Here is a 139744-nt window from a genome sequence, read left to right on the forward strand (position 1 = left end):
GAACCCAGGTGACCGCCCCCCAGTCAGTATCAGGCTGGGTGGATTCAGGAAGGCTGGCCGTTCAGGATCGTCCCTGCTGCCAGCACCTCTCTAGTTCCTGACTCCGAAGACCAGGTTCACTAGCTGAATCTCCAGGGTTCCTCCGTTTTCACAAATGGAGAGGGAAATGTTTAGATAAGCATATGGTTTATCAGAAACTGCATCTGAATTATTCTGTTGCTGAAATCAAACATTTTAGTTAGGGATCTATACGAACTGAGTGTGATATGACCAGACATTACCCACAAGTGACTCAGAGAAGGGGGCGCGGTGTCTCTTCCATTTGAACGTGGGATGGGCGTGCACGGGGGCTCGCCTGCTCTGTTGCCATGTGGCAGTTATTTTCCCTGGCAGCTCCACAGTAAAGAGTCCACCTGCCCGTGCAGGAGACGCAGGTTCCATCTCTGCCTCAGGAAGATTCTCTGGAGAAGAAAATGGCAACCCACTCCAGTATTCTTGCCTGGAGAATCCCATGGACAGAGGAGCCTGGCGGGGCTACAGTCCACAGGGTCGCAAAAGAGTCGGACATGACTTAGCAATTAGGCAAGTAGTTTTATATACAGAGTAGATTCCTTCCTGGAGGATACAGAGAACAGGTGGCCGAGCTCCCTCGGGCCTTTTGAAACCTTTTCCAAATGAGATGGGAGTTGTAGGCTGCACTGGTGTTGGTCCAAGTCTGCGGGAGCTGCTTCCCCGAGTCCCAGATCTGCAGCAGTTCTGTGGGACCCACGTGCTGCAGATGATAGCAGCTTTGCCTGTTGCTGTTGAGTCGCTCAGTCGTTTCCAACTCTTTGGGACCCCGTGGACTACAGCACACCAGGCTTCCCTGTCCTTCACTGTCTCTCTAAGTTTGCTCAAACTCATGTCCATGGAGTCACTGATGCCATCCAACTATCTCATCCTCTGTCGCCCCCTTCTCCTCCTGCCCTCTATCTTTCCCAGCATCAGCGTCTTGCAATGAGTCAGCTTTTTGCATCAGGTGGCCAAAGGATTAGAGCCTAGCCAGGGCATTTTCCAGACAAAGCCCACACACTTCATAAATCGCCAGCCCACCAGGTCTTGGGTAGCATATGGGTGGTAGAAGGCCTGTAATTGAACTCGAAGGCAATACATCTTTGGAGACATCTCAAGAAATTGAAACTTTCCCTACTTGCTGATTAGCTAGAGGGAAAGCAGGAAGAGCTGAGAGGCAATGAGGCCCCACGTTGCTGTTAAATAAGAATACCTTTGGCTGTGAGTAGCACAAAGTGGATCCATGACTTAAATGAAGATAGTTCTATCCCACTTGAGAAGGGGATCCATAGGCAGCTGGTGACCTTGGCTTTAGTGCTCAGTGATGCTCTCAGGGACTCAGCTCTGTTTTCCCACACCATCCTCCTTTGCATCTGGACTTTTGTTCCCCCGGTCACAGGACGTTCCAGCATCATATCTACACTGAAGCAAGAAGATGAAGGCAAGACTTCCCTGGTGGTCCAGTGGTGAAGAATCCTCTTGCCAATGCAGGGAACACAGGTTGGATCCCTGGTCCAGGAAGATTGCATGTGCCGCGGGGCAACAAAGCCCATGCTCCACAGCAGGAGAAACCACCACAAGGAAAGCCCTGAGCTCCACAGCAAAGAGTAGCCCCCACTCACCGCCACTAGAGAGAGCCTACTCGAAGCAGCGAAGACCCAGCGCAGCCAAAAATAAAATTTGAAAAGACGAAGAGGGTAAAGGCAACCCTATCATGATGGGGAACCAGTAGGAACAGTTTCCCTAGAAACCCTTAGCACACCTCAGCCTCCATCTCCTCTGTAGTTCAAATCATGTATCCATCCTTAGCTGCAGGCGCTGGTCCAACCCTGCACATCTTATGAGAAGGCTGGTGAAGGGTTTTCCCAGCTGGAGCACTCTAGATCTGATTCACTATTGTCAAATTCTGGCCCCCAGCAGTCCAGCTCTCTCCTCCACAGCCACTTTCAGCAGTTCTGGGTGCAGTAAAGGTAGGCTCTTCACCTCTGTGACTTGTCTTTCTGAGTCCATCAGCCAGGAAGGCTTCTCCCACTCCTTTTTTCCACCACAGTCTGTGAACCACCATCTCTGCTAACGGAGGGGCTTCCCTGGTAGCTCAGCTGGTAAAGAATCTGCCCGCAGAAAACAACAAGATTCTGTAAAGCAATTATACTTCAATGAAAAAAGAAAAGAATCCTCCCGCAATGCAGGAGACCCCAGTTCGATTCCTGGGTCGGGAAGATCCCCTGGAGAAGGGATAGGCTATCTGCTCCAGTATTCTTGGGCTTCCCTGGTGGCTCAGCTGGTAAAGAAGCTGCATATTCTGGCCAGGAGAATTCCATGTAGTCCATGGGGTCGCAAAGAGACATGACTGAGCAACTTTCACTTAATGCTAATGGAGGTGATCCTAACTGTGCTGAGAGGTTTTAGATGCCATGCCCTGGAAGTTTTCCCCTTTATGTCTTGATCATACCTTTCTACTATGGTATAGGATGTTCTGCAGTTTAACAGGTGTGGGGGCTCTTAAAGGGTGGTATCAGAGCTGATGGGGTTGTAAATTCTGAGACAGGCCACCTCAGCTTTTGTTCAAGCCCCGCCACCCATTCAGCAGCATGGGTCCCTTCACAGAGTGCGCAGGGCGGCCCCCAGCAGATCCAGTGCCTTCAAGGGTCTCTCCTGCCCCACTCGTACCCTTACCCCCTTCTCAGAACAGCACTCGTGGTGTTCCCACCATGCAGAACCCCTTATGGGCCAGTCTGCTGGGAGTTCTGCCCCTTACTCAACCCAAGTGCCTTGATCTCTGTTGAGGTTTTTGACCCTCTGCACAATGAGGCTAACTTTCCTCAGGGCCTCCTGTGAAAATTAAAATGAGATGCCTGAATGCAAAGACGTTCACTACAGGTGAGTTCATTTACCTTCCTGTTGCCCAAAGGACCTGCTCAGGCCAGTCATCCTCGATGCTGTCTTCATCTCAGCCTCACCTCTCAGGTGCCCATCCAGCCCCGCTCTTGGAAACCACGTGGAGAAAGGTGAGCAGTGTCATTGTGAACCTGGAGCCAGACTGCTGGCCTGGCTTCAAATCTCAGCTCTCTCACCGGGACGGACTTGATCTGCAACACAGTATTTTGCCTCTTTGGGCCTCAGTTGTTGTTGTTTTTCATCTGTGAAGTGAGGACAATAACAGTACCCCTCTCACAGATTCGGAATGAGGTTTAAAGCCCTGGACATTGTTGTTGCTGGATATGAGCTCCCGATGTTCAAAAGGAAATTCTTCATTTTTTTTTTTACTGTGTAAGATGAAGGAAAATCAAAGCAGAGACTGCTGAGCCCCTGGAACTGGGGAGCTGGGTGGTAGAGAGCAAGGGGACCCTTCCGGGTAAATGACCACCTCCTGCGCTCCGGCTGTGTCGTGTCTGGGCCACGAGGGGTGTTCAGTACATACTGGCATCATCCTGTGTTATCCTGTTCTTCACCTGCCTCACCCAGGCCTCCTCCTTTGACAGGAGGTCCCTTCCCCACCCTTTCCTCCTCACCTCACCTGCAGCACAGCTCCGACTCCCCCCAGAGAGGTCTCTGCATGCCAACCACCCCACCCCCCCCAATGAACTTCTCTTGCAACCAGTGTGTTACATCCAGACTGGAATCTGCTGTCCCCCAGAGTGGTCACCATTTCCCATCCCTAGGACTTGGTTCTGACCCTTTCACATGGCCCCTTGGCCCCTAACTCTCAGGGAGATACCTGCTCTGTCCCAAGCCTTCATTCATTCCACACATGCTGCCCAGAGGTACTTCTGGGATGGTAAGCTTTTCAGGGGAGGCCCATGGTAACCTGGCAGATTTTCAGTTCTTCATCTTTCCTTCCCCTTCCTGGATCCTGAATACTTTGAAAACAGGGCTGTGCCTTATACAGTGTGTGGACTGTTCTAGAGAATAACGTCTGCAGGACAGATTCCGGGGTGCCTTCCATTCTAGGTCGGGCAGTGTCACAGGAACTGCTCTCAAGGTGGGGATGGCTTATTAACATAATCCCAGGGTTTGCGGGGGGCCTCAGCATCCTTGACCCGCTGAGCCTCATCAAGCCAGTTAAATAGTGACCCAGCATGGGTGGGTTACTGGTCAAACTCAGCCGGCCCAGCCTCAAGGAACCAAACCTATACCTTCACAGAGCAGTTTGCACACTAGGCTTGGCTTCCTCCCTGGGAAGAACCGGGCCGACGTGCCGGCTCCTGGGTGGGAGTGGGAGTGGGAGGGCCCCGGGAGGAGGCAGCGCAGTTCATTAGCCCCCTCATTTGGGGCAAAGGGGATCCGTGTGGTGACAAACAATTGTCCAGGAGGATTTAGGCGGATTTGGCCAAGTGTCCCTGTGGGCCCCAAGCCTCCTCCTAATCCAGTCCACATTTCTGGCTACTTAGGATCACATTAAATGTCAAAGCCGGCGTTTAGGGAAATATCTACATTTCGGATGCATCGCCCTAGTCAAAAGAAAAGCTGGAGCGAACCTTCGAGCATTTGGCGCGAGAGGCGCTCTGTGTGGTCCGGAGTGTGAATGGGGAGAGGGGGGCGGCGCCCTCGCGGCCTCCCCGCCCAGGAATGCGGGCTTTTCACATGTAGAAAATGCTAATGCTTTGTCCCTGCCTCGGCCTCCCGGAGGCGCGGAGGCGCCCGGCCGGATTGTCCCGGCTGCATTTGCATGTGAGCGGCCCCTGGCCCCCGCGTCCCCACCCCCAGCGCTCCCCTGCCTCCCTCTGCACGGCTTGCCTGGGGCTGGTGGGACCGCGCGCGGGCAGCCTGCAAGCGCCCTCTGCATCACTGAGTCCCTGCTAACTCCACAGGTAGCTAGCTACTCTGGACGAATAGCCTTTCCCCGGAGGCAGCAGGCAGGTGAATTTTTTTTTTTTTTACTCCAGTTTCAAAATTTTATTTCACACTTTCAGTTATTTTTTAATCTGCCACCGAGGCAGATCAAGAGTTTGCATGAAGCATCCTTCTGTCCAGTCTCCCACTGATGGTCTTGTGGCAAGAACCCTGCGTTTGATGTGACATTCCCCCCCTCCCAGGGGCTCCAAAGTCACCATTACGCGCGCGGCTCATCCTCAGAAGGAGCAGCCGAGGTCCCGCAGGTGGCCGGGGCAGGGGAGACGCCAAAGGATTAAGCGGGGGCCGCGGCGAAGGCGCGCGCGGTCTGGGAGGAACCTGCTCGGCCCGCGCGGTGCGCGGGCCTCGGGGCTCAGAGCGCCCCCTGCCGGCGGCTGGGTCGACGCGGTGAACCGGCCCAGAGGAGCCGAGGGGGTGCCGACCCGGGGAGCCCCTCTTTCCCGGCCAAGCTCCACGTTTACCGGCTCGGAAAGCCATGCCGCCCGAGGGCGCCGCGCATTAGCGACCCAGCATTTCCCAGCGCCGAGCTTTCGTTCCGGCCGACACCCGGGGGCCCAAATGCAGGCGGAAAACATAAAAAGATCCTGCCCAACAAACTTAACTCCGTTCCCTCCAATCCTTACAGTGTTTCTTCGATTAATTACATTCCTTTTCATTTTACTAATTTTCTTATATTTATTGTGTTGGCTTTATTTTTAGTTGTTATAGTAATTCTCTTTTATTTCATTTTTGTTTCGTTATTCCACTTAATTATTTTTCTTGGCTTACTATTTCATTTTATATTCATTTTGTTTTTACTAACTTTATTTCATTACTTAATTTCATTTGTTCTGCTTTTATTTTTATTTTCTCTTTATTCTATTTTTTATTTTATCTCATTAATTCATTCATTTTTATTGTCTCTTATTTTACTTTATTTGTGGTTGAAGGGAAAAGATGGATATCTTTTTCATCCTATCCTGAGGTGTATGTATTTTCGTGCCTCTGAGTTTTAAGAAATAGTGAAAATGAATACTCTTCAGCTAATTACTTGCAGTGTTTGTCTCATCTCCACAACTAAATTGGGAGCACCTTGAAAGTCGAGAACAACGTTTGATATCATCATTGGGCCAGGGACATGTGTTGACCAAAAGCCTTTAATAAATATTTCTCCAGTTGACACGATGTGAAACCCACACGACATGTTTGATCAATCAGATATTTAAACTCCATCAAGGTACCTGCTCTGGGCACAGATTCTCAGCCTTTAGAGCTCCAAGCCCAAATTAAGATGGGAGACAAGGACCCAGCCGTTGGAACACAGCATCATGGAGGAAGTTTCACTGCAGATGGTCAGATAGAGGGGGCAGGAGACAGCTGCAGGTGACTGGACCACAGGCGGTACGTTCCAGATTAAACTAAGAAAGAAGTTCTAAGGTGTGGTTTTGGTTTTTTTTCTTGTCACACCGCGGTGGGTGTGACAAGCTTAGCTGCTGGAGAGAGAGTAGTCTGTAATTTGAGGTAGATAAGGGTTCATTTGTCAGAGAAGTCTCAGCTCTGAGACCCTATGGTTCTTTGAGTTCCATAGTGTTCCCCACTTCCCCGAAGACCTTGTGCAACATGGTTTATGTCTTTCGTTATTTGGGAGGAAGAGAAGAATGAGTCACTATTTGCTATCAGTTCTCTGGAAAGCACTGTGAATTGCACTTAGGAATTTTCAACTTATCTTTCCTCAATTTATTATTCTGAAAAAGATTAAATTTATGGAAAAGATGAAAAAGAGGTTTAGTGAACAGGTTTATACCCTAGATAACACCAGTTAACACTTTGCTAATACTTGCTTTGGGCTTTCCAGGGGGCGCAATGATGAAGAATCCCCCTGAGAATGCAGGAGACTTGGGTTCAGGTTGGATCCCTGGGTCAGGAAGATCTCCTGGAGGAGGGGCATGGCAACCCACTCCAGTATTCTTGCCTGGAGAATCTCATGGACAAAGAAGCCTGGCGGGGTATAGTCCGTGGGGCCACAAACAGTCAGACACGACTTAGTGACTAAACAAAACTCACATAGGGTGTCTACCGCCTGGTGTGGGTTGGGAAGGGTAGAAAGAAAGAAGCTTCCCTCCAGTCCTGGACCCCGTGGCTCCTGTAGCCACAGTAGGGCCAAGGGTCCTTCTTGAACATGATTTCTGCTGTTCCCACAGGAAAGGGATCCATGGGAATGGTGGGGCTGACAAGAAGCCCGGTGAAGACACCGCCCAGATATGGCTTTCAGTGAGGCTCTTGTCACTCAAACTGGGCAAAAGATGGGTTTCTAATCCATGAATTTGGGGAGGTGTCCCATTCTGCTTTTTCATTTGTTGGTATAACATCTCTTTGCCCACCCTGTCCTCCTGGATCTGGCTTCAGGGAATGTAGGGAACATTCACTCTGAAACCCAGCAGCCTGGGTCCAGATCCCAATCCCACTCACTACTTCCTATGTGACTTTGGGGTGCAGTTTCCTCATTTGTAAAATGGCATCAGAATAATATGAACCCCATAGGCCTGTTATGAAGCTTAAGTGAGTTGCTATTTGTGAGGCTCTAGGAAAAGAGCCTGGCACCTAGTAAGTACCGGTTCAGTGAAGGTTAAACAAATTAATGCAGGGGCTACTATCAGATGTCTTGTGGAGATCCCAAGTCGGGCTCTCTGCTACAGTTTGGGAAAGAAAGAAGGATGGGTTCATGGGAAAGTCCTGGGCATTGCTCTGCTACTTCCTGGTTGTGTGACTATGTGCAAATTGCTTGCTCTCTCTGGACCTCAGCTTCCACCTCTATAAAATGAGAGTAACGCTCACTTCAGAAGGCAGAGTCAAGGAGACGTGCTTCCTTAGCAAAGTGAGTGAAGTGAGTGAAGTTGCTCAGTCGTGTCCGACTCTTTGCGACCCCGTGGACTGTAGCCTACCAGGCTCCTCCATCCATGGGATTCTCCAGGCAAGAGTACTGGAGTGGGTTGCCATTTCCTTCTCCAGGGGATCGTCCTGACCCAGGGATCAAACCTAGGTCTCCCGCATTGGAGGCAGACGCTTTAACCTCTGAGCCACCAGGGAAAGCCCAAAGGTTTCCTTAGCAAAGCTGCTCAGCAAATGGTCTCTAGCTGTTTCAAGAGGGGTGTCCTGAGTTTTTGATTTCTGCTTGTTAAAAGCCAAAGTGCGCTGCTGTCATGAATTAGGGGGAAAAGAGCCTCCCTTGGCTGCCCCTTGCCTGGAGTTGTTACTAAAACTTTTTCCACAACAAAAGGCAGGCTGAGGTTATGGGGGGGAGTCAGGGGTCCCCAACCTCTGGGGGTCTAAGGCCTGATCAAATGAGGTGGAGCTGATGTAATAATAATAGAAATAAAGGACGCAATAAATGTAATGTACTTGAAGCATCCCAAAACCATCCCCTCTACTCCTGGTCCTTAGAAAAACTGCTTTCTATGAAACCTGTCCCTGGTGCCAAAATGCTTGGGGACTGCTGGGACCAGGACAGTCGAGTAGGGTCCTCCTCTGTTTCAATCCCCCCCCCCCCTTTTTTTATTGTGATATTCCTCAATCTTGAGGAGGAATGGGTACAGAACAAGAAAGTGAATAAAGTTTTGAACAGAGAGGTTAATCATAAACTCAGCAGAGGAATTTGATTTTGGTTCCATTTCCATTCCAATTCTCTCCAACTCTTCAATGGAATGGGGCAACCACCACTTACTACTTCCAGCTGAAATGGGGTGGTGTTCTTGTTATTTGCTTTCTAACTCCTTCTCTTTTGTGACCCTGTGAATTATAGCCTACCAGCCTCCTCTATGCATGGCATTTCCCCAACAAGAATACTGGAGTGGGTTGCTTTTTCCTTCTCCAGGGGATCTTCCTGACCCAGGGATTGAACCTGTGTCTCCTGCATTAGCAAGTGGATTCTTTACCTTTGAGCGACCAGGGAAGCCCAGCCTAACTTGGGGAATGGACACAGAGTGGGAAATAATCTCAATTTCCAAGCTTAGCATCAGTATTTTATATTATGAAAACATTCCTCTCTCTGATTATTTTGTCGTAGCACCTGGACAAAATTTTGAAAGTTAGTAGACATTACAATGAGGATAACAAAATGCATCTTTGTATTATTTTCTGAATGTGTCTTTTCCATCCTGGACATTGGGGTCAAAAATATGATTTGGGGGCTTCCCTGGGGGGCTCAGTGGTAAAGAATCCACCTGTCTATTCAGGAGACATGGGTTCGATCCCTGGTCTGGGAAGATCCCACATGCCGCGGAGCAACTAAGCCCATGCACAACTATTAAGCTTGTGCTCTAAAGCCTGGGAGCTGCAAATACTGAGCCCCCATGTCCTAGAGCCTGTGCTCCGATACAAGAGAAGCCCGTGCACTGCAACTAGAGAAAAGCCCACACAGCAAAGAAGACCCAGCACAGTCAAAAATAAGTAAATAAAATTATTATTTTTTTTAAATAATATATGGTTTGAAGGAATGCCCCTTGTGGTGCAGCAATTAAGACTTGCACTGCAGAGGGCTTGGGTTCTATCCCTGGGTGGGGAACTAAGATCCCACACGCCGAGTGGTTCAGCCAAAAGGTTTTTTTAAAATACCAAAAGTAAAAAATAATAATAATAATAATAAAATATGGTTTGCAACAAAACAATAGCTTTCCATAATATTATTTAAATTTCTTACCCAGTTCAGCAGTATGATCTGAAAGTTATCAAGTGTTTCTAATATAATTTAATATACCAAATAATCCAATTTACTTTACTATTTTTTCTGAGATGCCTCGGGGCCCTTGGGAATACTCAAACTTAGCTAGAGAAAGAAACATACAACCTGTTATCAAAAAAGCCCAATATTCCAGGAAAATTTTGTTCTACTAACAGGGAGAAAGAAAACCAAATTCCAGGGAATTTCCTGGCTGGCCAGTGGTTAGGACTCAGAGCTCTCACTGCTGAGGGTGCAGGTTCAATCCCTGATCCCGAAACTAAGATCCCACAAGCTGCATGGCAGGGCAGGAAGAAAAAAAAAAATTCCCATCTTCTACCAGTTTACTATTAGTAACAAAGTTTATTTACCTAATTGAGTGATAGTTGCTCAGTCATGCCTGACTCTTTGCAACCCCATGGACTGTAGCCTGCCAGGCTCCTCTGTTCATGGAATTCTCCAGGCAAGATTACTGGAGTGGTTGCCATTTCCTTCTCCAGGGGATCCTCCTGACCCAGGTATCCTGCATTGCAGGAGAGTCTTTACCATCTGAGCCACCACAGAAGCCTACTATTAAGAGACATTTCTAAGTATAAAGACAGGTCAACTTAAAAAGTATCAGCAGATACATGCTTGACTTTATGTTATAATCTATTAATACATCAGAATATGTAATGAATCCATACACCTAATTAATTAAATCCATTCTAATTTTAATCACTCCTGACAACATATAAAAGTCTTCTCTTAAAGTTCCCTTTTCTGACAAACCTTTTACCACTTTTTGTATTCATATGATCTCTTATTTTTCCCCATCCAGAAACAGCTCTTGAACAAAATTTTCACCATTTTTCCTCAACAAAAACATCTCCCTTCTTTATACCTTTTCTCATCTACAATGCATATAGTTGCTTTACACTTTGAAATGCTTTCCTCCTCATGCTAGTAGCTTTCATTACATATTTGCAATTTTAACCCTTAAAAGCCTTAACAAAACCAAGAAACAAGTAATTGAACTGTTACACCAGCATTTTCTGATTGAAAACCTTAACATATTCCATAATCTCCAAAAACTTAAATTTTCTCATAGCACCATTTCCCTTTAACGTAGATAGAACAAGATACTGTGTTTAATAAGCCCCAAACATCTTTTGAAGTTCTACCGATTAACCCAAGATTGAAGTCTCAGGCAAAGTGGGCTTTGTTTGTATTTTAAGGACGTGATAAGAGTTCACGTCAAGCTTTCGCCTAGGCACATTTTTGTTCTCTGAGGATTAGAATTCTGAAAACAGTATTTTATCAGCCCAGCTTTGTCTGCTACAAAAACTGTCCTCCACATCAGACACACATCAGAACCAATCTACAAAATGCCCAAATAGCACACTTCATACTCAAAAGAGAAGCTATCCGGGTGCACACTGGGGGACTTAGAGATGTCTTGGAACTTGTCAGCTCTCGTCAGAGGTGTCTTTTCATTCCACCAAGGAAAACCATAGTGTGGCCATCAGCGCTGAGCAGGGAAGAAACAGAAAGGATCCCCAAAACAAATGGTTTCCACTGGGAACGTCCTCTCAAACCAGCGCATCATGAAGGTGGTGCCTTGGCTCGGGAACGACTCCCTCCCTACGAGAACACAGCATCACATTGGGCGCCAACATCTGTTAGCGGGACTTCACCACTGGTTTAGTGCTTAAGACTGCATTCCCAATCCAGGGGCCCCATGTTTGTTCCCTGGTCAGGTAACTAGATCTCACATGCTACAACTGTAAAGATCCCTCATGTGGTAGCAAAGATCCTGAGTGCTGCAACAAAGACTCAGTGAAGCCAAAAAAAGTGAGCAGGCACCTCAAGATAGGGCAAGATCTCCAAAATACAATACTCTTTGGAATACAGATAGATAGACATGGGTTCAATACCTTTCAAAAGTACAAACGTTGAAATCCAATAAAATAAGACTCAAGAAAGAAAAAAAAATCTGTTCGTAGGTCCAGGTGCTCGCAGCTTAAAAACCAGTAAGCAAGCAAGAAACACCTGGAGTAACAGACAAGTTTGGCCTTGGAGTGCAGAATGAAGCAGGTCAAAGAAAAATAGAGTTTTGCCAAGAGAACACACTGGTCATAGCAAACACCCTCCTCCAACAACACAAGAGAAGACTCTACACATGGACATCACCAGATGGTCAATACCGAAATCAGACTGATTATATTCTTTGCAGTCAAAGGTGGAGAAACTCTATACAGTCAGCAAAAACAAGACCAGGAGCTGACTGTGGCTCAGATCATCAACTCCTTAATACCAAATTCAGACTTAAATTGAAGAAAGTAGGGAAAACCACTAGATCATTCAGGTATGACCTAAATCAAATCCCTTATGATTATACAGTGGAAATGAAAAATAGATTTAAGGGACTAGATCTGATAGACAGAATGCCTGATGAACTAGGGATAGAGGTTCATGACATTGTAAAGGAGACAGGGATCAAGACCATCCTCAAGAAAAAGAAATGCCAAGAAGCAAAATGGCTGTTTGAGGAGGCCTTACAAATAGCTGTGAAAAGAAGAGAAGCAAAAAGCAAAGGAGAAAAGGAATTTCCATTTGAATGTGGAGTTCCAAAGGATAGCAAGGAGAGATAAGAAAGCCTTCTTCAGTGATCAGTGCGAAGAAATAGGGGAAAACAATAGAATGGGAAAGACTAGAGATCTCTTCAAGAAAATTAGAGATACCAAGGGAACATTTCATGCAAAGATGGGCTTAATTAAGGACAGAAATGGTATGGACCTGACAGAAGCAGAAGATACTAAGAAGAGATGGCAAGAATACACAAAAGAACTGTACAAAAAAGATCTTCACGACCCAGATAATCATGATGGTGTGATCACTCACCTAGAGCCAGACATCCTGCAAGGTGAAGTCAAGTGGGCCTTAGGAAGCATCACTAGGAACAAAGCTAGTGGAGGTGATGGAATTCCAGTTGAGCTATTTCAAATCCTAAAAAATGCTGTGAAAGTGCTGCACTCAATATGTCAGCAAATTTGGAAAACTCAGCAGTGGCCACAGGACTGGAAAAGGTCAGTTTTCATTCCAATCCCAAAAAAGGCAATGCCAAAGAATGCTCAAACTACCGCACAATTGCACTCATCTCACACGCTAGCAAAGTAATGCTCAAAATTCTCCAAGCCAGTCTTCAATAGTGTGTGACCCATGAACTTCCAGATCTTCAAGCTGGTTTTAGAAAAGGCAGAGGAACCAGAGACCAAATTGCCAACATCTCCTGGATCATCGACAAAGCAAGAGAGTTCAGAAAAACATCTATTTCTTCTTTATTAACTATCCAAAGCCTTTGACTGTGTGATCACAATAAACTGGAAAATTCTGAAAGAGATGGGAATACCAGACCACCTGACCTGCCTCTTGAGAAATCTGTATGCAGGTCAGGAAGCAACATTTAGAACTGGACATGGAACAACAGACTGGTTCCAAATAGGAAAAGGAGTACGTCAAGGCTGTACATTGTCACCCTGCTTATTTAACTTATATACAGAGTACATCATGAGAAACACTGGGCTGGATGAAGCACAAGCTGGAATCAAGATTGCCGAGAGAAATATCAGTAACCTCAGATATGCAGATGACACCACCCTTAAGGCAGAAAGTGAAGCAGAACTAAAGAGCCTCTTGATGAAAGTGAAAGAGGAGAGTGAAAAAGTTGGCTTACAGCTCAACATTCAGGTTGAGTTCTGTCCGCACCATGTCTTCTCATAAGACTTTCAGGATCAAGCAATTCCTGGCCAAGAAGCAAAAGCAGAATCGTCCCATTCCTCAATGGATTCGAATGAAAACTGGCAATAAAATTAGGTACAACTCCAAGAGAAGACATTGGAGAAGAACCAAGCTGGGTCTATAAGAAGCCTCACATAAAAAGTGGCACACATGTTAAGATCACTTATTTAAGCAGCCGTATCACAGTGAGAACATCACTACTGTAATGCTTGGCTCCTGATGTTTCTTATTTCCTCACTATCAGTCTGAGACCAGTAATAAATATGATATGTTACGTTGGAAAAAAAAAAAAAGCTCAACATTCAGAAAACTAAGATCATGGTATCCAGTCCCATCACTTCATGGCAAATAGATGGGAAAACAGTGGAAACAGTGGCTGACTTTATTTTGGGGGGCTCCAAAATCACTGTAAATGGTGACCGCAGTCATGAAATTTAAAGACGCTTACTCCTTGGAAGGAAAGTTATGACCAACCTAGGCAGAATATTAAAAAGCAGAGACATTACTTTGCCAACAAAGGTCTGTCTAGTCAAGGCTGTGGTTTTTCCAGTAGTCATGTATGGATGTGAGAGTTGGACTATAAAGAAACCTGAGCACCAAAGAATTGATGCTTTTGAACTGTGGTGTTGGAGAAGACTCTTGAGAGTCCCTTGGACTGCAAGGAGATCCAACCAGTCCATCCTAAAGGAGATCAGTCCTGGGTGTTCACTGGAAGGACTGATGTTGAGGTTGAAACTCCAATACTTTGGCCACCTGATGCAACGAGCTGATTCATTTGAAAAGACCCTGATGCTGGGAAAGATTGAGGGCAGGAGGAGAAGGGGACGACAGAGGATGAGATGGTTGGATGGCATCACCGACTCAATGGACATGAGTTTGGGTGGACTCCGGGAGTTGATGATGGACAGGGAAGCCTGGCATGCTGAAGTTCATGGGGTTGCAAAGAGTCAGACACGACTGAGCGACTGAACTGAACTGAACTGAACTGAAACAAGCAAGGCTGGTGGAAAGGAAAATTAGCTTTATTCTGAATGCAGGTAACCTGGAGAGGAGGGCAGACTTCTGTCTGAAAACCAACTCCCCACCAACCCCACACAATCCTCGGACAAAAGCTTTCCTAGGCTCCTTGCAGAAACAAAAGGGTCAGGTTTGACAGTCATCTTGAAATTGGTCACAGGTAGTCTGACCGGCATCATCTTGATTGTCATAAGCACATTCAGTCTTCAATTGCAGGGTTGGTTTGTCCCCATTTCTTTGATGCCAGTTCTCAGAACTGCGGCAGCTTATGTCATGGCTATGGTCTGGTTCTCATGTAGTTAACTTCTTCCACCTGGTGGGGGCTTCAGCCTCTAACATGCAGCTCACAGGGTATGGTTCAGAGTATTATCTATCGCCCTTGAGGAGAAACTGAAGGTCCTTGACTTTGCTTAATGACTAATCTACTATTAGCCATTAAGTTAAAGTTCAACACCATTCAGAAAATAAGATCATGGCATCCGGTCCCATCACTTCATGGCAAATTATTTAGTCTTGTCGGACTGTTTTCCTTTATTTCTGCATTCTCTCACTTGTCTGATTAAACTTATTCTTTGGCTAAAGTTTTTCCACAGACAAAAGGCAGGAGGAGGAAGCACAGTTCTGCTCCACTTCAAAAGCTTCCTTTTGGGGAAAAGGCCTCCCCTGGCTGCCCCTTGTCTGGAGTCTGAGTTTTCCAGGCCTCCTCTCTTGGAGAAGGAAATAGGTGTTTTCTTCCTTTCTGCCCTTCACTAAGAACAGTGTGAAAATCCCTGAAACCCAACAGTGGCTGGGAATTCCCTGGCGGTCCAATGGTTAAGACTTGTTGCTTTCACTGCTGTGGCCTGAGTTGGATCCCTGTTCGGAAGACTAAGATCCTGCAAGCTGTGTGGCATGACACAGAAAGAAAGAAAAAGGAACAGTGGCTTTGTGGTTCAGGAATCCAAGGTCACCAGCAGCCCCTCATTTGGCCTCTATGAGTCCCTCAGACACCACCGAAGTGGAGTGGCTGTTGGCTAGCTTGATATTTCTTGTATGATAACTGTTCTGTCCACTTGAAGTCAGAAAGTCTTCTAGAACTCTGAGTATGGGTTGTCTTTATCTATCATCTATCTACCTATCTATCTATAACTCCAGGCCAGGCTGATCAGGAAAATAGTGGGCAGGATTCTAGGAGGAAATAACAAGCTTTGGTTCATGGATTCATAGAGTTAAATTCAAGTCCTTCTGGACCAGAAACAGCTACGAACAGTGGACCTGAGGCCAGAACGGTGAGATTGAGGCCAGAATTTGGGAGAGAAAGTCTACTTTCCTTGGTATAGTCTTTTGTATTTGGGGGAATTTCAACTATGTTTCAGTTCAGTTTAGTTGCTCAGTCGTGTCCGGCTCTTTGTGACCCCATAGACCGCAGCACGCCAGGCCTCCCCATCCATCGCCAACTCCCGGAGCTTACTCAAACTCATGTCCATTGACTCGGTGATGCCATCCAACCATCTCATCCTCTGTCGTCCCCTTTTCCTCCTGCCTTCAATCTTTCCCAGCATCAGGGTCTTTTCCAGTGAGGTCTTTTCCTTTTCGCATCAGGTAGTCAAAGTATTGGAGTTTCAGCTTCAGCATCAGTCCTTCCAATGAATATTCAGGACTGACCTCCTTTAGGATGAACTGGTTGGATCTCCTTGCAGTCCAAGGGACTCTCAAGAGTCTGCTCCAACACCACAGTTCAAAAGTCAACTATGTTTAGCTGTTCAGAAAAAAAATTTGTAAAGGAAGAACAGGGAGGCTAATATGAGGAGCCACCGGGAGAATGGTCTCAGGACCCCCACCCATCAAAGGCAGGGGCCTTAAATACGACAGGTGAGTATTTGGAGCCCAGAAAGCCCTGGTGGCTGGCTTTCCTTCATAGGCCATCCAGAATTCCCTTTGCTGGAAAGGGAAAGGACATTTTGGGACTTCCCTGCTGGTCCAGTAGCTAAGACTCCACGATCCTAATGCAGGAGCCTGGGTTCCATCCCTGGTCAGGGAACTAGATCCCCCATGCTGCAACTAATCAGCCAAATACATAAATTATTAAATATTTTTTAAAAAGAAAGAAAAGGGGGATTTTTTTTTTCTTTTCCTTTCTTTTTTTTGCCACGGCATGTAGTATGCAAGATCTTAGTTCCCCAACCAGGGACTGAACCCATGGCCCCTGTAAGAGAAGATCAGAGTTCTAATCACTGGACAACCAGGGAATTCTTAAGGGATTTCTTCATTATGATCCAAAATAGCCATGAATTTAGGGTGCTGCTTGGCTGGACTTTCAGAATCAGATTCAGAATCACTTTCAGAATCCCACTCTGTTGGAGAAAGCCCCTAATTAGATGGAGCGGCCCTGACCCGACCTGCAGAGCTAGTGTCTCTCTTTTTAGAGAGTGATCCCACTGAATTAAAATTCAATTAATCAGATTTTAAGGGCAAGAAAGACTATTTGTGAAAAATCATTAAACAGCACATAAAATCCTTTGAGGAAGGGGGACTACTAGAAGGACAGCCTGGCTTTTGTTAAGATACTTTGGGCCCAATGAGTTAACTTTTTTGAGGAATTTTAACAAGATAGTGGTCAAAGTGGAATTTGTCCATGTCGTTTATTTAAGGTTTTACAAGGCCCTGCAAAGCGTCCTCCCCTGAGTCTGGACAAGAAGAGAGTTTAGTAACAACGTGGTGAGACCTACGAGGAAACCAAGCAATTGGCCTCGATGTCACAAAAATGTCAGGTCTTGGGAATTCCCTGGCAGGCCAGTGGTTTGGACTCTGGGCTTCCACAGCAGGGGGCATGGGTTCCATCCCTGGTCAGGGAACTATGATTCCCCCATGCCTCGTGGGGCAGTAAAAAAAAAAAAAAAAGTCAGGTCCTAAAAGACACAGGAGGGCTGAGGGTCTGCCCTGATTAAAGAGGATTGTATAGCATGGGAAACTCTACTCAATGTTATGTGCCAGCCTGGATGGGAGGAGGGTTTGGAAGAGAAAGGATTCATGTATGTGTATGACTGAGTCTTTTGCTGTCCACGTGTAACTATCACAACACTGTTAATCAGCCATTTTCCAATATAAAATAAAAAGTTTAAAAAAATATAGATAAATAAAATTTTAAAAAATGTTTAAAGTGTGTATTTTACTGCTGAAAGAAATAGAGACACATATAAAAAAAAATAAAATAAAAGAGGACTGGAGAGACAGGACCTCGGACTGTGGCCTGTGGTCCTGGACTGGATCCTAGGAAGGGAAAAACAAACTCGCCCGGAAAGGAGCTGATTAAGACAACTGGTGAAATGTGAATACAGTCTGTGGATGAGATAGTAGTCTTGTAGCAATGCTAAATTTCCTGATTCAGACACTGTACTTTGGTTACATAAGATAATGTTTGTATGCTTAGGAAAGGCACAGGAAGTGATTAAGAACAGAGAAGGGCATCGTACTCCCTCCCAAATGGTTCACAAAGACAATTTTTAACCTATAACTATAGGTATTTTATTTTACATCTATCTATATTTTATACATAGCTACACATTTAACATATATACATGCACAATACATATATATTATGTACTATATACATGTTATATGTATATAATAATACACACGTATGGGACTTCTCTAGTGATCCAGTGGTTAGGACTCTATGCTTCCAATGCAGGGGCCCCGGGTTTGATCCCTGGTTAGGGAACTTGGATCCCTAGCCAAAAATGAATTAATTAACTAAAATAATTATAATACACATGTATATATGGAGAGGGAGAGAGGGTGTGACCATGAATATGGGGAAAAGGTTCATCTTTAGGGATCCTGGGTGAAGGATAGATGGGAATTCTTTGAATGTCATTGTAATTTTTCTCTACATTTAAAGTCATTTTGAAATACGAAGTTATAAAAAATAAAAATCAGTAAAACTAATAAATTACGAAGAGAGAAAACCTAGGAAAGGGGACTTCCCTGGTGGTCCGGTGGCTAAGACTCTGTGCTCCCAATGCAGGGGGCCCAGGTTCCATCCCTGGTCAGGGAACTAGACCTCATACGCCTCAACTAAGAGTTTGCATGGCCCTACTAAAAGATCCCACATGCTGCAATGAAGATCGAGGATCCTAAGTGTGACAATTAAGACTGGGCACAGGCAAAAAAAAAAAAAGAATTGCTAAGAGAGAAGGTAAGAGGTAGGAAGGAACGAAGGAACAAAGAAGGAAGAAAAGTTTATGGTACTAAAGGAAACAGACAAAGTGTTCATGTCTGATGACACATTTATTGGTTTCCTCCTGCCCGAAAATAGGTACCAACAAACTGCACAGGAATTAGGAAGCCCGCTAAGAGAGATCTGTAAGCAGAGTGGGAAGACCAAAGTCACCTGCCAGCAACCACTGAAAATGCATGGTCATCCATGAGTCTAGAGTTCAACCAAGACTTCCTGAAGGCCACTGGAGCCCAGACCCCAACTGATGACTTAGCTCCCCCTCCAAGGAGGGACGGATGTGTAAAGTGACTGCAGTGTGATCTGCAGGAAACAGGACAGAAGCAGGAATGTGGAAGGAAGGCTGCCAGAAATGTCTCCCTCCTCAGGACGAACACTTGAAGTAGGTTTTGGAGGCTGAGTAGGAGTTTTCCAGTAAGGGGACGTTGTGAGCAATAGTAAAGGAGACAGCCTGCCAAGCACAGAGGTGGAAGATAGGATGCAACACTGAGCCATTTGTCAGCAAGTGGTTTTTCACTGAGCCATGGCCACAGGCTGGGGGCTGGACAGGTGAGTCATTGGTGACAGGCTTACAGGAGGTCATGGGTTCTGAGCCGGGGTTGAAAGCAGGGGAGTGGGGGGTTGCCTTGGATGCACAGAAGTCACATTTTGCACACAGACGGAGGAAAGGTCAGGTACAAAAGTGCAGAGGTCGGGAGTGAGCAAATCCCAAGGTGAAGGTCTGGTAAATACCTTGGAGCCTGGAAGTCTGCCCCAGGTGGGGCTGGGCTGGTTTGCTGCTCCCCTGAGCCTGGACATGGCCACTTGAATCTTCAGCCTAGATTGCTATGGTCAGGGGCAAGGCGGCAAAACAAAGGGCTTTACATATTTATAACAGAGAGAACTGAATGGAGAGGTTCGATTGGACAGCTGATAGAACCCAGAGGTCAGGCAGAGCCATGGCCTCCAACCTTTTTGGTACCAAGTACTGGTTCTGTGGAAGATGTTTGTTCCACACACCCGGAATCAGCGGGCCGGTTTGAGGCTGATTCAAGAGCACTACATTCACTGTGCACTTAATTTCTAATCTAATGTCCCAACTAGTAGGACAGGAGGTACCGGTCTGCCGCCCTGAGCTCCAGCCGGAAGCCACTGCCACTTCAGCTGGCTGGAAGGCCAAAGGAGGGGATGGACTTACTGAACCCAGGGGTCCCCTGCTGGAAGGCGGAATCACAGCAGGCCTGGAGATGGAACCAGGAAGAGATGCAACTATGGCTGGAGACTAGAGCTGCTACCCAAGGCAGAGAGAGGAGGGGAGAAAGCCCTGGACTTTCTCTTCTTTTCGTTCTCTACTCAACTGTATGTGTGTGTATACGGTGCCCAGCTATGTTCAACTCTTTGCAACTCCATAGACTATTACCTGCCAGACTCCTCTGTCCATGGCATTTTCCAGTAAAGAATACTAGAGTGAAAAAAAAAATTTGAAAAAAAAAAGAATACTAGAGTGGGTTGCCATGCCCTTCTCCAGGGGGTCTTCCTGACCCAGGGATCGAACCTGCATTTCTTTTTTTTTTTTTGAACCTGCGTTTCTTGTGTTTCCTGCATTGGCAGGCGAATTCTTCACCTCTAGAGCCACCTGGGAAGTGTGTGTTAGTGGCTCAGAGTGTCAGACTCTGCGACCCCATGGACTGAAGCCCGCCGGGTTCCTCTATTCATGGGATTTCTCAGGCAAGTATACTGGAGTGGGTTGCCATTGCCTTCTCCATGGGATCCTCCCAACCCAGGTACTGAACCCCGGTCCCCTGTATTGCAGGCAGATTCTTTACCAACTAAGTCACCAGGGAAGCCCCCTCTAATCAACTACTGGTCTCCTATTAGCCAAACCCAGCCAGAATCTGACTCAGGAACCTGGGAGCAGGACCCAAAGTTATCAGCCCTCTGAGACTCAGAACAGAGCTGGGCAGAGAACAGACCTGAGGGCATACAGGACCAGAAGCAGCCTAGCCAGGACGTCTCTGGGGGTTGCTTTCTGTCCTACACATAGGTGGCACAGTCCTTTTAGTACCATGATCAAGCCAAATTCACTCAATTCCCCAACAGTCTGTAACCAGGGAAATGTATCCAGGTATCCAACTACTCAGGCAAAAAACTTTGGAGTCATCCCCTTTCCCACCTCTTGACTGCTATCTTTTTTTCATCCAAGCCATCAGCACGTCTTACTAACTCTACTTTCAAACTGTAGTGTATTTAATTACCTTGAGTAGGCACATTTTTCCATGTGGTAATCATGGTATATGCATGTTATCGATTGCCTGCCGCCTTCTAAACCATTCCAAAACGTAGTTGCATAAACGATCACCATTTTACTATGCTCACAGGCTGTGTGGGTCTGGGATTGAGACAAGCCACAGCAGTGGTGCTGGCTGGTGTCAGCTCCACAATGCCTACAATTTCAACTGGGGAGATTTGAACAGCTGCAGGGACTCCAAGGGTTTGAGGCTAGAGCCATCTAGAGATGACTTCACACACATATCTAACTTCATAGCTGGGAAGCCATGAAGAGTTGGGGCTCCCTGGAAATCTATCTATCTATTCATCCATCATAATCTATCTATTAATCTATCATCTCTCTACCTGTCTATCTCTCCATCCATCATTATAAATGTTCAGAACCTCTCCACATGCCCCCTTTATTATGGTAGCTCAGGGTTTTCAAGATGAGTGTCCCATTGAGCAAAGTCTCGTTACCATGTTGCATCCTAACACAACCTGAAACTCTCAGATGTACAGCAAAGTGATTCATATATATATATTCTTTTTCAGACTCTTCCATTATAGGTTATATTACAGGATATTGAGGGGGGGCTTCCCTTGTAGCTCAGTCGGTAAAGAATCTGCCTGCAGTGCAGGAGACCCAGGTTCAACCCCTGTGATGGAAAGATCCTCTGGAGAAGGAAATGGCAACTCACTCCAGTATCCTTGCCTGGATAATCTCATGGACAGAGGAGCCTGGTGGTCTGTAGTCCATGGGGTCGCAAAGAGTTGGGCATGACTGAGTGACTAACACTCACTCACTTATAAGACATTGAATATAATTCTCTGTACTATACAGTAGGACCTTGCTGTTTATCTGTTTTGTTATTTATTTATTTATTTATTTTGTTTGGCAATGGGATCAGAAAAATCTGGATTCTGGTTTAATCCACACAGCCATTTCTTCTCTTTCTCTTTCTTCCCTTGTTTGCCTTTCCTTTCCCTCTCCATCAGTGGCTTCCTTCGCCTGCCCTCTTTCCCAGACACACGGACATGGGTTCCCCCCCAGAGCTGAGCCAGTGAGAAAGCAGGTGTTTCCAGGTCCCCCAGGGAAGCTACTCCATGCATCCCGACCCTGAGACCTTCCAGCAAGGTGGTTTTGTCACTAAGCCGTGTTCGACTCTTGTGACCCCATGGAATGTAGCCTGCCAGGCTTCTCTGTCCATGGGATTCTCCAGGCAAGAATACTGGAGTGGGTTGCCATTTCCTTCTCCATGTTTTATTTTTTAAATTATTTTTATTTTTGGCCACGAGGCATGTGGGATCTTAGTTCCCTGACCAGGGACCGAACTCACACTTTTTGCATTGGCAGCAGGGAGTCTTAACCACTGGACTGCCAGGGAATTCTCCTTGTTTATTTATTTTATATCAGGTTGTACATATCTGTTAATACCAATTCCCAATTTACTAGCATGTATTTTATCCCAATTTTATAGAAAAGGGAAACAAGATGTAGAGAAAGATTTTTACATACAGTAAGAAATTCACAATCCTTAAAAGAATAAATTGACATGGTCCTAGATTCTTCACCTTTTACTACTAAATTCAAGCACTGGTCTTTGGGTGTCTGACCTTGACGTTCTAGTTTATGCAATGTCTTCAGAGAATTCTATGCACCAGCCACTGTGATGGAACCATTGGGCCAGAAGTGCTCTAGGTTTAGTAGTAGTGATTCTGCCAAAGTTGATGTTGTAACATGAATATGGAAATGTCAAAAATTAGCAGAGGTCTTGGTCTATATATCAGCAGACAATTTTGTCAGTTTTGTCAGTATATTTTGCAGCCTTAAAGTCCTCAGTGACAAGTTTCTTCTGATGTGTTCTAATTCTAGGGTTTTAACTCTTTGTATCTTCAATGTTAAGACTTGTCTGCTAGAGGTCTTTATTCTTTAAAACTCCTTTTGAGGAACTTCTCTGTGGTCCAGTGGCTAAGACTCCATGCTCCCAAGGCAGGGGGCCTGGGTTCCCTCGCTGGTCAGAGAGCTAGATTCTACAAGCTGCAACTAAGATCTGGCACAGTCAAATAAAATACATATATATTTTTAAAGTGATTAAAATAGTAAATTAGGAAAAAAAAAAAAAACAACTCCTTTTGTTTTCTGCAATACTATCTGTGGTCAACAAAAAAGATTCTTCCTCTGCTTCAATATTTGATAGTTGACATCTAAAGGGAATTCTCCGTATATAAAACCCATACTCTGTGAAGATTATGGAAAATGGCATCTTTCAGATTTCTAGAAGTTTAAGTGTCATGCAACAAAGCAGGAACCCCTGTTTCTCTTATGGACCTCATTTCAGTATACCATTTACAGTGTGACAGAATGTATAATGTAAGATTTCTCTTGTTCTGTAGTTTATATTTATTTACACATTCTTTTTGAATTGCGTGATTTAGAAATTTTCTTCCTTGCTATGATTCACACTTATGTAGGAGAGCACTTATGATTGAATTAAACTTTTGGTTTGATTGCATTTGCACTATATTAAATTTTTTAATGCAGTTCTGATTTTTAAAAAATATTTATTTATTTATTTATTTGGCCTCATTGGGTCTTACTCACTGCACTTGAGATCTTTGATCTTCACTGCAGCATGTGGGATCTTTAGTTGTGGCATGTGAACTATTGGTTAAAGCATGTGGGATGTAGTTCCTGACCAGGGATTGAACCTGAGCCCCCTGCATTGAGAGTACAGACTGTTGGCCATTGGACCACCAGGGAAGTCCTCATTTTGGACTGGACTGAAATAAGCCATGTCTTAATGTATGTGATAAACATTTAAAACTTTAATCCATGAGGTTCTCTTTTTTGGCTCTGTACATCAAATGCGTTAGTTCTTTGGTGAGTGTGTAAGATTTAATAGTTCCATTGTGTGACTTGACAATGACATTTTGGGAAACATTTCCAGCTGTAATGTTGTCTATAGTAGTTCTCATCGGATACTAGACTTTTTAAAACCACTTTTCTAATAAATTTTGTTGTGAAAACTTAAAAAAAGCTGACAAACTGAGCTTCATTAAAATGTAAAATTCATTCAAAAGAGAATGAAAACACAGACTGGGAGAAAAATCTTAGCAAAGCATATATCTGATAAAGGATTCACAGCCAAAATGCATAAAGAACTCTCAATTAATAAGGAAGCAAAAAACCCAATTTTTAAAAAGCAAAAGCTATAAACAGACACTGCACCAAAGAAGATCTATGATTTTTAAATAAAACACATGAAAAGAGCTCAATATCATTAGCCATCAGGGAAATGCAAATTAAAGCCACAGTGAGCTACCACCATTCACCTATAAGAATGGCTAAAATGAAATAAAACACGTAACGGACTGTACAAAGTTTGGTGAGGATGTGGACAAGACTGAACTCATGTTCTGTGGGTAGAAATGTCAAACGGTGCAAGCACTATTTAAAACTACTTTGTGGTTCCTTGAAAAATTAATATACACCTGCCATGTGATGCAGCCATTCCACACACATGTATTTTTCCAAGAGAAAATACGTACTAGTCCAAAGAAAGATTTGTGTATGAATATTTACAGCAATCGTATTTGTAATAGCCAAAGCTTGAAAACAAACCCAAATGGCCCATAAACCAAAATGATCAAGCAAACTGGTAAATCCGCAAATTGCAGAGCATTCATATCATGGAATACTACTCGGCAATAGTATTACTGAGCAGAAAGAGAGTACTTATCCGCACATCATTAGGAATTAATCACAAAGAAATTATGCTGACAAATCGGAAGATTGGAAGTGACACATACACAGTGCTATATATATATAATAGATAACTGATAAGGACCTACTGTATAGCACAGGGAACGCTACTCAGTACTCTGCAATGACCTATATGGGAAAAGAATCTTAAAAAGAGTGGATATATGTACATGTATAATGAAATCACTTTTCTGTACACCCAAAACTAACACAATATTGTAAATCAACTATACTTCAATAAAAAGTAAAAACAAATAGCAAAGTAATTATGCTGAGTTAAAGAAGCCAGAGCTCCACACCCCCACGAAAAGTACAAATTGTACAAAAGAATATGTATTGTAGGGTTCCATGTACATTAAACTCTAGAAAATGCAAACTGATCTACAGCTATGGAATGCAATGGGTGGTAGCCTGGGGAAAGGTTACATGGAGGGTTTATCAAGGGGTCCAAGAAAACTTCGGGGGAGTGAGATATGTTTGTTCTCTTGGTGTGGTGATACCCATATATCCAAACTTACCAACCTGTGTACTTTTAAAAGTGTGTAGTTAATTTATTGTATGTCAATTATACCTCAATTAAACTGTTTTATTTATTTATTTATTTATTTTGTCATGCAGCTTGTGGGATCTTAGTTCCCTGACTAGGGAGAGAGGCTGGGCCCTCAGCAGTGGAAGGGTTGGAACCACTGGAGTTTCAGGGAATTCCCTAAAGCTGTTTGAATAAAAGCTGTTTAAGTTGTTTTGAAAGAAAGAGAGAGATGAAGGAAAGGAGGAAGAAAGAAAGGAGGGAAGGGAAGGAAGGAGGGCGAGAGGAAGGAAGGAAGAAGAAATTTAGGGATGTTAATCTGGCAGAAAATGTGGGGCAGGAGGGGATGGCAGTGTCCATTTATTTCCTGCTGTGTAACAAATGACCCCCAAATTTAGTGGCTTACAACATCCACTGTGTTATTGTATTTCACAATTTTGTGAATCTGGAATTCAGATTGGCTCAGTGGAGTGAAGCTCAGTGATACCAACTGGGTGATATTCAGATTAGGATGGTCTAGGCGATCCAGGGTGGCTTCTGCCATATGCCTGGCACCTCGGAGGGGGACGGCAGGGAGGCTGGGCTCCAGTGGTCCCCTCTCTCTGTCCACGGTGATTCAGGGACCCTCCATGTGGTCTCTTCCCCCTTGGCTTCCTCTTCCTTGAGCCACTATGGAGACCAAGGTGGAAGCTGTCAGTTCTTCTGGAGACTGGGCCAGGAATAGGCATAACATCCCTTCTGCCATACTCTGGATTGGCTGAAACAGCCAGGTGCCAGCCCAGATTCTAGGGGAGGGGCAACAGACCCCACCTCTCAGGGAAAGCCATGAGTTGGAACAGTCAGGCCAGGCTGAAGACTTCCTGGGTCCTAAGCAGTTGAGTCGGGTATCTATGGGTGGTGCGAGGCCCTTGTGTGGAAGACTTACAGAAAGGGAGATTTGAGATAGGGCAGAGAGGTCCTTAGGCTTCCTGGTGGCTCAGTGGTAAAGAATGTGCCTGCCAACACAGGAGACTCAGATTGGATTCCTGGGTCGGGAAGATTCCCTGGAGAAGGAAATGGCAACCCACTACAGTATCCTTGCCTGGGAAATCCCATGGACAGAGGAACCTGGCCGGCTTACAGTCCATGGCGTTGGAAAAGAGTGGGATGTGACTCAGTGACTAAACAACAACAGAGAGGTCCTTGGCCATCAGGTTGAGCAGTCTGACTTCTTTAGGTAAAAGGGAGCCCTTTCAGCTACAAAATTGGAGACTCTGGAATAAGAGGCTGGTCAGGCTTAACAGTATGTATTGATCTATGAATCTTTTGATTTTCTGCTATATTTATTTAAAAGACAACTTTTATAGTTTTTGCCCCCCCCCACTATGAAAGACACACATTTCATTTCATGAAACAGGATGAGAGCTTAGCTTAAACCTGGTGGGCCACACGCAGCCACTGCGGGGTCTTGAGCTGTGAGTGACAGGAGGCAAGACCACATCTCTCCATCATGGAGGGGAAGAAGGACACGATTGGTGATCTGAAATGCTGAGATCCAGGGGAGGGGAGTGATTAGGCAAAGACAAATTTAAGGGGTAGGCAGGCAGTTTGTAAACCCCTCTACTGAATAAACATATTGAAAACAAAAAGGTAATATTTAACTGTGTGCTTGAGCACTTACATGTATTTCGTATTATACTAAGCACTGTATATTTAGCAGCTCATTTAACCCTGATGGGCTAAGTCCTTGGCCCAGTCCTGCTATAAGCATGAGTAATCAGAGGCACAGAGAGGTTAAGTAACTTGCCCAAGATCACACAGTGTTGAGCTGGGAGATAAGCCTGATTGGGCTCTGGAGTACCTTTAACCATTCAAGCTGGATACTGACTTTTCTTTTTTTTTTTTGGATACTGACTTTTCAAGCTTCTTTACTGTAGTCTATAAAGGTCTAGGTTACTAGAGCTTATATATTCTCTGACTTGTTGCTATTCTGGACTCTGGGCTGTTAGAAGCAGCTGATGGAAAAAAAAAAAAAAACAACAAATAAATAAAATAAAACTAAAAAAAAAGCAGCTGATGCATGCTAAGTCACTTCAGTCATGTCCGACTCTTTGCGACCCTATGGACTCATAGCCCACCAGGCTCCTCAGTCCGTGGGGATTCTCCAGGTAAGAATACTGGAGTGGGTTGCCATGCCCTCCTCATTATAATGACTCCAAGGCCAGAGTCAGGGCAGAGTTAAGAGTTGGCCAGGTGTGTTGAACTCCATTCCCCTTCAACTGGCAGGATGCAGACAAGGATTCAAGGGTAGTCTCTTTGGCTGGTAACACTTCCCCTTGCCCCCAGTGGTCCCTCCCCCCCAGTGGTTTAAAAGAGTTATTATGATATAAAGGATTTTTTTTTAATATTCAAAAAGAATATTCTAGTGATTCATGTATTTTAAAATTATGTGAATGTACCCTGAGGATGATGGTGAAAGATGCAATTTTACATCAAAACAAGCTGGTACATCAAATATTTAATGAAAGGATCAGATGCAAAAAACAGATGCAGTCGCTCTGATGGATGGAAATGTGGTGGAACCCCAACCCCAGGGCTGAGAGAGCAGCAGGGGCCACTGTCCTCTTTGAAAAGAAAATATGGTTACAGATGAATTCAAGAAAGAATGCAAATTTACTGCTTACATAATTTTAGGGCTTTTTTTTTTTTTTTTAAAGAAGTAGTTCCTTATTAAAATACAAATGATTTTCAGGTTTCAGAAAGATGTTTAATATTCCCTTTCTAATTTAGGCAAAACTGGACAACTGCTTGTTCCTCTCTTGCTAAGAAAGGGTGTTTATTAGCTAGGATGGCAATGAAAAATTTAATACTAGTTTATAGCAGGGGACTGTCTTTGACCTTTCATCTGGATATACACCTCCCGTTCCTCTCATGGATAAGCTACAGCCTTATTAAAATCTCTTCCTAATTTGGTCTTCATCACTACACCATATTGAAAAAAATCATAACTGTATTTCTCTACAATTGGGATTGAATCAGTTGCTTTAAAAATTTCCCTCTTTCCCAAGGTATGGTGAATTAAGTCTTAATGGAAATTAGAAAAGTGCTAACAATTTACACTGCAGCCCTGCTTCCTGGCAATGTCCTGTCAATTCACCAAAGGAAAGAAAGGGAAGCTACTTCCAGAGGAGAAATCAACCTCTTTTTCCTCCTTCTCTTTTTGCCTTATTCTGAGCAATTGTCCCCAGGAAACTAACCCACTCCCTGCTGTGGAGTTTGATTCCTCTTTCTGGAGTTACAGTCTTCCTGCTCCTTGGAGATGTCTCAGCTGACTTTCCATCTCTGCCATCCACTTGCAAGATATTTAGAGTCATAGGACCAGAAGAGCTGCTAATTCTCCCCTCCCCCTCTCTGGTCATCTTTTTTTTTTTTTTTTTTTAAACCTTTTTAGATGCTGGTGGGTGGGGCCAATCAAGAGGGAGACAGCAGGTCTGGCCCATCCCTTTTCTGACCCTCTGGGGCCATCTTCCTTCTGGCAATTCTCTTCCCCCATCTGTTTTCCTCTTGTTTTTGTTTAAAAAAAAAAAAAAAAGAAATTAAAAACAATCAAAGAAAGGAAAAGAAACAAAAACCACAGAATACATCCACACCTCTGTTGAAGCAAGGCCAGTGTGGTACAAAATTCTGTAGGAAAATTCATGTGCCAGCATGTACGTGTTTATTCTCAGGTCTCAAACTGGAAGAAACTTGTGTTGGCATGAAAAACCCCTAATATTTATTACATTTTTATACTGGAGTGTAGCTGATGCACAATGTTATTTCTAATATTCAAAGCATAAAATGTTTACTTCTCTTTCATTGGTCAAAGAAGGAAATCTGTCCCCCCCTCCCCTGTTTTATTGAGATATAACTGATGTGTTCTGGGTTTATTCGATATTAATTTTTGCACTCCTCCCACATTTGGGTGAATGTTCACTCAGCTCAGATTTGCTCCAGGTGCCAAGGAGACAGTGGCTGAAGACTAGGTCTGCTGGCTTGTCCTAGAATTCTTCCCATCTCAGAGCAGCACCAGGCCCCACAATGGCTTTGTCCCATGAGGGTGGTGTTTCTGCAGCATGGGGCCTTCAGCCTGTTAAGAGTTCCTTCCAGGTTGATCTTTCCCTGTCAATCTCTGTGAAATCTGGTGAGCTGCAAATATGTATGTAGTGTTTTGTCTTTTATATTTCACATTTATGATACAAGCATGGGTTGTTTAGCTTGGGCACCAAGTTATGATTATTTTTTGAACTTAGTTTACAGCCAGTGTAATTCTGCACAGATCTTAAATGGCAGATCCAGAAGTTTTGACAAATGAACACACAAATGCCCCTTCGGCTTCATTTCCCCAGAAGGTTCTCTCCTATCCCCTTCCCCAGTCACTACTCCCTTGGCCTCGAGGGTTCTCTTCCTATCCTCAAAGCTTAGTTATGCCTGATCTAGAATTTTCCGTATATGGAATCACACAGTATGAACTTTGTGTTTGGTTCCTTTCTTCTAACATGATGGTTTTTTGAGATTCATCCAGGTTGTTTGTAGAAGTGGGACCCAAGCTGTCACTCACAGCTTGATGCTGTTAAAACTGGGACAGTCGGTCCACCCGATGGCCTCCACACCATATACCCTCTAAATCGTACTGTTTGGCCCTCTGCACTCCACCAAGTCAGTCTCTCTCCAGGGCCCAGCGAGTTCCTCCCCCAGAACCGCCCAGGCAGCCTCGGGCAGCACCCAGATGGCCGCGGGGCCGTCACCGGGAACCTCCCCCGAACAGCTGCCCTCTGCCCCCTATCTCCCCCCGCCCCCCCCAATAAAACGCCGAAAGAAACCGGCCCTCCTGCAGGTCAAAATTCAGATTCGTTTAATTCCAAACTGCGTGATGTTTTGGTGTTGATCAGATATGCAGAGTCCTTAAGAAAATGTTAAAAAAAAAAGAAAGAAAGAAAGAAAGAAACCGGTGGCTGGGGCGGGGGTGGGGGTGAGATCTCAGGGGCAGTGGATATCAGCCTCTGCAGAACCAGGATTCAGAATGAAATCTTTTCTTTTCTTTTTTAAATAAACGGAAGAGTCGCTCTCCACTCCGAGCTCAGAGGGTTTCAAAGGTCGTCACACTGAAACCCGGGGGCGTTCATCTCCCCTGCGGCCGCGAGGAGGGAGGAGGTTGGAAGGAGGAGGGAGGGAGCACACAAAAGCGAGCCGTGCAGAGAGGGCTAATGTTTCCTGTTTGCCTGGAACCCCCTCCTCTGTGTCCCCTCCCCCAGCCCCCTCCCAGCACTCGGGCGGAAGTGAGTTTGCTCCTTTGGAGATTAAAAGGATTCCGAATTCCGATCAGTCCCAATAACCTACGTACTGAGAGGAGGAGGAGGAGGAGGAGGAGGAGGAGGAGGAAGAGGCGGCAAAGCTGAGAAAGGGGGGACGCGCGCGCGTGCACGCACGCAGCCCGAATCGCGGAGTTGTTCAAAGCCCCGGGCGGTCAGGGCGCACAGCGCGAGCCAAGCCTGGTAGGCGCTACGCTGCCGGGGCCACCCGAGTGTCTCTCGGCGACTCGTTTCAGAAAGAAGATGACGCGGGCGCGGGCCGGCGGCGTTGACCACGCGGCTCCTGATCTCACCGCGCTGGGCCGTTGCCGGTTCCACTGATTCCGGCGCGCCTCGGTGGAGGTTCCGTCCCCGCGGCTCGGGATCGGAGGGGGGGACCAAGGCGAGGGCGAAATGGCCCGATGACAAAGGAAATGTGATCCCCCTTCGCTGCCAAGGTTTCAGAGAGGACGGACGCGAGGAGGAGGGGCGCGGGGCGCGCGCAGAGCTCGGATAGCATTGCACGACGGCTCGCGCGGAGCGGGCAGCGGGTACATCTAATATCTTCCTGCCGATGAATAATTCACGACGGCCCGCGGGGACCTGCGGCCCCGCGCAGCGGCGCGGCTAAACCGGAGGAGAAGAAGCGCGTGGGAGGCGCCCAGGCCCTGCAAGGCCGGGGCAAGAGGGCCCCGGGCCGCGTGGGGCGCGCGTGCGTGTTCAGAGCCGGCAGTTCGGCGGGGCTCGGCGGGCGCGCGGGAGACTCGAGGCGCGTGGGGCGCGCGTGCGTACTACCCGCGTGCGGCCGCGGCGGGCCCCACTAGCTGCAGCTGCGGCGGGGCTCACCGCCCTTGCAGAGAGGCCGCGCCCGGCCGTGCGCAAGCCCGGAGCGCCGCACGCCGGGCCACCCAGGAGCCCCTGGCCGCCGCGTCATGCGGTGGGGCGGCTGGCGTCGCGCGGGGGCACACGGGCTCGGCGTCGCGCCGCTCCCGGCTTTACTAGTTTGGGGAGCCTTCCTGTCCCAAGAAGAGACTAAATCCATTTAAAGAAAAGCCCACGCACCAAATACTCGTCGAACCAAATTCTGCCCCTCCTGCCGGGACTGGGATTGCACAGCGGACTTGACTTGGGGGTGGGGGACAATTCCCCTCGGCTGGCGAGAAGCTAAGCTGCAGCTGCTCCAGGAGTCCTCTGACCTCCCTGCCCCCGCTCGCCCCTCGCGTGTCAGGACTTGTTCCGGCGCTCCCGCCTCGGAAGGCGCGCGGCTCCCGCGTCCTCCTCCGGGAGGAATCCTTGTTGCCTCTGGAAAGTGGCATTTAATGCCCGCTGCGTCGCGGGTGGCAGCGCGCGGGCCGGGCGCGGCGAGGCCGAGCCGGCCGCGCCGCTCTGGTGCCGGCTCCCGTGCGTAGGCCTAATCGATGCCTTTTTTCTGAGTGAGTCGGCGGCTCCCCCACCCACCTCGTCCGCGCTCTCCTCCTCCTCTTCCTCTCTGGTCTCCTCCCTCCTCCGGGCCTGGTTGCAAATGGCTTCGTTCCCCGAGACCGACTTCCAGATCTGCCTGCTCTGCAAGGAGATGTGCGGCTCGCCGGCGCCGCTCTCCTCCAACTCGTCGGCGTCGTCGTCATCCTCGCAGACGTCCACGTCGTCGGGGGGCGGCGGCGGGGCCCCCGGGGCCGCGGCGCGCCGCCTGCACGTCCTGCCCTGCCTGCACGCCTTCTGCCGCCCGTGCCTCGAGGCGCACCGGCTGCCGGCGGCGGGCGGCGGCGGCGGCGCGCCGGGAGAGCCGCTCAAGCTGCGCTGCCCCGTGTGCGACCAGAAGGTCGTTCTGGCCGAGGCGGCGGGCATGGACGCGCTGCCCTCGTCCGCCTTCCTGCTCAGCAACCTGCTCGACGCCGTGGTGGCCACGGCCGACGAGCCGCCGCCGAAGAACGGGCGGGCCGGCGCCGCGGCGGGCGCGGGCGGCCACGGCAGCAACCACCGGCATCACGCGCACCACGCGCACCCGCGCGCGGCCGCCTCGGCGCCGCCGCCGCCGCTCCCGCCCGCGCCGCCGCCGCCCGCGCCGCCCCGCTCGGCGCCTGGCGGCCCCGCAGGCTCCCCGTCGGCGCTGCTGCTGCGCCGGCCCCATGGCTGCAGCTCCTGCGATGAGGGCAACGCGGCCTCGTCGCGTTGCCTCGACTGCCAGGAGCACCTGTGCGACAACTGCGTCCGCGCGCACCAGCGCGTGCGCCTCACCAAGGACCACTACATCGAGCGCGGCCCGCCCGGCCCCGCCGCCGCCGCCGCCGCCGCTGCGGCGGCGCAACAGCTCGGGCTCGGGCCGCCCTTCCCAGGCGCTCCCTTCTCCCTCCTCTCCGTCTTCCCCGAGCGCCTCGGCTTCTGCCAGCACCACGACGACGAGGTGAGTGCGGGGACCGCTCCCGCTGGGGGACTGCGGCCCGGCGGCGTGGGCAGCGGGTCTGGGCCCCAGGGGCGCTGCGCGGGTGCTCGCACGGGTCTCCGGGCAGGTCCCCGACTGAGGGAGGGAGCCCTCTCCCCCTTCCGGATTTCTCCGGTTTTCTTTTTGACTACGTGGCAGTCACTGCCATTGAGCCGACGACCCTGTGTGTGCGGAGAAGAGCTGGCTTCTGTGTGCGGGCCGCAGAGGGTCCCAGAACGCGAACTCCTCCTCCCCCTGCTTCCATATCTAATTTTCTGGCTGGCCAAACGTGGTAACCGCTGTCTCCAGTTAAAGGCAGGAGCTGGGGTAACACAGATGTGTATGCCTGTGTAGACCTGGCCCCCGTGGGCGAGGGTGCCTACTCTGCTCCCCCAGACAGCTTCCGAGGTTGGAGATAACCCCCTCTTGAGAGACTTTGGTTTCCTCGTTTCTGTTTGACAAAACGGGCAGGCTATTGTTTTAAGTAAGACACGGGATGGAGGCGTGTGTGAGTCTGTGAGTGAGTGTGTCTGTGCGTAGATGTGGTCTTGTGGGGGTACACCAGGGTCTTCCCAGCATACTGAGGGCTCCCGTTTAGGTTTTTCCCCCACTTTAGTTTTGTTGAAGTTCATCGATGGTTGCTTTTAAGTAAGGCGTTGGCCAGGAGTTAGGGGGTCGAGTGGGTGAGTGTGGGGTACACGTGCCCGGAATGCCCTGGTTTTCCACGTGCGCGATCATGAGGGCGGGCTATACTTGTAGTTGGGATTGTGTGGGATAAGCGGGCAGCTGCGGATCTGTGAGGGCCTCGGGTTTTATCCTCCAGCTCCCGAGATTCCGTTTCCGCAACGTGGAGAAAAAGCGCGTTCTGGCCTCTGAACCTCCCTTGTGTGGACTTGAGCCTCGTGGGCCCACCGCTGCGCCCGGGGTTGCGGGTTGCGGGCGGCGGGGGGGCGGACCTTGCCGGTTGCCCTCACCCAGCTGGAAGTCCTCGGGCCGCCCTCGCCTGCCCCGGCCTCGGTCTCTCCGGGAACCGGTTTCCCAGGTTGGGAGGTGTCCCCACCCCGTTCAACCTGAGGCTCCACTGTCCCTGGGGAACAAGCCGGCCCCGGCTGCACGCGTCTTGAACCGGGCACGCAGAGCCCGAGGGCTGAAGGGCACCCTTTGGGTTCACTTGGCTCTTGGCTGTTTGTTGAATAAATCTTTCTTGCTTATTTTTCACATCGGGTGCTACCTTAAGCCTATTCGAGCCCCTGAGTGGAAGGGGCCGAAAGTTTTAAGGCTCAGCCTCTCCTGAGAGGGTCGGTGCCTTGATGCGATCTACCTGTAGTCCCTCGGGGAGAGGGGATTGCTAGAGCCTCGCCTTGCGGGGGAACGGTCCTCGTGGGAATCGCCGCCTGCGAGGTGGGGTGGGCGTGCTGGCTGTGAGCGCGGCTGCGGCTTGCCCCGCGCAGCCTTTTCCACTTCTAACCTGTTATTTGGGGAGGAGGGCGGAGCTATTGCCTGCTGGCCTTAAGCCGGCTTCTCCTACTGGGAAAAAGTTGAAATTCTAATCTATTTGTTGTGGACCCCTCCTTTTCAAAGTTTCTTTCTAGGTACGAGGTCTAGGCGGGCCGTTATTCTTTGCCTTCCTTTTTTGTAAACTTTGAATGGACTCTTCTGAAAGTTTTCCCACATTCAGGGCTGAACGTTTCTAGCAGATTGCTTCAAAAAATAGATTGAGGTAAAAGAGATCTGCATCCCAATCCCGGGAATGGGAAGAGGGAATCAATTCACTGGGAAGTTTAGTGTCAAGGGGGAGGAAGGGGGAGAGGGCACCTCGAATCCGCCCCAGTTTCGCTCCTGGCAGGGGCGTAGATGGAACCCTCCCTCTCAGCAGTTGAGTTTAAATGTCAGGTTTTATTTATATTCCCAGTTAAAGATCCGTATACGTTTTATTTGGGTTAAAACAGTACATGCTTAGTGTTGCCAGACTTGTAAAAGGTTTATATACTTTTCAAATTATAAAACCATTCAAATGGTATGGGAGTGTGTGAAGTGAGCGCTGTTCCCTCACCCTGGGAGGTACCTGGATGCCCTGAGCATTTCAGTTTTTTAACGTGTGCAGTTCTGGTGAAGTTGTTTGGCAGAGGCAGTAAGATACTACCCTGTTAGACCAACTATCCTTTAAAACACGAAATTTTCTCAGTTTTGAGCAAAACTCTACTCCCCCTGCCCCCTGTTGGTTTTAATTTAAAAGAAGAAAACTTGGAAATTAATTTTTAGACCTTTTTAATCCTTTCTGGGTTTGGAATGTGACCGAATTTAAGTTTAAAGGGACAGCCCAGGGCTGTGAATGGGAAAGTCAGATGTTCAGAGAAAAAGCACCTGGTTTACCCAGGGGGTCCCAGCCCGGGCCTAAATTCTTTCTCTCCTTCCAAGGGAGTGATCCTTAATAGTTTAGGAATGATGTGCCTTTAGAAAGCCCTTTTTCCGACTGGGAAAAGAGCCTGAGGTCACTGTGGGAGATGACCACCTTGTCCTCTGATAGTGATGAAAGGAATGCCTAAATCCGTGTGGTTTTCAATGGGTACAGTCCGCTTCGATTTTTGAAATGTGCTGTTCTTCTGAGTTGCTCCGGTGTCAACAGGCTCCATGAAATAATTCAGCGTGCCCTTGTCTTATGGTGACTGATGCCACCTGACCTTGGGCAGGGGGTCCCCCAAGGTCTTCCCCTTTAATTTTAGGGGGAGTGCGTCCAACAGTTGGCATCTAGGAGGGTAGCCGGTCGGGTCTCTTCCCCCAGACTGCGTTCCTTAAGCATCCCCGCCAGCGTGACAAGATGGTTCTCTTGAACTTTGGTTTCAAACATTAACCGGAAAACCTAAAAGAAAGGAGCTGGGTTTGCCAACGGAATGAAGGTTGCTTCCTCCTCCTCTGTATTTGGTCCAGGTAAAAAACGAGAGTTTGGGTTTTTCGCCTCGGTGGTGATCAGTCCAAAAGGCCTGCTGGCGGGCGGCCTGGCTGGGAATGGGGCGGGGGGTGGGTGGTCGGCGCCCCGGGACCGCTGGCCGCGCGCCTCCCGCGGGGGCCCGGGAGAGGCGGACGGAGGCGGCTCGACCACCCGGAGCCGGTCTCCGCCAGGGGGACGCGGCGGGGCCGAGACAGGGTCTGCACGCGTCTGCCGGGAGAGCTGGGGAGCTGATCGGGACCGGAGCGCGCGGCTCCCGTCGTCACGAGGTGTCCTTTAATGTTGTGTTGCTTGCACGTGGGAAACAAGCCCTGCCTTGGCCGCCTCGGAGGAGCAGAAAGGCTGTGTTGTGTGTGTGTGCTCAGGGCCGGGCGGCAGCGCTCTGTAAATGGGAGAAGCTGAGTGGGGTCTGAGCCTGTTCCGGCCCCCGGAAAGGCCCTGTCACTTGGGAGCAGGGCAGGGGTGACCCAGTTGCCATCTTGAGCTGAGGGTTTCTTTGTAGACCCCGAAGATGGCAATGTTGGTTCCCTGTTAGGAAGGTGGGAGTGGGGGTGGATTTTCCTGAGTCTCTTGGATGGAAAATGGGATGAAGGGATGATGCAGTTTATTTCTGTGCCTGTATGTAACAAACTCCCTGAAAGATAGGTTCTAGAATTCCAATTCAATATGACCCTAAATGTTGACCCCAAATATTGAGGAAACCACTCTTCAAATATCAGCCCCAAACACCCTGGAGAAAGAAGGTTTGCTGCCTAAAATAATTGATTGTGGAATGTACTCCTGTATCTTACTTTAAATAAGTTCCTGCGAATGGGGATTGTACCCGAATTGGCATCAATATATTTTATTCTGTATTTACAGAGGCCAAGTTTTCTCAGGCATGCATCCCTTTGTGTTTTAAAATTATATGTGTGTGCCTTGTAAATTGTAAAATTCATAGTAAGAGGTTTTTTTGTTTAAGGACAAGAGTAAAAAATGAGTAAAAATGTGCATTCTAGTTGTTTCTGCTCCGCATCCTCAACCAGTTCGATAGGACTTGGTAGATGTATGTCTGCTTAGCACACAAATCTCACCTATTCACTGGAAAATCAGACCTTCCATACCTTGGAAATAGTTGGAAGGTTCCTGCTTTGAATCCAGTTCATCAGGTGGACATTTGTAGATTGAAATCTGTTGAATTACGAAAATGCTTGAGGAAAATGTCTGGGAGAGAAATGTTCACTATTGACTTCTCAATATGTTAGTTTTAAATATAGTCTCTACACTGTGAACTTTAAAAAAAAATTCACATGTGATCGGAGGAATGTGCCTGGTCTTCCATAAAATGCACAGAGATGCGTTTCACCAACATGGCTCCCAGGCAAGTGGCTAGTTGGGCAAGCTGTGCTGGTGAGGTTGCCTCACAGGCATGGCCGAGAGTCAGAAAGGATGCTGGTGATACTGAGGCTGTTGTGAAATCAGTGCTGTCTCTGGAGACTTATGACCAGTTTTTCTTGCTAAGGAGTAAACACTAGTTTGGGAGTTGCATAGACTTGGTTTTGGTCTATAGGATCTTTATTTCCAATGCTAGGAATATATATTTTGCAAACAGTGAAAATATTTTAGGAAGAAAACGGGTACTTTCAGTTCGTTTGATAGCACTATACATTCTTTATGACTCAGTGTTTACAAGTTAAATAGTTGTAGGACTAAAGCAGTCTGAAAGTGTTTAAAGACTGAGTAAAATTGCCTTTTTCCATCCCAGCTTTCCTTCCCATTTTAGCTACTTATAAATGCTAATTCCAGGGAGTCCTTTTCAGATTTCAGGGCATTGAAACCAACATTAAAATGTAGAATTTCCTAATTTCTCTGCACATGTAAACTTGTGAGTGCAACTGTTTCGTTTTTTATGTTTTCATTAAAAAGAAAACTTCACATATGTAGAAAGGGCATTAGCTTTGGAGGAAGCCATAAAGGAGGAGGTGAAATGGTTAAAATTCTTTTGTTGTTGAAGTAGTTTGCCAGGAGAAGAAAGGGTTTATAAACTTTTTCTGCTTATGAGGAATTTTAACTTACTTGATAATTCTATATAGCTCTCACATTTAACACCGTCCAAGTTTTATATCCTTTGGTGCTTACTGAAGTCACATGGGTTGCTTATTCTCACCAGTTCATCTCACAGGGCGAGGTTTATTTCAGATGTATTCATTCTTAGGGAATAAAGGACCATTTCGATGTCATTCTTCATGACACTTGAACGAAAGATTGAGAAGAATTCTACCACACAGGCGGTTTCCTCCTGCCTTTGCTGGTAACTAACAAAGAGTTCAGGGCTTGACTCACTGATGGTGTTTGTGCCACCTCTGTTATTTTGGAAGGGAGCGGAAAGGTATTGATGAAGAATTACAGTCGCCCAAAGGGAGCAAGATGCCTACCCTCGCAGCCCACTCCGTTGCGTCTTCCCTTGAGCTTTCAAGTTTTGTGACTTGGAGGAGGAAGCCTGAGCCATCTTTTCCTCTTCAGTTGATGCGACCTCCCGCTTCTTCAGTACTAAATTATTCTCCTCCCTTTGAGGTTTTGTCTGTACCCACAAACCTAGTTGACTGAAACCAGATTGACTGTTTTGATTGACAAGGCTCTGACTTGTTAACAGAAAAATTGGGAGGGGTGTGGGGGGTTGAGCGCAGGCAATTTACATCTGAGACTTTGGCTTAAACCCTATTCCAGCGGAATTCTTTGCCTCCTTAGAGGGCATCTTCCACTTCTTCATGTTTTAGATGCTTTGCTTGCAGTTGGCTTTGAAGGTAGGGTGGAATGAAACAGGGGAAGACCCCTAACTCCTGGCCCAGCTGAAATTTTGGGGAGATTCCAGTTTAATCTAAAGATATCAGACCAATGTTTTGTTTTGTCCTCTTTCATGTAGATTTTTCTTACCTGAGCATCAGTTCCCACCTAGTGAGTCCTATTTTTAGTACATCTGTATAATGATCCCAGTTTAAGGATCAGTAGACATGAGAAATTAGAAATTTGTTCCAAAACAATTTTCCACACAGTTCCCCTAAGGAAGTGGTGTTCTTTTTTTAATTATTTTTTATTGAAGGATAATTGCTTTACAAAAGGAAGTGGTATTCTTCAGTGATACTGCTTTCAGTAAGATACAGACTGCAAGTTGAAGTTGTAAATTTTCGGAAGAGGAGGCCTGATCATGAATAAGCGCATAATTTATTTTAAATTTTTTTGGCTACACTAGGCAGCATGCGGTATCTTAGTTCCCCAACCAGATATCAAACCCATGCTTCCTGCAGTGGAAGTGCGGGAGTCTTAAACCCCTGGACTGCCCAGGCTTAATTCTTGATTGTGATTGTTTACCTGACAAACTCGTGCAAAGTGCACATTCTGCCAACATGAATGGGGCTTGCATGAAGCAGAGCACAAGATAATGAAGTGGACCAGGTCAGTTGTGTAGACCAAGGGCACCCTTCTTGGCTCCCACACCCTGTGAATTTTGAGGGTCCCTGAGTTGGTTTTGGAACCCCTGAGCCTCTGTCAAAGGTCAGCAACTGTATCCTTTAGTTGTTCCTCCTGAAAAGTTCAGTCAGCCATTTCCTTCCATCTAGCCTTAACTGCAATTGAAGATGTGTTTGTTGTTTTTTTTTCCTTGAAATGACAATGGGTTTTGCAAACTTCTTTCATATCTTTGACCAACTGACATAATTCTAAAAATGTTCTTCTAAGAAAAAGTCTGGGCATGGAGATTTTGCTACACATGGATCTGACAGAACATCTTCAGCACAGGTGTTTAAAAAAACGAGAATGGTGAAGAGGTGGCATCAGCAGTCATGATTATAGTGTGTTTCAGCAGACTACATCGAAGATTTTGGTCTGTATCCTCTACCTCTCTTTAAGATAAGTGTCAGAGGAAGATCTTTTCCTGAGGCTCATCTCCAGGCTTGTACTGGATAAGTGCTGAGCAGAAAAGTGGATATAGTAGAGGAAGTTTTGGTAGAAGTTGGGAAAATGTTTTTGTTATGTTTCTTTAGGTTTATTTTTACCTAAGCACTCTTAGACAATGTGGTTTTGAGAATCTTGTGCTGCCTTAGTTTTCTCATCTGTAACACTTTGCAGTGTTGTAAGCATTCCAATTAATATATTTAAAGTGTCTTATAGCACACTAGAAGGCAATTGTAAATATTTTTAAAATTATTTATTTACTTATTTGACTGTGTTGGGTCTTAGCAGGCATGGGGATTTAGTTGCTCCCTGTCATGTGGGAACTTAGTTCCCCAACCAGGGATGGAATCTGTTTCACCTGCCTTGCTAAAAGCAGATTCTTAACCACTGGACCACCAGGGAAGTCTCTGTAAACTTTTTTTTTTTTTAATGAAAAAAAAATTTTTTTTTTAATTGATGTGTAGTTCATTTACAGTATTACTAATTTTTGCTATATAGCAAAGTAATTCAGTTATACATATATATACATATGCATTTTTTTTTTAGTATTTATTTTCCATTATGGTTTATCATAGAATACTGAATGATGGTTCCCTGTGCTGTATGTAGGACCTTGCTGTTTGTAATGAATAAGCTGTTGAGTTTTGAAGCAGACTCCTCACCCTATCCTTTTTCCTCCAAAGAGGAAACTGTAAAAGAAAACTATTTGTCGATGTTGGAAACTTTGGCTTCTGCTTCTGTCAGTCTACTCTGATCTAATTGGAAAGAAGCAGTGGTTTTTCAAGTGATGCAAGGTGAACTGGAGAAACATGCATAAACTTTATTTCACTCTAGAAAAACTAGCCCTCAACTTTAACTTCTGGTCTAGACCATCTTTGGGTTATAGGGCTCCCTGAGACTAGTGGAAAGATGGGCACAAGTGTGTTTAGAGGCTACATCAATGCCTGTGGCTTTTTTTTTCCTTTGGTGGAAGGTCAGTGTTTGTGTTTACATTTTATATAATGTGTTGAGAATCATTAAAGTCTTGATCTTTTGGGGGACCGTGACATTTCAAGGAAACAGATCAACTTGCTCAAGGGAACAGTTTGATTTCAGAGATGGGAATATTTTATAAGCTTTAATTTCACGGTGTTGTCAGCTCTGTTTAGGTGTTCCCGAAGAGGAAACTTCAATTATCACAAGAAAGGCCTTAAACCATTATAGAAAAACTGATACTTTATAAATGGGGAGTCAGGCTGGGGTGGTGAAGTGACTTTAGCAGGAACTTGTCTGGTCCAGCACTCTTTTTGCTCTGCTAATTTATGTACAATATTTGGCAAATACATCATTATTATGTCTTAAAATATTTATGTATTCATTGGCTGCGCTGCGTCTTAGTAGCAGCATACGAACTCTCAGTTGCAGCAGGTGTGACTTAGTTCCCTGACCAGGGATGGAACCTGGACTCTGCATTGGGAGTGCAGTCTTAGCCAGGAAGTCCAGAATTATATTTTTGAAACTTGTCTTAAAAGTCTGAAATTTAATGTTAAATTTATTGCTTGAATCTTTAGCTTCTTGTGTTTTTATCTTGGTTTTGGTTTTTTTTTTTTTAAGTTACTAAGGAGAAAATTAAATAACATACAAGTAATTTACAGCTGGAGGCTTCCCACGTGGCTCAGTGGTAAATATGCCACCTGCCAATGCAGGAAACACGGGTTCAATCCGAGAAATAGAAAGATCCCCTGGAGAAGGAAAGGGTATTCTTGCCTGGAGCATTCCATGGACAGAGGAGCCTGGTGGACAGCAGTCCATGGGGTCACAGAGTCGAACACGACTTTGTGTCTGAGAATGCACGCACAGGTACAGCTTGGCAAAAGCGAGTGTGACCGTCGCTGCTGTGGCTGCCTCTCCTTCCGGGGTTAATGTGTTGTCAGAACAGTAATTTAGCAAGGAAGAGGTCTTGAGTTTAATCTCTTGAAATGACGCATAAGTCTCATAGGAGATCTCTCAGTATCTAAATGAGAAGGGTGCTTCCTCTGCCAACCACCTCTAACACAGGCTCACCCTGTCGCCCCAGCACTTCAGAGCAAATAGAAATTCTAACACTAGTGGGTTTGGGGCTCTTATACCAGATCTGGCCTTGGTTGATGTTGGTGGCCTTAAGGACCAAATCGAGAAAGATGTTTTTTGGATTGCCGGTTCCCAGTGGTGATGGAAAATGGTGGTGCCGCCTTTATTTTGTTATCAGAAACAAAGACTTCTTTTTCAAGCCACAAAATGGGAAGATGCTTGTGGCTTCTTGGTAAGATCTGGGCTCACAGCCTAGTGTCACCCTGGAGTAACTGTGAGACCTTGGACAAGTCACTTATCTTTGATTTCTGGACCTTTCGGATGGAAATGGTTGAAGTAGTTTTCGAGAACTGTTTGTGGAGGGAAGTTACGATTTACATAAAGATGCTTTGAAGAAGGAGCTAGGAAAAATGTTTTCAGTATCGTGAAAAAAATTTAGCTTCAACTTTTCCTGCAAGTTGCAGTCAAACGGGTAAAATTCCATCTTCGTGAAATTAAATAAGCTACTTATCTTTCTTTTTTTTTTTTCTTTAAATCTTTCTTAAAAAATATTTTCTGGTTGATGGCCAAATGGTATTTGATACCATGAAATAATACGGGCAGTTCCTTACTGCTGACAGAGGACTTGATGTGTTAAGATTTGTCATCAAAATACTTGCACGTCCGCTGCTTAGAATTGTGCTCTGTGCCAAGCCTCTGGTTAGCCTCGCTGGGAGGATGGAACTGGAAGAAAGTTGTTTGAATGGGGCAGAGGGATTCTTGGCTTCCTGTGCGGCTACTTTATTTGTGGTCTTATTTACATTTACCAGAGGAAATCTAAATGTTAAAGCAAGCTCTTACAGCATCTGAACAGGTTCTGATAGGGAGGTGAGCTTGGGCTGAATTACAGGAATCTTGAAGAATGTAGGGATTTAGGTAGAAGATGGAAAGAAGGCGGGAGTGGTTTTGGTTTCTAGCAGCCTGCATTGGCTTGACTATAGAGTGTTTGTGATCTCGATCTTTTATCTGATTTTACCTTTCAGCATCCCTAAGAAAGGAGTTAAGCTCCCTCTCCCCATCTCATAAAATTGAAGTATAGCTGATTTACAGTAGTATATTAGTTTCAGGTGTCCAGGTGTCAGTATTTTTATAGATTATACTCTGTTAAAAGTTATTACTAAATAATGAGTATAATTTCCTCTGCTGTACAGTATATCATTGCTGCCTGTCCATTTTATACACGGTAGTTTGTCCCTCTTAATCCCATACCCCTGTCTTGCCCCTCCCTACTGCTAACCACTAGTTTATTTTCTGTGTCTGCATCTATTTCTGTTTTGCTGTTTCATGTGTTTCATTTTTTAGATTCCATGAATAAGTGTTGTCATACTTTCTGTCTGACTTTTTTCACTAAGTATATTCTCTGGGTCCATTTACGTTGCTGCAAGTGGCAAGGTTTCATTCTTTTTGTGACTGTGTGTATATATATCTCTTTTATCCCTTCATCTGTCGATGGACACTGTCTTAGCTATTTAGTGCTGCCATGAACATTGGGTGCAGGTATCTTTTTGAACTTTTAAATTTCACCAGATACCTATCCAGGAGTGAACTTAACGGTAGTTTTAGGGGTCCATTCCTTGTTTTTTTTTTCCCTCCTGCCATCAGCACACCTTGCATGATCTCCCTTCCCTGACCCGGGATCAGACTCAACAACAGCAGTGAAAGTGCTGAGCCCTAACCACCGGACTGCCAGGGAATTCCCAGGTCTCCCCTCCTTTTTTACCCCTTTTAGGAGGGTGGCTATTGATATGCAGAGGAAATAGCTTATCAGTCTGGAGCTAGAGCCACGTTTAGTTACTTTAACAGATAATTTAGTGTAAAGCATTATTGACTGTTATTTGAGTTGTTTGTGAGGTTTTAGCTGGGACATTGCAATGTAAGGAGAGTCTACTTGCATGCCTAGCTGGCGGGAAGCAGCTCCCCTCCTTGGGTTGGAAGATTAAGAAGAGGAAAAGTTGGGGGTTGTTAATACTGCTCTGGGTTCCTGTGGGGTCGGGTCAGTGTTAGAAACCTGGAATTAGGTGCTGCCGCTGGAATGACTCGTGAAGCTGGATTAGAGAAGTCTGTTGAAGGAAGTACCACCCAGGAAGCAGAACTCATAGAGCAAAAGCTTTCCCCACTTCAAGTTCCCTAGTGTCAGAGTCATAGGGATGCAGCTGGCAAAGCAGAGGTGTGGCCCACTCGGGGGACGGTTTTAAGCTAAGAGGCAGTTAAGAGCTCGGTCAGCAGCACAGCATGGACGATGGACTCCCACTTGGTTGCTTGATTCCATTTGAAAATTTCAGGAAAACGTGGGGGAGACCCTGGGCTAAGGGGGACTGAGGGGATCCGGGGTTAGCAGTGCCCAGCCCCGTGGTTCACAGTCTTACTAACCCAGCTTGCTGTCTGTTTGCCAGCAGGCATCCCTCGGCTCCTGCAGCCCACGCCCTGTGCTTGCTTATGGGGGGAGACTGCTTCTGTTGTTCCCAGACCTGTGTGTGTCCTGCCGTGTGAGCGTGCTCAGGCGTTCCGCCGTGTCCGACTCTTTTTCGACCTGAAGGACTGTAACACCCTGTTTCCTTCTTCCAGAGGACCTTCCTGTCCCAGGGGTTGAACCCACATCTCTCTGGCTCTTGCACTGCAGGCAGATTCTTTACCGCTGAGCCACCTGGGAAGCCCTGGGTCCCCCGTACTTGTTTGTGTAAATTACACAGTTTAAGTAAGAATGAAATCAGTGCAGAAAAGTTCTGCGTAAGCAGACCTGTCTGCCTGTGAACTCAGCTTTGGTGTAAAGTAGGAGGCCCTGGGGACAGAGCCGTGAGAAGAACCGCCCTGAACCCCTTTTCTTCATGGAGCTTGTTTATCCAGCCAGCTTGGCACTGGGGGACGCGCTCTTCTTCCCCAAAGGCGGTGCTCTGGGCCGACGGCTCTGGTGCTCTGGGCCTGCTGTGGGAACCTCCCTGACACCCTTCCAGCCCTTCCAGCCCCAGAGCCCAGGGCTCTGACCTCATGGAGGGGAGGAGCCTTGGCCCTGCAGGAAGGAGCTCGGGTCCCTGCTTCCCCTTCCTCTCCTCCGCCTTTGGGATGACCTGCCCCCCCAGGCTTTGTCCTGCAGTTGAGGGGGGCAGTTGCAGCCGCAGAACCCGAGGCTGAGAGGGAAAACCTCACTTCTGACTAAGTTCGGTGATGTCTTTGTGCTTTTGGCATTTGTTTTTGCGTATTGAGGTAAACATATACATCGTAAAATTGATCTTTTTTTTTTTAGCGTACACTTCTGCACCTTTTGACAAGGGTGGAGAGTGCCATCACTCCACACTCTAAAGAGCACCTCATCACCCCACAGTACCTGTCTCGGAGCCTCAGGCAGCCTCCAACCTGTTCTCCAGTCCTCTGGTCTGGTCTTCTCCAGAAGGCCATGAAATGGACTCCGAGAGTGTTGGATCCCCGAGTCTGGGCCTTTTCCACTTGCCAGGCTACGTTCACGAGTCCTCGCAGGTGGCAGGAGGCTGGTGGCAGTGGGCCCTCCAGTTTCTTGCTGAGTAGTTTTCCATTGTACGAATGTCCCATGGTTTTCACGTTCCCCAGCTGAAGGGCACTTGTGTTTCCTGTTGTCAGCAGCAGTGACTGTGTGGATGCCTGAAATATGAGCAGTGCTGTGTTGAGTCCTGGTGGTCACTGTCCCCAGCTGGAGCCCCCGTTTTCATCCTGGAACATTCATTTGTCAGCAAAGTTAAGTGGCTCTGAGACTCTTGTTTCCGCATCGCTCTATAGGATGCTAATGTTTGCATTCGTCTGCCTACGGGTGTCTTCTCTGTTTGAGGATCAGATGGGGTATTTCCTGACGAAAAAGTTCAGTGTACACTACATATAAATGTACATGAACAACAGGGACTCACTGTAGATCACAGGGAACTATCCTCAGTATTTTGTATTAACGTGTAAGGGAAAAGAATCTGAAAAGGAAGGAATATATACTTTCACGTATATGTGAAACTGATGCCTTGTGCCATACACCTGACACTAACACTATACTATAGATCATCTTTTTTTAATAAAAAATTTAAAAATGATATAAGTGAAGACAAATTCAAAGTGCAGGAGCTGCTTTGGAGACGGTGCTGCAGGGGGACAGGGAAGGTCCTGTCAGCTCCCCATTAGTCCCGCCCTTTATTGATTTTTTTTTTTCCTGCCCTTTATTAATAACTTTTCAGAACAATTCCCTTTGGTTTTTATTTCCATTGTATTATTACCTTTATCGGAGCTTTCAGGAGGAATATACAAAGAGGAAAATTCGTTTTTACCAGTTTAATCAGATTTTTAAAAAGCCACATGGGTGCACATAAAAAATAGAAAATACAACTCTGATCAGTGATGGACCACCCCAAGTATCTGGAGCTTTTAAGGGAATCTTGGAAAGAACTGCCTCCGTGGAGTGTAGATGGAAAAGTGTCTCCATTTTAAATGGAAGATTAACAGGGGAAAGGGGTGTTTCATATTGAGGTTGTTGATATTTATGGTGGTGAATAGAAACCAAGTTATGAGCAAGTTATAGCAGAATCCTTTCCGAGCCTGAGATAGCAGTTCATTGCAGGCAACATTTGAGGTTCACAGCAGTTGCTAATTTTGTAATCTTGTTATTCACCCTTAAGTATGCTGTACAGTAAAAAGACAGATGTGCCTTGAGATCTAAGAACTGAGGTGAAGTTGTAATTCCATTGAAATGTTAGTAACATACAGGAACATGCAAAGAACTGCACTCTGTATCTGGGCATCTCAGACTGGGACAGTGCAGCTTGTTTAGAATTTGGAAAGGAAACATTTTTCCCTCATAAAAGGAGGGATGGTGTTCACATTGACTGTTTCCAGCATTCATATACGTGTTTTCTCTCCCTGCATTGGTTGTATGGGGTCTACCGCAGAATCAAGCACAGAATTTTTCTGAATGTAATGTTCATCAGTGTGTGTCTGCTCTAGCCCCCTGGAACTAGCTCAAGGTTTTTTTTTTTTTTATGGTTTGCCTGTTGGGATGCAAAATCAATTTTCTTTTCCACCAAAGGGAAAAAAAAAATTCGTGAAAAGCAGCAGATAAATATATGGGAATAAAATCTAAGAAACGTGAAAGATGGGACGATGAGGATGAGGAGGGGATATTTGGCCTGAATTTGGGAGAAAGGATTGAGTTTCCAGCTCAATACAAGCCCCGATGTTGGCTTGTATAACTTGGTGAGGCTGGGTGTTGCATGGGGGAAGCCCACAGTATTCTGAGGTTCCAACAGGTTAAGAAAACAGGAGTCTAAAAAAATAACTGGGGTGGTATCTCTGTCCTGCCTGCCAAGCTCTTCTCATTTTGGTTCCTTGACTTTCAGTTGGCACTTCTACGAGTTGCCACTCACCGTGTGGAGGTCTCACCCCACCCCATCTTGGGGCTAAAGGCAGACAGGTTAGCCACAGTGAATGCAAAAGAGGAACCTGGATGAGCGAGTGCTTAATAAAAACCATCCAACATTTGCAAACATTTGGTAGGGTCCACGAAAGGGGGAAGAGGTAACAGTTTTGTTTTAAAAATTTGTGTCCTTTTAACAACATTGAGAAGTTTTTTTCCTTTCTTTCTTAACTGACTTTTTTTTTTTTTTTCCCCCTTAACTGAGTTTTTGTTTTGCTTTTTCCTTACCTGAGTTGTGCTTAAGACTTCCCAGCACTTGTCAATCTGGGTGGTGATTTTTCTGAATATGTATGTGTCTGTGACTGATATTTATTTGACCTTTCCTTCCTTCCTTCAGCATGCTCAGCTTGTAGTTGCTGGATGAATGAAAAATTGAGTTTTCTCAGCGCTTACCTTGTGTTCCCTCCCAGGAATACTTAATTTGGCCCACTTAACTTGAATCCTCATTTAATTATGCAAGCAACACATAAATATCTTTGTTAGGATGATCTGTAAGAAACTTTTTTTAAGTTTACCCCCAGTCCTACGTCTTTCCAAAGTGTGTAATCTGGGTGTGTTCTCTACCAAACCTTTCCCACTGTTCACATACACACACGCACGGAGTATAGAAATACCGTCTTGAAAAGCATGTAGACATTTTCCTGTACTTACTTTGCTAGTCATCACTGCTCCGGGCTTGGTGTTCGTGCTGTGGAATTTATTTAGCTGTTCCTTTCTGTGGGATTTTTCTCTGCATTGGCCATTGCCGTTTATTTGTGTCCCGCCGGTGACTTCTGGAGGGAAGAGCCCCCCAGGCCCGCCAGCCAGGGACGCACTCAGAGACTAGCAAGGCACATTTGAAATGTTAATTTGCCTTCCTGCCAGCCGCATTTCCTCCCACCCAATCCAGCCCCGTTGCCGTCAGTCTAATGGGAGAAAAATGGCTCGTCCGATGACTGACTTTGCATTTCTGTGATTGCTTTGGGGTGGGCGTCTTTTTGTTTATTGACCCTTTGGATTCCCTCCCCAAATTGCCTTGGTTCCTGGGCCTCTCTCCTGGGTTTAAAAAAAAAAATTCGTAGGCATTTTGGGTAAATACGGCTCTTTCTTCCAGCAGATTTTTCAGAGTCCTTGGCTAGCCTCAGTTTAATTTAACTTGGTATACAATTTAAATTTTAGTGTTACTGACAGTCGTCTTTCATTGTCTTTGCATACTGTGTCTTTAATCATATCTTAGAATATTTTCTTAGTGTATCTTAGGAGGTGGGATCTAATTTTATCTAGAACGAACGATGAGCCTGAGGTCCTGACTGAGTGAATGGTCTCATTTCCCCCTTTTCTCTGAACCCTTAAATTTCTGGGAAACAGTTGTGAATATAGATGTCCGCTGGGGGTGAAGAGAAGGGAGTATTAAGACCTTTGCTCAGTGAATGCCAACTGGGTTGCAGTTTGATGTATGTATATTAAGTGTTCATGCTTTGTGGTCATATACCGGTGATCTCTTAAAAATAAATGGTAATGGTAATGCTTGATAAATGCATTTTATGCATATCTGCATAAAATACAGATAAATGGTAATGCTTGATTTGGTGTAGGCCCATTAGACGTCAGTGGGTTTTTGCTTGTTATTATGTTTTTAAAAATTTATTTTTAGCTGCACACGGGTTTTCTCTTGAGATGGCGTCTCTTGTCGTAAAGCGTGGGCTCAGCAGATGTGGTGTAGGGGCTTAGTTGCCTGCGGCGTGTGGGATCTCCCTGGACCAGGGGCAGAAGCTGTGTCTCCTGCTTTGGCAGGCAGATGCCTAACCACTGGACCACCAGGGAAGCCCATCACTGCGTGTCTGAGCACATGTTGTTCTGTTGCCCACTGTGTGCCAGTCACTGGGTCCTGCAGACCTGCCTTTTCTTCCCTGGGTTTTTCATCTTCGTTGGTTTTTTTAACTGGAAGAGAAGCAAGCAGTCATTTTAATCCAGGCAAGTGCTAAATAGCTAAAAATATACAACTTGCTAATTCCGCTCCCCAGATGTAACTCCTGGTAACAGGCTGGATTCTGTCACTGGTCTCCTTTTCTGTGCTTTCACACCAGTATCTTTATGACTATTTATCATTTAACCTTTAATCGGGCACACTCTGTTAATAAAGCTGCTCGGAAAGTATCATTTGTAATACACCTGTAGTTCTACATCTTGCTTAGTCATTCGTCATCACCTTTGTTGAGGTGTAGTGTAGGCATAATGAAATGCACCCATTTCAAAACATTTATTTATTTATTTGACTTCGCCAGGTCTTAGTTGCAGTATGAGGGATTTTTAGTTGCAGCATGCGAATTCTGAGTTGGGGGATCTCGTCCTCTGACCAGGGATCAAATGTTGGTCCTCTGCTTTGGGATTGTGGAGTCTTAGCCACACTGGACCACCAGGGACGTCCCAAACACCCACATTGTAAGCACACATTTTGGTGGGGAGTTCGGGCAGATTTATACATCTGTGGTACCACCACCACGATCATGATGGCACATTTCTACCACCTTAGAAAGTTCCCTTGCCGCAGTAATCTTTCAGAGCTCAAGTCTGCCCTGGTCTTGGGAGGATTTATGGGGACTGGAGTGGGACACAGGCCTTTGGATGTGAATTAGACTGATGGCATCGTTGCCAGGTCTGATGTCCTGGTTTATTGCTGAGGTGGGGGCGAGCTGTAAAACACCCTAAAATCTTGACCCTTGAGAGGCATTTTTATCCTTTGCAAAGGCCCAGATTCTCTCTTTTTTCCTGTCTTAAACATTTGCCATTTCAGGGCCACAAATGCAAATGGTCAGGGAACATTGTTTTCCAGCAAGCAGTTGCCTGCTGGGAGGCAAATTCCTCAAGGATTGCTTGGAAAATGTGGAAGTAAATTCCATTCAATCAACACAACTTCTCATTGAACACCGGCCATGTGTCTGCCCTCTGCGGGTGTTTGAAGACACAAAGGAGTAGAACTGAGGGTGCCTTCTGGGGACCCTTACTTACATCACCATACAGGGAACTAGAATAGCCGGGATTGGGGATATTCTGGTGAGTCATGTACAGGTAAAAGCATTAAATAGTTGATGAGATGTTACATGCTCACGTGTTAAAAAAAAGAGTTCCAGGGCTCAGGAAAGGGTGGTGCAGTGGAGAGAGTTGAAGCCCTCCCAGCAGAGTGCTGGGAGTCCTGTGTGTCCTTTAGAGCAGGGGTCCCCAACCTCCGGGCTCTAGTGCCTGATGATCTGAGGTGAAGCTGATGTAATGATAATAGAAATAAAGTGCACAATAAATATACTGCCCTTGGATCCTCCCAGACCACCCCCACCCCGTCCATGGAAAAATTGTCTGCCACGACCCTGGTCCCTGACTCCAAAAATGTTGGGGACCACTGCTTTCGACGGTTCTTATCACTGAATCTAGGCCCATGTGGTCCCAAACATTTTTGAGAAAATTCATAGCTTTCCAGGCCTGCCAGGTCAATTGGGGTGACCAGTTGGTAACTTCTATTCCTGAAGACTCCCTTTTCAGAAAATTTTGGTTTTGAACTTCTTGGAAGAGTCTTGAGTTGTCCTGGCGGACACTGGCTGCACTTTGGGGTGAGGGCAGTTCCCTGCCCCAAAGAGGCTACGTCAGTGTTATTCACAGCCACCTTCCACTGGTTTTCAGCCGCTTTGCATGTATGCGCAGACCCGAGGAGCTGCTTTAGTTTAGTAAGTTGATCATTGAGTGTTGTTGCAGGGGAGGGGTCCTTAACCCCCGGGTGCTGTCAAGATCGTTTCTGCCCTTTTCCTCTTTCCTGAGGTTTGGCGTCCGCCCCCAGCGAAACCTGGGTCTGCCTGCAAAGGAAGTAGTATTTTGCTGAGCCGAAGCTGGGACAGAATCAGGGTTGGATCCTGTGAGAACCGGATACAAGGCGTGAAAGAGAATTTTTTTTTTTTTCTTGCAAGGGGAGAGGGGTGAGAGTGTGGTGGGACCCACCCAGGTAGACGGTGAGGACCAGTCGAAGAAGAAAGGCCTGGGAGCCTTTGAGGGCGTCTGCAAAACTGGGAAGCACTTTGCTGGGGACCCTGTGGCGATTAGAACGTTATCTGCAAAAAAGCAAATGTTCAACCAGTGTTTGCGGAGTTAATTCAAACAGGCTCCAGGGAGCGGTTGGGCCCCCTTGAGAACCTGTGGCTGGGATGCTGGAAGGGGACTTTGGTGGGAACGGAGTCCCCCTTGCTTGGAACCACCTCTGCCCTCAAAAAGGGAACCCTGCAGTTGTGTCAGCCTGTCCCGTCACCTTCACTGAGGCCCTGGAGTCTCTCATCTCCCCTGTCTGCAGATTCTGTCCACTGTGGTCCCCAGAAGTGGGTGCCCCAGCACACAGGCCAGAGCCTGGGCTAATCTCCCCAAACTCTACCCCAGCCGCACCCCTCCTTCCAAACGTCTTTGGTGCTGGGGATCCCTGAGTGGAACGTGTCTGGCATCATCGGTGGTGATGCCAGAGCTGTTGTTTTAAAAAACCAGCCTGCGAATCCCACCCTCTGGTTTTGAAGGACAGTGAAATGTTTGCCTAGGGTTACTGTAAAAGCCAGCCCCTGGCGAGAATACAAAGAAGACCCTCAAGATAAAGTTAATGATTACATTTGGAGCTTTTGGCCTGTTTCCTTTAGAGAGTTTTCTCTCTTGAACTTTACTCCATCACAGCTAGGGACCCTGCCCACCCCCCCCGCCCCCCCAAACTGCATTCCGTGTTTGGAAGGTTGGATTTTAGTGTCTGAGCTGGAGTTCTTCCTTGGGCCTTCCTGTCCGGGTGAGGGGCGCGGAGGGGAATGGGCTTCTTCCCAGGGCCTCTGGCTGGGGGCGCTTTTTTCTGCCCAGTTTTGTTTGGATACCACCCCACCCCCATGCTTGGGGCAGCAGCAGTTCCTCCCCAGGCCCTTTGTTCCTCCTGAGGGCGGGAATGGCGGCCTCCTGGAATGTGGATGCCCTGGCCTGAGTGGCCAGCACCACTGAAGCCTGGTCTCTGCTCCTGGGGCGGCTCTTAGGGCTCAGGTGGGGGTGGGTGGGGGTGATGAGTCAGACCAGCTCGGTCACCCCTGGGCTGGATTAAGTGGACCCGTTTTAGTGCTTACCACAGTCACACGAAACCCTCCGCCCGTTAAAAACAAAACTACAAAAACCCTGGTTGTTGTGCTAATGAGTAACCTCAAAATTCCAGGCTCCCCTTCTCAGAGTCACCTCACCCAGCTGGGGGACCCCCCCAAAATCACCAGGAAGCCTCCTGACCAAGATTGCAAGCTCTAGCATACCCCCCCCCCCATGCCTAGTTTATAAATAGTAAGCAATTTTTTAGAATGTGCCATGCAATATTTGGGACACACTTGCGCCAAACATTGTTGTCTGTTGGAAATTAAAATTTAAGTGGGCTGTGCTGCAGTTTGTATGACAGTTCTCCGGACACTCCTTGAGGCTGCTGCGGGGGCTGAAATCAGTGAAAGACTCCCCCACCACCCAGCCCCCTGGCAGGACCCATCCCTCCCTGACTCTGCCTTTGGGTCCTACAGACCAGGGGTCCTCAACCTCTGGGAGCTAATGCCTGATGCTCTGAGATGGAGCTGATGCAATAATAATAGAAATAAAGTGCATGATAAATGGGATGTGCTTGAATCATCCCGAAACCATTCCTGCCCCACTCCTGGTTTTGGGGAAAAAATGTCTTCCAGGAAACCAGTCTGGGTCCCTCGTGCCTCAAAAGTTGGGGGCTGCTACAGACTCTTTTGGTGAAGAGTTCTCATAGGTGAAAGCAGTTAGTCACAGGACAGAATACCTAGAACAGGAGCCCTCTGCCCTCCTCACCCTCACCCCAACCACTGGGGATCCTTGCTGAAAATGGTGGGCGAGAGATGGAGGCTCAGCTTGGAAACCAAAGGCCAGCTCAGAGGTGGGAGAAAGCTTAGCTCTTGACCACACTCCTGGTCCGTTGCTGCCAAAGACCCCAGCCATTATGGGGGGTGGGGAGGCACACTCCTGTCTGAAGCGTTTGGGCAATAGTTTAGGAAGAGCAGTTTGGGGATTTCTACAAGGGGGTTTTAGGGGAAGCTTGTTCCACATACCATAGGGCTTCTGGGCACTTGTATCTGCTTTTCTCTAGCAAGAGAAAGAAAGATGGTCCCTTCAGGATTTCAGCAGGAATTTCTGTACCTCGGGGAAGAGAAGCCCAGTGAGCAGGTTGCAGCGAGTTTGTGTTTGGGAGTGTGGAGAAGGGGGCTTCCAGGTTCACTATTGTGTCTCAGTCTGCTGCCAGGAGAACTCAGGAAAACTCAAGTGGATGGTTTGACAGTGACATAGTTGTGGCATATTGCCCATTTTGCTCTGACTGCCAGGAAGCTCGGAGCCAAATTCCTGGTTTCAACAATGTAGGGAGGTTTGTTGACTTGCTTCTCCTTAGGCAACTCAGACTTGGTTTGTTGCTGTTTAAGCTGCTCAGTCGTGTCCGACTCTTTGCAACCCCATGGACCGCAGCACTCCAGGCTGCCCTGTCCTTCACCATCTCCCGAAGCTTGTTCAAACTCATGTCCATCGAGACGTTGATACCATCCAACCATCTTGTCCTCTGTTGTCCCCTTCTCTTCCTGCTTTCAATCTTTTCCAGCATCAGGGCCTTTTCTAATGAGTTGGCTCAAACTTGGTTTACATGTATGTTACTGGCTTTCTTTGTAAGCTGTTCTTCAAGTGAAAGATGAGGGGATTGTAAACTGTCCAGGAATGGGACCGTTCCAATCCAATAAATCCCGCTGATGAGCATGTAAAAAAGTCAAGCCATTGTACCAGCGTAGTACTTGTCAGGTAAACACATGATCCTCGTGTACGCCCGTCCCTCCCTGGACAGAGTCCAGCCCAATGCTGAGGGGCAAGGAGACTTGGTAGAATGTGCCCCACGAACCTCCGGGGGCAACAGGACCCGAAAAGCACCCACCTGTAAAAATCAAACCATCCTGAAAGATGCCAGGGTGAGTCATGTCCCCTGGAAGAGGCCATGGCCGGGTGTAGTATCGTTGGACCCCCGTCCCCCATTTCCCCCACCCAGGGAGCCCTTCTCTTTGCAATTTGGTGGAGCTTGAAACCCCTTCTTGAGGAGTGGGAGGAAGTGGTTAATCCCCACTTCCTTCCCTGGGAGTTTTATGGGCCTCTGGGAGCCTGCCTTACTCTGGCCATAATGGTCATAAATGACCCTCTCCGAGGGCAGGGGCCAGGCCCCTCTGAATCTTTAGGCAGTTAGGTGCTTTAATACATGGTTTTCTGTAATTGGGAGGTGGAGTGGGAAGCCTTGTAGGATTACTGGGGTGGCGGCTTGAGCCCTTCCCAGGGGGGCCTGGGCTGGAGAGATTGTGACAGCTAGGGCCCCCTGCGTGCTGTAGCCAGGTGGGGCTGGGTGGGGACAGCTGGGGAATCCTGGCAGGTTGGACAGGGTGGAGCAAGGAGAGATGAGAAGGGCTGAGAGATGAGTGCACTTCAGAGGATCCCTCCCCACCCAGTTCCCTTTTTAATCTTTCATCAGCACTTTAAGATACAGCAGTAAACTCCTCAGTAAGCTTCATTTTTGATGAAGAAAGCACTTGGGGTTGCCCAGCTCTTGGGACAGGCTTTACCAAGTGGCCTTTAAGTAAGGGCTGCTGGGACTTGTCCAGTGGAGTGATGGCTGGATTGGATCTTGTTTAGGGAGAGATCTCTGGGTTAGGCAGGCCCTTCCTCTCCTGCCAGCAGGTCCCTCCTTACCTCCTATGAGCTAATCCTCTGCCTTCCATTCTGCAGTATTTTAATTAACTGTTTAATCTTCCTCTGCATGCTCATCCCGATAGCTGCTGGGTTCCAGGGATGAGTAACATTCTGGGAGGGAGTATTCTGGCCCAAGGGCTATTAGAACCTCCCTGAAATCCCCTCTGTCTTGCTGCCTCCAGGGAAAGTGCAGAGCCAAACCAGAAGGCAGCCTGGATGTGGGCCTGTGGGCCCTGCACTTGAAACACACAGCACCAGCCCTTCTTTGTGCAGGAACTCCTGGATTGAATGTTGTGCAAATAACATCAGACAGTGCACTTTTTCTGTTAAGGTGCCTGGAGGTGAAATAAAGAACAAAAAATGTCCTAAGCTGTTAGAAAAATAAAGTATTTTATGCAGAGAGCGTTTTTTTGTGACTGCCCATTTTGAGCTTGTATTTTCTCATTTAAGGAGAGAAAATCTTGTTTAAATCTTGTTTAAATCAGCCTTTTCCAGTTTAATAACTGAAGTTGTGTTGGAGTTCATTGATTAACCCCAGGGCTCCCAACCCCACAGAGATTCTGATTGTTTAAAACCAGGGTGGGGTTCTAATTCGAATTTTTAAAAATATTTCTGTGTTGGGTCTTAGTAGTGTCCTGTGGGATCTTTTGTTGCGTGTACTGACTCTCTTTGTGGCTTGCAGACTCCGTACTTGGAATTCTTGGGTTTAGTTGCCCTGTGGCATGTGGGACCTTAGTTCCCCCACCAAGGATCAAACCCACATCTCCTGCATTGCAAGGCAGATTCTTAACCTCTGTACCACTAAGGAAGGTCCCAGTTTGCATTTTTAAAAAGTACCTTGTGGTTCTAATGCAGATGGTTCCTTTGAGAGAGAGAGGTTTTAAGCAGTAACCCAGGAGAGGCGATTTAAGGTTACCACGGAGCCCCAGCACGCTTTTTTTTGTATTAGCATTTTAATCCCCAATTACCAATCATTAATTATATCATGTATGCCATCTAAGTGAGTGCACCTGAGTCCTAACCTGTTTTATTGTCAGCTGCCCTGGTTTCAGCGGCCGTTGATAAAAAAAATGATGCTTTAACTTACTATTTGGTGTTTTAGCTTTAAGCCGTAACCTGGGATTTGAAGGCCTTTCCTCTGAGCCACTTTTTTGTTTGTTTGCTTTAAAAAGACATCAGTGTCCATTATTTTTGACTGTGCTGGGTCTTTGGCGTGCGGACTTTTCTCTGGTTATGGAGTCTCCAGTTGCGGTGCAGTGGTTCCTCTCGTTGCAGAGCACAGACAGGCTCTAGGACGTGCAAGGCTTCAGCAGTTGCGCACCGGGGCCCTAAGAGCACAGACTTTTCAAAAGTTGGGGCACATGGGCTTAGTTGCTCCAAGGCATGTGGAATCTTCCCAGACCAGGGATCGAACCTGTCTGCGTTCGCAGGCTGATTGATTCTGAACTACCGTGAGCCACTTTTGAAGAGGGTCAAGGGGCCCATTAGTTCATATCCCCCAAAGTTCTCCTGTCTTACTGCGTGGTGATGAAAATCCGACTTAGGTCCAGAAGGCAGTGTTCTGGCCTGTGCTGGAGTGAGCCGCCCCACAGTAGCAGTCTGCAGACCTCTGCCGTCGCGCGGACAGAAAGCAGCTGGAACTGGGTTAGCCCCCCTGGGACTGGGCGCCAGGGCCAGAGTCCCAGAGTCTGTAGAGCTGCCAAAGGCTGTTGCCAAGTCTTCAGCCGCTGCTCCTGCTGCCAGTTGGCATCTCCTCTGTCTAAACAGAGCCACGCGGGAGCTACCTGGAGGCCTTCCAGGGACCTGTCTGCAGGACACGGGCGGGCCTGGCAGGCACTGCGGCTGCAGGAGCATCTCAGGATGGCTTATTGGGGACATGACTGTAGCACTCCCCAGGGGTGCTGAGCACATTCAACTTTCATTTTGGCTTGAGAAATAATGGGGCTTCCCCGGTGGCTCAGATGGTAAAGAATCTGCCTGCAATGTGGGAGACCCAGGTTTGATCCCTGAGTCGGGAAGATCCCCTGGAGAAGGAAATGGCTACCCACTCCAGTATTCTTGCTTGGAGAATCCCATGGACATGGGTGCCTGCTGGGGTAGAGTCCATGGGGTTGCAAAGAGTCAGACACGACTGAGCAACTAACATTTAAGAAATAATAGTTTTTCTTTCTGACTGCACCACGAAGCTTTTCAGGATCTTAATCCCCCTACCAGGGATTGCACTCAGACCCCCTGCACTGGAAGCTCAGTGTCCTGACCACCAGGGAATTCCCAAGAAATAAATCTTGTATAGCTGTATTTCTCTTCCTTGGGAAATTGATCTATTGATATTGTATATCCCAGTTTTTTCTTTTTTTTCCCCCCGAATCTCCATGTTTCCTTGAAAGACTTAAGTCAGTAAATAAAGCTTTTCTTTTTCACTCCCCTCTAAGTCCTCTGTTTAAGCTGTTTCATCCAAACTCTTTAGAGTGGCAGAGCCCACCTGGAGTCTATCCACTGCCCCGCACCCCTACCCTAGGAGAGGAGCTCTGACAGGCGCAAGGTGGAATGTTGTAGGAACACATCTTCCTGAGTGTCCCTTTCATTTGAAGATTGTATTAAAGCAGCCCCCGCCTGCTGTGGGCGGGAGTGCAGGGATGGAAAGATAGGGCTGAAAAGGTGAGCTAATGGCTGTGACCACCCCCCCCCCCCCCCCAGACCCACCCCCAGGGCTGCCATTTACTGCCCAGGGTGAATTCCACTGCTTGGGCGGAGACTGGGAGATAGCAACCTGCTCTGATACAGACTGGCCTACCTGCGTCTGATACAGAACTAGACTTACAAAAAGACCTTGTGAAAAATGTAGGATGCCCTGGGGACCAGGAGGACAGGAGAAGGCAGCTCCAGGGGTGGCTGGCTTCTTTCCTCGCTCCCTGTCTCTCTCCTTCCTTCCATGGTTCTTTTCTTTCTTACCCGCAGAGCAGTAAGCTCTTTTATGATTTTGTGCCTTTGACGCACTTCAGCAGGGCTGCAGGGCGTTGTTTAGGGTTACAAACCTCAAAGCAGAGGCACCAGGCAACTGAGCATTACCTACCATCACAAACCAGTTGTGCATGCTGCGGCTTAATAACATTAACATGCCGAGTCCCTTGAGGAACCAAAGCACCGTGATATCTTCCAAGGGGTTTCTGGGGCAGGTTGTGCACCAGCCATCTGACCCAGGTCAGACGTCAGTTTCCACCATCTGTAAAATGGAGATGGGGCTACGGCTCATTAATCCATGCTTTCTTTTTTCAACTTTTCATTAATCTGTCTTTAGCCATGTGGCACGAGGTGTGGGATCTTAGTTCCTCGACTGGGGATGGAACCCGCGCCACCTGCAGTGGAAACGCAGAGTCTTAGCCTCAGGACCTCCAGGAAGCCCCCGGTGTGATTTTGTTTTAAACATGATGACGCGGGGCATGCCCGCTGGCATCCAGCCCAGTGCCCGACTTTCTGTTGGCAAGCATCCGCTGAGTATCTGTGCTCAGTTAAACGCGGCCCCTTCCTCATGTTGGCAAAGGAGAGGGTCCCGACAACCAGGCAGATCTGCAAGGGTCTGCCCGCTCCCCGCAGCCTCTGAGTCTCAGCTCAGGTGGCTCTCTTCTTTTGAGTTGCGTTAAGACACATTTTGGAAGGAATGTTTGTGTGTCTCCCTGCGAAAGTAGCCAAGACCGAAGCGCTACTTCTTACCCTCTGACCTGGTGCAGGGCTGTCCCTCTCTCCCTTTGGCCTGGTTTTTCCTTGTGTGTTGCCTAGGGATCAGGGTAGCTACATTCCTGTACCCACAATCTGATCTATGTTGAGTTCTGACAGTTGTACACCTCGGGGTAGGGTGCGTTTCTCTCTGCCCTCCCTCTTGTTCTTTTGGGGCGAGGAATCCTGCCCAAGGAGTTCCACAGGTCTGGCCTATCCATCGGTTTCTGCACCAGTCAGCTGCTTTCCTCGCTGCTACCCGGGACCACCCCTCTGGCCCAGGGGCCTGAGTCACGGGGCCTCAGGTTGTTGGAAATGTCTCTCCGAAGACGTAAGGAGATGGTTTCTGCTGATTCTTTGCCCCCTGTTCCTCATTTTAGGTTTCTAATGGCCATGTGACTTGCTATGTTGTTCACTGTCGTGTCCGGCTCTCTGCAACCCAATGGTCTGTAGCCCACCAGGCTCCTCCGTCCATGGAATTCTCCAGGCAAGAATACTGGAGTGGGTCGCCATGCCCCTCCTCCAGGGGATCTTCCCGACCCAGGGATCGAACCCACATCTCTTTTTTTGTGTCATTTGCATTGGCAGGCAGATTCTTTACCCCTACACTGCCTAGGAAGCTCTCATATTTCTAGGATTGCTTCGTTTCATGCTCCTTTTGGGGAACGAAGCTCAAAAACACACTATTCTGCATCCGGGAACGGGAGGATGAGGTTACTTTCCCCTTGTCAAGCATTTTTATCTTATTATTTTTTAAAAGATGTTTATTTGGCTGTTCCTGGTCTTCACTGCAGCACATGGGATCTTTAGTTGCAGCATATGGGATCTAGTTCCCTGACCAGGGGTTGAACCCGGGCCCCTTGCATTGCAAGCGAGAAATCTTAGCCACTGGACCACCAAGGAAGTCCCTGCCAGGTGTTTTTAACCATGCTTTGTGTTCATTTTTACCCTTTGGCCCCCACTCGTGGCAGCTGACTAAAGCCCAGGGCAATAGCTAGGGTGCCAAGGAGCCAGTGGAAGAGCTGCCGGGACTCAAGGTGGCAAGAAAATCCGGAGAGCCAAGCAAACCTCCTGTGGCTGCAGCTCAAGGTGGTGGTGGCGGGGAGGGGGGTGACCCTCCTGCCCCGACCCCCGCCAGTCACACCAACCTCCCCTGGAGGAGCCTGGGCCCTGCCACAGGGGACCCAGAGCCCCCAGCACCCCCCACCCCGCCTCCACATCAGTGGGCCAGCTCCTTGCAGCCTCAGTGTCTGGGGGTGGGGGAGGGTTAAGACACTATTTTAAAAATTTCAAGGACTCTCTTGTTTTAGGAAATGGGATCCTGGGGATGCTGGCCCTGGGAGGTCAGGGGGGCCTTAAGCAGAGAGCTGGGGGGATGGGCAGGATAATTGCAATTTAAAGTTAAAAGCGATGCTTTGGAAAATAAGCCGCACAAGGTCAGACGGAAGCAGATCTTTTCTTTGGGGTTGAGCTGAGTCTCCCCCCTCCAAAGGGCTTAGACTATAAACCTGCATCGGGATCCCCTCCTCAGATGGATTTGTAAACAGCCTGGCTGGAGGAAGGAGCCTGTAGAGGGGCCCTGGAGGACTGAGTTTCGATCCTTGCTCCTGCACACACCATGCTTGTTTTACCCGAACAAACAGCCCTCTGGCTCCACTGTTTTGTCTGATGGAAGGGGCAGAGTTGAGCACACCGGATTCTTCACCGTTTCTTTCTTTTTAATAGGCAGAGACTTATGAGAATGTGATACCTGTTTGCCCCAGAGAGACACGCGCTCTCACAGCCGAGGGCTGCTCCCCTGTAGCCTGTGAGATTTTTGTGGTTGAAAGCATTCTTGGGGGATGTCTTGAGTGCCTTTCAATCTAGATCGTCATCTGTTAACCATGAATTTTTACAAGTGGAACAGAACTCCACCCAGCTTGGATGGTGTCAGGATTGAGCCCCCTGAGGAAGCCGTTCTGTCTCTGGGCTCATGCTTTTTTGGGGGGGATGAGGTGGGTAAAGGGGCAGAAGGGTGAAATGACAGCTCTGTGGGGCAGTCTGGCTTGTGTTTGTGCAGGAGAATGTGGTGATTAGAGGGGGGAAGTTGTGTGTCATTAATTAGAAATATGAATGTTTTGCGTGTGATTCTCCAAAAGCATGCAAGTATTAGGCAGGGTGAGAAAAGCGAAGAGGAAAATTGTCTCCCAGAGGATTTTTGTAAGGCCTTTCCCTCCCCCTCCTCGTGTTTGACCTATTTATGTATTTTCAGAGTGTTGATGTCATAGCCTTTCAAAGGGATATTGTATGTCTGGACTGCTAACTTCTTTTAAGTGGGCCTGAAATATCCCTGCCTCCATTAATGACAGCATGGTTCCCTCCAGTAATGGAAATTGTCATAGAGTGTCTAGTCATCCAGATGACTGAGGTCATTCTCCCCACATTTTGGACCCCCTCCGGCAACAGCTGGAATGCAGTTGGCCAATAAAAATAACCTGAAGGAAGACTAGCTTGTGTGGACTAATGTTCTTTGGATTCTAAAAACTATTTTAGGATGAACTGCTGAGTCTGGGTTGGGGAGAAAACCTTGCTCACCAGAGTATCTTTTTTAAAAAAAATCTTTTGACCTATTTATTAGTGAGGCTTTTGTAGGGGAGCCGGTCCCTGCCCCATCCGCCTGTTTCTCTTGTGGGATTAATCATTTCCTTTTGACCTTGTGCTCTGCCCCTAACATGTTGCATTGATCAAATCCCGAAATCTCAAGTCATTTCTCCACCCCCACCAGCCACCCCATTCACATTAGAAAACCTAAGGGTGAGAGTGGGGGAGGGGTTTGAATGGAAAACGTGATTTGTCAAAATACGCAAAATGGAAAACATTATAACTTTAAAAAAAACAACCTTCTCCACCTTCCTGTTGTCTTTTGGACTTCTGTGAACAGGCCTTTAAAAAAGCCCCCTTTCCCCAAATGTGACTGGAAACATCACTATTCCAGCTTCTGCATTTTATTTTATTTTATTTTTTTTCAGCTTCTGCATTTTAAAGCCTGTTTGACAGTGTTTCTTCAGGAGAACAAGAAAAGTTTATTCTTTTTTGAGAAGCGTTGGTTTTAATTGCATCCCCACCCCCACCCCCCACTTAAAAATTCGTCAAATCCTGAAATCGACATTTCAGCCTACCAGGGAGCTTATAGATGAATACAGTTGGTAAGAGCCCAGTGCAGACAATTAGCAAAAGAAATGTGTCCATAACAAGCGTCTGCAGAGTTGACTTTGATTGTAGGCCTTCCTCCTCCTCCACTGAGTTCGCTCAGCTAATATAAAGTTGTTTGAAGTCTCTTGGTCGCCATTATCCACACCTTTTCTTCCGATTGGTAATGATATTAGAGCTGGCAGCTTTGAGAGGGATGGGGCCATTTGGGTTTAAAGTAACGACCTCCTGTGTGACAGTCATAGAAATTTACTTTTTGGAGTTTAACGGTTTCAGGGTGGCAAGTAGGAAAGTGACAAGGGAGAAGGAAATTAAAAAAAAAAAAAGGAAACCTCATTTTACCATCTTGCCTGCATCCATGGTTATCTCTTGGGGGTTGGGGAAGGGATTTTCTGTGAGCTTCCCTCTTGCAGGGCCAGAGGGGGAGAGTGAGCCGGAGGAAGCTTGTAGGAACAAAGGCTCTGTATTGGGCCAGCCGCCATCTTGGACCCTCCTATCAATATTTTATGATTGACTCTAAGCCTTGGACCAAATTGATCACAGAGCCCCTGGGAAGGGGGTTAAAACCGGAGCCTTGGGGCACATCCCGGAGCAGGACACTGAGAGCTGTGTTCTTCTGTCTGACTACGAGAGGGGTCTGTTTTCCAGATTTACCCTGTGTCCGCCGAGTGGGATGAATGCTCTGTAGAGGGTAAGGGTCTCCATAAGCGTTAGGGGGAGGGTGGGGCTCTCCACGCTGCATGCTTAAGGGCAGAGGCCAAAGCAAGACAAAAACCTTTGGGCGTCATACTAAACTCATTTCAGAGTGCCTGGGGAATGTGCTTTTAAAACAAGACGTATTTAACTTGAGGACTTTCTTTTTGACCCATAGGTAGTGGGGAGCCATTGAGGGTTGTTGAGTTTGGGAGTCATGAAAACAGAATTGGAGGATTGATGTTAGCAGTGGTGGTTGGCACGCAGTGCAGGTTGCCTGTATCACAGGCACTTGTATCAGTGGGAAATTACAGAGGGGAGTTTTCCAAGGCAGTGGGACAGGGACTGTTGTTACTTTTTTTTTTTTTTAATCTTTTTTTTTTTTATTAGTTGGAGGCCAATCACTTCACAACATTTCAGTGGGTTTTGTCATACATTGATATGAATCAGCCATGGATTTACATGTATTCCCCATCCCGATCCCCGCTCCCACCTCCCTGTTGTTACTTTTAATAGAGTCAGCAGACCTTATGGCTCTGACACCTTACTTGTGTGCCTGGGCAGGTTACTGTGTATTCCTCAATTTCTTCATCTGTAATGTGGGTAATAATACCCACAGAAGACTGCGAGGAGGATTAAGCAAGTTAATATGCGTCAAGTGTCTGGTCTAGGGCCTGACCTCAGTAAACACTAAGGAGAAATGTTTGCCAATATTAAATTCCTGTTGGCTCTGAGGCTGTTTGGGTAAATGAACCCCAGGGGAGAGCCATACACTTCAAGCCTTACGGGGGAACAAAAAAATACACAGAAGATTAAGTTGCTTGTCATCCTAACCCAGAATTAACAATTTGGCTTATATCATTCTTTTTTTTTTTTGACTGTTCATCGTGGTTTGTGGGATCTTACTTCCCCAGTCAGGGATTGAACCTGGGCCCATGGCAGTGAGTCTTAACCACTGGACCACCAGGCATTTCCCTGGTTTGATAACATTCTAGACTTTATGGCTTAGAAGAAACTCCATTCCCCTATTTAGGTCATACCGTGAATACTGTTCATATTCTGTTTTCCACTTCACATTACATCATGATAATATCTGGTTTTAGTTTAGTGTAAACAGTAATTAAACATGTAGCTTATCTTAGCAAATATTTTAGGAATGTGGAGGGAATCGCAGAAAGTATTTACAGTTTCATGAGGTTCTAAATAACTATATAATCATGCCCCCTTTGGGCGTGGAGTGAAAAATATTACAGAATAGTATCCTATGGCATCTAAGCACGTTCATGTACCCCTCACTGTAGAATGAGTTAGCAAGGAATTCTTGTACCTCTTTTCTTCCTTAACACAAATAGCATGCTGTGTACACCACCCCTTCCTTATTTTTCCCTCATTTGTGTATTTTGGAGCTCATTCCATGGCTCATATTCTTTTTTATGGTTGCCCAGTAATCTGTTTAATAATTGTAACCAGTCAGTCCCCTATTGGTGGACATTTAGTTTGCATCTAACCTCAAAGGTGGTGCCACAAACCATCTGTTTTTTTTTTTCTCCCAAGGAAGTGCCGAGTTCCTAGCTGGATGGCTTGAACATATACATTGTAGAAGTTCTTGTTTACTGGAGAAATAATATGCCCTCTCTTCTTCCCTGAGAAGAAATAGAGGTTAAGGCTTTTCCTGGAATCGCAGTCGGCCGTGGTGAGAAATACAAATCAGAGCTCTGGACTCGAGATGTGTCAGATCTAGGTTGTCAAAAGTGTGTAGGAGACAGTGCCTTAGGGGACACCCCTGGGAAGACATCTTAGGGTTGACCCTTTTGGAAGCTTACTGGGGATTTAGATTCTTTCCCCATTTTGGGCTTCCCTGGTAGCTCAGATGGCAAAGAATATGTCCTTGCAGTGCAGAAGAGCCGGGTTCAATCTCTGGGTCCGGAAGATCCCCTGGAGAAGGGAAATGGCAACCCAGTCCAGTATTCTTGCCTGGAGAATTTCATGGATAGAGGAGCCTGGCGGATACAGTCCACGGGGTCACAAAGAGTTGGACACAACCGAGCGATTAACAATTTTGCTTTTCCCCATTTTAATGGTTTTCTCCTACATTCTTCTAGGTAGCTACTTCTAGAGAACCACCTATTCAGAGACCTGGCCTCAGACACACAGACATGCTTCTGGTTGAACTGAGTAGGCTGTTGAGGTTCTGAGAGGTTGTGGCCAGCTCTTGGGGTTTGGAGAATCTACATTTTCTTTGGGCTCTCCCTCTGTGGCTGCTGCCTGATCAGGGTCTGGAATGGAAATGAACTGAACTTTGATGGAACCAACTATGGGCAGAGCTGGGAAGGAACCTTGACTATCTTATTTAATCCCTAGGCCTTACTCAGCTTCCCTGGTTGACTCAGATGGTAAAGAAACAGCCTGCAGTGGCTGGGAAACATGGATTCAATCCTTGGGTCTGGAAGATCCCCTGGAGGAGGGCATGGCAACCCACTCCAATATTCTTGCCTGGAGAATCCCATGGACAGAGGAGCCTGGCGGGCTACCATCCACAGGGTCGCAAAGAGACACAATTGAAGGGACTGAGCGCCCACGCATGCCTGCAGGTCTTACTCAAGAATGGAAGAAGGCGGTATCGCTCTGAAAAACCTCTTCTTTTCTAATGGATAAGATTGAAATGGTGTTTTAATTATTGATTGTTTCTCATGAGTCAGCAGCGGAGCCTGCCTTTTTACCTGGTTATTGGAGGTAGAAGGCTAGCTGGTCTGGAAGGTGGAAGAAGGGGTGCTCTCCTGGCTGGTGGTCAGCTGGGGCTGGCGGCCAGGGCTCCTGCTTTCTTCCTGGCCTGGGTTTCTCAGGGCGCTGCTGCTGGACTCAGAAGTGAGGGCTTCAACCAGGCACATCAGGGTTTGTAGTAATGACCACCACACATTTGATGGGGCAAGGGAAGTTGCACGACCAGCTCTGATTCAAGCTAAGGGGAAGTAGATTGTGTGTGTGCATGTGTTTTAAATATTTATCAATTTATTTGGCTGCACCGGGTCTTAGTTGTGGCATGTGGGATCTAGTTCCCTGATCCAGGGATCTAACCAAGGCCCTCTGCACTGGGAACACATAGTCTTAGCCGCTGGGTCACCAGGGAAGTCCCAGATTTTATACATTGATGAGAGGAATAGCAAAACACGGGCAGCCGTCTTCAATTGCGTACGAGTGGCTTTTCCTCGAAAAGCGCAGAAGTGCCCCTAGGTGCTCCCTGCCAGTGATGAGAGCTGGGCTTCCCCATCGTGTCCTGGATTTCTGTCCACATTTTCATTAAACCCTGCACACCGTGGAGCCTGCTATTCTGTCATACCTCCCAGCATCTGTCCTTCCCCTTTCCTTGTTTTTTGTTCTGTTTTCATCGTGATGTGGGGTGTTTTTCATCAGCAGTTAGGGAGATGACTAGACAAGGTCCAACAGGTGGCCAAGAGCGCAGTTCATCTGGGGACCTGCTGCCAGACGCAGCGCCCCTTTCCTATGTATTCTGCTGATTACAGCGCCAGTCTCCCCACCTGAGCAGTCACTCAAATGTTTATTGAGCTTTCACGTGCCAGACGCATGAAAGGAAGCACAGAACAAGCAAATAGACACTTGGAGGTAGTGAAAAGCGTTCAACAGAGAAGATTCAGGAGAGGGCTTCCCTGGCGGCTCAGAGGGTACCCAGCACCACCTAGGAAGGACTCTCTTTAAAACTGATCTCTGACTCTCCTTCCTGGTGGCTCAGTGGTTGAAGAGTCTGCCTGCCCGTGCAGGAGACATGGGTTCGATCCCTGATCCGGGAAGATCCCCCGTGCTGCGGAGCAGCTAAGCCTGAGCGCATGCTCCGCCGCTAGAGAAGCCGCCAAGACGAGCAGCCTGCACGCCGCAGCTAGAGGAGCGCTGACCCGCAAGGAAGACCCAGCACGGCCAAACATAAATAGATAAAATAATAAAAAAAAAATTCAGAGGAAGCCAGGGACCCAGGACCTTAGTGCTCGTAGTCAGGGGAAGGATCTGTCTGAGGGTACTTGCAGGAACTGAGGAGGGAGGGGGGCCGCTGGGCGCTGGTGGTGCGAGGCGTAGGATTTTCAGGCAGAGGGGACAGGAAACGGCAGGTGGAGCTTGTGTCGGGGAGCAGCCAGGAGTCCAGGACAGCCCCCTGAAACCCTGCGGGCCGAGGGGCTTCAGATGTGCAGTGGGAACCCTGGAGGGCTTCAAGGAAGGGACACTGCCTCTCTGACTTTAAGAGGCCCCCTTGGGACTTCTAGCGGCCCAGGGGTTAAGACTCCGAGCTTCCACTGCAGGTTTGATCCCTGGTCAGGGAAAAATAAATGAAAAAAAATCTTAAAATACACAGAAGGTACTCTCTGCGTGAGGAGACTGCAGGGGAGCGTGGTGGAAGGCTGGGCAGTGGGGTGAGAAGGTGCCTTGCGTTTCTCTGCCAGCGTCTCCCTTGCGTGGACCTTTGATCCCTCCCATTTCTGTTTGCGCTCTGAGACTCTGGTTGCCCTTCCTCCTGGAAGGCTGCTGAGATTACCGCCCGAGGCCCAGTGTTCCCTTCCTTCCCCATTCCTGATCTTGTGGGCCTCGTTCATTGCCCCTGCTGGTGGGCTGTCCCCTCTTTGAGGGGAAGGAAAGGGCATGGTCCCAGGAGTAGGTGTCGTGAGGAAGCATGCGGGCCTTGGGGATTCCTGTTGAACACACGACCTGTGTTGGTGGGGACTGAACGGGGCTGGTCTGAGAGTGGCAGGGCAGCACCGTGGCCCCACAGGAAGTTGGAGACATTTATCTTTTTAAATTTATTTGGCTGCCCCGGCTCTCTGTTGCAGCATGGGGGATCTAGTTCCCTGGCCAGTGATAGAACCTGGGTCCCCAGCATTTGGAGCATGGAGTCTTAGCCACGACCACCAGAGAAGTCCCCAGTCTGCTTTTTCCGGTTGTATTTACGGGCTGTGTAAATATTCCCTTCAGTGGGCAAAGAAAGTCCCAGCCCTGGAGAAAGGTCATTGACCATGGGAGGGGCTTGGCAGCCCGTATCAGCCCTGCCTTGCAAACACAGCCAGCCTTGCAGACAGGATTCCGGAGCTGGATTTACCTTGCCTCTTTCTTCACTGACCTAACTGGAGCCTTCAAGGCAGGCCACCATCCCTTTCCTCGCTGCTAGAACTGCTCTTAGCATCTGGGTTTCATGCATTTGGGAGCTCTTCACTGCCATCCGTGAGATGAAGTGTACTTTCCCCACCTTGGGGGGATGGAAAACGCTCACGTAGCCCACTTAGCCAAAAGAGCTGGAGAAGGAAGGACCACATCAATATTTGAACCCGGGTTTTTGGATTTCTCGACAAAAAGGTGGCCCCAGGCTGTGCCCTGGCCTCCTTCCATATAGTCGGTCCCCTCTGGTGCTTGGACTCCCAGCTAACTTCTCCCTCAGTCTGTTCCTGGGTCTTCCCTGCACCTGGGCCAAGGAAAGTGCACTTCTGCTCATAGTGTTCTTAATTGGATTTGTAAATCTTGCATCTCAGTTCCTGTTCTTTTTTTTTTTTTTTTGCTGCACTTCATGGCTTGCGTGTGATTTTAGTTCCCCCACCAGGGATCGAACCCACATCCGGTGCAGTGGAAGCACAGAGTCCTAAGCACTGGATTACCGGGAAAGCCCCATAAAAAGTCATTTCTGACTTACCCTGCCTTGCCCTTAGGCCAAGTGACCCTAGTAAATCCTAAGGGATTTTGTACTTCTCTGGATGGCAGTCTTTCCTCTCTGCCCTCATGTATTTTGGTTAATTCCCCATTTGTCTTACTGATCCCGTACAGTGGGTTTTCATACTGGGCCATTTCTGAGAGTGAATTGTTAATAATCACACTTAGACAACATGACCATGACCTCCCCAGGCTGACTGACCACCCAAGACTTCTAGGAGATTGGAAGCTTGAGTTGATTTTTTAAATTTCATAAGGCTCTTAGCGCAGAGCCTGAAATCCAGTGTAAATGGTTTTTTGTTTTTTTTTTTTAAATCGGCAAACACTGCATAGTTAATGCAGACATCATGGCCTCAGAGACTACAAACCACTTGTATTAGTGCTGTCTCTGAAACAGTGCAGTTCACTCCAGGAAGCAACTGTTGGGAGAGCAGGGGGATAAGTGGACAGGCCAGCCTGAGATGTCCCGGTGGGCCTGTTACTTGGGGAAGGCCCTTGGAGTATTAGGTGCAGCGGGTTCTTCTGTCGAAGGGCTGAGGAAAAACAACCTGGGGCCAGAAGTTCAAAATACACCAATTTGGGACTTCCCTGGCAGTCCAGTGGTTAAGACTCTGCACTTCAGTGAAGGGGGTGATGGTTCGATCCCTAGTCAGGAAGCTAAGATCCCACATGTCAGCACAGTGTGGCCAAAAATAAAAACAGAGACACCAGTTTGAAGATCCATCACAGACAGATGCCTCCTACATCTCCCTGGCCTTGCATCCCAGCTGTCTCTGCACAGAGCCAAAGTAAGCAAGCCCACAGTTTAAAAACCCAAGGAGAGACCTCTTTGAGGACTGTTCCTTTATTGTCTGCCTTGAAGTTTGGATTACGTAACACTCCACCTGATCTTTTCCCAGCTCAGAGCCTGTGCATTTTGTCTTTCCTCCACCCTGTCAAGTCTGGCCTTTGAACTGTAGTTTATCCTTGAGTATCTGCGTGGGGGGGGGTGGTGCTGGGGAGGCACTGCCGCCCTCCCATCCTGTACCTCCTGGTTGCGTTACCTGCTGGGTCAGGGTCAGTGGGGCCATCAATTAAATTCTATTGAACAGCACACAGGTGCAGTGCAAAGAGGTGAAGCGCAGGCCTCCTTTGTTGGAATGAAGTGGGGTTTCTCAGGAAGCGCCATCCATTTCTGAGGCTAGAATTATTTCTCATTATCGTTATTTTCTCATTAGACCTTCATTCACGCGTGATGAGTGATGCTGGGAATTCAGGTTTCTAAACAGGAGTTGGACTCGAATGGTTCTACCTGCAGTGTCCCCAGTGGATGGTCTTTTTTTTTCTGATTGTATCTTGTTTCTGTTAGTTGGCACTTGCTTGCCTGAAATCCTGCTGGCCTGTGTTGGAGTCCCCGACTCCTTGTCAAATCCTGCTGTAGTCAATGCTTCTTTAGGACCACAGCCAACAGGATCCATGCACACTGGTGGGAGAGAGGAGGTGGGTGAGCTCCAAGGACTTGGCATTCCTGCTGGTCTCACATCTCCACTGCTCACTGCAGTTTGGATTTTCCGCTTGGGATGGGGGGCGGGGGGTGATACCCGCCCCTGTAAACTGCCTGGATCACAGAATCGGGGTCCTGTTCGTGTCTCCCAGCCCTTCATGGGTGACAGGTGACTCTTGAAATAAAGCTGGTCTGCTGGCTTGGCCTGGCCCTGCTGCATTTGTAGCGGTGTCCGTGGGGCTTCTGGTGGCTCAGATGGTAAAGAATCCTGTGATGCAGGAGGCCTGGGTTCGATCCCTGGGTCGGGAAGATCCCCTGGAGAAGTAAATAGCAACCCACTCCAGTTCTTGCCTGGAAAATCCCATGGACAGAGAACCTGGCGGGCTCCAGTCCACGGGGTTACGAAGAGTCAGACACAGCTGAACGACTAACACAGTGGGATTTCACAGAGTCCTGTTGTTGGAGTTCAAGGAGGGTTCGATTTTTAGATTATCTGAAAGTGCTGACTTGCAAAGGGTTTTAGAAAGAAATCCATGTCTTGGTAAAGACATAGGCCTTTCCTGTCACCTCCAGCTGCTGCATTGGAGCTGCGGTTTGAAGTCCCTCTGCTCTTGGTCACAGAGAGAGGGGTCGAGGAGTGTGTCTGTCCATCTCTATTTGATGCTTTCCTTGATGGGGGTGGTTTTAAGGAGTGTCACCAAAACATGAGGCTTGGGACTCTGCAGATGCATGCAGTCCTGTGCCCAGGGTCACCCCTCACTGGCATTGAGGGAATTCACAGAGGCCACCCAGTGCTTCCTTGACCTTTTTTTTTTTTTTAATGCCAGATCTTAAGTTTGCTGACCAGGGATCGAACCTTTGCCCCTGCAGTGGAGGCATGGAGTCTTTTAACCACTGGACTGCCAGGGAAGTCCCATCTACTGCTTCTTTGGTTGGCTTCCTTCCCCAATTTTATTTATTTTTTTTAATTCATTTGGACATTTGGTGTGTGAGATCTTATTTCCCTGACCAGGGATCAAATTTGGGCCTCCAACAGGAACATTCCCCCGCCCTGTCCCCACTTCCCAATCCCAATTTAAATCATTCCTGCTTGTGAATAAGGTTTTTTTTTTTAGGGTAATCTTATCTGTTTTATTTATTTATTTATTCCCATTTATTTTTATTAGTTGGAGGCTAATTACTTTGCAATATTGTAGTGGTTTTTGCCATACATTGACATGAATCCACCATGGATTTACATGTATTCCCCATCCCGATCCCCCCTCCCGCCTCCCTCCCCATCCCATCCCTCTGGGTCTTCCCAGTGCACCAGCCCTGAGCACTTGTCTCATGCATCTAACCTGGGCTGATGATCTGTTTCACCCTTGATAATATACATGTTTCGATGCTGTTCTCTCAAAACATCCCACCCTCGCCTTCTCCCACAGAGTCCAAAAGTCTGTTCTGTACATCTGTGTCTCTCTTTCTGTTTTGCATATAGGGTTATCATTACCATTTTTCTAAATTCCATATATATGCGTTAGTATGCTGTATTGGTCTTTATCTTTCTGGCTTACTTCACTCTGTATAATGGGCTCCAGTTTCATCCATCTCATTAGATCCAAATGAATCCTTTTTAATGGCTGAGTAATATTCCATGGTGTATATATACCACAGCGTCCTTATCCATTCGTCTGCTGATGGGCAGAACGAGGTTCTTAGAGCAGTAAATACTTGGTTAACCTCTTGATTTGGAGGCAGTGCTCGATCAGGTTAGCTGACCCGTAAAATCGTCAACAGGTGTGACTGTCACAGTGAGCCATTGGGAAGGCCGATGTCGGACCTGTCTTGTCTTGCCCAAGGCAGCAGACAGTGGAGTACAGAAGGCGTTCAGTTCAGAGTAGCAGTTGGGGAGAGAGAGAAAGGAACATTTCTGTTGGTGGTGTTGGAGGGATAAGGTACGGTTTGTGTGCATGTGTGCTCAGTAGAGTCCGACCCTTTATGACCCCATGGATTGCAGCCCGCAGGCTCCTCTGTCCCTGCAATTTCCCAGGCAAGAATACTGGAGTGGGTTGCCATTTCCTCCTCCGGATCAAACCCAAGTTTCCTGCATTGTCCGGTGGTTTCTTTACCCCTGAGCCATTAGGAGAGTCCCGAGATACGGGCTTACTTAGTAATAATTTTTTTTTTTTTTTTTACTTAGTAATAATTTAAAACCTTCTTCATCTTGAATTTTTTTTCTTATCTGAGTCTTTGTTTTTTTTGGCGGCGCTGGGTCTTCATCGCGGTGCTGGGCTTCTCTAGTTGTGGCCGGCAGGCTTATTGCCCTGCAGCCACATGGGATCTTAGTTCCCCTCACCGGGGATCAAACCCACCTCCCCCACATTGCAAGGTATACTCTTCACCAGTGGACCACCGGGGAGGCCCCTTACTTGAGTCTTAGTTTCTGCTTCCTTTCTGGAGATGAGTGCTTTTCCCTTGCTTCTTAGATCCACCTGTCCACGTGGTCTCAGCCACAGCGGCTGCTGAGACCCCTTAAGCAGCTTCAAGGGACGAACGGTCTTAGGTGCACGGCGTCGCACACTTTTTTAAGAGGTGAGGGCTGAGTTACATGGCCACCTTCAGAGTGTGCCCATTTCTTAAAGTCAGCCCCTCTGCCTCCCCGAATCTGGTCCAGAACACAGCAGATTAAAATCGGACCTTGATTTTTCGACCTCAGAAGCAAACAGGAAAACTGTGTTATCTGTGTCAGAATCTGTCTTCTTGTGCCTGGCTTGAAAATCTGTCCACGGGCAGTGATCTCCGTTGTTGGGACCGATCTCTTTCATTTGCTGCTGGGAGCTGCCTGGGCCCCTCATTAGTACATCAGAGGTCAGGTGCGCGCCAGGGCAGCAGCTGGGACCCTAATGATTTCATGCGGCTTTGTGTGACCGCTGGCCGCCTGTGGGGCTGTAAATCGGACTCGGGGTTCTAATTTTATCAAAGCCTCCAGGGAGTTGGTCCGACTTGCCTCTTGTGAGATTAAACTTAAGATAATATTTATAGTGGAGGGCAAAGGAAAAATAATACCTAATGGGAACATTGTGGGAAGAATGGTAGCGACCTATTAGAAGTAAATTATGTGGGGCCACTGGAGTAACTCATTTATGGGCTCAAGGAGTATTTATTAGGTCCTTAGCTCTGAGGAGTCGGTACAGAGGCCGGGCTCCAATATTCATTGTGTTGTGTTGTATTGACATAAATACAAGCGTACATTTTGACAATTTAATTCTTTTGGCTACGCAGCATGTGGGATCCTTAGTTCCTGGATCAGGTATCAAACCTGTGCCCCCTGCAGTGGAAGCAGGAAGTCTTAACCACTGAACCGCTAGGGACGTGGCCCGATTTTGACACCTGTGTACATCTGTGTACCCACTCCTTCTTGCAAGATAGTAGGAACATCCGTCACTCCAGAACATCTCCCTCGAGTTTCTTCCAGCCACACCTGTTTTCACCTGTAACTTCTGTAATTTTTTTTCACTTTAGATTAGTTTTGCCTTCAAAGAAATAGAATTACACAGTATATGCTTTTTTTTTTTTTTTTAAATTCTAGCTCTTTCCATTAAGCATCTGTGTGTGTGGTGGCACAAATCAGTTATTATAGTGTGTGGACAATACTGTTTCTCTGTTGATAGGGAAGTTTTGTTTTCATTTTCGAACTGGAAGAATTTCTAAATAACCCACTTTTTATTTAAGTAAGGAAGTTTATTTGCTAAAAAACCATTTGGTGAGCAGCAGCCCCACACGCAGTTCTGGCGTGTTCGAGAGTCTCACTCGATGTCCTGTGAGTTGGGTCTCTTGGAAGAAAGGCCCAGCACAGGAGCGTCACATGCTCTTTTACCGCAGGCCACTGTTGGAGTCTTACCAGGAGTGAGGGAGACTGCAGAGCTGTGGGCAGTCAACCCTGCTGGCCTTGGCGGGCATGGCTGGCCATGAAGGGGCCTCAGGCTGGTTGCTTTGAGCAAAACTCCAGCCTGAAAACCAGAATCTAACCAGCAGCAAAGGAGCTGTTGCAGGTTGGGCACCCCCAGAGGTAGACAGGGTTTGGGTGGAGAACTTGTTTATCAGCATGATCTGAGGAAGTAGGGTGGATGCAGGCCCCCAAGGAGGCGCTCAGTGACGCCCCCTACCGGGGGCAGAGCCTAAGTACACCTGGGCAGGCGTAGGGAGGGTTAGGTACTCCTGGGTATCACAAGTGGACAGAGTCACAGTTCATCTCTGGAGTTCCCTTATGTGTCGTCCCACACTGAGTATTCTGTGACATCCTGATGATACACTGATGTTTCGTTTTGGACTTCACAAAAGCACTGAGAAATTCTGACTGTAGCTCCACGTGGGGATTTCTGTCTGCTGCCTGCTTTTTTTTCCTTCCTTCCTCGTCATCTCGAGCTCTGCGCTTAGAGCCCTCTTGGAGGGTTTCTCCTGCCCTCAAAACCTAGCTGCGGTCTCCAAGTATCATCGGGATCCTAGAAAAACACACACGTGGGTTATACGTCTTTCTTGCCGCCCTCTAGGAGTCAGATTTACTGTTGAAACCGCAGTTTAAGGAGGGAGCTATGATAAATATTTGTGAGGCTCTTTGTGACTCTGGGCGAAGGTGTTGTGTTCTTTACTGCCCAGAGTGTCCTTGTTTTCTGGGGGCCTCAGTGCTAGAGGAAAAGTGATTTCCTTCCAGGATGAACTCATTTTCATTCTTTTTAAAATAATTCTGACAGTTCTGTGAGCCCCAAATTGAGTTCTTTCTCCTTGTAGCAATCCGCAGGTAAACTCAGCCAAATCCAGTCATTCAGCTGTAGAAATAGAACTTACTTCTCTAGTTTTCAGTGGCTTTCGTAAAAAGGTAATGCTTCTGCTTTTTTATGTGTTGATAGTAGAAGCTGTGTATCCAGGGAGGGTTCTTCCTGGGGTTGAACCCTGAGATAGGAAATATAAAGCATAAAATATAAATACTGCCGGGATATAAAGTGGAGATCCGATGTGCCTGACTCTGGGGTGTTGGGCCCTGATCCCGCAAGCAGGAGAGCACGTGAAGAGGAGCAAGAGAAACCTGGAGGAAGCCTCGTGGGTGGGGAGCTGGGTCTTGCTGGGTGATAGGTGGTGGTTGGTTGGTGTTAGGAAGGAAGAGGGCAGCAAATGGTTATTGGGAGTGTGAAAGTTTTCTTTTGTTCTAAAAAAAAATAGGAAAGGGATTTTGATGTGGCTTTTGAAGTGGCACAGAAACCTCAGATGAGCCACACGGGATGGTCTGTGATCATTTCCCTTGGGACCAGCAACCACATTGAGTCTAAAGTTGGCAGAGCTGGGACTTCCCTGGTGGTCCAGTGGTTAGGACTCTGTGCTGTCACTGCTAGGGCCTGAGTTCAGTTCCTGGTTGGGGAACCAAGATCCTGTGAGCAGTGCAGCACCCCCCCCCCCCCCCCCCCACACACACACACAAAGAAAGGTTGTTAGAGCTGGTGGCCTTCCTCCTCTCTCTTAGGATTAGATGTGCCTTAAAGTTCAATGTTCCTGATGTTAGAAAGTTTATCCTGTGAAACAGCACCACAAAATAATGAATATTAGCAGTTTTTTGGTGAAATATATGAAAACTCACTCTAAATGGTATAGATAAAAATTAGGAATCATTTTCACGCCAGTTCAGTTTTTGCTGCCACACAGCATACATAGAAGCTTTTGGTTTTCCAGAGTCTGTTGGATTGGGGGGGAGGGGGGCGGCGGTGCAGAATGGGCTTCTGGGCTTGTCTGGGACGCCCTGTGTTACTTTCACTGGTGTTTGAATGGCACCCCTGGGAATCCTTCTTCTTTATGCCGCCGAGACCTTTCCCCCTGTCCGCCTTTGGACTCATCCCAACAAGTGGCCGCACTCCCCTCCACCCTTGGAAAATCTGGCACCCACTCCCGAGCATGCGAGACCCCAGCCTTGCTTCCTTGCTCCTCCTCTGGGGCCTGCCTTCAGTCTTTACCTCCGACTTCCAGCCGAGCATAGTGGACCTGTCCTCCCAGCCCCACGTCGCCTGGCTCACTGGTGTCCGCCCCTGCACGGGCCTTCCATGTGGGTTTGGTCTGTGTGTGTGTGTGTTTGTTAATTTTATTAGAGTACAACTGTTTCACAGTTTGTTTCTGCTGTACCACCAAGTGGATCAGCGACATGTTTGCATATACCCCCCTCTTTGTGGATTTCCGTCTCCTTCAGGTCACCTGGCAACGTTGAGGCCCCTGTTCCGTGCGTGCTGTAGGTTCTCATCACTTGTCTACTTAATACACAGTATCAATAGTGTATATATGTCAGTCCCAATTCATCCCACCCACCCCCCCTTGGAGTCCGTACATTTATTCCCTGCTTCTGTGTGTGTATTTTTGTTTTGCAAATAAGAGGGTTTGTCTTCTTGGGGACAGAAACTGACACTGGAACCACCTTTGTCCCTCACATGAGTGGAGGCTGACCTGACATCAAGTTATTAAATTCAGGAAGGCTTACTATCCACACTTTGCAAGTAGTAGGGTTTTTTTTTTTTCTTCCGATATGTCAAAGTAGCAATTGAATCTGTTACCAAATGGAAAATTCTGGGCTTTGTAAAGAACAATATGAAGGATATCCGCTGCATTATTGCTTGCGAGTTTTCCAAAATCAGGAAACCGCATTGAAGTCCTATCAGCAGGTACTAATTAAATAAGTTGTGGTACATCCACAGACAACGTACACAGCCGTAAAATAGGCAGCTGGGCCCAGAACAGTCTCCGGGTTAATACACTTAAGTGAAAAAGTCTGGTAGCATGCTCTCCTATTTGTGTCTTAGAATATAGCATGTTTTGGGGTGATTACATTAAAATGCAGAAACAACCAAGCTGTTGGGGCAGATTAAAAAAAAACAGTCTATCTTTTTGCATTAAAAATGCACATATTTTGAAAAGTGTCCGACTCCTTTCCCCCAGTAAGAGGGTAGTTTGTTCCCTGCTGGACTCTGAGCCAGTGGTGATGGTGTCAGAAGGAAGGTCCAAGCTTCCTTTCTTCTCAGGTTCCCCGAGGCCAAAGCTTTGCGACTGGCTGCACGTGGTTGGAGATGCAGGAGAGCTGGTGCGGATTGGAGAGCCCTGCTTTCCAGTCTGTTTTTCCCTCAGTCAAGCAAAGCTTGGTTTCCATGTTGTTGAAGAGACGTGGCCTGACTTGACTCCTTGAACGTGGTTTACCATTTTTTAATAGGAGAGGCTGCTGAGTGTCACGAACAGATAAGGCTTCTGGTTGTCACCAGCCCGCCTCCTCCTGTAGCCTCCCAGCATCTGGAGGCGCGGGTGGAGACCTCCTCCTGTCTACGCCTGGGTTTGTGGGAGGCCGCATGTCCTCAGTTCATTTTAAGGGCTGCCAAAAAAATTCTCCAAAAATAAGTTGTTGTTATTTCAGTCGGGGCATCTGGACAATGAGAGGCCCCCTTTATCCTTTCCATGTGTACTTATCACTGATGTGGGTAGTTGTGTTTTAACCTGCTGTTCCACAGAGTGTGTGTGTGTGTGTTCCTTGTTGGATCACACGTTGTATAAAGCGGTAGATTCCGTGTGCACGCCGACTTGTTCATTAACAGAGCACTTAATTTAAGCCCTGCCTAAGGTAAACCTGCCTGCTTGGTATTTTTATTTATTTTTTTCTCAAACTTCCCCCCCACCCCCACCCCCCCTTCCTCTCCTGCTGGGCTCACATTCCTAGGCCTTTGTCTCCGCCTGGTATTTTAGAAATTTTGGGAGAGGAAGGCAGTGGGTGGGGCGTTCTGGAAGCTGGGGGCAGGGAAGAGGGTGGTCACTTGCAGGGTCAGAGGTCAGGCCTGCTCCATTCAGCTGGGGCAGCCAGATTGTCGCCATGTGGGGGGGAGGGGGCGTGTCCGAGCATCTGCCCGGGAAGCCCCGAAGGGGCAGCTCAGGCCCTGGAATTCCTGCCGCCGGAGGCCTGCTCCCTCCCTCCTCCCCCAGCCACAGTTCATGGCCTCTGCCACATTTCTTTCTGCCTGTGGCCCCTCTGAACAGCCTCCAGTTTATTCTTTCAAAATAACCTTAAATAAGCTGGTTCAGAGAGAGTTGCACCCATGCACACCCACGTGCACCCCGCCTGTTCACCGAGTCTCACAGGGTCCAAAATTGTTGGGTTTTGACCTTAGAACCTGTTGGGCGAGTGAGGTGTGGAGCTTCCGAATGGAGTGACGTCCCTCCAAAGTTTTACTCTACCAGAAAGTTTACAGTATGTGATCATCACGTTTTTTGGTTTTAGATAGTGTGTTCTTAAAAAAAAAAAAAATCAATAGTTGGCTGCGGCTCTATGACAACCTAGAGGAGTGGGATGGGGTGGGAGGTGGGAGGGAGGTTCAAGAAGGAGGGGGGACATATATATACCTATAGCAGACTCATGTTGATGTATGGCAGAAACCAACACAATATTGTAAAGCAGTTATCTTTCAACTAACAAGTTAAAAAGTCAACAGTTGAATAAAAGCATTGCTGGGGCTTTGCTTTTACAAAACTTGCTTTTTTTAAAAAAAAAAAAATTTCTTTTTCCATGCCACACAGCATATGGGACCCTAGTTCCCTCTCCAGGTATCAAACCCACGACCCCCCCGCCTGCATCCCTGCTTTGGAAGCAGGAGTCTTAGCCACTGGACCACCAGGGAAGTCCTGCCCGTTGTTAATGTCACCCACAGCCAACCTGGAAATGCAGAAGCACTGGCACTTAGAAAGTGTAGCATGTTAACTAGTGTAGCATGTTAACTAGTGTACTGTGTTAACTAGTGTAGTATGTTAGCGCTACACTGATCGCATGTGAAACACTGTCAGATGGGGTCACGCCCCAGGACCCCCACCTGCCCATTGTGCTTCCTGCCTCCTGCTTTGGACCTCCCATCTCTGCTAGGATCTCTTTTCTGGCCTCATCGCTTGTAGATCCTGTTTATCTGTTTATTTCTGCCTGCACTTTGTAGCACATGGGCTCTTAGTTCCCCAACCAGGGATTGAACTCTAGCCCAGAGTCTTAACCACGAGACCACCAGAGAAGTCCCTGCAAGATCCTTTGAACCCCACCATTTGTGGGATCTCTTCCCCCGGACAATATCATTCCTGTATACTCTAGAGTTTGCAAACTTAAAAGCCCAGAAAAATCAGCTTAATACCTTGTGGTTGAACAACTGCACCTGGAGGCTGCCTTCCGGCTCAGCCCAGAATTCTCTGGTTTGTGGCATTGAGTCCCCAGAGAGAGGGTTCCCGGGAGTTCTTGGGTGGAAGGGGTTTCCTGAGGTCCCTGGTCAGACTCCACGTGCTCCATACAAGGAACTGACGCCGATACAGGTGACTGGATAGCAGGTCTCCTGGCCGGCGGGTGGTAGCGCCAGGCTCAGGCTGAGAGCCTAAAGCTCTTCCCCGCTTGGCGGGAGCCCACAGATCTAAGAAAACAGGCAGATACCAGTCAGCTCCTGTGGCCATCCATGCTCTTCCCCCACCCCCCACCCCCCATCCATGCTCTTCCCCCACCCCCCACCCCCCCAAAGAAAGGGGGTAGATCCTGAGCAGAGGTAAGGGAAGATTGCTTAGCTGTTGGGTAAGAGGAGGGAGCCTTCTGCTGGGAGGTTTTCACACTTCACATTAGCAGGAGTGATCCCTTTATTCCCGTGACAAATGGAAGGAGCAGAGGGGAGGGATGTTGTTCAGGCCAGAGAATCTCTTTAGCAGAACTTCATAAAAACAGAGCATCCAGGGAATTTCCCTGCATTTATTTATTTAGTGTTTTTTGATTCAGATATCAGGCAGGCTTGAGAATTTTAGGTTTATCAAATGAGAAAGATTACATCTGTAAATGGCAGGCCTATTTCAGAAAGCAGTTGGCCTTCATGGTGGCAAGTGCCTCCTGGATTCGACTTCTGGAGAAGTACTGCGCTCCGACAAGTTACAAACCCAATCACGTTTCCTGCATGAGAAAAGGGGGTCTAGAAAACTTGCCAGATCACAACCATTTCTTTCAAGCAGGAATTTGATCTCCTTAGTCGTCTTTCCTTTTTCCAGTTCTTGGATCCCAGAGAAGAAGCACCCTAACCTCTACTGGGTCGTGCTCCTCTGAGTGGAGCGGCATGTTTGCCTGACAGCCGCCTGGGGGCATCATTTCCTAATGGACATGCTCCACCCACAATAAATAATGCGAGCTGACCCAGGCCCTTGCAGTGTGGGACGTGCAGTGTAATAGGAACTTCTTCCATCGCACGACACTCTGCTTCCAGAATCTCCCGGTCTTGAGTCTTACTCCCCTGGGGACACCTTGGCAGGTGGTTTGTGCCCTGGACAGGGTAGCCAGACCCCTGTGTGTGGGGAGCAGCCCTTGCTACCTGTGTGGCCTCTTTTCACCTGGGCATTGAGTGCTGCGGATGTGCAAGCACCCCCCCCCCCCCCCGCCCCCCAGCATACAAACTGCTTCCCTGCCTGTTGGCTGGCTTGCCCTCACCCCCTCGTGTGACAGAGGCAAACTGAAGCCCTGCTCTTGTAAGCAAGCCAGCAAACATTTACAGTGGTGCTGAGGGCCAGCTCTGGGGAGGGATGCGATGGGACTGGCCCCGTGCCAAGGAGCTTTTGCTGTTGGGCGTTTATCAGCAGGTGGAGGTGATGCCAAGCCTTCTGCCCCTCCCAGCACTGGGGGGCCCCAGGGCAGCACAGAGCATTGCATAAAAGCAGCTCTGTCAAGCACCGGCTGCCTCCCAGGGTCAGCTCCTGGGAACAACTTGGCAGGAAAGAGAAAGACAAGAAGCCAGCTGACTGTCCCATGAGCCTCTGGCCTTCGTTCCAGAAACGGAAGCGCTCACCTTTGCTTAAGTGCTTCTCGATGGAGAAGGTGGCAGCGGGCTGTAGTGGGTGGGTGTTTGATCCTGGCCCCCCGCCTGGCTTCCCAGCCCAGAGCCTGGGATGGCAAGAGAAACTTGGTGTATTCGTTCATCTCAGACTGCAGAGACATGCTCTTGGAACTTCCTCTGGTTAGATTAGGATTAGGGAAGTCTCTGGCAGGAGGATCATTTTGTTTCTTTGTTTCTTGGCCTTCCAAGCAACTGTGAATGAAACTGGAGTAGCACGGGGGAGCTGGTTGGTTTTCCTCTGTGTCGGGGGTGGAGGGGAGCGGGTTGTCCTCAGGGGGGTCTGCGCAGCAGAGCATCGCGCCCGCCGTTAACCTGCGCCTCTCTGGTCCCCAGGTGCTGCACCTGTACTGTGACACGTGCTCCGTGCCCATCTGCCGCGAGTGCACCGTGGGCCGGCACGGCGGCCACAGTTTCGTCTACCTCCAGGAGGCGCTGCAGGACTCGCGGGCCCTCACCATCCAGCTGCTGGCCGACGCCCAGCAAGGCCGCCAGGCCATCCAGGTTAGTCCCTCACCCCGCTTCACCCGTCTCCCCGGTTCTTGAGAGCACAGAAAACCTTTCCCGCTCCCCTGTCGGCTGTGTGCAGATGTTCGGGCCATGGGACAGTGGCCCAGATGCGCCCACGCGGCAGGCAGCGGCAGTCACATGAGGACGGAGGGGCAGGGCATGGAGACCGCACAGTCTCGTGACGATGACAGTGATGTGACTTGAGTTACTAGCTGCCTGGGACAAGTTTCCCATCCAAGTTCCTCTCTCCTGCCTTTCCCCCGCTCCCCGCCCCAATCCAACGGACATCAGCCTGCTTCCATCAGAACTGTAGGAAGATTGTGTCCTCATCTTGCTACCCAGATTGATTTATCGGTGAGAAATCAGTGAGCACGGGAAATTTTATATAGGGTTCAGAGTCTCAGACTTCCCTGGGAGCTAAATAAGGTCATGTAGGAGGGGATACGTGTAACTTGGGGACACAGGAAAGTTCGCTTACATCGGTAATAATAGTGTCGCCTGAGCCAGCTTGACAGGGTTTTAGGAAAATAAAAAAATTGGGTTGTTTTCCTTGTCTGGTAGGATAAGCTTGAAAGTCAGACATTGCTAATCCTCGAGTAGAAATGGAATAGGAAACTGTTTAGAATGTGAATTATTTTTTAAAATACGATTTTTGGGGGGAGATGGTAAAGAATCGATCATGCTCTAGGGAAGGATGGTTTAGGATTTTAGTACGTTTCTCAGCAACTGTCACATTCCTATGTGTGACACTGAAGTACTCTTCCTGATGAGTCAGGTAATCTGATATCCAAGGCACTTTGACTCATGAAAGTACAACATGCTGGGAAAGATTGAGGGCAGGAGGAGAAGGGAATGACAGAGGGTGAGATGGTTGGATGGCCTCTCACCCACTTGATGGACATGAGTTTGAGCACACTCCCGGGAGATGGTGAAGGACAGGGAAGCCTGGCAGGCTGCAGTTCCTGGGGTTGCAAAGAGTCGGACACAACTTAGCAACTGAACAACAACAAATGTAATGTGAGACTTTCATAAAGGTTTTCCCTGGGGCCACCCATAGTTTGGATCAGTAATATAGTTGAAGCCCACTGACAACATTAAGATGAATCATAGTTTCAAAGATACTCAATATGATACAGATACAGCAGTAATTCTCATATGCTGTGGTGGGCTTTGAGTTTATCGGTGACACTTGCTTCTCTCTTATCTTCTAACTATCAGACCACTTTAGATACCTGTCATCAGGTCACCACTGTTCTGCGTGCAGACATCACTAATCGCTTTTGGCACTCTACTCAGCGAAACCCAGATTTGGCCTCGGACTCTCCTCGGTACTAAGTGGCCGCCACTCAACAGTCAGCTGGCATCACTGACTTCCCTGCCCAGATTGAGATCCTCCACTTCAAGTGTTTGATTGAATCTGTTAACATTTGAAGACAACCTTTTTTACTTCAAGTGCCATGCTTGTTCGGTGATCTTCCTTCTTTCCTCCCTCCCCCGCCCCCCTTTTCTTTCCTGCTTTCTTACTTATTTATTTTTTAGATATTTATTTTTGGTTGTGCCAGGTCTTAGTCGCGGCACACGGGATCTTTAGTTTTGGCATGTGGAATCTAGTTCCCCGACCAGGGGTCGAACCAGGCCTCCTGCATCAGGAGCACAAAGTCCCAGCTTTTGGACCACCAGGGAAGTCCCTCTTCTTTTTTTAAAAAATTAATTAAATTATTTTAGCTGGAGGATGACTTTACAATATTGTGGTTTTTGTCATACATCGACATGAATCAGCCACGGTGCACACTTCTTTTTTTTTTTTATATCAAGTGTGTGTTTCTGTTTTCCAAGCTTCCCCAACCCTTTAATTCATCCACTGCCATTTCCCCCAACCCATCTGCCTCTTGCACCCTTCAAGTGCTCCGCGTAGATAACGGGAACTAGTTAAGCAGGTCCCGGTCTGCACACCGTGGAGTGCAATGCTTGCCTGCGAGTTGTGTAGGATTTGGAGAAGAAAGATCCATTTGGTCTCTTCACGCCGAGCTTTTATGACTTTGGGGATGGGGACGACTCAAATTACAACCAGAGCTTTGCTCCCCTTCTACCTGTTCCGGGCTTCCCTGGTGGCTCAGCTGGTGAAGAATCCACCTGCATTACGGGAGACCTAGGTTCAATCCCTGGGTTGGAAGGATCCCCTGGCGAAGGGAAAGGCTACCCACTCCAGTATTCTGGCCCGGAGAATTCCGGGGACTGTATAGTTGCAAAGAGTCGGACACAACTGAGCAACTTTCACTTCAATTTTACCTGTTTGGAAAATGGAAGAAATAGTTCCTATCATCGGGTGGGAGGGCCAAACCCAGGGGGAGAAGATGCTGAGAGCAGCCTGGCTAGGAGACAGGGTAGGGTGGAGCGTTGAACAGACCCTCACTGGCCGTGTTGCCCGTGCAAGGGGTGGATGGTGGTCACTGCCCTCCGGCCAGTTCTTGCCCTGTAGGAATGCCTATTATTTCCATTTCTTCTGATTTTAATGGAAAATCAGTTTGGTGAGTAACATGACGTTACTATAAACCTAAGGCAGTTTGATGCCTTTGCTTACCATTGGGGAGGCATTTTAAGAAGTTCCAGACATAGGTATGGTTGGCTCAGTCATATAGACGAGGACATCAGCTCTGTGTTGAATAATACCCAGAGCCTCTGGAAACAGGGCATACCCATTACTGATGTGCCAGCCCGCCCTTTCGGCTGCAGTGCTTCAGATGCATGTCTAGAAGTGGGGGGAAGGACCTCGTCTCTTCTTTTGACTTCCTGTTTTCAGCAGCAGCTCTTTTCCCCTCCTGGTGGCAGAAGTTGGTTCCAGTTCCCAGCTGCTGCCACTCCCAGAGTGAGCTGGGTCCTGGGGTGTCCCTCCCCACACTTGTGGGTCCCGGGAACCCCCACTTTCTTTGTTCTCAGACCCCCAAGGGTGGTAGCTGGTGACCAAAGTTACTCTCTCGATCCTCAGGGCGCCCTTTGCCCTAGCAGGTCTCCACTTCCTGTACAGCCGAATTCCCTGCATTAAATAGTCTCTGTTTAAATGTCTAGTGAGGTTTCTCTTTTTCTGCATCAGTCCTGACTGACAAACCTGAGATGTTTTGAAAGCTACTGACTCTGTTATATCTCTGCTCATGTACACACTTCCTTGATTGATCAGTCTTAACTTTTTCTCTCTGGGGTAGTTTGGATACATCCACCTATTTCAACTTGTCGGCTACTGTATTAGTTTCCTGGGGCTGCTATGAACTGGGTGACTTACAGCAATCGGAGTTTATTTTTTCACGGTTCTGGAGGCTATAAGTCAGAAACCAAGGTATCGCTAAGGCTGTGCTCCTTGTGAAGACCAGGGAAAAACCTTGTCTTGCTTCTTCCTGCCTTGACTTGTACCTGCATCACTTTGGGTTTCTGCCTCTGTCTGCCCATGGCCCTCCATGGTGGCTCAGACAGTAAAGAATCTGCCCACAATGGTGGAGACCCGAGTTTGATCCCTGGGTTGGAAAGATTCCCTGGAGAAGGCGATGGCGCAACCCACTCCAGTATTCTTGCCTGGAGCATTCCATTGATGGGAGCCTGGCGGGCTACAGCCTGTGGGGTTACAAAGAGTCGGGCACGACTGAGCAACTGACTCTGACTTTTCACTTTCCCCCAGCCCTGTGTGGTACAAGTCATTGGATTTAGGACTCACGCTAGTCCTCTGTGACCTCATCTTAAACAGTGACATTTGCAAAGACCTTATTTTCAAGTTAAGTCATTTCCTGCAGTTTCAGGCACATCTGAATTTTGGCAGGACAGTGTTTAACCCACTGCAGTCATGGGTGGGTGTTCTTTACTTCCAATTTTAGTGAAGGATGTGACGTCTGAGCTGAGTTTTGGAATCTTGGGGTGACTTTGGAGGTGAGAGCTATCCCAGACCATGGATAGCCTGTGAGGTGTCCAGATCAGCCAGGTACCAGCTCTGATCCACTCAGTGGGTCCTTAGGCCTCCTGGGGATGTCCACTGTGTCTGGTTTGGGGGCAGCTGCTTGGGGTTCCCTAGCCATTAATGTGTCTTCCAACTGAGAGCATCAAACGTGGTCAGTTAGGGGTCCTAGTTATAAGTGACTGAATGAATTGTAGCTGGCTGTTGTTGTTTGGTCTCTTAAGTTGTTGTCTGATTGTTTTTCGACCCCATGGACTGTACTCCACTAGGGAATTCCCTGGCAAGAATACTGGAGTGGGTTTCCATCCCCTTCTTCCGGGGATCTTCTTGACCCAGGGATTGAGCCCACATCTCCTGCAGATTGTTTACTGCTAAGCCACTAGGGAAGCCCTTGTCACAACTGCTTAGCTGAGAGCATGGTCCTGAAAATAAGGTTGGTCATGTATTGTTTGATTCCATTTGTGAGAAATATCCAGAAGGAACAGATCTATAGAGACGGTAGGTGTTGGATGCCGTGAGGGAGAGGGAGGGGAGATGGCAAACGACTGCTTCATGGGCATGGATGCTTCCTTTTGGGTGAAGGTGGTGTTCTGGAGCCAGAGAGTGGTGGTGACCGCACCACGTTCCATGCGCTGAGGGTCGCTTGTGGGATCACATCTCAAGGGAGGAGGTCTGGATAGGCCTACTTACTTGCATGATGTGGCTAAGTGGGGTGAAGGGAAAGGATGGTTGTGCCTTTGTCGCAGGGGTTTATCAGCTAGGCGCTGTTACTAATAGCCGTATTTGACTCCAGGCCAGGTTCTGGACCCAGCTTTTCCCATGTATTGTTCTGCATTTTTCTCACGTTCGCCCCAAATTGGAGAAGGCCAGGAACACGTCTGAGACCTTAGAAACTAGTAGGAGGGGGAGTTGGGATCTGAATGAACCTGGGTCTCTGAGCCCCAGGCTGGCCATCCAGCCTGGCTTACCCAGGACGGGCGCCAGCCGTGGATGCATTCCATGTCCCAGAAAGCCTCTTGTGCCAGGCACACGGTTGATGGCTCATCTGCAGCTGATCGCTGAGCCCAGGCAGGATCCAGACCCTTGAGGCCTCCCTGGGTTCTTCCTGATCTGGGCCACCTGCTCTAAAGCCAGTTGGAGTATCAGAGTCAGTTTGGAATCCCTGATTTAATACCTCAGTATCTCCAATCCTTGTGGCTTCTCAAGACACATCATGTAATATTCATGAAGACACTAGGCCTTCTGTCTGCATTAATTTTTTATGAGCAATACTGCGTCTGATTAAACGGGCTGATTTACTGGGGGCTGGTGGTACAGTGTAGGGGCGTGGTGGGGGCAGGGATGGGCTCTGGCAAGCTGTGTCTGGCCACAGGTGTGGCTTCTCAGGTGGATGCGACACGGTTCCCAGTTTGCACTCGGCGTGGCTTCTGAGCTGGGCTGCAGCTCGTGGCACGTCTCCCTCCAGGGATGTGCTTGGCCTTCGGGGCTTCCCCCAGGTAGGGACCCGGGCCGGAAAGCCTGTGGGAAGTTGCCCACGTGTCCGGAGTCGTGTATTTCACATCTGACCCTCAGTCCCCAGTTTCGGGCTGGGTCCCAGCTTCAGTGGTTTCACTGTGCCGGAGTATCTCTCTAACAATCCTGACATTCACCGTGGAAGTGCCATTTCTCGTACAGAGAAACCCAGCCCTTGCCCAGCAGCTCCTCCAGTTACACGTCAGACAGAATCCCTTCTTTCTCCCAACGCCCACTCTTCTTTCCCAGGACGGGGACCACGTGGCCTGGGTGGGGGCCCACAGCATTCATTTTTCAGGGCTGAAGAAAAGCAGCCTTACATGTTGCGTGTGGGGAGTGAAGGTCTTTCTCGTGCTCTGAGATTGCTTTTGGTTTTGCAGCTGAGCATCGAGCAGGCCCAGACGGTGGCAGAGCAGGTGGAGATGAAGGCAAAAGTGGTGCAGTCGGAGGTCAAAGCTGTGACCGCGAGACACAAGAAGGCCCTGGAGGAGCGGGAGTGTGAGCTGCTCTGGAAGGTAACTGGGGCCTCCCCACCCCTCCCTGGGCCGGCTCGGCGGCCGCGTGACCTCTGTGAGCCACAGCAGGACAGCGAGTGTTCTGATGTCGTCCCCTGGACCCTGGCTCCAAGTGTTGAATAGTCTGCAGAAAGATGCTGCTGCTGCTGCTAAGTTGCTTCAGTCATGTCCGACTCTGTGCGACCCTGTAGATGGCAGCCCACCAGACTCCTCTGTCCCTGGGATTCTCCAGGCAAGAACACTGGAGTGGGTTGCCATTTCCTTCTCGCAGAAAGATGTAGGCATATCTAGACATTGCAGGTGCCCTCCAAGCAGAGGGACTCCTTTCAGAAGTAGTCAGGTCCCTGAGATTGGATGGTGTCTTGGGTTTTCTTGACTTTTTTTTTTTTTTTGGCATGTGGGCTCTTAATTCCCCAGCCAGGGTTGGAACCCGCGGCCCTACAGGCGTAGTAGCCCTGGGAGTGCGAGACCTAACCACTGGACCACCAGGGGAGTCCCAGGAGGCTCGGGTTTTCTATTGCAGACAGGACAGAAAATTCTAGGCAGAAAGAAGGGAGTACAGTGGAGGCTGCCATCAGGAAAGCAGGCTGCTAGGACGCATCCTTAGTTTTGGTGCTCCGGCTGGTGGGACTTCCTGACCCCTTGTGAAAGCCAGTTTTCCCTTGTGGGGGCAGTGAACGCCTGTGCCCTTTCTTCCTGTTGGAGCAGGAAAGAGTCCGCTGGTGTGCTGTTTAGATAACATCAGCTGGAGAGATGACTCGCCCCGCCCACGTCCCCAGCAGCATTTTCTTGTCAGATCTTCCACCCTTGCCCAGGAAGAAAAGGGCAACAGGCCTGAGAGGGTCCAGTGCCTCTCGCCAGTTCCAAGAGGAATCAGTCCACCTTCTCAGAACACACGATGACACCTATGCAGGGACTTCACTGGTGGTCCACTGGTTAAGACTATACTTCCAGTGCACGGGGCTCAGGTCCCATTCTTGATTGGGGAACTAAGATCCCACGTGTCATTTGGCACGGCCAGAAAATAATTGAAAAAGAAGATGCCAGCAAAGACTGTACAGAGCTTATGTAAGTGGGTGTATTTGGGTGTGTGGTGCTTGTTTGACTCGTTGCATCTTGGTTTCTTTCTTTTTAAAATTATTTATTTGTTTTTGGTTGCACTTGATCTTCGTTGCTGCTCAGGGGCTTCCTCTAGTTGTGCAGGTGGCGGGGGGCGCTACTCTGCTCTGCGGTTTGGGGGTTTCTCTTGTTACAGAGCACAGTCTCTAGGCGCACGGGCTGAATTCAGTAGTTGCAGCTCGTGGGCTCTAGACCCGGGCTGAGTAGTGGTGGTGCACGGGCTTAGTTGCCCCAAGGCATGTGAGATCGTCTTGGATCAGGGATTGAACCTATGTCCCCTGCATTGGCAGGCAGATGCCTATCCGCTGGGCCACTAGGGCAGTCTGACGGCATCTTGATTTCTGAAAATGATCCTCGTCAATTTCCTCTGCCTTAAAACAGTGAATTGTGCCGGCCTTTTGGAAGCCTGCGTTGGCTTCTGCATTGCCCCCTCCAGTCTGCTTTCTGCCTTCTCTGGCCTCTCGAGGAATATGGCTCCGCTCGCTTTTGGCAGGAGAGTCCCCAGGTAGAAACAGTCCAAGAGCTCATTCACACGGTTTATTCGGGCACCTCTGTGGGCCTGCCACAGTTTTCAGACACTCTGATGTCCCCCCAGTCTGCCGGTCCCATGCCACCCACGAATGTTAATTATAACTGAGAGGGGCCCCCTTCTTGCAACCTGAGAGCTCTGTGGTGAACTCTGCCACAAACTTGCTCTTCTGGATTTGTGGATGAAAAGGCCTTTGTGTGCGGGGTTTTCTGCAGACCTCACCTTAGTTCCCCTCCCTCTGGTGGGCCCGACTCGCATCCTCCTTCCTCGCAGGGCAGTGCTCGTTTAGGGAGGACTAGAGAGCCTGCGCTTGACTGGAGGAGAAGCAGATTGGGAAGCAGAGGCTGTCTCTTCTTCATGTAAGCAGGTTCTTGTTCACTTGCCTAAAAACTCACGTTTGGATGACCCAAAATCAGCTTGCTCATGCTGGGCACACAGCAGTCCCGTTCATCTCTGCTTTCTGCTGGGGTACCTTGCCCCAGATTCTGGGGGAGTCTGCCTTCTCCACTGATTACTAACTTTTCTGCTCCCTCCTGCCTGTCCCCGCCTGGGCACCTTTGTGTGTAACGTTTTGTTTTGTGCATCTTGGTTATTGAAAATACTTGAGTGCTGGGTGACCCAGTTTTACGTGTCTGGATGCACCTCCTTCCTCTTTCTTGTGACTTACACGTTTCCAAACACACAATTGAGGGATGAGAACCGAGACCCAGAGATATGGTCCAGAGCGACAACAAGAGGATATGGCTTCTTCTTGGTCCGCACCCGGGCCTCTCTGCATGCACGTCCTTCCAGAGTGGACAAATGAATGTGCAGGAATCGGGTTCAGAATCATGTTATCCACCCCTCAAAGGGAAATCAAATTAAATCCAGCCCTTCTACCAGTGAACCCTTCTTCTAAAATAGACACTCCGTGGCTTTCAGATCAGTTAGGCACTCAGAAGTCACGGTCCTCTCTGCAGAACAATGCAGACTAGTTGGGCAGCTGGTTTGTTCTCTTCACGGAGCAAAACACTTAAATTTAGAGGGATCTCAGGTTATTTCATGCGAAAGAATGGAGAAATGGCTGTTTCATCAGTCAAACAAAAACCCCACGTTCCCTAATAGTGTGGTTTGGAACCCTCGGAAACAGGACAGAAGCTGTGTTTTTACATACTACAGCATTTTAGGTTTAGAGGCCCCTTTGGAAATAATCCAGGCCAGCAGTTGCCAGAAAAGATGGTGTCTCCAGATCTTGGGGTGTGGGGCCTCTTAGACTCCCTTTTGAAAATCTCTAAAACCTATGAACAGAGAAAACAGTGAAGATGGGGAACAGAGAGGGGATTAGTTTGTAATCTGGAATTAGATGCTCACCAAATCCTTCCTTTTACTCCCTCCACACACAAGTGTTCTCCCTCTGATTGTGTGTTTGTGTGTTTGTGTTGAGAAAGAGACAGAGAGAAATAACCTTCAAGAGACTTCAGGCCCTTGTGTAGAAGATTCAGTCTGTTGGGATTCAGCTTTGCACTCCAGTCCGTTGGGCAGTCCTGCCTCTGGTCCCGTGTCTGCCACTTTACTCTCCACCTTTCAGGCTAGGGTCCCTGGAAACCCTCTGTCTGAGTCAGACCCCCCTCATGAGTCTCCTTCACACTCTGTGCCTACCCTCTAACCCCTAGCACTCTCTGAATTTGTCTTACTGTCTTTCATTGCTTGCTTAGTATCTGTCTTTTGCAATTAAAAGCTCAGTGGGCTGAGGCGCGTGTTTTTTGTTGGCCACGTGTATCTCTAGCACCTGGTGCAGAGGAGGTGCTCAGGAAATGTCTACATCTGTCACATGGCTGTTTTTCACTTTTATTTAATTTTTAAAAGGCTTCCCTGATAGCTTGGTTGGTAAAGAATCTGCCTGCAGTGCGAGAGACCTGGCTTCGATCCCTGGGTTGGGAAGATCCCCTGGAGAAAGGAAAGGCTACCCACTCCCGTATTCTGGCCTGGAGAATTCCATGGACTGTGTATAGTCCACAGGGTTGCAAAGAGTCAGACACGACTGAGCAACTTTCACTTCAAATTTTTAAAAAATATTTTGTTTATTCGGCTGCACTGGCCTTCATTAGAGCACATGGGATCTTGAGCTGTGGCACGTGAACTCTTGTATGCAGCATGTGTAATCCAGTTCCCTGACTAGGAACCTGGGCCTCCTGCATTGGGAGCATGGAGTCTTAACTGCTGGACCACCAGCGGGAAGTCCCTAATTTCTAGCTTAGAGAAAAGTTGCAGGGATAATAAAAGAACTCCATGTATCCTTAATCCATATTCACCAGTTATTTACATCATGTTCCATTTTCATCAATGTGTGTGTGTGTGCACGCATGCACATGCATGAGCCACACGCACATGCATGCAGTTTGAGAGTAAGTTGGAATGTTGGCAACTCAGCACCTTTACAACTAAATGTTCATCTCCTCTGATCAAGGACATTCTCTTAATCAAAACCAGGAAGCTGAGGCTTGATACGACACTACTTTCTAATCTTGAGTCTAGTCCATAGTCACATTTCACCAATAGTATTTTTTTTTTTGTTACTGGTTTTTTTTGGCCATGCCACCAGGCATGTGGGGTCTTAGTTCCCTGACCAGGGATGGAGCTTGCACTCTCTGCAGTGGAAGCGCAGAGTCAAAACCACTGGACCACCAGGGAACGTCCCACCTGTAATGGGTTCAAGAGCAGCATTTCCTCAGTCCAGGGTTAGTCATTGCATTTAGCCATCAGGTCTCTGTAGTCATCACCTTTGACCAGGGAAAGTTTCCCCGCCTTCCTCTGTCTTTGCATTTTGCTACGCTGGGGGCGTGGAGACCAGTCATTTCTGCAGCCCCTCAGTCTGAGGTTTCCCTCAGTGTGTGAGTCTGTCAGCCAATGCATTGCTTTCTGTCTGTCTTCTAAGCCTCCGTGCCCTCTCTTCTGGCTCTCACCTTTCTCTCCAGGTAGAGAAGATCCGCCAGGTGAAGGCCAAGTCACTGTACCTGCAGGTGGAGAAGCTGCGGCAGAACCTGAACAAGCTGGAGAGCACCATCAGCGCCGTCCAGCAGGTCCTGGAGGAGGGCCGGGCGCTGGACATCCTGCTGGCCCGGGACCGCATGCTGGCCCAGGTGCAGGAGCTCAAGACCGTGCGTAGTCTCCTGCAGCCCCAGGAGGACGACCGGGTCATGTTCACGCCCCCCGACCAGGCCCTGTATCTCGCCATCAAGTCCTTCGGCTTCGTCAGCAGCGGGGCCTTCGCACCGCTCACCAAAGCTACGGGCGACGGCCTCAAGCGGGCCCTGCAGGGGAAGGTGGCCTCCTTCACCGTCATCGGCTACGACCACGACGGGGAGCCCCGGCTGTCAGGGGGTGACCTCATGTCGGCCGTGGTCCTGGGCCCCGACGGCAACCTGTTCGGCGCGGAGGTGAGCGACCAGCAGAACGGGACGTACGTGGTGAGCTACCGGCCGCAGCTGGAGGGGGAGCACTTGGTATCGGTCACACTGTGCAACCAGCACATCGAGAACAGCCCCTTCAAGGTGGTGGTCAAGTCCGGCCGCAGCTACGTGGGCATCGGGCTCCCCGGCCTGAGCTTCGGCAGCGAGGGTGACAGCGACGGCAAGCTCTGCCGCCCGTGGGGCGTGAGCGTGGACAAAGAGGGCTACATCGTGGTGGCCGACCGCAGCAACAACCGCATCCAGGTGTTCAAGCCGTGCGGCGCCTTCCACCACAAGTTTGGCACGCTGGGCTCCCGGCCGGGGCAGTTCGACCGGCCTGCCGGGGTGGCCTGCGATGCCTCCCGCAGGATCGTGGTGGCCGACAAGGACAATCATCGCATCCAGGTCTTCACCTTCGAGGGCCAGTTCCTCCTCAAGTTCGGGGAGAAGGGCACCAAAAACGGGCAGTTCAACTACCCCTGGGATGTGGCGGTGAATTCCGAGGGCAAGATCTTGGTCTCAGACACGCGGAACCACCGCATCCAGCTGTTCGGGCCCGACGGGGTCTTCCTGAATAAGTACGGCTTCGAGGGGGCTCTCTGGAAGCACTTTGACTCCCCGCGGGGCGTGGCTTTCAACCACGAGGGCCACTTGGTGGTCACCGACTTCAACAACCACCGGCTCCTGGTCATCCACCCCGACTGCCAGTCGGCCCGCTTCCTGGGCTCCGAGGGCACGGGCAACGGGCAGTTCCTGCGGCCGCAGGGCGTGGCCGTGGACCAGGAGGGGCGCATCATCGTGGCCGATTCCAGGAACCACCGGGTGCAGATGTTTGAGTCCAACGGCAGCTTCCTGTGCAAGTTCGGCGCCCAGGGCAGCGGCTTCGGGCAGATGGACCGGCCCTCCGGCATCGCGGTCACGCCGGACGGGATGATCGTCGTGGTGGACTTCGGCAACAATCGAATCCTTATCTTCTAATCACGTTTCCTGGGCTTCCGTGTTTGGGGTGCGCGTGTATCCATCTCTTCTCTCCTGTCTCTTCTCCCCCCTTTTGAATTTCAAAGAGGAAACTGTCTCAGGGAAAAAAATTTTTTTTTTGTTTTTTGCTTTTGTTTGAAAGACAACAAGAAAAGTACAACATTGCTTACGTCCTACCTCATCTTTATTTTTTTACAGATGAATGTACTTATCTTTTCTGCAGGGATTGAGCCTGTGAAGTGATATCTCTATCTACCTCAGAACCCTTTTACATTTCCTTCTCCGACAGGCCCTCTGCCTCCTCCCACCCTCGCTCAGTGGGGGCTTCCCTCCCCCCTCCGTGGGGTGTGACACGCACAAGCCTAAGCATCTCTGTGGCTGGGGGGGCGGGCACTGGATGTGTGCGGTGGGTTGCATTCTGTAGATTGAGCCAAGGAAACATGAGAAAACTACTAAGTAAAAAGAAAAAAGAAAAAAAAAACTATAAAACATGGAAAAATAGGATTGAAGATGCTTAATTGTAGAGTATTTGTGTTCTTAAGAATACTGTGTTTATGGGCTTAGGTTGTGTTGTGTGATCTTGATCTTTTTGGGAAAAAATCTTTTTTTCTTCTTTTTTCTTTTTTTTTTTTTTTAATGCTGCAACAGAGAACTTTCCTGTGTTCTCCTTTTATACCTCAGTGTGTTTCTCATCCTGTTCAACATCAGTATCTTTTCTTACTCCTAGAAGATCTGGCTGTGGCTTGCTAGCCGAGAAAAGCAGACCATTCCTATTTTAGGGTATGCAATCTTTATTTCTTCTGAGGGAGGGGTTGTGTGCATGTGTGTGTGTGAGAGAGAGAGTGAAACCACCTTACACCAATATAGCAAAATTGAAAATGCTATGCCACCTCCCAAAGAACTTTTTTCTCACACTTTGGTTTCTGATAAATAGATGTAGTTCCAGGCTTTTTGATTAAAAGTATTCTCAGAAGTTAAGTGATTTTTAGTTTGCTGTTGGTTATAAAGAACTCGTTAGAAGGAAGAAGAGAAGTCACCTCCTACTCAGAGTGAGGATTTTCAGGCGTGGACTGGAGTGTGGATGTGAATGGGTAGGCGTGCATGTGGTGAGTCAGGAGAGAGCATGAGACCCAGGCAAGGGACCCCCAGACTGTGGTTGAATGTGGTTCTCTTAATACTAGGCGTTCTCCTAAGACGAGTAGGCAAAGGAATGAACTTTTGTTTTAAAAGCACAATTTTTTCCTGCTTTGGAAGTTCAGGGAGATGGAATGATTGCGAGTCAAGTAGGAACAGCCCACTCCCACACCCTCTCCTCAGCTCACCTTCACAGAGCAGTCTGCTCCTGAGCCATGGAGCATAGTTTGTTTTCCCCGCAAAGGCCTTTGAATGTAAAGGGTTTGTAAGCCAAAATTGCCCCAACCTGAAAATCGTATAGGACAGAATACCTCTTGTTCAACCAAAGAATGAAGATGTATGAAGCCGGTCTCCCCAGCTGCGGAACCATGAGATGGCATCTGTCACTTTACAGGGTGGGTTTGTCAGAAGCTGGACTTGGGTGCATAGCCTTGTGCTTCTGAGTCTTGGCCGTCTTGGAAATACTGAAATGAGAACCAAATTCCAGAGGGGCACCAGAAAGAGGTGCGCCTGGACGGCAGTGCCGTCTAGAATCTGTCCCCTAACAGATCAGTGTCTGGCCCTGTATTGAAAAGAAATTCCTCTTGCAGTATGGCTAGTGTTTTTAACGAACAGAATAAACTAACAAACGGAACAACTCTTGTTGTTCCCAAAGAAAAGGAGATGATGGGAAATAGTGTAGCCAGCCAATCAAATTGCTTTTCCCATCCAGCTTTTTGGGACATTGACCATGTTGTGGTCCCCCATCTCTTCCCATTGCTTTAGTTCTGAGGTTTCTAAGTGACCAAAATGGGGGCATCCTCGTTCCCTAAAGGAGAACCACATGCAATAAAAGATCCCCTAACTGGAAAGTAGCTTCAAACTGCTGGCACCCAGATGCAGTGTAGCTGGGTAGGGAGGTGTCAGGAGACTTTGTTTGGTAAAAGCGCGTCTTCTTTTATTGAAGAATTTAATAGTGATTCCCTAATAGTGAATTCTCCTCTAATTCCTATTCAGTTGTCTTTTATGTTGTCCCTAACTTCTCAGTTCTTTGGTAAAGAGCACATGTAATTAAGCATTTATATTGTGTTTTTTTTTTGTTTTGGAATAACTTGGTGCTGATCCTCCTCCTCCCAGTCCTCCTGCTCCCCCAAATAATCACCAAAGACAACTGATTTTAAATGCTTAAATTTTTTTTTTTTTCGTTATGGGGGGGAGTGGATCTTGAAAATTCTTTCAAATGTTCTCTGAAACTCAGGTCATGATTATGGTTAGGCTGAGTTGTTTGAGGTAGTGACTACCTTTGGTTAGTCTATCTTTGGTTTCATCACCTTCACTGTCACCTTTCCTTCCCAGTTTCCCCATTTGTGGGGAAATACTGGGACCTGAGTGAGAAATGTACTTGGTGAGTGGCAGTAACTCACGCTGCTTCTCTAAAGTTTGTCTGTGGATCTGGTTGTGAATCCAGGGTTTCCACACATGGCTGAAATGACCAGGGCTTCATTAATAGACTGTCCAGTGTGCGGGCTTAAAGCAAACAGGCCCCCTCCCCGAAGCGAGCATGGAGCGGGGGTGACCCAGCCTCTTCACTCTTTGTAAAAGATACATCTCCTTACCTTGTCTGCGCCTAGGATTGTGCATGACCGCCATTCAAGAAAGATGTCTCACTTGGGGAGCTTTTGTTTGTGAAACACTGCCGTCTGTGGCTGCTCCCGGTTGACTCCTGACCCACAAGGGATTGGTGCAAAGCACTCGGAGTGTGCTTCTCCTACAGTGTGGGATGCTCCGGATCAAAGAGTCATGAGAAAGGCTAGCCTTGGGACCTCCCTAGAATGAGTGAGGCCGTTCACAATAAGCGTTTACCAGTGCAGGTCTCCTGCCCCTTAGGAGGTGACGCTAGGGTAGCAGGAATTGGGTCCAAGCAGGAGTCCTTAACGTGGTGTAAAGATAGGGTTCCTGGGTGCTGTGAGGGGGAAGGATAAAATGTTTCTGTTGAGGAATATGATGCTGAGACAGTAATCCCCGTGTGTGTCTGATCTGGTCAGGGGATGGGGTGGGGTGTAAGGTCAGTACATGGTTTGAGATGCCAACTGGATTTAGATGTACAGGTTTAAATATTGCAGTGGCTAAAGGAAATCTAAACAACCCACAGAGGCAAACCACTTTTGGTTGACACCAACTTGACATTTCAGAAGCATTACTGGTGTTTGGGTTTGTTTTTGTGGGTTTTTGTTTTTATTATTTTTTTGAATACTGGGTTGGCCAAAAAGTTTGCTGGGGTTTTTCCATAAGGTGTGATGGAAAAACCCAAACGAACTTATTGGCCAACCCAGTAATTCCTGTGTGAATTTGGTCACAAGAAGCAGTACTATCTCAGCCTGTGCTGTGTGGTGGCTGGCAGTTGGCTGGAGCCCATTGACCCAGACAGGACCCCAAGTCCACTGACTCTTTGACTGACAGAACCCTTTTAAGTCTAACTTATTTGGGGAATCACAAGACTAGGGTACCATAAACAGAATCTAAATTACACGCTGGGCCAAAAACAAGTTGCCAGAATTGAAGGCACTTTGAAATGCGGTTGTAAGAGAAGACCGTGAGATTGGTTCCATCTGCTTTATTCTAGTTAAGCCAAAGCTTAATGATTAGAGGAGGGAAGTCTTACTGTCTTCTGTGTGTTGTCTTCCTCTCTGAAGATCTTAAGACTGCTGTGTCCTGGTAGATAGCGAAAGATATGCCAAAGTTATAGGCTGGTTTTGTTTTGTTTTGTTTCTGTTTAAAAAAAAAAAAAAATCCGATGGTGCCAAAAAGTATTTATTTAAGACATCACTCTTACTGAGTTTCCAACAGTCTGGGGCTGTATAAAAAGTCTTAATACTTGCGTGTGGTGGAATCGCAGAACCTGGCCCTCCCCATCTTCTCTGGCTGTTTGCAGGCCGGGGCATAAAACACAGACAGACACAAAAACACACACACCCACCCACTCCACTCCACACCGTCTGCTCTTGTGTCGTTTCTACCTCACTTCTGGCAAAAAGTCATCTACCTCACACTAGCATCTGACGGGGTCTCTGGAGAGTATTAATCCACCGGGAGTGGGTGGGAGCAGGGAGCTACCTCGAGAAGAAAATGTTTTCATAATTCCAGAACTGACTTCTCCCAGGAGAAACGTTGGACCGACCTTGAAAAAGAAACCCGGAAACCAAATCTTCCTATACTCATGCAGAACAGAGTCCTTCAACCCAAATATTTCTTACCAATCTGGCTTTTTTCCCCCACCAGGAGTTAACGCACACTGTTACCACGTTGTTCAGTGTTCTGAAACCACGGGTACATCTGACCTGTTTGAGGACTTAACTGCAAATGAAGACCTTTAGGTCTTTCTCTCTCTCTCTTTTTTTTTTTTCTCTCTCTTCAAGAGAAAAAATATTTTATCTGTATTTTGAATGTCTACAAATACAGCCTTTTAGGAGCAATTCTAAGGGTCTGGTTGTTCAGAACATTACCTATTGGAAGGGAATGAGCATCCTTTAGACCTTGTGATTGTATTTATACCCTTTCTGGACCCAGCATGCCTCACCATGACATTGCAACAATCACTGTCTATCTGAGCAGTGATGGTGAAGGGTATGTCACTCCTTTGTTCTGTGTTGTTGTTTTTTTTTTCCCCCTACCAAAGGGAACACATTCTTTGATGGGTTGTTCTTTTCCTTTGCTTGTTGATTAAATACTTGATAAAATTGAGAAGCACATTACCATGAGAATACTGTATTGCCTCTCCACCACTCTTCCTCCCCTCGCTTAAATTTTTGTTTCAGTTTGGAAGAGAGGGTCCTGAAGACCACTGTCATTATCATGCATTTGGTTTAAAGATGTCATGGTGAAGAAATACCTCAGTGATGCCTATTTTAAAAACTGATCTTACGGGTTAACAAGCCAGCCTGGTGGGATGTTTTTCCATCATCATTTAACCAGTAATGGTTCTAAAAGTTTTGTGTATCCACATGGTCGTAGACCTCCTTTTAATGATTGTATTAACTTACAAGCTCAGGTAGTATTTTTCTTACGGCTCTATCCCAGAGCATACTGACTGAATGTTAATGCGTGTAGCAAAGTGTTTACTTTCCTTAAATAACCAGCTCTGGAATAGTTCTTTGTGTTTCTAGCAGTCTGTGTAGTTGTCTTTTTCAGAGGAAGATTTTTCACATTTCTGGGATGTTCTTGTTTTTAGGGCGGTAAGATTTCTTTTTTTTTTCCTTCTTTTCCCCAATTCAATGCAGGTGAGAGGGTGGGTGGGTAAGGGATGTTGTTTTTAACTAGCATGTTAGGTATATTCGGGTGGTTGGGAGGGCTCTTAGTGTTGTTGTTGCTTTTTTTTTTTTTTAATGAATCTTGCTTAATACTGTCCATTAGCTGTCATGCCCAGTCAACAAAATGCCTTAAATTTGAAAGTGTAGAACACATGGCTTGGTTGAGGGTTTTTTTTGTTTTGTTTTTGTGAGAAGAGCAAATGCAAAGTTGGAGAAATTAATACGGGCATGTTGCCTGAGATTAGAATGACTAAGATAAGTCTTTTTTTTTTTTTAATTTGTTCAAGGCAGACATGGTGTAAGGAATATGCACCACCAGATTAACTGCCTGGGCCACAGAAACCTATGCTGCAAGCCATCCTGGGTGCTGACTGCCTCTCGACACTTTTCAAAATGGGCATTGCAGCGGTGGTGTAGATCCTGTCCATTAAGTGGAGAACCGGGGAAGTGAAGGGTTTTCCCCAGACCTTTAAGGTGGGTTCTTGTTTGGGGTGGGTTTTTTTTTTCCTCCTCCCTTCTGGAGTTTTACTTTTAAATGATACACTGCAGGCCTCAGGCATGACAGGCAATGAGCAGGTGAAGAACCGATGGGAAAGTGTTCAAAAACTCCTGTGTTAGCTAACAGGCTTCTGAATGTATCGCTGTGGTCCACAGAGGAGGCTGGACAAGGTAGCAAGGAGATGATGTATCAGCTACTGCAGCCTTAAAACAAAGTTGGTGTCTCTTTGGACTTTAAAATTGTTCCTATGCAGCTTATTTTATTTTTGTTTAATCAAATAAACAAGAGGGTTTTTTCCATGGAAAGGCTGTGTCTGTGTGGTCCTTGATTCAAGAATAAAGAAGAGTGCGTATACTGCCATCATGAAAGGGCGGTCTGTGATGGAGGATCCAGAGGGAGTACTCTGGTCAGTGGGTCAGATTGGGTCCGTGCAGTATTTGCAAAACAGGTGGATACCAAGACTTTATTTTTTTTGTTTAACATTAAAGATATTTTTTATTTATTTGGCTTGGCTACACCACAGCTTAATTGCGGCACGTGGGGTCTAGTTCCCCTACCAGGGATCAAACCCAGGTCCCCCCTGCATTGGGAGCACAGAGTCCTAGCCTAGCTGCTGGACACCAGGAAAGTCCCTAAAACACCTTTTATTTTTTTAATTTTAATTTTGGCCACACCCTGTGACATGTAGGATCTTTCTCCGACCAGGGATGGAACCCAGGTTCTCGCAGTGAAACTGCCTAACTAACCACTGGACCACCAGGGAAGTCCCCAACTATCCTTTTTTGGGGGGGTAAGGCAATTTTTATTTTAAAGAACAGTTTTAGGTTCATAGCAGAAATTGAGAGGAAGGCACAAACATTTCCCGGAGGCCTCCTACCCTCACACATGCATAACCTTCCCTTGAGATCCACACCCTCCTGGGATTTCTGTTGGATGATGCAGTGATCTAGAACTAGGCAATGGTGATGGTTTTACAATTAAGTGGGTGAATTCTGTGGTATATGAATAATCTCAATATGAAAAGGCACAGTACACAAATCAGTACATCTGTTCCTATTAGAAATTAATGCTTAGATGAAAAGGTTTGATTGGTTTTTCTGGACTTGTATTGGGAGGGCCGTGTGGCAAGCCTATCCCAAAAGTTGTAAGTGGTAATGATGCTGTGCCATTTCCCAACAGGGCTATTTCTTGGGCATGGTGAGCCCCTGCTGAGTTCTGGCCCCTTTTCCAGGACCTCAGGCAGTATTCTAAGGAAGCCAGCATCACCAGCCCGGATTTAGGAATGAGGCAAACACACCCCGCCAACCAGAGATGTCCATGTGACCAAAATATGTACAGTTGTTACTTTTAAAATCTTTAAAAAATCAGTCCGACGAACATCATAAAAAAGTGAAAACAGAAGGCTTGGCCTTGGAGAAGATATCTATAAAGGTATGGAAACTTGAAGGTCAGTCATGTCCAACCCTTTGAGACCCTGTGGACTGTAGCCCACCAAGCTCCTCGATCCATGGAATTCTCCAGGCAAGAATACTGGAGTGGTTGCCATTCCCATCTCCAGGGGATCTTCTTGACCCAGGGGTGGAACCCAAGTCTCCTACGTCTCCTGCGTTGCAGGCAGCTTCTTGACCGCAGAGCCATCATAAGTAACAGCAAGTGATATTCCAGAATATGTAAAGAATTACAAATCAATAAGGAAAACAGCCCAGTTAAAAAACAGGCAAAGGATCGGTTAAGTAACTTATAGAGCTCAGTTGCACTAGAACTCAGGGAAATAAACTAAACAAAAATAAGATACCATTTTGTACTCAAAAGTTTGACAAAAATGTTAACGTCTCATTACAGCAAGTGCTGGGAACTGTCATACACAACTGCTGGGAGTGTACAACTGTTAGAAGGGGTATTTGTCAACACCTCGTAGATGGAAGGCGTGGGTCTGCACTGAGATCCAGTCCTTTCACCTCCTAGAGTGTGCTTTGGAGAGATCCTAGCACAGGACATGAGAAAAGTACATGTGATACATTTATTCACCGGACTATAAAATGAATGACCAGGAGCTAACTGTGGGTACACTTAAAAGTCGCTGGAGCTAGTTTCAGGGGGACTTGACAGTATACCTTTTTTGAAATAAAAGTTCAAATTTTATCATTTGCTCAATATGGAAAATACCTAAATCACAGAATTGAAGACAATCCACTTTGTTTTATGCAAACTATAAAAGGCCAACCATGTTTGATGAAATTAACAATTTTAAATTAGAAGCCAATATAGAATGTTCGTCTCAGAGAAGTGCTGGGTATATAAGAACTTTTAGTTGCTTTGTCTTTTATTAACAATGTTTGGGCATATTAATTTTATATTTTTAATGCTATTTTTAAAGCAACAATGGAGGTAAGAAAATATCCTTTACTCTTAAAAGTATTTTTAGCATGGTCTTGTTTAATCACTGAGTCGTGTCCTATTCTTTTGCAACCCCATGGACGTAGCCTGCCAGCCTCCTCTGTACATGGGATTTACCAGGCAAGAATACAGGGGTGGGTTGCCATTTCCTTCTCCATACAGTAAGACTTTTACATGTTTGAAAAAAGCTCAAAACAATATTACATATCTGTGGTTTTTTGTTTCATGGTTTTTTTGTGTGGGGGTGGGGGTTGGGGGAGTAGGTGGGACCCAAAGAGCAGCACTCAGGTTCTTAGTTCCCAGACCAGGGATCAAACCCATCTCCCCTGCAGTGGAAGTGCGGAATCCTAACCACTGGACCACCAGGGTATTGCCAACAGACGCTTACTCTTGATCCCACATGCCCAGACCAATGCCAGGATGAAGGCATTCCTAGAAGAAATGAGGAGGTGGGGGAGGTTGCCTTTTGGTGGGGACGGTGTGTGGGTGGGTTTTGAGCTAGGTTTGGAGGCAAATATTCCCGCAATATTGACAAATGTGAACATGACCTTGTTAGTCCAAAATCATACAGACATTATGATTTTGGCTGGGTGTTCACCCACTCTTAACCTCTCTTTTGCTTGGTGGATTCCGTGATGTGAATGTACTTTCTGCTCAACCAAGCCCTTCGATAGGGCTTGCTGGAACAGGTGGCCTAACAACAACTATTTTCTTGGATGGGATAATTTCCTACTGTTCGACTCAGAAGATGTCAACTTTGATTTCAGTGATTGGAGGCTTATCTTGGCAACTTTCACAGTCAAGCATTCCCAACGTTAAAAAAAAAAGTGTTACTGAAGTAGAGTTGATAACATGTAAAATCGCTATCACAGGTAACACAAAGAATTCTATTTCTAGTAATATGTGCTACCCTTGCTACAACAGGCTAGACAGTATTTTCACTGGACCAAGCTAACTATCATTGAATCTGAAACTTTTAACTGTTTTCTTTTTTTGGCCAAGCCACGTGTCTTGTGGGATCTTAGTTCCCTGACCCAGGATTGAACTGGTGCCCCGTGCAATGGAATTGTGGAGTCGTAACCACTGGATTTCCAAGGAATTCCCAACACTTTTAAGTTTTTACAGCGTGTTCTGGGCAGGGACAAACCCTACTGCTTGAGGGGAGTTCAACAGCAGCCTGGACCACCGTCTGCCAGATGAGTTGGAGTTAGCTGGGAGGGGCTGGCACATGTTCTAATCTGGACTGAGAGATCTCATCAGGTTTGGGAAATCAGTTTAGGAATGTGACTGTAATGTTAACTTCTGGGATGGGAATGAGGAGAGAAAGGAGGAGGGACCCGCCCAGAACATACTGTCCCCCAACCGGGAGGGCTGGGCAGGTGCCAGCATGTCAAGGTTCCCAGCCAGTTCCAGCAGAATCCCCGAAAAACAAGCTCTGTTGTGACTCCAGCACCACCGGTATTCACTGTACCTTCCATGTAGCAACATACTCTCCCAACTAGATCTCCCTCCAGGACGTTTTTCCTAAAGCAAGTGAGACCAAGATATTAGGCAGAAGCCCAGCTTGGAAGAGTATGGGCTTCCCCGGTGGCTCAACCTATCAATGCAGGAGATGCTGGTTTCATCCCTGGGTCGGGAAGATCCCCTAGAGGAAGAAATGGCAACCCATTCCAGTGTTCTTGCCTGGAGAATCCCACAGACAGAGGAGCCTGGTGGGCTACGCCATGGGGTCTCAGAGTCAGACATGACTTAATGACTGAACAACAACCTCAGGTCATCAGGCATTAGATCCTGGAGGTGGGGGTACCTGCTATAGAGGACCAGTTTTTTTTTGGTGAAATCGCTGACTGCTTGCCTCTATCAAAGCACTTTGTAAGCCAAAAAAAAAAAAAAGAAACACTTGATAGGCATTGCTTCCCTGTCCATCATCAACTGAAGTTTGCTCAAACTCAGGTCCACTGAGTCTGTGATGCCATCCAACCATCTCATCCTCTGTCGTCCCCTTCTCCTCCTGCCTTCAATCTTTCCCAGCATCAGGGTCTTTTCCAATGAGTATATTGTATATATATACATACAATGAGTATATTGTGTATATATACCTATATACACACAATGAGGAGAAGGCAATGGCACCCCACTCCAGTCCTCTTGCCTGGAAAATCCCATGGATGGAGGAGCCTGGTAGGCTGCAGTCCATGGGGTCTCGAAGAGTTGGGCACGACTGAGCGACTTCACTTTCACTTTTCGTTTTCATGCATTGGAGAAGGAAATGGCAACCCACTCCAGTGTTCTTGCCTGGAGAATCCCAGTGATGGGGGAGCCTGATGGGCTGCCATCTATGGGGTTGCAGAGTCGGACACAACTGAAGCGACTTAGCAGCAGCAGCAGCATACACAGTGAGTATATGTGCTTGTATATATACAATGAGTATATTGTGTATCTATATATACAATGAGTATATTGTATATATATATTAAAAATATATAACTAGGGACCTATGGTATAGCACAGGGAACTCTAAATATTCTGTAATGGCTTATATGGGGAAAAAATCTGAAAAAGAGTGGACACATATGTGTGTATAACTGATTCACTTTGCTGATTCATACCTGAAACTATCACTATAAATCAACTATTGTTGTTCAGTGGGCCAGTCGTGTCCGACTCTTTGCAACCCCATGGACTGCAGCACGCGAGGTTTCTCTGTCTTTCACCATCTGTTGGAGCTTACTCAGACTCCAAAAAAAAAAAAAAAACTAATGCCATTGAGTCTGTGATGCCATCCAACCATCTCATCCTCTGTTGTCCCCTTCTCCTCCTGCCTTTAATCTTTCCCAGCATCAGAGTTTTTCCTAATGAGTCGGCTCTTCACATCGGGTGGCCAAAATATTGGAGCTTCAGCCTCAGCCTCAGTTGTTCCAATGAATATTCAGGACTCATTTCCTTTAGGATGGATTGGTTTGATCTCCTTGCCATCTGAGGGACTCTCAAGAGTCTTCTCCAGCATCACAGTTCAAAAGCATCAATTTTTTGGCACTCAACCTTCATTATGGTCGAACTCTCACATCCATACATGACTACTGGAAAAATCAACCATTCTCCATTAAAAATTAATTTAAAAAAATTTTAAAAAAAGAGGCACTGCTTACTACTTTGGGTTTCTTTCTGCTTTTAAATTTTTATTCCATTCTGTTTTAATACTTTTTCTTTTTGTATGAATTTCCCCCTAGGTATATATCTTCTTTTATTCTTTCTTTTTTCTTTATATATATGTTTTTTTCTTATATATTTTTATTGTTGATCATGCCAGATGTGCAGGTCTCTGTGTGTGTGTGTGTATGTGTTCAGGTTTGACTATGAACTGAAGAGTTCATTTTCATATTTGTCAGTTCTCCAGGAATCTCTGCCAACACCACCCATAACAAGTTGTGAAACTGAACACATCTTCTCTCCTCCCTGCCAGCTGGCTTCCTTTAGCAACCTCCTCACCCCTGCCAGGGGAACTTCCCTCGTCACGCTTACAGACAAGAGATTTGGCAATGTCCTTTTGTTCATTCATTAGTTCATTCTATAGTCAAATATTCAAACATTTCAAGTCTCTTTCTATTTTGTAATATGTATGTATTTATTTGGCTGCACCAGGTCTCATGTTACGTGCCAGACCTTTTAGTTGTAGCATTCAAACTCCTAGTTGCGGCATGTGGGATCTAGTCCCCCAATCAAGGGTCAAACCTGGGTCCCTTATAGTCAAAGCACAGAGTCTTAGCCACTGGACCACCAGGGAAGTCCCAATCTCATTCCTCTTTATTTCCTCTCTCATTATGCTTCTCCTGTTATGTGCAGAACTACAAAATCCTCCTTCTCTGCTGTCTCTCCTCTCCTAGCCTCACCATCATGCTATGTCCCCCTGTATCCTTTCACCACACTGCCCAGAAGGGACAGGTGCCTTGGCGCTCAGCTCAGTGGTTTGGCTTGGGTGGGTGGGATAAGGGTGTAAGAATTGCCCAGAGTTGGGGGACTGTTTCTATGGCAGATGCAGGAGGCCAGGGCCAGGGATGAGAAGTGCCCCCCGCAAAGCCGGGGGACTGGGAATAGCTGGAAAGAGCTGAAGCTAAGAAAATCTGAGGGAAAACATGTTAGTGGAGACCCGAGCGAGAGGCTTGGTGATGTGTGGGGCTGGAAGTTCATCCAGAGGTTCAGTGACTTTCCCTTTGTGTCAGACAGGAGCCCAAACCCAAGGGCGTGGTTCCAACCTGGGGTCAAAAACCTTTCTATGTTTTGGTTCTGGTGAAGCAAGGAATCAAGCTTCCATCTCTTCTGCCCTAGATTTCATCTTTCAGCCCTGGGGAAAGACCTCTGTGGACCCCAGGCCAGAAACCCCAACTTTCAGAGACCCCTAATTCAGATGCTGCTGCCTTCTCATAACTGAAGCTGTTTTACCTTGGGGTTCACAGTTCTCGTCTCCTCCCTGCTCAGATGTTGCACCTTCCTGATCTTTTTCTCCTCCAAATACTTCAGAACCAGGAGTGTTTGAGAAACAACAGTCGCTGGTAAGAAGGTTAGAGAAAAATCAGTGTTTTCAGGAAACAGCCAGATTTTAGTATTTGGTACTTAGTATGTTGAACGTGGAGGAAACACTGAGGGATATGATAGAGGATGTTGGGGTGGGATGGGAGAAGGAGTTCCTGATGAATGGGCATGAGGTCAAGGCTGTACAGTGGGAGGGTTTGGGGTTGTTGGGTTTTTTTCCAAGGTTGTGCCGCCCTTCCTAGCCCAGTTGCCCTCCTAAAGAAGTTCAGCCCAGTCCTCTCATTTTAAAGCAATGAGGTTTGGGTTCAGAAGGGAAAATGCTGCAGAATGTCTTCTTTTCTCAGTCACAGGTTCTGAGTCTAGGATAGTCTGAAGGGTTTTTTTTGTTTTTTTTTTTTGGCCATGCAGCAGTGATCTTAGTTCCCTGACCAGGATTGAACCTGTGCCCCCTGCAGTGGAAGCACAGAGGTTTAACCAACCACTGAAACACCAGGGAAGTCCCCTGTGGGGTTTTTTGTCAGCTCCAGACATAGCCTTTTCCTATTGGAACCCTCCTGGTATGGGGACATCACACCCGAGGCAAGCCATTTTCCTGAGGCTTCCATCTGCTGGGCCCAGTTTTACTGATGCCATCTTGAGCTGCCCGCAATCTGGATATATCTTTTCCTAAAGAAACCTTGAGCGGTGCTGAAGGGGCTGAAAGGAGATAACCAACGTCCAAGGTCAGGAGGGGCAGCCGTGAAGAGATACCCCTCGTCCAAGGTAAGGAGCAGCGGCTGCGCTTTGCTGGAGCAGCCGTGAAGAGATACCCCACATCCAAGGTAAGAGAAACCCCAGTAAGACTGTAGGTGTTGAGAGAGGGCATCAGAGAGCAGACAGACTGAAACCACAATCACAGAAAACTAGCCAATCTGACCACAGGACCGCAGCCTTGTCTAACTCAATGAAACTAAGCCATGCCCTGTGGGGCCACCCAAGATGGACGGGTCATGGTGGAGAGGTCTGACAGAATGCGGTCCACTGGAGAAGGGAATGGCAAACCACTTCAGTATTCTTGCCTTGAGAACCCCATGAACAGTATGAAAAGGCAAAATGATAGCACACTGAAAGTTGAACTCCCCAGGTTGGTAGGTGCCCAATATGCTACTGGAGATCAGTGGAGAAATAACTTCAGAAAGAATGAAGGGATGGAGCCAAAGCGAAAACAATACCCAGTTGTGGATGGGACTGGTGATAGAAGCAAGGTCCAATGCTGTAAAGAGCAATATTGCGTAGGAACCTGGAATGTTAGGTCCATGAATCAAGGCAAATTGGAAGTGGTCAAACAGGAGATGACAAGAGTGAACATCTACATTTTAGGAATCAGCGAACTAGAATGGACTGGAATGGGCGAATTTAACTCAGATGACCATTATATCTACTACTATGGCCAGGAATCCCTTAGAAGAAATGGAGTAGCCCTCATAGTCAACAAAAGAGTCTAAAATGCAGTACTTGGATGCAATCTCAAAAACGACAGAATGATCTCTGTTCATTTCCAAGGCAAACCATTCTATATCAGGGTAATCCAAGTCTATGCCCTGACCGGTAACACAGAAGAAGCTGAAGTCAAACGGTTCTATGAAGACCTACAAGACTTTTTAGAACTAACACCCCAAAAAGATGTCCTTTTCATTATAGGGGACTGGAATGCAAAAGTAGGAAGTCAAGAAATACCTGGAGTAACAGGCAAATTTGGCCTTGGAGTACAGAACGAAGCAGGGCAAAGGCTAATAGAGTTTTGCCAAGAGAACGCACTGGTCATAGCAAACACCCTCTTCCAACAAAACAAGAGAAGACTACACATGGACATCACCAGATGGTCAACACTGAAATCAGATTGATTGTATTCTTTGCAGCCAAAGATGGAGAAGCTCTATACAGTCAGCAAAAACAAGACCTGGAGCTGACTGTGGCTCAGATCATGAACTCCTTATTGCCAAATTCAGACTTAAACTGAAGAAAGTAGGGAAAACCACTAGACCATTCAGGTATGACCTAAATCAAATCCCTTATGACTATACAGTGGAAGTGAGAAATAGATTTAAGGGACTAGATCTGATAGACAGAGTGCCTGATGAACTATGGATGGAGGTTGGTGACATTGTACAGGAGACAGGGATCAAGACCATCCCCAAGAAAAAGAAATGCAAAAAAGCAAAATGGCTGTCTGAGGAGGCCTTACAAATAGCTGTGAAAAGAAGGGAAGAGAAAAGCAAAGGAGAAAAGGAAAGATATACTTATTTGAATGCAGAGTTCCAAAGACTAGCAAGGAGAGATAAGAAAGCCTTCCTCAGCGATCAGTGCAAAGAAAGAGAGGAAAACAATAGAATGGGAAAGACTAGAGATCTCTTCAAGAATATTAGAGGAACATCTCATGCAAAGATGGGCTCAATAAAGGACAGAAGTGGTATGGACCTAACAGAAGCAGAAGATATTAAGAAGAGGTGGCAAGAATAGACAAAAGAACTGTACAAAAAGATCTTCACAACCCAGATAATCACAATAGTGTGATCACTCGCCTAGAGCCAGACACCCTGGAATGTGAAGTCAAGTGGGCCTTAGGAAGCATCACTACGAACAAAACTAGTGGAGATGATGAAATTCCAGTTGAGCTATTTCAAATCCTAAAAGATGATGCTATGAAAGTGATGCTATTTCAAATCCTAAAAGATGATGCTATGAAAGTGCTGCACTCAATATGCCAGCAAATTTGGAAAACTCAGCAGTGGCCACAGGACTGGAAAAGGGCAGTTTTCATTCCACTCACAAAGAAAGGCAATGGCAAAGAATGTTCAAACTACTGCACAATTGCACTCATCTCACACGCTAGCAAAGTAATGCTCAAAATTTCCCAAGCCAGGCTTCAGCAATATGTGAACCATGAACTTCCAGATATTCAAGCTGGTTTTAGAAAAGGCAGAGGAACCAGAGATAAAATTGCCAACATCTGCTGGATCATCAAAAAAAGCAAGAGAGTTTCAGAAAAATATCTATTTCTGCTTTATTGACTACGCCAAAGCCTTTGACTGTGTGGATCACAATAAACTGTGGAAAATTATTAAAGAGATGGGAATAGCAGACCACCTGACCTGCCTCTTGAGAAACCTGTATGCAGGTCAGGAAGCAACAGTTAGAACTGGACATGGAACAAGAGACCGGTTCCAAATAGGAAAAGTAGTACACCAAAGCTGTATATTGTCACTCTGCTTATTTAACTTATATGCAGAGTACATTATGCGAAATGCAGGGCTGGATGAAGCACAAGCTGGAATCAAGATGCTAGGAGAAATATCAGTAACCTCAGATATGCAGATGACACCACCCTTATGGCAGAAAGCGAAGCAGAACTAAAGAGCCTCTTGATGAAAATGAAAGAGGAGACTGCAAAGGTTGGCTTAAAGCTCAACATTCAGAAAACTAAGATCATGGCATCCAGTCCCATCTCTTCATGGCAAATAGAGGAGGAAACAGTGGAAACAGTGGCTGACTTTATTTTGGGGGGCTCCAAAATCACTGTAGATGGTGAATGCAGCCATGAAATTAAAAGACACTTACTCCTTGGAAGGAAAGTTATGACCAACCTAGGCAGCATATTAAAAAGCAGAGACATTACTTTGCCAACAAAGGTCCATCTAGTCAAGGCTATGGTTTTTCCAGTAGTCATGTATGGATGTGAGAGTTGGACTATAAAGAAAGCTGAGTGCCGAAGAGTTCATGTCTTTGAACTGTGGTATTGGAGAAGACTCTTGAGAGTCCCTTGGACTGCAAGGAGATCCAACCAGTCCATCCTAAAGGAGATCAGTCTTGGGTGTTCATTGGAAGGACTGATGTTCAAGGTGAAACTCCAGTACTTTGGCCACCTGATGCAAAGAGCTGACTCATCTGAAAAGACCCTGATGCTGGGAAAGATTGAGGGCAGGAGGAGAAGAGGACAACAGAGGATGAGATGGTTGGATGGCATCACCGACTCAATAGACATGAGTTTGGGTAAACTCCGGGAGTTGGTGATGGACAGGGAGACCTGGCATGCTGCAGTCCATGGGGTCACAAAGAGTTGGACATGACTGAGTGACTGAACTGAACTGAAAGAAACCTTTAGGCTTCCCCAGTGGCTCAGGAGTAAAGAATCCACCTGCCAGTGCAGGAGACGCAGGTTTGATCCCTGGGTCAGGAAGATCCCTTGGAGAAGGAAATTGCAACCCTGTCCAGAAAAGTCCCATGGACAGGGGAGCCTGGCAGGCTACAGACCATGGGGTCCCAATGAGTCGGACACGACTACATAACAACAACAACGTAGCTTTTAGGTACCAGAAGATGCTACTGATCCCCTTCCCACTCCTCAACCCTGAACTCCTCCCATTCTTCAGACAGTTAGGGAAATGACAAGAGCCTGCGATGCGTTTATCTGTCCTGTTACAGTTGAAGTCGTCCAACGATTCAAATGGAGGCTTTTCCATCTTCCTCCCTTGTGCAGATGATCAAGCTGAACTCAGAGGGGTTAATTGTCCTCCCCGAGGCCCCGAAGCTTGGTGGCTGTGAAACCTAGCTCTGAGTGAAGCTTGGTCTCGGTCTCCAGAGCCCTTACGAGCTGTTATTACGCAACCTGCCTTCACTTCCTGGCAGTGTGACAAGCTCCTAGTCTTATGTGGTAGGGAGTGGCACAATAGCAGCGCAGTCTCCCTGCAGGATCACTGAGGTTGGTCTGCCTGAGATCAGAGTCTGAGCCTTGGAGAAGGCTTAGAGGAGAACGAGAAGACGGCACTGCATCAGCCTCTGAAAGAACTGGAGTTAACTGCGAAGGGAAGTGAGAAGGGCGTTTATGGCAGAGGAATCTGTGAGTGCAGGATCGGATATTCAGCCTCCTATTACTCACAGCTCTGAGCACTGACAGCACAGTGGTGAGATGCCTAGATGTTCCTGCAGCCCTTGCCCCAGACGAATTCCCAAGACATGCCTCTCTTTTTTTGACCTTCACTGGCCACAAGGCGGCCGCCCCTACACAAGTCGCTCCCGGGAGCTCTGGATAAACTTCCAGCCTCGAACGAAAGGACACACCCCCACGGAACCACTGCCTCTGAGCCCATTTGGCTCTGATTGGCTGCAAGACTTGCGCCTTCAGGCTAGCCACTCAGAGGCGCCCGCCAGTTCCCCCTTGCTTCTGATTGGCTGAGAGGAGCGCATGCTCAGACATACCGCGGGCCACAAGCTTGGAGGTAGAACGGCCGTTAACTGGCCGGCGTCGTCATGCGGTGTCTTTACAGACTCGCTGGTGTGTGACAGGTAACTCAGCTGGGGCGCAGAGGAAGGACCGGTCATCAGGAGCTGGGGAAGGGGAGGCTGTGGGGTCCTGGCGGCGGCCCTCAGCCACCTCGGAGCTCTGGAAGGCTGCAGAGCCGATCAAGTGAGGGCCAGGTTATCGGGGGGTACCAGGCCCCATCTCCCCCGGAATCTGGCCCAGGGCATGGCAGTTCACCTGACCTGTGAACCTGGCCCATTGCCTCCCCTCAGTGAGTCTCTGAGTGTGATATGGGGACGAACTAGCGGTGAGGACAGGCCGCTGGGGCCGTGGTCTTACTTGGTGTAGAAGGGTCGCATAGGGGTCAGGGGCACGAAAATGGTTCATCAACCGTCGATCTCCTTTGAGGTGACGATGAACACATTGCTGTCTTCTTGACTCCACACTGATATATTTGTTTATAATTAGAAAGTAATGCAAAAAAAGAAAGAAAGTAATGCATATTTCGTTCTTTGGAATTGGTAGAAAATTGTATATAGTGTATATTTCTCTGGTAGCAAAGAGAAAACTAGCTGTGGCTCCAGTCCTCACTTGGTTGGAAGGAAGAATTGTCAGGGCTAAGCCTCAGGAAGGAGCTGTAGGGGTTGTAGTAGTGACCTTCGAAGAATGGAAGAATGGTCTTTTGGGCTCAAGAGAAAGCAAGGAGATGGGACTTGAACCCCTCATGAGGGTATTCTTAAGGTATACCTATGAGATAAAGCCTTAGACTCAACTCTTCTCAATCTGTATAATTTTGTCACGAAGGTTATAAAAATTATAATCATATAGTTTGTAACCTTTTAAGATTGGCATTTTTCATACAGCATAATTTTCAGTCCCTCCAAGTTCTTGTAACTTGACCCTTATTTTTAGAGGAGATTGGGGTACTTTGAGGACCATTGTAGGTTGACCTTGAAGTGATAGGAGCTGATCCCTCTTAGCCAAATCTGATGTCAAGAAAAGATAGCTCAGAGCTCAGGCACTGGATATTAATCTAGGGTCCATCACTTAGCAACTTTATGATGTCGGCATGGCTACAAATATGTTTCTCAATTTCCTTATAAACATATGGAAGATAATGAAGAAACTTACTTTATAGAGTTATTGTGAGGATTGAAAAGGATAGTACATGTGTACTCAGTAGAGTATATATTATAAACATTCCATAGTTCGTCTTTTAGAGTTCTGTTATTAATCCATTTTACTCATGTCAATGTGAGAGAATAAGATTGACTAATTTATGGCTTTTCATCTTTGAAAAGGCCAACAATAAACTCAGTCTATGTCTAATCTTCATTACCATTATTACTGTGATGTACCATACTAAAACTGTCTTCAAACTGGTCATATAACCCTCTTAGACTTTATTATTTTGTTTTTTTTTTTAGTTCTAGCACTTTATTACTACCAACCCATCTCCCTCCACCCTCGTGCACACATGCTCAGTCATGTAACCCCATGGACTGCAGCCTGCCAGGCTCCTCTGTCCATGGACTTTTCCAGGCAAGAATACTGGAGTGGGTTGCCATTTCCTTCTCCACCCTCTTAGACTTTAGACTATACTCCTAAGCTCCAATAATCAAAGCAGTGTGATACTAGCAAAAAAGCAGACTTATAGATCTATGCTGTGCCCAGAAATGAATCCATACACCTATGGGCAATTATCTACAACAAAGGTATCAAAAATATATAATGGAAAAAAGACAGTCTCTTCAACAAGTGGTACTGGGAAAACGACAGCTACATTTAAAATAGTGAGGTTAGAATATTCCCTCACACCACATGCAAAATAAACTCAAAATGCTTTAAAGACCTACATGTAAGACCAGAATCCGTAAAACTCCTAAAAAAAAAAAAATACTCTGACATAAATCATAGCAATATTTTTTGGATTAGTCTCCTAAGGCAAAAGACATAAAAGCAAAAATAAATGAATGAGACCTATTTAAACTTAAAAACCTTTGCACCGCAAAGGAAACTATTGACAAAATGAAAAAAACTATGGAGTGTGAGAAAATATTTGCAAATGATGTGACAAGAATTAATATTAAAAATATATGAACAGCTTATACAACTCAAAAAGCAAACCAACCAATCAAAAATGAGAAGATCTAAATTAACATTTTTACTGAGAAGTCATACAGATGGCTAACAGGTACATGAAAACATGCTCAACTTTGCTAATCATCAGAGAAATGCAAATCAAAACCACAATGAGGTGTCGCCTCACACCTGTGAGAATGGCTATCATCAAAAGGCTACAAATAACAAATGTTGGGGAGGATGTGGAGAAAAGAGAACGTTTATACACTATTGGTAGAAATGTAAATTGGTGCAGCCACTGGAAAACAGTGTTTGTTGTTATTGAGTTGCAAAGTTGTGTCCGACTCTTTGCCACCCCATGGACTGCAGCACACCAGGCTTCCCTGTCCGGAAGACAGTATCAGTTCAGTTCAGTCACTCAATTGTGTCCAACTAACTCTTTGCGACCCCATGAACGGCAGCATGCCAGGCCTCCCTGTCCATCACCACTCCCGGAGTTTACCCAAACTCATGTCCATTGAGTCGGTGATGCCATCCAACCATCTCAACCTCTGTTGTTCCCTTCTCCTGCCCTCAATCACGCAGGGAATCCTTGCCTGCTGAAGTCTTATCAGGTTGCAAAGTGTTGGACATGACTGAACGACTGAAGTGAGCTGAACTGATACCTGTAACTAACATAGTCCTGTAAATCAACTTTTTATTCAATAAAAATAATAAGACAAGAAATAAGAAAATAGAATATCTGGCATTTTAGATAATAGGAAATGCTAAAGAGAAAAAGAAAAGCAGAGTGGGGATTGATAGCGTATGTCAGAGAGGGTTGGCATTTTCATTTCTATAAGAGTTGAAGATCTCATTTGGTAATTAATATTTTGGTAAAAGCTTGAAAGGAATGGGAGAATTTATGTATGTGAAAGAAGGACATTTGAAGCAGAGGAAAAACCAAATGCAAAGGACCTGAGGTGACAACATGCCTGGTAGCATGTTTGAGGCAAAGGTTAGTGTGGAGAAAGATAGGGATTGATAGTAGAACATGAGGTTAGAACGTTAGGGGTAGAGTCTTAAAGTCATAATAAGGGCACTGACTTGTGTGTGCGTGTAACAGTTTCATTGAGGGATAATTCACATACCATAAAAGTCACTTTTAAAAATGTACAATTCAGGGGTTCCCTGATGGTCCACTGGTTAAGAATCTGCCTGCCAATGAAGGGGACACAGGTTCAATCCCTGCTCCGGGAAGATCCCACATGCCACGGGGCAACAGAGCCCATGTACCACAACTGCTGACCCTACACTCTAGAGCCCGGGAGCCGCAGCTGCTGAGCCCCTGTGCCCTAGGACCCACACTCCACAAGAGAAACCAGTGCAGTGAGAAGCCTTTGCACCGCAACAGAGAGGAGCCCCCTCTCATCACAACTAGAGAGAGCCCACACACAGCAGTGAAGACTCACCACAGCCAAAATATAAAATAAATAAGTCTTTCTAAAAAATGTACAGTTCAGTGGCTTTTTGTATGTTCATAGAGTTTTGCAACCATTGTCAATCAATTTTAGGACACTTTCATCACTCCCAAAAGAAACCCCTTACTCATTAGTAGTCACTTAGCATTCTCTCACTCTCCTCTGCCCCAACCCTATACAACAATGTACTTTCTTTATAGATCCACCTATTCAGGACATCTCATATAAATGAAACAATATTTGGTCTTTTGTGACTGGCTTCCTTCACTTACCATAGTGTTTTCAAGGCCTGTCTATGATGTAGCATATACTAGTACTTCATTCCTTTTTATAGCTGAATAATATTCAATTGTATGGTGATACATCTTTTTATCCGGTCATCAGTTGATAGAGATTTGGATTGTTTCCATCTTCTGACTATTTGAGCTTTCATTTACATGTCTTTGTGTGGATATTTGTTTTTATTTCTCTTGGGTATATATCTAGGAGTGGAATTTCTAGGTCATATGGCAACTCCTTTTGTTTGAGGGAATTCCCACACCTTTCTGAAGTGACTGTACTATTTTACATTCCCATAGTGATGTGTGAGGGTTCCAGTTTCTTCACAACCTTGTCAATACTTGTTATCTGTCTTTTCAGTTACAGCCATCCTAATGGGTATGAAATTGTGTGTCATTGGGGTTTTGATTTACATTTCCCTGATGGTTCATGATGTTCACTATTTTTTCATGTGCTTATTAACTGTATCTCTTCTTTGAAGAAATGTCTGTTCAGTTCTTTTATTCGTTTCAAGTTTGATTATTTGTCTTATTATAAGAGTTTTTATATATTCTGGATACAAGTCGCTTGTCAGACATACGTATTTTTTCCCATTCTGTGGGTTGTCTTTTTACTTGATGGTAACCTTTGAAGGTCCGTCTAGTCAAAGCTATGGTTTTTCCAGTAGTCATGGATGGATGTGAGAGTTGGTCCATAAAGAAAGCTGAGAAGACCCCCTTAAATTGGAGGAGGCAGGAAAAAAAAAAAGAAAGCTGAGTGCTGAAGAATTGATGCTTTTGAACTGTGGTGTTGGAGAAGACTCTTGAGAATCCCTTGGACTGCAAGGAGATCCATTCAGTCCATCCTAAAGGAAATCAGTCCTTAATATTCATTGGAAGGACTGATGCTGAAGCTGAAACTTCAATACTTTGGCCACTTGATGCAAAAAACTGACTAATTGGAAAAGACCCTGTGATGCTGGGAAAGACTGAAGGCAGGAGGAGAAGGGGACGACAGAGGATTAGGTGGTGGGATGGCATCACCAACTCAATGGACATGAATTTGAGCAGGCTCTGGAAGTTAGTGATGGACAGGGAAGCCTGGTGTGCTGCAGTGTATGGGGTTGCAAAGACTCTGACACAACTGAGCGACTGAACTGAACTGAACCTTTGAAGCATATAAGTTTTTGTGAATCCATTTTATTTTTTCTTTTGTTGCTTGTAGTTTTGTAATATGTCTGAGAAGGTTTTGTCTAATCCAGGATTACATTTTATAACTCAAAATATCTTAAATTATGACTATGATTAATTTGAAGATGCTGAATTGCACCTTCTGTCACCTGCTGGTAAGATTCATTACCCTAATACTGCAGTTTTCAAAATGTGGAATGTGGAGCCCTCTGGTGGGAACCAGAGAGTCTTTTAGAGTGTTTGCAAGTCCAAAACTAAGTTCATAATAATGAGATGTTCTTTGCCTTTTTCACTATGTTGATATTTGCACTAATGGTGCAAAAGCATTGGCAGGTAAAACCAGTTGGCAGCATCACCACCTGTAGCTTCTGGAAAATTTCATTGTACATTCTTCAGAATGTAGAAGAAAAAAATTAAAAACACATATATACAGTTGACCCTTGAACAAAATGACTGACTGCTTGGGTCCACTTACAGGTGGATTTTTTTCAACAGTAAATTCAACAGTACTACACAGTCAGATCCAAAGGTGCTTGAATCCATGGATGCGGAACTGCTTACACTGAAATCCAACTTAATTTATACTTGGATTTTTGACTGCATGAACAGACGATGGGTACCTCTAACCTAAATGTTGTTCAAGGGTCAATAGTAGTTCTACAAATACTTTAGAATTTAGAAGTTAAAATGTAATCTCTTATTATTAGTAGTATTATAAAAATAGTTTTGACCTCATGGGCCACTTGAAACAATCCTGGAGTCCCTCTAGGGGTCCACGGACCGTACTCCAAGAACCACTGTCAAAATAGATCGTTTGATAGAAGAATTATTTGAAGTGCACTTTAAATTTCTACCAGTATCACTTATATATTGAAGAATCTTTGATGTAAAGAAATACTAATTTGGGGGAGGACAGTGAGGAGAAGGAAGGATTTATTACTTCCTGTAAATAAGGAGAACAAGGATCTTTTTCCAAAGGAGTTGCCCCCTGAACTGTAAAATTGGCTAATTTTTTTGAGGGGGGTAATTTTTAAACCAGGAGTATGTGCAATTCATGAAGGGGCTTGAGCAGAGGGGAATTCAGCATAGAATTGGGGCAAAGGTCAACAGAATCAAGCTTTAGTTGACTGAAGTCAGGAGGGTCAGCGTCATCATTCCATCCTCCACCTGGGTAGGGCCCTTAGTTCCTCCAGAACCGGAACTGGTGTCAGTTGAGTGAAGCTCAAGTTCTTTATGCCTTGTCATAGAAAGAAGTCAGTGAGAGACAAAGTGATAGGTAGGAAGGGGATTTATTTAGAGAGGTGCACATTCCATAGATAGAATGTGATCCATCTCAAAAGATGAGAGCAGCAGCCCTGGGAGAGAGACACTCCACAGAGTGTGGACCATCTCAGAAGGTAAGAGGCTAAGTATCAATATTTAATTTAGTGTTCATATGTGATTTTCAGTATATATGAAAGGGAGATCAAACCAGTCAATCCTAAAGGAAATCAGTCCTGAATATTCCTTGGAAGGACTGATGCTGAAGCTGAAACTCCAATACTTTGGCCACCTGATGCAGAGAACTGACTCATTGGAAAAGACTCTGATGCTGGCAAAGGTTGAAGGCAGGAGGAGAAGGGGATGACAGATGAGATGGTTGGATGGCATCACCAACTTGATGGACATGAGTCTGAACGAGCTCCGGGAGTTGGTGACGGACAGGGAAGCCTGGTGTGCTGCCGGGTCCATGGGGTCGCAAAGAGTCAGACACGACTGAACGATTGAACTGAACTGATACATGAAAGGCAGTATATTTTAATTTTTAATTATTATACATCACTTTATTATATGTGATCATATATGCATTTATTACTATATATATAAATCAACACGTCCAGTTTCCTGAATAATCTTTACATATTTAAGCTGTATATTATATAGAATCATATATTCCATCATGTATGTATGAAATCTATGATTCTGTGTGTATGCATGTGTGATCAGTCGTGACTGACTGCGATCCCATGGACTGTAGCACACCAGGCTCCTCTAAGACAGTATGTTTTATTTATGTATTTTTTTATTTTATAAGACAGTATATTTTAAATTAGTACATTATGTCTGTTTTTAACTTTTCTAAATTCTGTGATGAAAAGACTGTACGTGCATATCGTCAGAGTGTGGCCCTTAAAATAACTACCAGAATCAAGCACTGATTTCTAGCTTGGGTGCAAAAATAATAGTCAGGATCTGTCCTATGGACACAACAGCTAGGGTAAAATCTTTATCATTCAACTACTTATGTGAATTTTTCTAGGTTTTAACCTACAGTAATATTTCTCTCCAAACATTCCAAACTCTGTAATAATAAGCTGTGACTGCTAAACCGTAAGGTGGGAGGGAGTGATAATGTTGGTGATTGTCTTGAGCACCTCCCTAGGTAAGAATTTTGAAACTTAACTTCATGAGAAGGAATGTTTCTTCACATGTAAATTTTTCACATATTTAAGAATTGTAATATTCTTTGGATTCCCCAAATTAATTCTAAGCTGAATTTAAATGTTAGATATAAAATAAATTTGAACTGAAAAGCTGGTTACGTTACTTCATAGCACATAACTCGCGAGAGACCCCAGTATGCAGATGAGGATGTGACAATGAGTTTGGAGTTGCCTTCAACTTTGGGGGAAACAGAAGAAACTGAAGCACAAAACAGAAACTTAGAGAAGCTGAAAGAAGCTACAGTATTTAAAAACATATTAAATGGGTGAGTTTAAATACTCTGGTTATTTCCTTATTTACAATATAGTTGGTTAGAAGATTGTGCTCATGAATAAATGATGTAAGTTATGCTCAACATAGAAAATGCATTTCTTTGTTTCATTCTCATAATTCCAAAATCAGTTTTGTATGTTAAAATATGTTTAATATAGCTTGACTGACACTTTTAACCAAATCAGTTCCCCTTCTCAATTATATACGAGTGATCCTTTTCAAGTGCATTGTTATTGATCACAACGTCTCTTTCTTTTTTCCTTAAATAAGGTAAGTATATATTAGAACTGCTAACAATATATGTGCATATCCTATAACGTAAAATGAGCCCCATTTAAAAAACAGTATGCAAGAGGAGGGCTTTTATGATGCAGATACAGTGGTGTTCTGTGGATATTACATGAGCTTTTTATTACATTATGTCATTGTGTAGGTGTGAGTACTGCTTATATAATATTTGCACCCAAAAGTGTATGTAAACAGGAACTCACACACAAGTTCACACACACATATTCTTGTTTGATAACACAAACTATTAAACAAAGTATTCAAAGTATCATTTTATGTTATATAATGTTTAAATATTTTCAGAAAAGAGCGAAAGTTAATTTTTGACATGACATTTTTAAGTACCATAGATAATGTATGAAAAATGTTTTCTGATTAAAAATGCATTTTATTTTATACTAGATATCACTCCTTATCTTGAAATGTTCTCAAATGTCATAGCACGAGAGAACCACGGTGGCATTGTGAATATAAGGTAAATACTCAGTCTTTCCGAGGTGACGCAGTGGTAAAGAATCTGCCTGCCAATGCAGGAAACATGAGACGTGGGTTCCATCCCTGGGTTGGGAAGATCCCCTGGAGGAGGGCTTGGCAGCCCACTGCAGTATTCTTGCCTGGAGAATCCCAAAGACAGAGGAGCCTGGTGGGCTACAGTCCATCGGGTCATAGAGTCGAACATGACTGAAGCGACTTAGCACGCGTGCATGCACACACTCAGTCTTTTCTATTCATCTCCTTATCCACATTGACTTCTGGCACTTAGGAAGGCTTGGCACATCCCAGCTCTTAGCCCTGTGGTGCTAACGTGTAAGCAGATTCTGGAAATGAGTGTTGATGTGTGAATGTCAGGGAAATGGCAGGGCTCGAGGAGGCCAGAGGAAAGAAAAGCAGCAGGACAGGGATACCTGTTCCTAAAAGATGGACGAGATAGTGTCTTGACATCTGGGAACGCTGAGGAGGGTGTAACCCTAAGGGAATATGGCCCAGTGTTTCTCCTAACTGCTTCTAAACAGTTTTGTTTTTCTTTATTGAAAACCCTGGGTTTTGCAGCTCAAGGCTCCATTGTTTAGCACAGTGTGGAGCCATTATTTTTTGACAGATTTTTCATCTTTTCTTTTTACACTAGCCCAAAAGAAGATGGCAGCAACAGACTGTGGTACACGTCTGCACTCTTTTCCAGTCTCCACGGCCACCACCTGTCTCCACAGGCTCCACCTGAGGATTCTCAGAGCTGCAGGAAGCTTTTTCCAGCTTCTATCCTCATGGTGACTCCCCATGCAGTTTCTTGAGGGCTGTGGTAAACCATTTCTCTGTAATAAAAATACCCATGATACTCTTTTCTCTACTGCCTCTTTGAAATGTAAGACTGGCAGTATTAAAAAAAAAAAAGATGGCAGTATTAAAATTGCTTATATGGAATGTACTGTCATTTCCAAAATTCTTCACATGGTCAAATAAAAATATTCTCTTTCAATATGCAAACCTGTATTTTATATTTTGAATCCCAACTGTGTTTAACAAGGAGGGATCGAACTTTGAGTTAAGGAGAGAGGAAGAACCCCACAGGGCTGACTTATAGGTAGAAAGTCAGGGTTGGAGGGAATTGGCTATTCCAGAGACAGGATTTGGTGGGTTGTATGTGTGTAGAAAAGAATCTGCTTGCCAATGTAGGAGACTCGAGTTCAGTCCCTGGGTCATGAAGATCCCCTGGAGAAGGAAATGGCAAACCACTCCAGTATTCTTGCCTGGGAAATCCTATTGGAAGAAGTGTTGCTGAAGCTGAAGCTCCAATACTTTGGCCACCTGATGTGAAGAGCAGACTCACTGGAAAGGACCCTTATGCTGGGAAAGATTGAGGAAAAGGAGAAGGGGGCGGCAGAGGATAAAAGATGGTCAGATAGCCTCACTGACTCAATGGACATGAGTTTGAGCAAACTCCGGGAGATAGTGAAGGACAGAGGAGTCTGGTATGCTACAGTCCATGGGGTCACAGAGTCAGACACGACTTAGTGACTGAAAAACAATGTGTGTTGGGATGGTAGTTGCTCTGGAGGAGGAAAGGACTATATGGTAGGCTCTGAAGAACTGATGGAACATGTCGGTGTCTCCCAGTATGGAAGGGGCCTCTCTAGAGTCTCCGCTGCTCCGTGAAGACTCTGCAGCCCATCAACAGTGTCCCACTGTTCTTTTATGCTAGTTCCCAGAGTTAAACAACTATAAAATCACCAGTGGGCGTAGAGTTGCCGGGGGTGGGGGTGGGAGTTGGAGGGGTGGTAGACAATATTTGGGGGGCTTCCTAATAGTGTAAAAAGTCTCTCTCTGAAAGAAAGTCATTGAAATTGGCCTCCATACTGAGTTCAACAAACTCATAAATCAAATGATTACAGATATATTTCTACTGATTGGGTATAGCAAAGTTGAAAAGGCAGGAGTGTCTCCCCAGCCTGTTCCAGTGTTTGACTTTCTTTATTGGGTGAATTTGAAGAAAGAGATGAGCATTGTTCTTAGATCAACAGCTTCTTCCAGACTGCCAAGCAGAAGCCAAGGGAACTGACGAGGAGCTGCGCTGCTGAGGTGGCTGCCGGGAGTGGGGGTAAGTGTTTGGCACCGCCTGCTGATCAGGGTTGAGCCGGAAGGGGGCAGTTGGCCCTGAGCAGCTCCCCTGAAGCCCCATGGTGTTCCCTGGACTGGAGGGCTGCAAGTCAGCACCCTTCCACGTGTCCTTCAGACAAGACCTTCGTGAACCTGAGCCAGGCTGGAGCAAAGCCTTTCAGTTGTTATCTGCTCCCCACCATATTTTCTCTTACTTTTTCCTCTCTGGGCCACTGGGGGTGGGGATGTCAGAGGGCAGGGTTCCGGAGCTCAGGTTGGTGGGAGGGCTGAGTCCTACTCTCAGAGCACCAGGGGGTTCACTGAGGCCAGACCGTGGGGTGTCCGAGCCTCACCCAGAAACAGATCCACCTCAGAGTAGAATGGCCTCTGGCCGGCAATCCTGGGCAGTGTCTTCCCCTCAGTGGGTCTCCAGCTGTAACATGGGGACCGCTTGTGTGGGAATGAGGTCATTGGGCTCCAGGCTCCAGGCCTCTTCTGGTGTCAGCGGTTGCTTCTGGGAGGAGTAAGACTGCTCCATCTCTTTGAGATGATAGGATTTGTTCCTTGATGAACACTGGCCTCCTGCCTTCTTACTGACACATTTGTTCATAATAGATAATGCCAGTTTTGTTTTCAGAATTTGACCATACTTGGGTGTTATATATATTTCCTTGAATCCAAAGAGGAAATTAGCTGTTGTCTTCTATCGTAGCCTGATGGGAAGGAAGAACTGTCAGGGTTGAATTCAAAGAACGCGTGTTGCACACTGGCTCTAAGCTAGCCCTGGTTTGCTCTGGGTCAGAAGAAAACCGTCAGGAGCTCAAAAGAAAACATGGAAGTGGAAGTTGACTACCCCATGGGGTGTTCCCCAGAGCTTCTGCTAGATGGAGCCTTCAATACATTTGCATCACTGTGGTCACAGGTAGAGCTAACGTTCAGCTGGAAAGAAAAGCATTGATGAGGTTATGGTTTCTCTTATTTCACAGAAGGCTGCTGTCAATGGTGACTTCAGCCTTTGTCGATCTCAGCTACGATCAATGTCCGTCCCCACTTCCTGCGCTGAGCATCACAGTCCCAAACTGGTTTCCTCCCCTTTCTCCATTCCTTGCTTCTGACCCCACTGTCTCCTTAGCCTTGCCAGTGAGTCCCTCCTTTGTGGCTTCATTTGGCAAATACGATTGGCAAATATCAACTATTTTCAGGAGCCTGCCTTTATTCCAACAAGCAGAGCCAGGTATGATTTCTGTTCTGTTAGAGAATTGTGCTCAAATCTCACTTATTCAGTATTACACTTTATAAAGTATCTCTTTACTTCATTGCACACTTCTGTTCAAATCTTTTTTATTCGTTGTTTATTTTTGGTTTTGGTTGTGCTGGGTCTGCCTTGCTTTCTCTGGTGGCGGTGAGCAGTGGCCACCTTGCAGTTGCCGCGCGTGGGCTTCTCACTGTGGTGGCTTCCCTTGTCGTGGAGCACAGGCTCTAGGCCCACGGACTTCAGGAGTTGCAGCACAACGGCTCAGTAGTTGTGCACAGGCTTAGTTGCTCTGTGACGTATGGAATCTTCCCGAACCAGGGGTCGAACTCGTGCTTCCTGTATTGGCAGGCTGATTCTTATCCACTGTACCACCACAGAAGTCCTCAAATCTTATTTTATATAATGTATCTATCATCATTATCTTCTCACATTGTCATCTTCTCCATGGGACTGTGAACTGGTGCCCTGAAACATGGATATTTCCTCTTGAAATCCTCATTGTTCAATATGTAGGAGATGTTCAGGATATCTTACTGAATCATTGAATAAATTTTCTCCTAGGAGAATTGGTCATAGCTTAAATACTTAGGAAAAAAAATCCCTTGCTTTTGTTTTTATTATTGTTGTTTGCTAGGAAGACTGCACATTATTCCATTATCATTTATTACTAATTATAATTTCTATTTGGTGAATTTTTACTTTTGTATCTTTTGTCCACTACTGAAGTCCTAAATTTCTTTTCTTTTTTCTAATTAATTTTTATTGAAGTATAGTTGATTTAAACGTCTTTGTTATTTCATATAAATAATTTGTATAAGATATTCATTCAGCAAATAATATTAAGCATAATCCCATGTGTGACATTGTTTTAGGTGCTAGAGATGTGTAGTTAACAACGAAACAAAAATCCTTGCATGTTGGGTAGGATTTTTCTACAAAACCGTCTGTCCTGAGGGGTTTTTTTTTTGTTTTTTAAAAAATATTTATGTATTTGACCATTCTGGGTCTTATTGCGGCAGGCAGTTGCAGCATGCAGGACCTTTGCTGCGGTGCACAAGCTTCTTGCACGTACTTGCAGCACGTGGGTTCAGTAGTGTGGCTTCCGGGCCCTAGAGCGTGCAGGCTTCGTAGTTACGGTGCATGGGTAGTTGCTCTGAGGCATGTGGAATCTTCACAGACCAGGGACTGAACCTGTTTTCCCTTCATTGGCAGGTGGGTTCTTATCCACTGTACCACCAGGGAAGTCATGATTTTTGCTTTTTGGTGGCGCTTTGCAGCATGTGGAATTTTAGTTCCCTCAGCAGGGATTGAACCTGCACTCCTAGTGAAAGCTTGGAGTCTTAACCACTGGACTGCCAGGGAAACCTCTGACCACAAATTTTGGTTAAATGGTATTTTATGATCATGTCATTTATACTATCCTGCAGTCACTTCCCCTATCAACCTCTTGTATAATTCTCTGGAATCACTAGGAATCAGCTCTAATTGCCCTGCGGCTTGGGAACCAGATGACTAGGGACAACCCTTCTGTCTCAAGCCTACAAAGTTTCTCAACTTAGTCACCAGAGAACTCTTGAAAACTAACTAATCCCAACCTGCTTGCCATATATAACCTGCTCCCTACAACTCTTAACTTGATGTTACTCTGTCCTTGGGTCCACCCGCTATGTGGCCCTGCCTGGCAGCCTTCTCTCATTTTAAGCTGTAAGTTACAGGTCCGACATCAGATCCTGGCTGTTTAATCACCACTGCTCTTCAGCAAAGTTTCATGGAGTGCTTCCTGAAGCCTCTGGGAGTTTTTAGCTTCCAGTGTCAGACTTGCTGGTCCCGTGCGTGGCTATGGGGATTGTACTTTGATGTCTTTGGTCTTGAAGTAAGGCTTGGTCCACCAGGGGGCGCAGTAGTCTCATGCTATTGCTTTGCTTCCTAGTGAAGGTCTGTGTGGTGAGGCTTATCACCTTGCTTTGGAGAAGGGTTTGCCCTTGGTGTTTCTGTTGGTCACCTTCTCCTCTGGTCAGGTTTCAGAAACTCAGCTCAATACAAGATTTTGTCCATGAAATGCACTCTGTCTCTGGCTGTGTTGCCTTGAATGCACCACCTCCCCTCTGTGGGTTCTTAAAATGTGATCCTTATTTTGTATATGTGTGGGGGTGGGAATATTGCTTAGTTTTGAAACCCTTACTGGAGGGAAAACCTATTTCGTGTTTCTTCAGGACAGTATCATTATTACTTTGCAAACCTGAAGAATGACTTTCTCCAGAACAGTAACTTTTGCAACTTGGAAACCTGAAACCTGCTTTTAACCTGAATACTGACTGTGATTGTGAAAATTGATTGTGGCCCACTGAGTCTGAATCAAAATATTTTCTGGATTCCTAATGATGGCTAAGGGAAACATGCCAGGCTCAGCCATTTCAAGAGACGAAGCTAGCATATTCCTGTATGCTTTATGCAACCTACTAATTTTCACAGCTGGTGCCGTTTTGAACACCTATCTGGACCAGACACCATGCTAAGTGTTTTACAAACTTTGGCTCATTAATCCTCCCACAATCTTCATGCATTATCACCCCCTTTTTTACAGATAAGAAAATTGAGGTTCATATAGCATACACGGTGGCCCTGAAATCCAAACCCAGACTGAGCAGACATATGCGCTAGCCAGCACAGACTCAGAGCTCTAACTTACTCACACATGGGGCCAGGGGCCTGTCACATGGCCAGTCAGTCAAGGGAGCACCAACTGCTCTCTTAAAGATGTTTAAAGATGGCTCTAAGGGACCATTTCCAGACCCATAATGACCAACTACCACTGATGACGATTTCAACATCCAGATAACACCAGTTCTTCTAGAACCTCACCTCTTCTCCCCGTCCATGCAGGGGTCCACAGAGACTTGGACAACACACTCAGATGGCCTTGCCCAGGGCAACTCGTCCCTCAAGGCTTCTAATTCCATGGTGGAATCTTCCTCAGGCTCTGCATTTCTAAAAATATGTCCATTTTATAGGTTACTCTGTATACTGGGTGTCCATGTATTTGTCCAATTGTTACCCAGTCAGCCCGTATGGACCCCTGCTGGGGCCCTAGCCCAGCTGAGGCCCCCACCTCAACAGGGAAGGTTCTCACTCCTTTCAGGTTCATGCAGCCAGAGACTAAACCAAAGCTGAAACTGATGTAGCACAAGCTTTATTCAATGGCCTGAGAATGGAGAAGTGGGAATGTGTTTTAGAGGAGCTTCTTCCCAACATGGCACAACTTTGGACCATGGCTGGGGGCAAGGGTATCATTTAGTAGCTGATATAGTAAAATCAGTGTAGAATGAGACTCAAGGGCTGCTGGAGATCAGATTCATCTTGGTTCCAACTGGTTCCATATGGGTTTTTGGTTCTACTGGTTCCATAGATTCCCTTCTCTGGACCCCGTGACTTAAAGATATGCGTTAGCTCCTGTCCACGGGTCTGGTGTCAGCTCTGGCAATAACATATACCTGAGACATTTTTACTCTCTATCTGCTTCCAGAGTTCGTGGTAATATTAGCACTGGGAAAGCACTACAATAAGGAACTGTACCATGCTCAGCATTTAACCTGAGTCCAAGCCACACATTCCCCAAGCTTCTTTGTCCATTCCCTTTTACAGATTCTCTGTGCTTCTGGCTCTGCAGTTTACCTGGGGGAACATTGCTCTAGCTTAGGAGCCCTCAACCTCAGTACTGCTGGTCTTCCGAGCTGGGTGACTCCATCGTGGAGGGCTGCCCTGCATGTGGTAGGATTTTAAGCAGCATTTCCAGTGTCTTCCCATTAGAAGCCAGAAGCAACTCCCCCACCCTAAATAAATCTTACTCTTTTATACATAAAGCATATATATATATATATATATATAAAACAAGCATACTTACTATTTATCTGTGGTATTATTATTTATTTTGGCCATACTGTGCATCTTGGTGGATATCAGTTCCCCAACCAGGGATTGAACCTGGGCCACAGCAGTGAAAGCAATAGAAAACACTAACCACTAGACCACCAGGGAACTCCCCTATTTATACGTGGTATTAAAATATTTTGTGGAGGATTTCCGTGGTAGTCCAGTGGGGACTGCATTGGGGAACTGAGATTCCACATGCCACGTGACGTGGCAAAAAAAAACACCAAATATATCATGGGGAGGTGATGATGAAAAAAATGTGTGAAAAGACTCCTTGGGATGCAGTGATTAAAAAAGGTTGATAAACACCACTCTAGTTCAATTTTTCAGTTCTTATTCATGCAACTTCCTCAGGAAAAATGACCTTTGTGGCTCTTTTAAAAAAAGCTGAACCAAAGAGCCAAGCACCTGTAGACACATAAAAGGAGACATCTGAGAGCTGGCAGAGGCCAAGGGCGCCACATCGAAAAAACTTAGACCGATGTCAGCCCCTTGGCTATGACTGGTAGGTGAACCCAAAGAAACGCTCAGCCAGGACCACCGTCCAGGGGAAGCGCTGCTGTTTCTAAGTAGAAGAGGCTTGGGGGAAGCGTCTTCCTGTGGTGCGGGGGGGCTTGGAGCTTTGTCGTCATGTCCCTTACACCAGACTGAGGACATTTATTGACTAGGTTGACCAGAGCCTCCATGTCACTGCCAGACACACACATCTGAATACACTTCCCTGCTCCTAACTATTATTATTAAATAAATCTGGCTTCTCACTCTGACCTCCTCAGATCCCACTGTTTAGAGAACATATCGTGGCATATCTTGGTTGCTGGTCACGGCGCACCCAGGATGGGGAGATAACAAAACAGCGCGTTGATCCAGAATATAAAGGTCATCTCTAGTGTGCATAGCCAGCTAAACTGGAAAAAAGGTAAATTAAAAATCCAACAAATTTTAAAACATGAAAAAGTTTCTCTCTTGAAAAACTGACTTCTCCGATCTAGCAGAGCACAAACCTTCCCAGCTTTCAGTTTGGGGAAATGAGTAAGTAACCTGAACCCAAGCAGAGAGTCAGTCATTTTCTGCTTCTTACTTGTATCAAAAAACCCCGCTTGAAGTCAGCGTGCGTAGATGGGCGAGGAACAGACTTGGTATTCACAGGAAGCCACGCGCCCTTCAAAGGCACCTGTCTGTCTTAGCGCGCTGCTTCTCGAGCAAGTCGGGCACTGCCTCACAGACCTGCCTTGGAGCCGCTTTCAGAAAAGCGAGGTAAGGGGGCAGATGGTGTGGGTGCTTAGATTCTCGGACCCTGTGCTGCTGTGGCCACAGGTGTGTGGGGCTGGAAGCGCTGAGAGCTGCCCAGGTGGGCAGCCAGCCGATGACGGGCATCCCGGTCACTCTGCTGGTTCATCCTAGACGGCACCTGTCCTTACGGCTCACACACAGCCCTCCCAGCCCTCATCTGACTGGCTCTCACAGGCTTAACAGTGCTCTCCTCCCGCACACATCTGGCCTAAGCCATGTGCTCAGAACTCACAGTTAATTTTCATTCACCATATATACTTTTCCACTTCTGGCTTCTGTCAAGACTCCCGGCTCAAGAGACACCAGTCAAATAAGGGTTGCAGAATAATTCCAGACATTTACCAGCTGTGTCGACTTCTGTTTCGTCTCCTGATAATTTCCTAACACCTCAGCCTCTCTTTTTCCTTTCATGTTCACTGGTAAAATGATGGTGGTAGACCAGAATTGTTATTTGTTTAATTGGAATTGATAATCACTTAACACAATTTTTTTTTTTTTTTTTTTTGAGAACCTGCGATGCCCCAGGTCTTTGGCATCCCTTTGCAGGAATAAATCAAAACCTCTCTATTGAGAAACACGTAGTTTGGGTGTTTGGGTGTGTGGTGGTCAGAGTGGGAGATGGGGAATGTATGTGGAATTATTGAACGATGTGATAGGGCTTTGATTAAGAATATCAGGGTGCCACTAAGAAGGATGCAAGGAGAGGTGGCCTTGAGGCAGAAACCCTCCTGCATTGCTCTGACTCACATGTGGACATGTGTGTAACTTTCAGAAGGTTTTAACCTCTTCATCTGCCAATTTAGATCGGAAATGAGGGTGGCTGAGCGTGTGTGTAAGGTTAAGACTGTAACCTCATCTGCCAGTTTAGATAAGAAATGAAGGTGGTTGGGAAGGTAGAGATTTTATTTCTGGCTATGACACGCCTTTTCTAGATCTATCCTGCTAATTGCCACTCTGATAGCATTCGTGCATAAAATTGATCTTTATATGCAGTTCTGATGAAAAGACCAAAAATTTCCCTCAACTTACCCAACTGAATACTGCCACCTTCCATAGGGCCTGGAAAAACACATTTGCTGCTTTAGTGTCAGACTGGCCTGGGAGTGGCCAGCCACCCGGCCTGGGAGTCCAGGTGTGTTCCAGGTAAGACAGCGCTCCAGAGCAAACACAGGACTTGGGTGTGGTGTGCTGGGGCCCACTTGCAACAGTGCTCAGTACCTGATTGTTAAATCTTCAGAAATATTGTGGGACAGTTGGTGATCTGACCTTGGCCACGGTGGGAGTGTTTGCGCTTCTCCAGTGGCTCGATGGTAAAAGAATACGCCTTCAATGCAGGAGATGTAGGTTCGATCCCTGAGTTGGGAAGATCCCCTGGAGAAGGGCATGGCAACCCACTCTAGTATTCTTGCCTGGAGAATTCCATGGACAGAGGAACCTGGTGGGCTACAGTCCAGGGGGTTGCAAAGAGTAGGACATGACTGAAGCGACTTAGTACACACACATGGTGGGATTCTTTACACCATGGGAACCAGCACGAGCCACACATCAGAGCCCCCCAGCCCCACCTCCTCACCCTCCCAGACCTGGTTCACCTACAGCACATCACTGGGACTTGGGGCCCAAAGAATTCATTGTCTATGTGGCCGTGTGGTCTTCAGAAGACGCTTAACTTCTCTGAGACTTGTGTGAGTCATCCACATTACAGCTCAGTATGGTATTTGGCTTAGAATACCAGGTTTTTGCTGGAAGGGGTGTAGGAACAAGAATACACGACCGGATTGAATGCACAATACCAGCAAACATGCTATGAAATCTGTAAAGTGCAAAGCACACAAAAGGAATTCGAATTTTAATACAAAAGCAATAGGTTGACCTGGTTCCTTTCTAGCCTGATGATTTACCTAAGTCATCTCTGAATTTTGGGCTTTACAATCTGAAGGGAAACATGCATAGATTTTCTTTCTTTCTTTTTTTTTTTTTTTTTGCTTTCATGTCAGAAAGGCCCGGGCTGTGGTACTCTTTGGCAGGTCATCTGGTCTTGTCATTTCTGTGAGTGATTTCAGTAAATGCCAGACTAGCTTTCAGAAATACGTCCTTGAAAAACACCTATTGAAAGAAGGTTTTACTTCTCCCGCTTACAAATGGGAGCACCAGAGCTCCCAGCAGAGGGGTAGGGACAGTGGCAGAGCTGGAGTTTGGTATCTGTCTGCCGCCAAAGGGCAGGATTATTTCACTGTGGCTGCACTGCTCTTCAGTTCAAGGACCTGAGCCCCTCAGTGCCCGAAGCTTGGGAAGAGTGTCTGATGATCTGGGCAACGCAGCTGTGCTCTGTACACAGCACCGTTCTGATTTGTTTCTGTTCTTATAGAAATCTGTTGGCTCTTCCCCTCATTAGGTTCTTCTGGTTGGGCTCAGACCTGCCTTGAGGAGCCTGTAAATCTGAAAATGAACCCCACGGATACAGCAGAAACCACCCTGGATGAAAGCATCTATAACAGTTATTATCTCTATGAAAACCTCCCCAAGCCTTGCAACAAGGACGGAATCAAGGCATTTGGGGGGCTCTTCCTGCCCCCACTTTACTCCTTGGTCTTCCTCTTCGGTCTGCTTGGAAATTCTGTGGTGGTCTTGGTCCTGTTCAAGTACAAGCGGCTCAAGTCCATGACTGACGTGTACCTGCTCAACCTCGCTGTCTCAGACCTGCTCTTCGTGTTCTCACTCCCCTTCTGGGGCTACTATGCTGCAGACCAGTGGGTGTTCGGGCTTGGCCTCTGCAAGCTCATTTCTTGGATATACCTGGTGGGCTTCTACAGTGGCATCTTCTTCATCACACTCATGAGCATCGATAGGTACCTGGCCATCGTGCACGCCGTCTTCTCCCTGAGAGCCAGGACCTTGACTTACGGGGTCATCACCAGTGTGGCCACGTGGTCAGTGGCTGTGCTCGCCTCCCTCCCAGGCCTCATGTTCAGCACGTGTTATACTGAGCGCAACCACACCTACTGCAAAACTAAGTACTCTTTCAACTCCACGAGGTGGAAGGTCCTGAGCTCCCTGGAGATCAACATTCTAGGGCTGGTGATCCCTTTGGGGATCATGCTGTTCTGCTACTCCATGATCATTAGGACTTTGCAGCACTGCAAAAATGAGAAGAGGAACAAGGCAGTGAAGATGATCTTTGCCGTGGTGGTCCTCTTCCTGGGTTTCTGGACCCCTTACAATGTGGTGCTCTTCCTGGAGACCCTGGTGGAGCTGGAGGTCCTTCAGGACTGCGCCTTTGAGCGACACCTGGACTATGCCATCCAGACCACAGAGACCCTGGCTTTTGTTCACTGCTGTCTCAATCCTGTCATCTACTTCTTCCTGGGGGAGAAATTTCGCAAGTACATCGTACAGCTCTTCAAAACCTGCCGGGGCACTTTGGTGCTCTGCCAATACTGTCGATTCCTCCCAATGTACACGGACACCCCCAGCTCATCTTACACACAGTCCACAGTGGACCATGATCTCCGCGATGCTCTGTAAAAACTGAAAACACAAGAAACAGTTAATAAGCTTCCCAAGTTGAGAGCTTATTTAAAATTGCATCAAAGTAACAGTTTCCTGAACAAGTACAGGGGAGAAGAATTACATCCACTTCTCACCTGGAAGTCACATTTTCTTCCTGCCAAGCACAAGTTCAGCGTGACCAGAGTTCCCCTGGACCGAGGCATCCTTCCTTGCTGCGCCAGGCTTTCCTGCAGGGATGAATGAACCTGAGACAGTCCTGAGCATGTTTCAGTGAGGAGAGAGATGATTTTGGAAAGGGAAGACCATTCCCTTCCAATCTGAACTCATGGGATTCTTTTTTTTTTTTTTTTCATGGCATTCTTTAGAGGGGTTTGTAGAGCATTGACTGGGGGAGTAAAGCGCTAATTCTTGCTGTGAAAATGAGGCCTTTAAACTTTTACTAGCTTCTGTGAAACAATATAGAAAAACTTCGGCTTACTGTCCCAGTGGTTTCCTAATCATATATCTGAAGCACGGTGTCCTCCATGAAGCCAGGTGTCTGCAGAAACGAATAGTAAAGGCATGAAATTAGATCTGGATTCTTTTATTGTGAAGGATTATTTGTTAATGAAAGCCAAACTTCCAATGCTGAGAAGCTTAAGAGGGCATTAGAATGGTCTGATTTCTAAACATGAAATGCAAGGCATTAACAAATCTAAATGTAACTTGTGGAAATTCAAACACAGTTTCACGTGCTTGTGGTGTGTTTTATTTTCATTAATACATGAGTATTCAAATTTAAGAAATAATACATAGGCCCAGATACATTTATTTGGGGTCCTTTACTCATTTACAAACATTTCCTTCAAAACCAAAAATAACAAGGACTAATCAAGTAAGACATAGCTTCCTTAATCATTTCAAAGTGCCTGCCATCAAGTAAGGCAAAAATAATCCACTAAAAGTTAATGCTGATATGGCATAAAAATGACTTCCAAAAAATTTGGAATTGCGAAAAGTGTCATCTTTTAAAATATTGGCCCTGGTTTTTAACTTTTGGATGATTCAAAATTTCAGTCAGTCACTTCTTACAAGTCATTTTAATTATGTAATTAGTCATTAAGAGAAATCTCTGTTCTTACAGCCTTAATCAGAATTAAGACTTACAAAGTCTAAGGATATCTGTAATTGCTCCGAAAACAAAACCTATTTTGCAAACTATTACCTGAGTTAACCGGTTTAAAATGCTTCTGTAAATTTACACATTATTGCCTGCTTTCCATTTATAAAGAATGCACTTCCAAAAAAATTTATTTTCAGAAGGTGATTTTTAACAGAGTAAGTTGATATTGCCTTTTTAGAAATACAATAAAAGACAATAAATAAACCTGTGCATAGTTTTTCCTGGTTATGTGTATGTTTGGTCTCCCACTGGGGATGAGCATCTGAGCCGCTAATGTTCCCATTGTCTGGCTTGATCATCTTTGCTACATGTTATAGAAGAGATCCATGTTCCCGAGAGGAAGAATTAAAGGCTTCAGTGTTAAGATAACCACTTGGGATGGAGAAAGGAGTCACTACTCATCGTCACAAAAATGCCTGGGGATGAGAGTGGATGAAGAGTGGGGACAGGAGGGGTTCCTGGGCAGTCCTTACAAAACCCCCACATGACATGGCAGGGTCTGCAAATTATACTTCTGTGTTTCCTTGTGCGTCTGAGCCATTACTCTCCTCTCTTAGCCTTGGTTTCCTCTTATCTGTAAAGCAGAATAGAGTTCAGAGTGATTGAAAAAGCAGATGACTACTCAAAGTATCTATGTTCCTTGGTCATAAAGTGTGGTTTTGAACTTCCCAGCCAGTGGCTGCCTCTCCTTTCCTCTTAGAGCTTGCAGTTTCGTTCATTTAATCAGGAGGAGACAGAAATGTAAGGACACCAAAAGACAAAGACTAACCAACAGGGTTTTACTGTCCCTTTAGTGTCCATCACATCTAATGCTCACCGAAGCTGTAGACCACACAACTCTTGCGCCCCATCCGAGGATGGGGTTACCTGTCACCTCCAGTACCTCAGGGCCTCCCTTGCTCCAAAGTTGGGAGCTGTCCCCTCAGGATGGGAATTCAGAACCTCTGGTGATACCCAAACAACCCTCTCAGATCACTGGAAAGAAAGTTTCTTCCCCTTCAGTAACAAACATAGAAAACCCAGCTTGATTTCTACGCAAAGTTTGTTTATGCTTTTTTTTTTTTTAAAGGGTTCCAGGACCAACAATCACCAGCTACCCAAGAACCAAAAAATTATACTTCCAAAATCTCTTGATGTTGATTCTGCAAAGAACAAGAGCTGTCCTACGTGTGCCTCTTATGACAGAAACACTTTTTAAGGTGGGTGTAACTATGTTTTCATTAGGACCATTAGAACATTAGGACCATTTTTCTCTTGCTGCACCATGTCTAGCTTCTGGGGAACACAGTTCAGTTCAGTTCAGTCACTCAGTTGTGTCTGACTCTTTGCGACCCCATGGACCACAGCACGCCAGGCCTCCCTGTCCATCACCAACTCCCAGAGTTTACCCAAACTCATGTCCATTGAGTCGGTGATGCCATCCAACCATCTCATCCTCTGTCGTCCCCTTCTCCTCCTGCCTTCAATCTTTCCCAGCATCAGGGTCTTTTCAAATAAGTCACAGACTAGGTGTAATTTCTTTAAGAACAAAAGAAAGAGGTTTGCTTTTCAGGTGATGTCATTGTTTTAGAATAAGATAGAAGTTATGGCTGCACAGCATTGTGAATGTACCAAATGCCACTGAATTGTACATTTAAAACAATTTTGATTTACTTTTATTTTTTGATCACACTATGCAGCATGTGGGATCTTAGTTCCCTGACAAAGGTTCAAATCCTTGGATCAAATCCCCCTGCAGTGGAAGCCTGGAGACTTAACCTCTGGATGGCCAGAGAAGTCCTGAATGGTAGGTACAGTTTTAAATGGTTGGTTTTATAGTGTGTGAATTTTACCTCAACCACAACAAAAAGAATAATAAGAAATAGCCCTGTCAGTATCTGTCCCATAATAGGCACTCAAACTCTATTAAATAAAAAAGTGTCACCTGCTTCCCAAGAGAAGGAAGAATGCTGGGTGATGTATAGACCTTAAGAGAGATTTTTCATAAGAAACTGTCATAACACTCTGGGACATTTTATGCAATGATTTCTGATTTGTTGGGAGTCTGTCTTGTACCACGCAGGACGGTAGGTAGTGGAGAGGAGAATAGGATAAAGGAGCGGGCTCTGCACGTATAGATTGTAACCTGAGAAGGGAAAACACAAATACAAGATCAACTCCGAAGCAAGCAGGACAGATACAATAACAGAGTCACAAACAGAATGCTTTAGGACCCCAGACGAAGAAGGAATCAATGTCAAATGTCAAACTTCAACCAGCTTTTGAAGTTGGCCTTATAAGAGGAGCGTGATTTTGGTGAATGGAAAGGAGGAAGGACATTCTAAGTTGGTGAAATTGCACATGAAAAGGCAGATATTGTGTCAAGATCACCCCTGGTGGTCAGGGAGGGGTGAGTAGGTTTTTGTAGTTAAAGTGAAGGGGAGTCAGGTGGGGAGAGGAGCAAAAGAGGAAAAGCTGAGACAAAAGAAAAATCAGGACCTCATTTTTGGCAGCAGTTTTGAGCTCCTGGGACAGGGGCCATCCTGCAGCAGGCCGGAGGTGACTGTTGGGTTGTGGGGTGCTGTCCACACAGCCTGTGCAGAATGAGGAGCACTCATCCCATCCGCTCCGGGAGCGCTGACACTTGGCGCTCTCAGCTGGTCTCTTCAGGACTGTCCTCCCAGGGCGGCAGCTCACTTCCAGTGCCTGGGTCTGGAGGGGAGAGAATCACTTGCTCCCTGGCTTTAATTTGGGACATGCTGATAAGCCATTCCAACCACGGAGCTGCCCATGAGATTAGCTGAGCCTCTGTTGCAGCTACATTGTGGTAACAACTTCTTAACAACTTCTTCTACGGCCCAGTCCTGCCTCCTTCATGCCCTTACAAATGCTGTTCCCAAGAGGACTCCCCATTAAATCTCCTGTATGTTCATCTCAGAGTCTCAGAGTCTGCTCCCAGGAACTCAAGTCTAAAATGGGAATTCTGAATCATCCCCTAATATAAATGGAATTGACCCCAGGTGTGGGAAAATGAGGATGCATAGAGTTTGCATCAGGCTGTCCTTTCATCACCCTCTGGCTATCAACCCCCTTTGACTCTTGGTTCATGTGCTTCCTTTAGTCAACCTCACGTTTGCTGTCATAATTCGCCTGCCTCAAACCCTGAGCCATCATCCCTACACCATTCTCTTTCTGTTATAGTAACAACTCAACTCTACCCTTGGCCATGAGGTCCTGTATTCTGCACTGGTCTGTGGCTTCCTGGACTCAAATGAACCAGACACAATTCCATTCACTTCTGGGGTCATGATACTTCACTCCTGGATGGCCATTATCAAAAAGTCTGTAAATAGTAAATGCTGGAGGGAGTTCTCTTATGGTCCAGTGGTTAGGGCTTTCACTTTCACTGCTTTCAGTGCCAAGGTCTGGGTTCCATCCCTGGTCGGGGAACTAAGATCCTACAAGCCAAGTAGTATGACCAACAAAACAAAAAAAAAAGGGCGGGGGGGAAATAATGCTAGAGAGAGTGTGGAGAAAAGGGAACCCTCCTACACTGTCGGTGGTAATGTAAATTGGTGCAGCCACTATGAAAAAGAGTATGGAGGTTCCTTAAAAAATGAATAATAGAGCTGCCATAATCTAGCAATCCCAATCCTGGGCATATACCTGGAGAAAACTCCCACTCGAAAAGACACAAGCTGCCCAATGTTCATAGCAGCACTATTCAGAATAGTTAAGACATGGAAACAACTTAAGTGCTACAGATGAACGGATGACGATGTAATATATATATATATATATATATATATACACACACACAATAGAATATTAGCCGGAGAAGGAAATGGCAACCCACTCCAGTATTCTTGCCTGGAAAAGTCCATGGACAGAGGAGTCTGGCGGGCTGAAGTCCATGGGATTACATGACTGAGCATGTGTGCACGAGGGTGGAGGGAAATGGGTTGGTAGCAATAAAGTGGTAGAACTAAAAAAAAAAAAAAAAAAAATAGAATATTAGCCATAAAAAGAATGAACTAATGCCACTGGCAGCAACATGGATGGAACTAGAGATTATTTTACTAAGTAGATCAGACAGAGAAAGACAAATATCATATGATGTCACTTACATGTGGAATCTAAAAAAATGATACAACTGAACTTATTTACAAAACAGGAATAGACTCACAGATGTAGAAAACAAACACAGTTAACAAAGGGGGAAGGGAAGGGGGAGGGATAAATTAGGAGTTTGGGACCAAAATACACACTACTATATATGAAATAGATAACCAACAAGGACCTATTCTATAGCACAGGGAACTATGTTCAATATCCTGTAATAACCTCTAATGGAAAAGAATCAGAAAAAAATAGATATATACGTATAACTGAATCACTTCTCTGTACACTGGAAACTAAGACAACATTTTACATCAACTATATTTAAATAAAATTTTTTAAAAAATACTTTACTCCTTAAAAGCTTCTAATGGCTTCAAATTCCCCTTTGAGAATATCAGAACTCCACCAACTGTTTTTGAAACTCATTTCAGCCTCCTCTTAGAGTAGATAAGGTTGACTTTATTATCCCCAAGCAATTGAGTTCAGGGGAAACGACATTTTAATAATGAAGTAGACCCACTCCACCAACAATAATCATCACCTAACTGCTTAGTAAAATGCCTAGCACAGAGCAGTTGTTCAATTATTTTTTAGTGAATGAGTGAATTTCCTTATCTCTTAATTAAGTACTCTATGCTGGCAACTCAAGTTTCTATTTCACTACATAAAGTTCACTAGTCCTCTCTCCAAAATCCCCAATATGTTTCTAATAAAACTTTGTGTGACAGAGTTCAAAGATTGATTGACTTGCCTCCTCGTTCCAGAAATTAGTGGGTGGTCTTTGGGTCAAAAAATGACTTCATTATGACTTTTGGTATGAACAGAGTTGCAGAAATCTGCATTTTCGTCTTCTCTGGGAAATTAGAAAATAACAGCAAGAAGAATGAAAAACCCCACAAACTCCATTTTCAATCAAACTTGGAGAGAGAAATACTTTTCAGAGTCTAAAATATATATGAAAGACCTACTAAAAGCAGCCGATGTCAGGCACAGAAGTGGAGAAGGGTACGGCAGTGACAGAGCTCACAATCTCTGCAAGAACCCATTTCCCATAAGGAGAGATTTACCGCCAGGAGCAGGAGCTGGCAGGAACAGAGGTTGAATCAGAAGCCCTCTGAGTCCCAGTCTGGCTCAGAGGAGGCAGATTTGTTTCAGATCTGCAGGATGCAGTCTGTCTCTGTGGCAGTAGAAGAGAGTCATTGGATTGTGAGAACAGCTTGCCTCCTGGAAAAGAACGGACACCCTGCCTCAAACACACGCATACTCATAGTTAACAATTCAGAGATCGACACCCAGGAAAATAATACTCACTACGATCAGGATAGGAATACTATAGAAGTATAGGAATATAATATTTTATTACTATCATCAAATATATTTATCCTCAGCTTCCCTTGTGGCTCAGCTGGTAAAGAATCTGCCTGGAATGAGGGAAAGCTGGGTTTGATCCCTGGGTTGGGAAGATCCGCTGGAGAAGGGAAAGGCTACCCAACTCCAGTATTCTGGCCTGGAGCATTCCATGGACTATATACAGTCCATGGGGTCACAAAGAGTTAGACACGACTGAGAGACTTTCACTTTCACTTGCTTAAAATGCTTAACAGGGCACTCCCGAGATATTTTAGCTCAAAACAGAAGACAAGAACGCCTGCTATTGCTGCTGCTACATGATACCAGGCTTTGAGATACCAGCTCCTTCCTATTTAGGGATAATTTAGAGGTATAAAAATTTGGAAAGAGGGTCATTCTACAAAATATCTGACCAAGATCCTTCAAAACTGTTAACATCAGTAAAAACAAAGAAATTCTGAGATTTTGTCCCAGACTAGAGGAGCCTGAGGAGCCTGAAGAGACATGATGATAAAATGTACTTGTGGAACAGAAAAGAACATGAGCTAAAAACTAAGGTCATCTGAATAAAGCATGGACATCAGCTGATAATAATGTGTCAGCATTGGTTCATTAAGTATAACAAATGCATCACGCTAATGTAAGATATTAGTAATAGGGGAAATGGGGCATGGGGTGTATGGGAACGCTCTACTTTCTTCATAATTTTCTCTTATTCTTCCAGTTTTAGTGAGATATAATTGGCACACAGCACCATATACATTTGGGCTTCCCAGGCAGCTCAGCTGGTAAAGAACCTGCCTGCAATGCAGGAGACCCCGGTTTGATTCCTGGGTCAGGAAGTTCCCTCGGAGAAGGGATAGACTATCCACTCCAGTATTCTTGGGCTTCCCTCGTGACTCAGACAGTAAAGAACCCACCTGCAATGCGGGAGACCTTATTTCGATCCCTGGGTTGGGAAGATCCCCTGGAAGAGGGCATGGCAACTTATTCCAGTAGTCTTGCCTGGAGAAGCCCATGGACAGAGGGTCTGGGGGGCTACAGTCCATGGGGTCTCAAAGAGTCAGATGCGACTGAGTGAGATGGACACTGTGTAAGTTTAAGGTGTACAGCCTGATGATTTTAAAATTATTTATTTATTTGGCTGCCCCAGATCTTAGTTGCAGGATGTGAACCCTTAGTTGCTGCATGTAG

General features: G+C 46.6%; 3 protein-coding genes and 1 non-coding gene across 5 annotated transcripts; 3 read left to right on the forward strand and 1 right to left on the reverse strand.

The window, feature by feature from the left end:
• The first annotated feature begins 13332 nt into the window (after positions 1-13332).
• On the forward strand, positions 13333-13649 carry LOC133046150 (large ribosomal subunit protein eL39-like). The gene has a single exon (XM_061129090.1). It carries the CDS (start codon positions 13347-13349, stop codon positions 13500-13502), a length of 156 nt encoding a protein of 51 aa, XP_060985073.1. The 5' UTR covers positions 13333-13346; the 3' UTR covers positions 13503-13649.
• An 18332-nt stretch (positions 13650-31981) lies between these two features.
• TRIM71 (tripartite motif containing 71) lies at positions 31982-93198 on the forward strand. Its single transcript, XM_061128824.1, has 4 exons — positions 31982-32860; positions 81007-81174; positions 87010-87144; positions 91747-93198. The coding sequence occupies exons 1-4, from the start codon at positions 31982-31984 to the stop codon at positions 93196-93198; spliced, it is 2634 nt and encodes an 877-aa protein (XP_060984807.1).
• A 35078-nt stretch (positions 93199-128276) lies between these two features.
• On the forward strand, positions 128277-133303 carry CCR4 (C-C motif chemokine receptor 4). 2 transcript variants are annotated; one of them, XM_061127683.1, is made up of 3 exons: positions 128324-128391; positions 129484-129570; positions 130823-133303. In XM_061127683.1, exon 3 carries the CDS (start codon positions 130873-130875, stop codon positions 131950-131952), a length of 1080 nt encoding a protein of 359 aa, XP_060983666.1. In that variant the 5' UTR covers positions 128324-128391; positions 129484-129570; positions 130823-130872; the 3' UTR covers positions 131953-133303. The 2 variants fall into 2 exon arrangements, with proteins under 2 accessions (XP_060983665.1, XP_060983666.1); XM_061127682.1 differs by lacking the exon at positions 129484-129570 and having other exon boundaries at positions 128277-128391.
• An 862-nt stretch (positions 133304-134165) lies between these two features.
• Positions 134166-134295, reverse strand: LOC133046332 (U11 spliceosomal RNA). The gene has a single exon (XR_009690470.1). It is a non-coding gene; the product is annotated as a U11 spliceosomal RNA (small nuclear RNA).
• Positions 134296-139744: the final 5449 nt, after the last annotated feature.

The sequence above is a fragment of the Dama dama genome, chromosome 24, assembly GCF_033118175.1.
Source record: "Dama dama isolate Ldn47 chromosome 24, ASM3311817v1, whole genome shotgun sequence".
NCBI classification, from domain to species: Eukaryota; Metazoa; Chordata; class Mammalia; order Artiodactyla; family Cervidae; genus Dama; species Dama dama.

Excerpts from the sequence above, each read along its gene's own strand:
- LOC133046150 (XM_061129090.1), top strand. The coding sequence starts at position 13,347 with ATGTCTTCTCATAAGACTTTCAGGATCAAGCAATTCCTGGCCAAGAAG.
- TRIM71 (XM_061128824.1), top strand. The coding sequence starts at position 31,982 with ATGGCTTCGTTCCCCGAGACCGACTTCCAGATCTGCCTGCTCTGCAAG. Across the intron at positions 32,861-81,006 it reads GCCAGCACCACGACGACGAG|GTGCTGCACCTGTACTGTGA; the intron begins GTGAGTGCGGGG and ends TCTGGTCCCCAG. Across the intron at positions 87,145-91,746 it reads AGTGTGAGCTGCTCTGGAAG|GTAGAGAAGATCCGCCAGGT; the intron begins GTAACTGGGGCC and ends CTTTCTCTCCAG.
- CCR4 (XM_061127682.1), top strand. The coding sequence starts at position 130,873 with ATGAACCCCACGGATACAGCAGAAACCACCCTGGATGAAAGCATCTAT.